The sequence below is a fragment of the Natator depressus genome, chromosome 23 (assembly GCF_965152275.1).
Source record: "Natator depressus isolate rNatDep1 chromosome 23, rNatDep2.hap1, whole genome shotgun sequence".
Taxonomy (NCBI): domain Eukaryota; kingdom Metazoa; phylum Chordata; order Testudines; family Cheloniidae; genus Natator; species Natator depressus.
Window position 1 is genome coordinate 1,920,615 of NC_134256.1, and position 110,050 is coordinate 2,030,664.

At 59.8% G+C, this 110,050-nt stretch overlaps 6 protein-coding genes across 12 annotated transcripts; 1 reads left to right on the forward strand and 5 right to left on the reverse strand.

Annotated features, from left to right (window-relative positions):
• Positions 1-325: 325 nt before the first annotated feature.
• EXOSC5 (exosome component 5) lies at positions 326-11,560 on the reverse strand. The gene is made up of 6 exons (XM_074937508.1): positions 11,429-11,560; positions 8,979-9,092; positions 7,009-7,130; positions 4,623-4,763; positions 3,722-3,811; positions 326-615 (listed from the first exon to the last, which is right to left on the reverse strand). Exons 1-6 carry the CDS (start codon positions 11,520-11,522, stop codon positions 523-525), a joined length of 654 nt encoding a protein of 217 aa, XP_074793609.1. The 5' UTR covers positions 11,523-11,560; the 3' UTR covers positions 326-522.
• A 241-nt stretch (positions 11,561-11,801) lies between these two features.
• BCKDHA (branched chain keto acid dehydrogenase E1 subunit alpha) lies at positions 11,802-22,642 on the forward strand. Its single transcript, XM_074937505.1, has 9 exons — positions 11,802-11,894; positions 13,821-14,000; positions 15,016-15,102; positions 15,717-15,825; positions 16,218-16,379; positions 16,963-17,169; positions 20,869-21,010; positions 21,088-21,259; positions 22,133-22,642. The coding sequence occupies exons 1-9, from the start codon at positions 11,811-11,813 to the stop codon at positions 22,301-22,303; spliced, it is 1,314 nt and encodes a 437-aa protein (XP_074793606.1). The 5' UTR covers positions 11,802-11,810; the 3' UTR covers positions 22,304-22,642.
• A 1,722-nt stretch (positions 22,643-24,364) lies between these two features.
• Positions 24,365-34,480, reverse strand: B3GNT8 (UDP-GlcNAc:betaGal beta-1,3-N-acetylglucosaminyltransferase 8). Of its 3 annotated transcripts, XM_074937621.1 has the most exons (4): positions 34,171-34,480; positions 33,569-33,731; positions 29,244-29,533; positions 24,365-25,893 (listed from the first exon to the last, which is right to left on the reverse strand). In XM_074937621.1, the coding sequence occupies exon 4, from the start codon at positions 25,870-25,872 to the stop codon at positions 24,661-24,663; it is 1,212 nt and encodes a 403-aa protein (XP_074793722.1). In that variant the 5' UTR covers positions 25,873-25,893; positions 29,244-29,533; positions 33,569-33,731; positions 34,171-34,480; the 3' UTR covers positions 24,365-24,660. The 3 variants fall into 3 exon arrangements, with proteins under 3 accessions (XP_074793722.1, XP_074793721.1, XP_074793724.1); XM_074937620.1 differs by lacking the exons at positions 33,569-33,731; positions 34,171-34,480 and adding an exon at positions 31,586-32,550; XM_074937623.1 differs by lacking the exons at positions 29,244-29,533; positions 33,569-33,731; positions 34,171-34,480 and adding an exon at positions 26,023-26,758.
• Positions 34,481-35,943: 1,463 nt separating this feature from the next.
• Positions 35,944-53,865, reverse strand: DMAC2 (distal membrane arm assembly component 2). 2 transcript variants are annotated; one of them, XM_074937506.1, is made up of 6 exons: positions 53,726-53,865; positions 46,886-47,067; positions 45,290-45,370; positions 44,999-45,138; positions 38,364-38,526; positions 35,944-36,571 (listed from the first exon to the last, which is right to left on the reverse strand). In XM_074937506.1, exons 1-6 carry the CDS (start codon positions 53,852-53,854, stop codon positions 36,373-36,375), a joined length of 894 nt encoding a protein of 297 aa, XP_074793607.1. In that variant the 5' UTR covers positions 53,855-53,865; the 3' UTR covers positions 35,944-36,372. The 2 variants fall into 2 exon arrangements, with proteins under 2 accessions (XP_074793607.1, XP_074793608.1); XM_074937507.1 differs by lacking the exon at positions 53,726-53,865 and adding an exon at positions 51,688-51,759 and having other exon boundaries at positions 35,954-36,571.
• Positions 53,866-55,102: 1,237 nt separating this feature from the next.
• On the reverse strand, positions 55,103-64,958 carry PRSS16 (serine protease 16). 3 transcript variants are annotated; one of them, XM_074937171.1, is made up of 13 exons: positions 64,739-64,958; positions 64,444-64,539; positions 61,243-61,421; positions 60,914-61,013; positions 60,302-60,431; positions 59,696-59,819; positions 59,043-59,120; positions 58,525-58,572; positions 57,686-57,958; positions 57,017-57,158; positions 56,439-56,618; positions 56,180-56,325; positions 55,103-55,522 (listed from the first exon to the last, which is right to left on the reverse strand). In XM_074937171.1, the coding sequence occupies exons 3-13, from the start codon at positions 61,363-61,365 to the stop codon at positions 55,460-55,462; spliced, it is 1,407 nt and encodes a 468-aa protein (XP_074793272.1). In that variant the 5' UTR covers positions 61,366-61,421; positions 64,444-64,539; positions 64,739-64,958; the 3' UTR covers positions 55,103-55,459. The 3 variants fall into 3 exon arrangements, with proteins under 3 accessions (XP_074793272.1, XP_074793273.1, XP_074793271.1); XM_074937172.1 differs by lacking the exon at positions 64,739-64,958 and having other exon boundaries at positions 64,444-64,540; XM_074937170.1 differs by lacking the exons at positions 64,444-64,539; positions 64,739-64,958 and adding an exon at positions 63,055-63,234.
• Positions 64,959-77,056: 12,098 nt separating this feature from the next.
• On the reverse strand, positions 77,057-94,999 carry CRX (cone-rod homeobox). Of its 2 annotated transcripts, XM_074937289.1 has the most exons (5): positions 94,934-94,999; positions 90,750-90,807; positions 83,531-83,727; positions 79,526-79,677; positions 77,057-77,736 (listed from the first exon to the last, which is right to left on the reverse strand). In XM_074937289.1, the coding sequence occupies exons 3-5, from the start codon at positions 83,625-83,627 to the stop codon at positions 77,113-77,115; spliced, it is 873 nt and encodes a 290-aa protein (XP_074793390.1). In that variant the 5' UTR covers positions 83,628-83,727; positions 90,750-90,807; positions 94,934-94,999; the 3' UTR covers positions 77,057-77,112. The 2 variants fall into 2 exon arrangements, with proteins under 2 accessions (XP_074793390.1, XP_074793391.1); XM_074937290.1 differs by lacking the exon at positions 94,934-94,999 and having other exon boundaries at positions 90,750-90,857.
• Between the last annotated feature and the right edge of the window lie 15,051 nt (positions 95,000-110,050).

The window sequence follows — 110,050 nt, forward strand, 5'->3', positions numbered from 1 at the left end:
ACCGGGCCCTGCCAGGTGAGAGCTTCCCTGCAGCAGGGCCAGGTGGAGACTGGCACTGGGAGGGGAGACCAGCACCCCCGCCAGGCCTTAGTTTCCCCCCCTTCGCATCCACAATGTGGCAGCCGGGGCTCCGTGGACCGGGCAGCTCGAGGTGCGCCGGGACCAAGTGCTCAGAATTTGGCTGCCGGCTCCGGCCCCGCTGGAGGGAAAAGGAAAAGCCAGGAGGCAGGGAGAGCTCTGCAGAACAGCAGTGGGCCTGGGGGGCAATCGCACGGCCAAAGGACACGCTCCCATCCCACACACGGCGCAGATGGCTGGCTGGACAGACAGACAGACGGGGGGATGCCCCCTTTTTAATGGGCCGCGATGCACAGAGTTGATCGCAGCAAACGCCGGGTTTGGGGTGATCTGGACGTAGCCTGTGCGCGACGGGCAGGAGCTGGGAGAGCAGTTTCATGGGCTGGACGCACCGACAGGGGTCCCCGCTCGGCAGGGATCCGGGGCCCGGCTGGGGGCCAAGCCTCACGTCTTGGAGTATTTCCTGCGGACGGAGTCCCGGTAGAACTGGAAGATGGCACCGCTGGCTCGCTGGGCGGCTGCGATGCACTGCTGCAGCTGGGGAGGAGCGGGGAGACGGGCGGTTAGAGTGGGGGGACCCCCAGAGACAGGCCCTCACGGCAGGTGCTGGGCTGGCTCTTTCCCCAGGGGCTCCCAACACCTGCCCCCCACCCAGGATCGGGCTGCAGAGGAGAAGGCTCTTCGCTCTGCCGGGGCATCATGGGACAGTTGCGCCGACCAACCTGCCCCGAGAGGCCTGTGGGGGGGGGCCCGATTCCCCATCCCCAGGAAGGGGGGGCCTGATCCCCTTCACCCTCCCTGTAATTCATGAGGGGAACCCCCCCCATGTCCTCCCTCCGGGCCAGGACCCCCACACTCCCCACCCAGCCCCATGGCCAGCCCAGAAGTGTGTGGGGGGGAATGGGAGGAGAGCCGCCATCCCAGCACCCTACCTCCCATCGCCGTAGCAACCAGGTTGGGGCTGTGATTCCCCATCAGTCGTTCAAAGTTGCCCCACACCCAGGAGGGGAACGCTTTGCTCCCAGCCCCCTGGCACCCTCTTCCTGCAGGCAGCCCACCCTCGCCCCGCAGCGCACAGGAGGGGAGAAAACAGCCCAGGGCATCCCAGGGGTCGCTCCCCACTGGCCCCTCAGAGGGCAATGGAAGGCAAGCCCTCGACTGGGGCTCAGAGCCACCCCCCCGGCCCCACATGGGAGTTGAGAACATCCGACAGGCCACCTACCCACCCACCCCGCCCTCAGCGGCTCTGCCCCCAGCGCCAGCCGCCCGGGAGCGATTGGGAAACCAGATGCGGCTGAAAGGGCCTGAAATTCTGCCCCTGGGTAACAGTTGGGCACATGCCAGCCCCAAGCAAAGTGCCACAGCGACTCCCCGCCCTGCTCTGCCGGTGCCCCTCACTCCCGACCCACAGCCCCTGCTAGCCCGGCCCTGGGCTCCCCGCCAGCTCTTCCGGTGCCCCTCGCTCCCGACCCACAGCCTCTGCCAGCCCAGCCCTGGGCTCCCCCGAGCTCTGCTGGTGCCCCTCACTCCCGACCCGCAGCCCCTGCTAGCCCAGCCCTGGGCTCCCCGCCCCACTCTGCCGGTGCCCCTTGCTCCCGACCCACAGCCCCTGCTAGCCCAGCCCTGGGCTCCCCGCCCCACTCTGCCGGTGCCCCTTGCTCCCGACCCACAGCCCCTGCTAGCCCAGCCCTGGGCTCCCCGCCCCGCTCTGCTGGTGCCCCTCGCTCCCGACCCACAGCCCCTGCTACCCCAGCCCTGGGCTCCCCACCAGCTCTGCCGGTGCCCCTCGCTCCCGACCCACAGCCCCTGCTAGCCCAGCCCTGGGCTCCCCGCCAGCTCTGCCGGTGCCCCTCACTCCTGACCCCAGGAAGAAGATTTCACAGGGTCTGGAGGGAAGCAGATTCGCTAGGGAAGCTGGAGTGCAGAGCTGAGCTGCAAACGCAGCATGGCCCAGCATCAGCGCTCTCGCCCGTCCGATCCCCTGCCAGGGCACTGAAGGGTTAAGAGCCAGCCAGCGAATGGCCCCTCCCCCCCCATTGCTCTGCCCCGAGGTGATCAGCCCCCACGCAGGCAGGGCTGAGATCCAGCCCCCCCAGCAGCGAGGCTCTGAACGTCAAGTCAATTAGCTTGCTGCAGTGGGCGCAGCCCCCAGGCTGGGCAGGGAATGGATCGAGAGCGGCAGCCGGCTGGGACAGCCAGAGACCTGGGGGGGGGAGACGCGACACGCGCACCCCGGGGGCAACAGGCGCACAGAGCCGCAGCCACAGGCTGTGATGTGCATCCACGGGGCCCACGCAAGTGCACACCCCACAGCAACGCACACGGCCACAACCACGCGCTGGCACGCCGTGGGGGCACAACACGGCAATGCGTGCGCACAGAACCACAACCACACACCCCACAGCAACACACACGTGCGCACGCTCCAGAGTGACACGCACACAGCCACAACCGTGCGCTGCAAAGCAACACAGCAATGAGTGCACACACAGAATCACAACCACGCACCGGAAAGCAATGTGCGCGCGCACACACACCCCCCCACACCAGAGCAACGCACACAGACACAGCCGTGCACTGGAAAGCAATGCGCACAGCGGCAACCCACGATCACAACCACACACTATACACGCGCTGGAGCGCCACACCCCCCTGGGGGGCAGAGACCAGCCCCAGCAGTGCGCTCCGGCCACACCCCCTAGGCCAGCACAGGGGATGCAGCGCAGGCTCCATGCACGGGGGATTCTCCGGGGGGGGCTTCCCACCCCCCTCAGATCCTGCACGCTGCTGGGACGGTCTCAGCGTGGGCGCCGTGGGGCGAAGGCAGGGCCCCGCCGGAGACCCACCAGCTGACACTGAGCAGCTGCTGCGGCCGGACGTGCCGGGGTGCTGAAGTGACCCCTCGCGGGTACAGAGAGGAGCCGAGGCGCTCGGGACCCCCACCCCGACCGAACCAGCAGGACTGCTCGGCGGCCCCCCCCCCCGAGGGGGGGATCCGTGTCCCGCCCCGTTCAATAAACCCAGGAGGAGGAAAAGGGTTTTCAAGCAGCCAAACCTAATTGGGATTCAGCCCAGGCCGGCTGCTCGGCCTGGCAGAACCGTTTGTCTGGGGCAGCCAAGAACACATCTGCGCTCCCGCCCGCTCCCCAGCAACGCGCCGGGTCGGGAATACTAACAGCCTGCCCTAGCGGACCGGGGTCCTTCCTCCCACCCCCCGGGGATTCCCCTCCCCCGCCTCAGCGGCACCCCCCCTTTCTTGTCTCACGCCAGGTCTGTACGGGGCTTGGCCCCCCCATAATCCCAGCTGCTCCGCGCCCTGCTGAGTTAAGCGACACCCCGGAGCCCCAGTTCCCGGCTACGGCACCGCACCCCAAACCCAGCCCTGCTGCCAGCAGATCCGTCTCCACCTGGCAGGGGTCACACAGAGCTCCCGGCTCGGTGGGCAAGAGACACCCCCCCCCCCCCCCCGTGAGATCTCTGAGCCTGATCCATCCCCTCCGCCCCCTGCTCCCGTGGGTCTGAGCTGCACAGGGACTCCACCAGCGAACCGGTGAGTGTGCGCCAGCCACTGACCCGCAGTGCGTCCCAAGCCGGGTTTGCCCCCGCCCCTGGCGGCCCAGCCGCCCAGCCACGCCCTGCTCACCTCCTCCACCGAGCAGGTCCCCTTGGTGGTGGACATGAGCACCTGCCGCTCCACGCTGCTGATGGCGAAGGTCACCACGGCCCGAGCCTCCTGCAAGGGAAGGGGGAGAGCGTGAGCTGCCCGCCCACGTCGCAGCCTTCCCCGTTCATCCTGGGACCCTCGCAGGCCAGGCTCCCGCCTCTGTGGTCCCAGCCTGCCAGAGCTTCGCTAACGGACCCCAGCCCGATGCAGAACACACAACTCCCCTCGCATCAGACCCGTTAGCCAGGCAGCCTGCTCGTGCCAGCATCCAGTGGCGGAGAATTCCACAGGTCACGTCGACTGCCCCCTTGAAGTGGGATTATTTCAACTTCACCATTTCTGCTCCCAGAGGTCACCACCTCGCATTTTGCCTCAGTTTCACCTATTTCTGACTCCCAGTCCCCTGGCTGCTCTAACCACTAGACCCCTTCTCCACTCCCAAAGCCAGAGAAGAGTCCTGGCTCCCATTCTCACTGCTAGACCCCGCTCTCGGTACACACAGAGCAGATGAGGCCTGCGGGGGGAGTGGGGGAGCATTGATTCCCACCGCCAGGCAGGAGGGTCAGGGGCTGGCAACGTTTACGAACCATTAAGAGCATTCAGGCTTGGAGGAGCGGAGGTAGCTCAGCTCCATGCTCCAGGGCACCCATCAGCACAAGGTCAGGAAGGAACTGCCCCCCCCACCCCCAGATTGTGCTGGGTGCGACACAGACCCTCCCACCCATCGTGCAAGGCACGGCACAGACCCTGCCCCCCCTCCCCCACAATCAGGGGCCCCCCTTGTGCTGGGTGCTGCTTCTAGTCCCGTGGGGGCACCGTGGCGCTAAACCCAGACACCCCTGGGGCACAGCCGCCTGGCCCTGGGCGGTCCCACACCCACCTTCTCCTGCTTGGCCGTGGGGTCGAGGCCAATGGCCCCAGTGGCGTCCAGGGTGCACGTCACCCCACAGAAGAGCGACTTCATGGGCAGGCCAGCGTCCATCAGCCCCATGCAGGCCGCGTTCAGGCAGCAGGCCAGCAGCTGGGTACCGGGTCAAGGAAAAGCTGGCAGCTAATTAACAGGGAGGGGTGCCGCAGGCCGTCCTCGCTAACAGCCCCAGCAGCGCTGACCCCAGCTCTTGGCCGCTGCGTGCTACACGGAGGGAAACCACCACTCGTTTCTTCAGAGGGGCCATAAGTCCCTATTTCAGCACACGCAGAGGTTGCCTCAGCTGGAAAGCGCACCTGGATCTGCAGAGTCTGGAGGATGTGGGGGCCGCAGGGGGCTGGGACCCAGGACTCTTGGGTTCTATCCCCGGCTCGGGGAGGGGAGTCTAGTGGTTAGAGCAGTGGGGGCTGGGAGTCTGGATTCCTGGGTTCTATCCCTGGCTCTGCCACAGATTTGTGTGACCCTGAGCAAGACACTTGCTCTCTCCGTGCCTCAGTTTCCACACCTGAGTGGCTGTGCAGGGGGTGCTGCCTATGGCCAGTGGTCACTTGGAGGAGCCTGGCCCCAGGGCCGTCAGACTGGTGCCTGTCACCAGAGCTAAGCACCGCCTCCAGCTGTACCAGGCATGCTGCAGGCGTTTTCGACAGCAATTCAATTCCCCTTTAAAGAGGGCAGCCTAGTAACGCTTGGCTTCCCTGGGGCACCGCATGGCTTCAAACACTCCACAATCGGCCTCCCTCCCGGAGTACAACAGAACCCAGGAGTCCTGCCCTCCAGTCCCTGCCTGCCCCAACCTCAAGACCCCACCCCTCGTTGGGAGCTGGGAAGACAACCCAGGAGTCCTGACTCTCTGAATGGGGCCTGAGGGCTCTAACATTTCACTGGACATATGGAGCCCACCAAGCCCGTAACCATCCAGCTCCTGCCCATAAGTAACCCACCCCCAGCCTCCCTGGGGTCTGGCTCCCCCTCCAGGGGCCCAGCCCGTGTGGCAGCTGCAGGAGCATCTGGGGGCACGCCATGGGCCAGCCCCCCACGGCGCTAGCTACTGTTCACTTACTAGGTGTATTACGGTAGTATCCTGGGGTCCTGACCCAGCCCCGGCTTTGCTAGGCTCTACCATAATACACCTAATAAGAGAGCAGTTCCAAGCTGGAGCTCCAGTTATGGACCAGACCCCCACTGTGTGAAGGTCTGCACATTTATTAGGTGCATTACAGTAGGGCCAGGACCCTAAGGCACTACCATAATACACCTAATAGATGTACAGCACCCAAAACAATGGAGTTCTGGACTGGTCCATTTCGGGCTCCTACCATGTTACCACACCGAAGAAATGTACAGTGCCTAGCTATGGTTCATAACTGGGGTGCCTAGGTCTTACCATAATACACCTAACACACACACAGCACCTAGCACAATGGAGTCCGGTTCCATAACTGGGAGGCCCGGCCCATAACTCCTTTGTGCTGGGCACTGGTCCTCACGTATTAGGTGCATTACGGCTGTGCCTAGCAGTCCCGAATGGACCAGAACCCCCCGGGGGCTGTACGTGTACTAGGGGTCTTGGGGTAGCACATAGGGGCCCCCCGCCCGGAGCAGGACCCCGCCAGGCGGTTGTTGCCGGTGGAAAGGCTCCGGCTGGGTCCCACGCCCTTCCTGCCAGCGCTAATCCTCCCCCGGGGATTTGGCTCAGTGAAAAGCGAGAGCCCTTCCCGGCAAGGCCGAATTAAGTCATCACTCCTGCCTCTGTTCAGATGGAATCCGACACCCCTGGCTGCCGCTAATCCCCGCGCCTGGCTCACACCCCAGAGCCGGAGACCTTGTCACTTCGCACCCGCATCTCACGCCATAATTAAATTCCTCCAGCGCCCTGGGAAGGCTCTGGTGCCCCGCCCGCTCTGCAGCCAAGCCTGTCCCAGCAGCCCAGGTTGACACCAGGTTCCTCTGCTCTCATTGACAGAGGACTGGGCGAGCAGGGGGCTGTGGATCGGGAGTGAGGGGCAGCGGCAGAGCTGGGGGGAGCCCAGGGTTGGGCGAGCAGGGGGCTGCGGGTCGGGACTGAGGGGCACCAGCAGAGCCGTGTGTGGGGACCCCAGGCTGCCATTCCCCCTTCGAATCTCCAGGCTGGTTTCAGTGTAACGGGAAGGCTGCAGCCCCGGGCCCGATGGGAGACCAACCTTCCCCGGCGCACTGGGGCACACCCCCAGGATGGCCACTGCCACAGCGCTGCTGCCACCTAGAGGCGACAGCCAGTAGTTCCCGTAGGGCTCGGGCAGGAAGAGCAGGAGGGCACCCGCTGGAGAGCGCCCCCGGCTGGGCTGCCTGTGAAGGATACGGAGCCCGCGTCGCTGATCACCTGCAGCACAATGGTGATGGAGGTCCGGGGGTGCAGGGCGCCCAGGAGAGCCGCCTCACACGTCTTCCTGATCAGCTGCTCCCGGTTCTTCTCGAAGACACCTGGGGGAAGGAGAGAGGGGGGCCAGGCTGAGCCAGGGAAGGGCACACCGGGAGCTGGACAAAACCCCCCAGCAACCCTCCGTCCCTACAAAACCAGCTCCTCTTCAGCTCCGTGCTCTCCCCCCGCCAGCTCCGTGCTCTCCCCCATGAGCCATCTGCCTGATTAGCCTGTATGACGCCAGCGCACAGACGTCCCAACGCAGACTGCACCCCTGACGTGCCAGGCACTGCCCCAAAGCCCCCCAGCTGAGATCTGGGCCCCTCGCCATGCCGGGTGCTGCCCCACAACTGCCCCATCCCCCGCCCAAGATCGGGGAGGCCCCCGTCCTTCCGGGTGCTGCAGACAGCTTAAGCCCTAAATACACAGGACAAATGGAAGGAGAAGGGACTTGGACGAGTCAGACAGGGAGCCTGGAGCAGGGCAGGGTCCTGACTTCCACTCTAGAGCCTTACCCACAAGGCCAGTCCCTTCCACGCATGCACACAGCTTGCTTCAGTTTCCCCATCTGAAAAGTGGGGGAGAATTCTCCCCCCTTTATCTCGTCTACGGAGAGAGAGTCCTGCCCCGGGGACGTTACACCCGACCCCACGCTCGCCGGGCGGCTCTGGCTACACAAGGCTGTTTCTCCAGCAAGAGTCAGTGCAACAAAGCTGAGAAATGTCAACAGTTCTGCAGAGGAAAATCCTCCCGTTGTTTCTTAATTTAATTATTTGCTGCGGAAGCGCCCCTGGGAATCTGACACCTTAAAGAAAGCAGCCTGCCGAGATCCAGAAAGCAGGAGAGATGCTAACAGTTCGTGGGGCAGGGCTCAAGGGGGCCCAGCTGCAGGGGACCGATCCGATGAGCCCCAGGGGCAAGGGAGAGCCCACCCGGGGTTAACACCGCCATTGTGGCACAATCCAGATAGGAGGGGAGTGTTTAGGAGGCTACATGGCCTTATGTCAAGCTATTGTCTGTCTGTCCCTCCACACCCCCTCTTCGTCCGTCCCGCCACACCCCCTGCACAGATCCCTCCGTTCATTCCCCCCACTGCACAGGGCTCCCCCATCCACCCATGGGTCTTATCTGGCCACCATTCCTGTAGCAGGTCAGCACCTCACAATCCTCAGTGGATTTACACACACACACACATCCCTGGCAGGGCAATGCTGTTACCCCATTGCACACACGAGGCACCGACCTGCAGTGACTCGACCAAACCCGTGGCAGAGCAGAGACTCGACCCAAGGTCCGTCCAACCCTCCGCCCGCCGGGGAGACGGCGCGACCCGAGCTGCAGCACCGTGATCTGTATCCCAACGGGACGCGCGTCCCATTTCGCTAGAGGGCGATGGGCTCCAAAAAGACGGCATAACCCCGCCCCCACCTTGTAAATCCCCGCTGGGCTCAGGGACGAGGCCACGCACAGCCACTTCCCCTCACGGGGTCTCAACGGGGACTGCTCGGGGCCGCTCAGACGCACCGTATGATCGGAGCTCACAGAAGCTGGAGCCGGACATGCCGGGGGCGGGTATCGGATCGTGGCAGAATTGCTCCGCGAGACCTAAGAGCTGCACGCTGCTTTGTGATGGCAGGGCGGCACAGATTGTTAGGGTGGGGCTGCTGGCGAGCCCCCTACTCAGTACGCTAATAAAATTCTCTTGTTATTGTAGGGTTCATTTTAAACATTGCGTAAACAGCGGGGGGTTTGAAGGATATAGCGATTTGTTTGGCTTTTAAATAGCCTCCAAGCTTTTGTTCGAGGTGTAATCCTGGCCACTGCCCGTGAGGCCCCCCAACCCCAGCCAGCGCCCCCCTTTACCGCTGACAAGGCCCATGGGGGGCGCTCCCTGCCCCGCCGTCGCTTACCCGGGAGCCCCACTTTGGGTTTGAGCAGCACTTCCACCGTGGCCTTGTCGTACAGCTCCTTGCTGACTTTCACCTCTGCCGGGCCGTACAAGCCGGCGAGGACCGAGGTGTCCCCTGAGAGGAGAGGCGAGAGCCAGGTCAGACACGGCCCCTGGGCTTCCCCCAGCTTCTGCCCGGGGAGCGGAGCCAGGACAGGAATCGCAAGCCCACGGCAGGGGGCGGGCCCCGGAGCGCCTGCCCCAGGCTCCCAAGAAGGGGGTCCCCGAACTCAGCCGATGGCAAATGCCCCCAAGCTCTGTCTGGGACGGGGGGGGCGTCTCCAACAGCCCCTGCTGGCCAGACAATGAGAGAGGGCCAAATTGGGACCATGGGGGGACTTCCAGAGGAGACACCCCCCAGACGGGGGAATTGGGGAGCCCTCCCTCTACCTGCGGACGGGGTGAGAAGGGGAGACTAGCCGCTCCCTTTGGGGGAGAGAAACCCACTACCCACAGGGCAGGGGGATAAGCAGGTCCCTGGGCCGAGGGGAGAACAAGTGGGTGGAGAAAGAGCCTTGGGGTGGAGGAGGGCAGGGAGGTTGGGGTCCCCGGGGAGCCCCAGGGAATGGACGGATGAGAGGACCAGCGGGGTGTGGGGGGAGGGAGACGGGAAATAAGGGGCAGCCCGTGTAGGGGGCCAGGGGTGTAGGGGTGACAGGGGGGAATGGGGTCCCGGGGGGGCCCGGGAGGGGGTTTCGGGGGGGGGGTCAGGTCCCGGGGAGGGAATAGAGGTGGGGGGGTCCCGGGGGAAGTCCAGGGGTGAGGGGGGATCCCAGGGGGGTCCCGGGGGGAATAGGGTGAACGGGGGGAAGGGTCCCGGGGGGTTCGGGTCCCAGGACAGGTCTAGGGTTGACGGGGGGTCCCGGGGGGGTCCTGGGGGGGTCTAGGGGTGACGGGGGTCCCGGGGGGGAATAGGGGTGATGGGGGGGAATAGGGTTCCCGGGCGGGGTCTAGGGGTGACAGGGGGTCCCGGGGGGGCCCTGGGGGGGTCTAGGGGTGACGGGGGTCCCGGGGGGTCTAGGGGTGACGGGGGGGGAATAGGGTTCCCGGGCGGGGTCTAGGGGTGACAGGGGGCCCCGGGGGGGGAAGGGAATAGGGGTGAACGGGGGGAAGGGTCCCGGGGGGTTCGGGGTCCCAGGACAGGTCTAGGGTTGACGGGGGTCCCGGGGGGGTCCTGGGGGGGTCTAGGGGTGACGGGGGTCCCGGGGGGGTCTAGGGGTGATGGGGGGGAATAGGGTTCCCGGGCGGGGTCTAGGGGTGACGGGGTCCCGGGGGGGTCTAGGGGTGATGGGGGGGAATAGGGTTCCCGGGCGGGGGTCTAGGGTTGACGGGGGTCCCGGGGGGGTCCTGGGGGGGTCTAGGGGTGACGGGGGGTCCCGGGGGGGTCTAGGGGTGACGGGGGGGGAATAGGGTTCCCGGGCGGGGTCTAGGGGTGACAGGGGGCCCCGGGGGGGGAAGGGAATAGGGGTGAACGGGGGGGAAGGGTCCCGGGGGGTTCGGGTCCCAGGACAGGTCTAGGGTTGACGGGGGTCCCGGGGGGGTCCTGGGGGGGTCTAGGGGTGACGGGGGGTCCCGGGGGGGTCTAGGGGTGATGGGGGGAATAGGGTTCCCGGGCGGGGTCTAGGGGTGACGGGGGGTCCCGGGGGGGTCTAGGGGTGATGGGGGGAATAGGGTTCCCGGGCGGGGTCTAGGGTTGACGGGGGTCCCGGGGGGTCCTGGGGGGTCTAGGGGTGACGGGGGTCCCGGGGGGGTCTAGGGGTGACGGGGGGAATAGGGTTCCCGGGCGGGGTCTAGGGGTGACAGGGGGCCCCGGGGGGGGAAGGGAATAGGGGTGAACGGGGGGGAAGGGTCCCGGGGGGTTCGGGTCCCAGGACAGGTCTAGGGTTGACGGGGGTCCCGGGGGGGTCCTGGGGGGGTCTAGGGGTGACGGGGGGTCCCGGGGGGGTCTAGGGGTGATGGGGGGGAATAGGGTTCCCGGGCGGGGTCTAGGTTGACGGGGGTCCCGGGGGGGTCCTGGGGGGGTCTAGGGGTGACGGGGGGTCCCGGGGGGGTCTAGGGGTGACGGGGGGGGAATAGGGTTCCCGGGCGGGGTCTAGGGGTGACAGGGGGCCCCGGGGGGGGAAGGGAATAGGGGTGAACGGGGGGAAGGGTCCCGGGGGGTTCGGGTCCCAGGACAGGTCTAGGGTTGACGGGGGTCCCGGGGGGTCCTGGGGGGGTCTAGGGGTGACGGGGGGTCCCGGGGGGGTCTAGGGGTGATGGGGGGGAATAGGGTTCCCGGGCGGGGTCTAGGGGTGACGGGGGTCCCGGGGGGGTCTAGGGGTGATGGGGGGGAATAGGGTTCCCGGGCGGGGTCTAGGGGTGACAGGGGGTCCCGGGGGGGTCTAGGGGTCCCGGGGGGGGTCCCGGGCTCACCCTGCAGGAGGGCGGCGGAGCCGTCGGGGCGGCCGAGCGGGCCCAGCTCGCAGGAGAAGCGGCGCAGGCCGCAGCCCCCCGGCTCGGAGCCCATCGCGCCCCGGGACCCAGCGCGGAGACCGGCCCCGCCCCCTGACCCCCGCGGCGCGACCCCGCTTCCGCTTCCGGGGCGTGGGGAACCGGCCGGAGCCCCGCCCATCAGCACCGCCTCGGGCCACGTGCGGGGGGAGGGGTCACCCCATTACCATGGTGATGGAGAGCGGTCGCTGTTGCCATGGGCACCGGGAGGGGGCGGGGTCGCTGTTGCCATGGGCACCGGGAGGGGCGGGGACCTCGGGGGCAGGGGGCCGGGCTCCGGGGCGGCGCCGCCTCCCGCAGCAAGATGGCGGCGGGCTGGGCGCTGCGGCGGGGCCTGGGGCTGGGGCTGCTGCGGGGCCCGCGGGGGGCCCGGGGCCTCGGCACCGCCGTGAGTGCGGGGGGACTTGGGGGGCGGAGGTGGGGAGCGGGGGCAGAAGGGAGCGGGGGGGAAGGGAAGGGGGGTGGAGCGGGGGGACAGAGGGACTTGGGGGGCAGAGAAGGGGAGCGGGGGGGCAGAGGGAATTGGGGGCAGAAGGGAGTGGGGGGCAGAGGTGGGGAACGGGGGCAGAAGGGGAGCGGGGGGGCAGAGGGACTTGGGGGTGGGGAGTGGGGGGCAAGGGAAGGGGAGGTGGAGCGGGGGGCAGAGGTGGGGAGCGGGGGGGCAGAGGGACTTGGGGGGCAGAGGTGGGGAGCCGGGGGGGGCTGGGCCCCGATCCTGCCCTTGGGGGAGGGGGGACCCCGGGCTCTGCACGCAGCTCCGAGGGCGGGATCGGGCCCTACCCCTGGGCTGGGGGGTTAGTGTCCATGGAGTCCCTGGCGGCGGGGGGGCTCAGGACTCCTGGGTTCCCTGGGCCGGCCTGGCCGGGGCGCCTGGAGCAGAGGGGTCTAAACTGGGTTCCCGGGGCCCGCTCCCAGCCCCGTCCTTTGTTCCCCACGCGCTGCCACGCCCAGTGCCTCAGTTTCCCCCATTTCAAACAGGGAGGCTCGTGCTGGCCTGGGGGGGCAGGACGAGCCCATTAGGGTTAATCTATTAAAGCACCGGGTGCTCCCCCCATCCGTGGGGCAGCTCATAGGGGGAGGGGGACATGGGGGAATTCACCCCCCGTTGTAATCCCTGGAAGAGACTCGCGGCTGGGTCTGGGGGGGGGGTCTTCGCGGCTGGGCCACGCGCCAGAGGCTGACCCCAGGGTGGGGGGTGGGGATGTTGACGGGCCAGGTTATAGTTTCCTGACGGTTCGCTCGGCCCTGAATGGTCCATTCTGGGGGGTGTGAGGGAAGTGGGCCCGGAGCCCGTGTCAAACGCCATCTTTACGTTGGCAAGGGCGTGTTGAGATCAGGGAGACAAGGGGGGTGCAGTGATACCTCTTATGGGCCCAGCATCTGGTGCTGAGAGGGGCGTTTTCCGGGCTCCCCGGGGCCCAGCCCTGCAGAGGGGTTCATTGTGGCTCCCCACTGGGCGCTCTCACCCCCCGCAGCTGGTCCGATAACCGCTCTTTCCTTTGGGCCGGTTTTCTCACCGGGCACGCTCTGGTCATGCTCTCGCAGAGACGGGTGTTGACAGCTGGCCCGAGTGGGCCGGCTTTCAATGTCAGTCCCTGCTTCGCGTGGCCTTGAACTAACATAAACAAGGGCATGGTGTTTGTTCAGTCCAACCTGCCCCCCAGCCCTGGATCTAAGCGCAAAAGAAATTTAATCAGCTGTTAAAACAGGGCTCGGGGGCCTGGCGAAGAGAACGAAAATCCCCAGGCCTCCTAAAATAACCTTGCCGGGCTCCCCGCCTGCCACGCACCTGCCTCGGAGAGTCGTGTGTGGCCAAAGTGAAGGGCGCCCCAAATTGATTCATGGAGGAAACTTTAAAAGGCTGCAGGATTTGTAGATGGGCCAGCTGCCAGCCTCTCCTCGGCTTCCTTCGGCTGTAGCAAGCTGGGAAAGGGGCATCCGTGTCATTAATATCCGCTTGATTACACCCCTGCTGTGAGTCCACCCAGCTGTGTATGCAGCAGTTCAAGATTTGCTAAGCTTATAAACCCAGGGGCAGGGACTGTCTCTTTGTTCTGCGTTTGTGCAGCGCCTGGCGCCTATGGGGCTGGCCCACGGCTGGGGCTACCCGGTGCTGCTGCAATACAAAGAATAAATCATAATCATTTAAGCAACTTCGCTGGCAAAGCCCTGAGCGCACCCAGCCCAGCAACACGTCCCTACAAGCGCGGGGCCCCGCTCGCTAGGTGTCACTCCCATGGTGCTCCATGGACACGTGGGGAGACATGTCAGAGCGCTGCTCTCCCGCCTCACCTGCATCCTGTCCTCCCCCCAGCATGTACTCCGGCAGCAGCAGGAGTTCACCTCCCTGGAGGAGAAGCCGCAGTTTCCCGGAGCCTCGGCCGACTTTGTGGACAAGCTGGATTTTATCCAACCCAACGCGATCTCCGGGATCCCCATCTACCGGGTCATGGACCGGCAGGGGCAGATCATCAACCCGGACGAAGATCCTCATGTGAGCGCGAGACGCTGGCAGGATCTGCGGGGGGTGGAGCCCATGCTGCATTGCCTCAATATAGTATTTTTCTTTAAATGGTTTGTTAAACAGGGATTTAATATGCATTAAAGAAGCACAGCTTAAAGTAAATGCTACTCCACAGAAAGGCCCGGTGTCCATGTCAAAACACTGCTCTCCTATCCCTGTTCCCCTGCATTTCACCCCGTTGCTTCCCACCCCTCGCTACCTCCCTGTGTGGGGCTGGACCCTGGAAAGTCTGCTGGCTGTTGCCGTGTCCCCTTGTGACGGATCCACGCATCAGAGCAGCGCCTCCTGCTGGCCGTTTCAGGGATTAGCTCTCTCTCATCCTCTGGCTGTGCCACCAGGGGGAGGGGTCACCAGGGCCCACCCACTACTCCGGGTCCTGGCCCAAGGATCCTGTAGCTAGCAGCCTCCTGCTGCCTCTCCTTAACTTCTCCACCAGAGCTGCTTCAGTTCTCCGCGGCCCCAGCACCTTCCTCACCCTCCTCCCTCGGCCTCCAGCCCGCACGTCCCAGCAGCCAGGAGCTCCCTCTCGTTCCCCTGGTCCCTGCCAGCAGCTGCTCTGTCCAAGGAGCTACCTCCCTGCAGCCACCAGCTTCCAGCAGCAACTGCCCCTGCTGCCCTGCCCCTCGCTTTTATGTCAGCCCGCTGGGCCCTGACTGGCTGCTCCGTGAAGCCTGTCTCTGATTGGCTGCGCCCTACGTGGCCTCCCTCGGCTGTTTTAACCCCTTCCCTGCCAGCCTGGGGCGAACACCCCATCCCACCCCCTATCGACCTGGCTGGTGCGGCCACAGTAACCGAGCACCTGACACGGGGGCCCCAACCATCGCGGCTTCTTCCAGGCATGGGCTCGCCTAGCCCCCAGGCTCCATCGCTGAGTCGGGATCGCCAGTAACGATCCCGGCGCTGGGAGCCGCAGCCCCGAGCCGTCCCCGTTGCCCGGTGCGGCAGGCCCCGTGCTGACCCAGCTCCTCGCCCTCTTCCGCCGCAGCTCTCGCAGGAGCAGGTGCTGAAGTTCTACAAGACCATGACGCTGCTCAACACGATGGACCGGATCCTGTACGAGTCACAGAGGCAGGTGTGTCGGCCGGGGGCTGCGCGGCGTGTGCCGGGGGGTGCTGGGATGGCGGAGGAGGCGGGGGGGAGGACCCCGGCAGCTCTGACCCAGTCTCCCGTCCGACGCTCCTGGTAACACACCCCAGAATCACCTTGCTCACAGCTGCGTCACGTTGCCGACTCCTCCAGGGTGTGACCCCTGTAGGCCCCCACTCCTTGTCGGCAGGCCCCACCCAGCCAGTCCCCAGTCTGGAGTTTTGCCTTTAATTTCGCCTTCCGACCTGAGTACTCTGCACTTGTCTTCTTCGGGGTTCTCCGTCCGTCGTAGGATTTTTAATGTCTTTTAGGGCAATTAGCTCGCGGCAACGTTAATTTACCACAGCACAGGGCTGGGAGCCAGGACTCCTGGGTTCTATCCTCAGCTCAATGAGAGGAGCAGGGTTTAGTGGTTAGAGAAGCGGGGCTGGGAGCCAGGACTCCTGGGTTCTATTCCTGTCTCTGCTGCTGACTCTGTGTGCCCCCGCAAGGCAGTTTCCTGCTCCGTGCCTCTGTTTCCCCACAATGATGAGGACAGTGGCCTGTGCGCACCCCTCACACTGCATCCCCACGGTTACTAACGCCATGTTCCTTTTCCAGGGCAGGATCTCCTTCTACATGACCAACTACGGGGAGGAGGGGACGCACGTGGGCAGCGCCGCGGCGCTGGATGACACAGACGTGGTGTTCGGGCAGTACCGGGAAGCAGGTGAGGGCGAATCAGTCTGGGTTGAATGCGCCCCCCTCCACCCCGTCACTCCTCCCTGCCCGTGCGCCCAGCCTGCGGGGCGGGGCTGTTCCATGCAGTGTCACTAGGGGGCAGCGTAAAGCAGCCTCATGGCCATGCTGGAACAGGCAACCTGCCCGCAGGGGAGCACCAGACGCGTCCCACCTGGGCTCCCGGGGACGCCAGGCTAAAGCCCAGCAGGGCAGGTCTGTGGCTGATTTCCAGCCCCTCCCATGCTGTGCAGTGGCTCTGATCCCAGGGACAGCGGTGCCGTGGGTGGAGATCCAGGGCAGGGCAGTGCCGGGGTGGAGGACCGGGGCTGCCCCCGACCCCGCCTCCCTGCTGTAACCCGGCTGCGGTTCTGTCGGCCCCAGGTGTGCTGATGTACCGGGGTTACCCCCTGGACCTGTTCATGGCCCAGTGCTACGGCAACGCCAGCGACACCGGCAAAGGGCGCCAGATGCCGGTGCACTACGGCTGCAGAGACCGGCACTTCGTCACCATCTCGTCCCCGCTGGCCACGCAGATCCCCCAAGGTGAGGCCCTCGGGGGTGCTGGGGCCGTGAAACCCTCGGGTGCCCTAGAGGCTGTTGGACAGCGGCCACCTCCCAAAGGGGCTGTGGGAAAATCCTGACCCACAGCCCCCTGCCAGCCCAGCCCTGGACTCCCCCTCAGCTCTGCCAGTGCCCCTCACTCCCGACCCGCAGCCCCCTGCCCCCCCCAGCTCTGCCGGTGCCCCTCACTCCCAACCCACAGCCCCCTGGCCCCCCCAGCTCTGCCAGTGCCCCTCACTCCCGACCTGCAGCCCTGCTAGCCCAGCCCTGGCAGACACACAGCCAGCTGTCTGCCAACCCGTTCTGCATGACGGACACTCCTCAGCCTGACCCCGCAGCCCACTCCCCGGGCTCCCCCCCCCCCCCCCACCTCCTTGGTGCCTGTTGATCCCAATCCACAGCCCCTGCTACTCGAGGCCTGAGCCTTGACAGGGCCCGGGGCAGAGCCCTGCCCCGCTCTCTGGCCGGGGGCGAGGGAGGTTCTGGGCTGAGGCTGCCAACTCGTCTCCCCGGCGCCCTGCTGGGGACCCTGCCCTAACCCCTCCCCCGCGCTCTGTGCCCACAGCCGTGGGGGTCGCCTACACCTTCAAGCGGGACAACGCCAGCCGGGCCGTGATCTGCTACTTCGGGGAGGGCGCGGCCAGCGAGGGCGACGCCCACGCCGGCTTCAACTTCGCCGCCACCCTGGAGTGCCCCATCCTCTTCTTCTGCCGCAACAACGGCTACGCCATCTCCACGCCCACCTCGGAGCAGTACCGGGGCGACGGCATCGGTGCGGGCCCAGGCCTGGGGGGAGCTGGCTGGGGGGCGGCAGTGGGGCAAGAGGGGGGTCAGAGATCCAGCCACGCGCCAGACTGCTCAGTCTCAGCCCAGTCTCTGGGGGTCCCCAGGCACACACTTGGGGAGCAGACCAGTCGCCCACCCTCCCGTGAGAGCCGGAACCCGCTGTCCGGCTGCCCAGCCCCGGGGCGCGACCCCTTCCGACTCCTCTGGCTGCCCCCCTCCAGAGACACGTGGCCGTTGGGACACCTATTGCCCCGTAACACACCCCTGCGATGCCCCTCGCTCACTCACCCTGCGGGGGGATCCTGGCCTCCCCAGCGGCAGCACCCCCCTTCTCACTTCCTGGTCTCCTGCGCCAGGTGGCTCAGTTCCTTACCAGGGCGACCCCCTCGCCCCGTTCTGCGGGGGGGTGGGCGGCCCCGTGTCTCAGGCGATGGTATGGGAACAGCTGGGCACTTTGAGTCAACGACCCGCCTGGGCGATCGCTTTGCCACCAGCCTGTGGCACGTCGGCCCGGCTCCTGGGTGGGGTTTGCAGCCAGAGGGCCCGGGATCTCCCCCAGCACCCCTGCAGTGCGCAGAGCCCCCCTGTTCCGCATGGCTTCCGCGGGGCTCGGGGTTGGCGGGAGGGAGCACTGGGGGTGGGTGGGCGGGTGGGGAAGCCGAGGGAGGGGCTGGGGGTTGATGATGGGCGCGGGGGTTTGGTGGCAGGGCATGGGGCTCGGGGTTGGCAGGAGGGAGACCTGGGGGCGGGCGGGCGGGGAATCCGAGGGAGGGGCTGGGGGTTGATGATGGGCTGTTCGGGGCAGGGCGTGGGGCTCGGGGTTGGCTGGAGGGAGCCCTGGGGGTGGGCGGGGAATCCGAGGGAGGGGCTGGGGGTTGATGATGGGCAGGGGGGGTTTGGTGGCAGGGCGTGGGGCTCGGGTTGGCTGGAGGGAGCCCTGGGGGCGGGCGGGGAATCCGAGGGAGGGGCTGGGGGTTGATGATGGGCGGGGGGGGGGGTTGGTGGCAGGGCGTGGGGCTCGGGGTTGGCTGGAGGGAGCCCTGGGGATGGGCGGGCGGGGAAGCCGAGGGAGGGGCTGGGGGTTGATGATGGGCAGGGGGGGTTTGGTGGCAGGGCGTGGGGCTCGGGGTTGGCTGGAGGGAGCCCTGGGGGCGGGCGGGGAATCCGAGGGAGGGGCTGGGGGTTGATGATGGGCGGGGGGGGTTTGGTGGCAGGGCGTGGGGCTCGGGGTTGGCTGGAGGGAGCACTGGGGGCGGGCGGGCGGGGAATCCGAGGGAGGGGCTGGGGGTTGATGATGGGCTGTTCGGGGCAGGGCGTGGGGCTCGGGGTTGGCTGGAGGGAGCCCTGGGGATGGGCGGGCGGGGAAGCCGAGGGAGGGGCTGGGGGTTGGTGATGGGCGGGGAGGGTTTGGTGGCAGGGCGTGGGGCTCGGGGTTGGCTGGAGGGAGCCCTGGGGGCGGGCGGGCGGGGAAGCCGAGGGAGGGGCTGGGGGTTGGTGATGGGCGGGGAGGGTTTGGTGGCAGGGCGTGGGGCTCGGGGTTGGCTGGAGGGAGCCCTGGGGGCAGGCGGGCAGGGAAGCCGAGGGAGGGGCTGGGGGTTGATGGTGGGCGGGGGGGGTTTGGTGGCAGGGCGTGGGGCTCGGGTTGGCTGGAGGGAGCCCTGGGGGCGGGCAGGCGGGGAAGCCGAGGGAGGGGCTGGGGGTTGATGATGGGCAGGGGGGGTTTGGTGGCAGGGCGTGGGGCTCGGGTTGGCTGGAGGGAGCCCTGGGGGCGAGCGGGCGGGGAAGCCGAGGGAGGGGCTGGGGGTTGATGATGGGCGGGGGGCGGGGTTGGTGGCAGGGCGTGGGGCTCGGGGTTGGCTGGAGGGAGCCCTGGGGGCAGGCAGGCGGGGAAGCCGAGGGAGGAGCTGGGGGTTGGTGATGGGCGGGGAGGGTTTGGTGGCAGGGCGTGGGGCTCGGGTTGGCTGGAGGGAGCCCTGGGGGCGGGCGGGCGGGGAAGCCGAGGGAGGGGCTGGGGGTTGGTGATGGGCAGGGTGGGTTTGGTGGCAGGGCGTGGGGCTCGGGGTTGGCTGGAGGGAGCCCTGGGGGCGGGCGGGCGGGCGGGGAAGCCGAGGGAGGGGCTGGGGGTTGATGATGGGCGGGGGGGTTTGGTGGCAGGGCGTGGGGCTCGGGTTGGCTGGAGGGAGCCCTGGGGGCGGGCGGGCGGGGAAGCCGAGGGAGGGGCTGGGGGTTGGTGATGGGCAGGGGGGGTTTGGTGGCAGGGCGTGGGGCTCGGGGTTGGCTGGAGGGAGCCCTGGGGGCGGGCGGGCGGGCGGGGAAGCCGAGGGAGGGGCTGGGGGTTGGTGATGGGCAGGGGGGGTTTGGTGGCAGGGCGTGGGGCTCGGGGTTGGCTGGAGGGAGCCCTGGGGGCGAGCGGGCGGGGAAGCCGAGGGAGGGGCTGGGGGTTGATGATGGGCGGGGGGGTTTGGTGGCAGGGCGTGGGGCTCGGGTTGGCTGGAGGGAGCCCTGGGGGTGGGCGGGCGGGGAAGCCGAGGGAGGGGCTGGGGGTTGGTGATGGGCAGGGGGGGTTTGGTGGCAGGGCGTGGGGCTCGGGTTGGCTGGAGGGAGCCCTGGGGGCGGGCGGGCGGGGAAGCCGAGGGAGGGGCTGGGGGTTGATGATGGGCGGGGAGGGTTTGGTGGCAGGGCGTGGGGCTCGGGGTTGGCTGGAGGGAGCCCTGGGGGCGGGCGGGCGGGCGGGGAAGCCGAGGGAGGGGCTGGGGGTTGATGATGGGCGGGGGGGTTTGGTGGCAGGGCGTGGGGCTCGGGTTGGCTGGAGGGAGCCCTGGGGGCGGGCGGGCGGGCGGGGAAGCCGAGGGAGGGGCTGGGGGTTGATGATGGGCGGGGGGGGTTTGGTGGCAGGGCGTGGGGCTCGGGTTGGCTGGAGGGAGCCCTGGGGGCGGGCGGGCGGGGAAGCCGAGGGAGGGGCTGGGGGTTGGTGATGGGCAGGGGGGGTTTGGTGGCAGGGCGTGGGGCTCGGGTTGGCTGGAGGGAGCCCTGGGGGCGGGCGGGCGGGCGGGGAAGCCGAGGGAGGGGCTGGGGGTTGGTGATGGGCAGGGGGGGTTTGGTGGCAGGGCGTGGGGCTCGGGTTGGCTGGAGGGAGCCCTGGGGGCGGGCGGGCGGGCGGGGAAGCCGAGGGAGGGGCTGGGGGTTGGTGATGGGCAGGGGGGGGTTGGTGGCAGGGCGTGGGGCTCGGGTTGGCTGGAGGGAGCCCTGGGGGCGGGCGGGCGGGGAAGCCGAGGGAGGGGCTGGGGGTTGGTGATGGGCAGGGGGGGTTTGGTGGCAGGGCGTGGGGCTCGGGTTGGCTGGAGGGAGCCCTGGGGGCGGGCGGGCGGGCGGGGAAGCCGAGGGAGGGGCTGGGGGTTGATGATGGGCGGGGGGGGTTTGGTGGCAGGGCGTGGGGCTCGGGTTGGCTGGAGGGAGCCCTGGGGGCGGGCGGGCGGGGAAGCCGAGGGAGGGGCTGGGGGTTGGTGATGGGCAGGGGGGTTTGGTGGCAGGGCGTGGGGCTCGGGTTGGCTGGAGGGAGCCCTGGGGGCGGGCGGGCGGGGAAGCCGAGGGAGGGGCAGGGGGCTGTTCGGGGCCGGGCGTGAGATCGGGCAGGGGGCCGGCCCCAGGGCTCAGAGCGTGACCGGCGGCGTCTCTCCGCCCCCAGCGGCCCGGGGCCCCGGCTACGGGATCATGTCCATCCGCGTGGACGGGAACGACGTCTTCGCCGTGTACAACGCCACGCGGGAGGCCCGGCGCCGGGCCGTCGCCGAGAACCAGCCCTTCCTCATCGAGGCCATGACCTACAGGTGGGGCAGGGGGCACAGTGCGGGGGGGGGGGCGGGGGGGCGGCGGGGCTCACGCCGTGATCCTCCTCCTCCCCCAGGATTGGGCACCACAGCACGAGTGACGACAGCTCGGCCTATCGCTCGGTGGACGAGGTGAACTACTGGGACAAGCAGGACCACCCCATCTCCCGCCTGCATCACTACCTGCGGGGCCGGGGCTGGTGGGGCGAGGAGCAGGAGAAGAGCTGGAGGAAGAAATCCCGCAAGAGGGTGAGTGAGGGGTCCCCCCCCCCGCCCAGGACCCCTTAGCCCCGGCTGCCCATGGGGCTCGGCCAGCACCCGGTGTGGGGGGGCTGCCCCACCCGCTGGGAGCCCACCAGGGCTGGGAAGAGATGGCCGGGGAGAGCGACTCCACCCCTTGCTGGGCCCGAGCCAGCACCCTGGAGGTTAAGGGCAGGGGAAGGAGGGGTAGGTTGGGAGCCAGGACTCCTGGGTTCTCTCCCTGGCTCTGGGAGGGGAGTGGGGTCTAGTGAGTAGAGTGGGGGGGGGGCGGGGGAGGCGGGACTCCTGGGTCCTGCCTGGCTCGGGAAGGGAGCGGGAGGGGCCTAGTGGGCAGAGCAGGGGGCTGGGACCCAGGACACCTGGGTCCTGCCCTGCTTGGAGAGGGGGTGGGGCCCAGTGGGCGGAGCAGGGGGCTGGGGCCCAGGACACCTGGGTCCTGCCCTGCTCGGAGAGGGGGCGGGGCCCAGTGGGCGGAGCAGGGGCTGGGAGCCAGGACACCTGGGTCCTGCCTGGCTCGGGGAGGGAGCAGGAGGGGCCTAGTGGGCGGAGCAGGGGGCTGGGAGCCAGGACACCTGGGTCCTGCCCGGCTCGGGGAGGGAGCAGGAGGGGCCTAGTGGGCGGAGCTGGGAGCGAGAACACTGGTTCCTACCCGGCTCGGGGAGGGGGCGGGGCCCAGTGGGCGGAGCAGGGGCTGGGAGCCAGGACACCTGGGTCCTGCCCGGCTTGAGGAGGGAGCAGGAGGGGCCTAGTGGGCGGAGCAGGGGCCTGGGAGCCAGGACACTGGTTCCTGCCTGGCTCGGGGAGGGGGCGGGGCCCAGTGGGCAGAGCAGGGGCTGGCTAACGCTGCCCCCCCCCGGCCAGGTCATGGAGGCCTTTGAGCAGGCGGAGCGGAAGCTGAAGCCCGGCCCCCAGCACCTGTTCTCGGACGTGTACCATGAGATGCCGCCGCACCTGCAGAAGCAGCAGGAGGCGCTGGCACGGCACCTCCAGCTGTACGGCGACCACTACCCCCTGGAGCACTTCGAGAAGTGAGGCCCCTGCTCACCCCGCCCCCTCCTGCCTCGATTTCCCCTGGCTGCGCTGTGCCAGGGGCGGGCGCACGGTCACTGGGGCAGCGGGCCCGGCGCCAGGGGAAGTCCTAGCTCAGACAGCGCCGCCCCCAGGCTTAGATTAGCGCCTGGCCTCGCCTTGGCTGCTTAGGGGGAGCTTGTCCCTGGGGCCAGCGGGCAGCTGCCCCCGGGCCCCTAGCGTCAGGCTGGGGCAGGGAGCCGCTTCACTGCGGGGGGTGGGCACGGATCTCGGCTGCGGCCGGCTGATGCTGGGAGAGCGGCACCATCTACCCCGCCCCAGGGGCCAGCGTCTGCCTGCCTGCCAGCCGCAGGGACTCACTGTGCCCCCCCTGGGGTCCCTGGGCTCCGGGGGGCTTTGCTGTGGGGTGGGGGGGCAGGGTATTTTAGTGCAATCTCATGAATCAGCCTCTGGTTCTGCATTCTAGGCTCGGGAGAGCGGTGCGGGGTTGAACCACGGTTCCCCGGGAGTCAGCCAGGCAGAGCCGGTCCCTCGCCGGTCAGGCCCCGGGCGCCTGGCTCTGTTAAACGTAGGCTAGGCAGTTGCTGTTACACTGGGGGGCTGGGAAATCCGGCTCTGCTGTGGAGCCACAGGCCCCTGGGGCCTGGCTGTACCGGTGTGGGGGGGTCAATAAACTCTCTGTGCACTAACGTCTCCACGTCCCCTCGTACCTGGGCAGCCGGGTCCCTCGCCGGTCACAGCTGGCCTCAGCCTCTGGGCTGGTGTGGGGGGAGTTCCCGGCCCACCAGCCGGCCCAGGGAAGTCGAGTCTCCAGGCCGGGGTTAGCAGGCGGTTTGTGGTGGGACACGTGGGGGCAGGTGGCTGGGGTTACAGGTAGCAGGAGCCCGGGGCTGTGCCTCCCAGAGGGGGAGCGTCTCCTGCCGGCACCAGGGAGGAGGGAGTGTATCTGAGCCCGGCTGCCTGCCCGCAGGGGTGCCCCAGGCCGAAGGTACCAGCCCCCCAGGCAGCAGCAGGGATTAAAGGGCCAGCACGGGGCCCCCCCACCGGCTGGATAGAGGCTGCACTGCTGTCACGAAGCGGGACTGTTCTTAATGTTTCCTCTGAATAGTGTGGGGGTGCCTCAGTTTCCCCTAGGCAGTTCTTAAGTCTCTAGGGGGTGGGATAAGGGTGTATGATCGTTGCAGAGCCCTAGAGGGCAGGTGTGTGCAGGGGTCTGGACACAGAGAATGGCCGACACCCTGTTTCTTGGCAACTGATGGCCTGGGCCCTTCCCTCCTGCAAGGTGAGAGCTAAAGGGCTGGAGAACAAAGGAATCCAGTGACCTCCTGGCCCAGGAAAGGGACAAAGCCCAGAGGAGGAGGGGCTGGAGAGAGTCAGTTTGGGGCTTCATAGGGACCAGTTCCAGAGCATCACCCGCCTTCCCCCCCGCACGCCCCTCCGTCCATCCACCCCTCCCGCCTTCCCTGTCATCTAATAAACTTCTGTTAGACGACAGGAACGTGGTCTAACACAGAGCTTGTAGGTGCAGAGAACAGGACCCCTCAGCCGGGTCCGTTTTCGGGGGCAGTGAGCCAGACAACCACGTCTGCCCTTCACTCCATGTCCCAGCCAGCCCCAAACTGAAACTCCCTCCAGCCCCTCCTCCTCTGGGCTTTGTCCCTTTCCCGGGCCAGGAGGGCACCGGATTCCTTTGTTCTCCAGCCCTTCAGCTCTCACCTTGCAGGGGACAGAGTGTAACCACCAGCGGCAGCCTCCGGGGGGCGCTAGCATTGGGGCGAGGCTGACACAGCCAGGGCACGAGGGGAAGGTTTGCCCTGTGCCCAAGCGCCGGGCTGGGGCCCCGTGAGACTAGTTCACACCAGGGGCCAGCAGCCAGACCTGTCCCTGCAGCCACAGGTTCCACCCCCCCCCCGGCTCTGCCGGTGCCCCTCGCTCCCGACCCGCAGCCCTGGGTTCCCTCCACACCCAGGTCCGCTGCACTCAGAAGACGGGGAATTGCACAGAGCGGGGCTGGGTCGGGGAAGCGCCACTCGATTCGCACCTGTGCCAAGCCATGGTCCTGCCAGACACTGTTTAATGGCCCATCCGGGAACGACAGCCAGCTGCACAGAGCAGTGCCCCCCGCCCCCAGGCGCGCCCAGGTCCATGGCCCAGCTCGCAGCTGGGGGGCCAGTTAAACACAGCGAGAGGGAATTTGCCGGTCTGGCAGCAGAGAGCCGGGACCACGTTTCCGCTTGGCCCGTTCTCTTGTCCTGCCCCCCAGCACGGGCAGCCCCCCTCCAGCCCTGCCGGAGCCCCTGCCGCCCCAGGGCCCGCTCCGCCCGAGGCTGGGGCCCCTGCAGCCAGCGCTCAGCCCCCCATCAGCATTTGAGCTGGGGGTCGCGAAGCTGCTGCCACAGCTGCATGGTCTGCTGCGGGCTGCGCCGATGCACCAGGAGCAGCTGCCGGTGCGCGCAGGGGTCGGCCCGGTCTTTCTCGGCGATGTCGAAGGTCTGGAATTCGGGGTGGGCCTCGGCTCGCACCCCCAGCGCCTGGAAGCAGAGCCCGGTGTAGACGTCGTCGATGGGGTAGAAGGCCACGTGCTGAGCCAGCAGGAAGAGGGCCGGGGCCAGGCGGCCCGAGAAGATGTAGCCGCCCCCGCCGGCGTAGGCCGGGTACGGCCCCGCGTAGAAGGACTCGGGGATGTAGTACTTGCTGGAGGCCTGGCGGAAGGGGGAGGCGTTGGCCATGACCTGCCCAGTGTAGAGCGCCCGGGCCCGGCGCGTGTCCAGCGCCCCCAGGTAGGCCAGCACCCGCGGCGTGTTGATGAACACGTCGTCGTCGCCCTTGAGCACGAAGCGGGCGTCGGGGCAGTGCGCCCGCGCCCAGCCCAGGAAGAGGAAGTCCTTGAGGGTCAGGTTGAAGAACGTGTCCTCGAAGTCCCACACCAGGACGTCGCCGTAGGCCTGGCTCTCGGCGGCGATGAGGCGCCGCAGGTCGGGCTGGTGCTGGCCGTGGGCCGCGCCCATCAGGAAGATGGTGCGCACCGGCTGCCCCCCGTGCGCCCCCTCCCGGCCCCAGGTCTCCCGCACGGCCTGGCGGGCGGCGAAGTTGCCCGGCACCGACTTGATGGCCAGCAGCAGGAAGGTCCCGTTGCCGGCACACTTGCGGGGCTGGTTCACCAGCAGCGGGAAGCTGCGGCAGCCGGCATGCAGCACGAAGCGCCGGTGCTGGTCCGGGTACGAGGCGAAGTCCCTGATGGCGGCCGCCGCGGCCGTCCCGTCCCCGCAGCCCCGCGTGCCGTTGGCCGGCCCCCCCTCCAGCGCCCGGAAGAGCCCGCGCAGCTGGCGGTTCCAGTAGGCGTCTGCCTCGGGGACGCTGCGGCGGAGCCGCTGGAGAGAGGCGTTGAGACGGAGCAGCAGCCCCGCCGGGTCGTCCCCCAGCGGCTGGGTGAGCGGGAGGGGGCTGGGCTGCCAGGCGGGCTCAGGGGCGGGCAGGTGCTCGGGCTGCTCCAAGCTCCAGTCCATATAGGCCTTCAGGGCCAGCAGCGTCAGCAGGGCCAAGGCCACCGTCAGCAGCTTGGTCCCCTTCATGGTCCTCTGCCATCACGGAGCCTGCGACACAGAGGGGGTGGTTAATGGATTGTTCTTTATAGTAAAGGACGATATTGTCAGACACAGAGATGAACATAATTTGTTGAGGAAGAGTCAACACGGTTTTAGTAACGGGAAATCATGCCTCACCCATCTACTAGAATTCTTTGAGGGGGTCAACAAGCATGTGGACCAAGGGGATCCAGTGGAGATAATGTACTTAGATTTCCAGAAAGCCTTTGACAAGGTCCCTCACCAAAGGCTCTGACGCAAAGTGAGCTGCCACGGGATAAGAGGGAAGGTGCTCTCATGGATCGGTAACTGGTTAAAAGAAAGAAAGGGTCAGTTTTCAGAACGGAGAGAGGTAAATAGCGGTGTCCCCCAGGGGTCCATACTGGGCCCAGCCCTACGCAACATATTCATAAATGAAAAAGGGGTAACAGTGAGGTGGCAAAATTTGCAGATGATACTAAATTACTGGAGCTAGTTAAGACCCAGGCAGGCTGCGAAGAGCTACAAAAGGAGCTCTCAAAACTGGGGGACTGGGCAACAACATGGCAGATGAAATTCAGCGTTGATAAATGCAAAGTAATGCCCATTGGAAACCGTAATCCCAACTGTACCTATACAATGATGGGGTCTGAATTAGCTGTTACCACTCCAGAGAGATCTTGGAGTCATTGTGGATAGTTCTCTGAAAATGTCCACTCAACATGCAGCGGCAGCCAAAAAAGCCAACCGGATGCTGGGAACAGTCAAAGAAAGGGACAGATAATAGGACAGAAAATATCACGTTGCCTCTGTATCCATCCATGGGACACCCACAGCTTGAATCCTACGTGCGGATGTGGTTGCCCCATCTCAAAAAAGATAGATTGGAATTGGAAAAGGCTCAGAAAAGGGCAACAAGAATGACTGGGGGTCTGGAACGGCTGCTGACTGAGGAGAGATTAAGAAGACGGGGACTTGTCAGCTTGGAAAAGAGATGACTCGGGGGGGGGGAATATGCTCGAGGTCTATAAAATCATGACGGGTGGGGAGAAAGTAGAAAGGACGTGTTGTTTACTTGTCCTCATAACACAAGAACTAGGGGACAGTCAATGAAATTAATAGGCAGCAGGTTTAAAACAAACTAAAGGAAGTATTTCTTCACACAATGCACAGTCGACCTGTGGAACTCCTTGCCAGAGGATGTTGTGAAGGCCAAGACTATAACAGGGTTCAAAAAAGAACTAGATAAATTAATGGAGGACAGGTCCATCAATGGCTATTAGCCAGGATGGGCAGGGATGGTGTCCGTAGCCTCTGTTTGCCAGAAGCTGGGAATGAACAACATGGGATGGATCACTTGATGATTCCCTGTTCTGTTCATTCCCTCTGGGGCACCTGGCACTGGCCACTGTCGGAAGACAGGACACTGGGCTGGATGGACCTTTGGTCTAACCCAGCAGGGCCAGTCTTATGTTCTTATGGTCTATTAAGGGCCTCAGTTTTCCCATCTGTACAATGGGACCAATGCTGCCGAGCAGTGCTGGAGATGAGCCGGGATTGCTCACCCCGGCGAGAGCCCAGGGAATGTTTCCAGGCTGGGCTGAGGGCAAGACTCCCACCCCACTAAGGTTCCTGAGGGGGGCTTTCGCCGAGCGTCACCCCAGCTCACCTGCACGGCTGGTGGCGGAGAGGCCGAGCGCTCTTAGCCACAGAGCACCCGCAAGAGTGACTAGCAAATACACTCAGGCCGAGAGGGAACTGACGAACCCGGGGCTGAGCCCATGCAAAGCCGACGTGGGCACCACAGAGGAACAAGCCCCAGGCCCAAATGACACATGATCAGGGGCCTAAGAGCGTAACCGGCCCAGACCCCTGGGAAAGTCAGAGCAGCTGCAGGGTGGCCCAGCCCTGTGGGGACGGGCACCTGGTGGCACCCGGGGCTGAGCCGGGCCACTTGCTGCTGACTCGACCACGGTTTAGTGCCAGAGCATCACCGGGAACATTGTCACCCATTGACTTCAGATTAATTGGTTATCAGCAAACTAGTTACCTGTGATTAATTAGCCACAGGTTGTTATTACCACAGACCTAATGTGCTGGCCCCACGGGCAGATGCTGCCACCTGGCCGCGCCCGGCGCACTCAGCAACCCATGGGCAGGGCCCACGGGCAGCTTCCAGCATCCTCCAGATCCTGCTTAGAGGACAGGAGCAAGTCCCCGGGCAGCAGTTCGAGTGAGTGGCCATCAGCCCCCCACCCTTCCCATGGGGCCGCGAGCTTCCCCGGCTGGAGCCCTGCTCACCTTCTCCTCCCTGGGCTTTCCCCTGCCTTCTCAGCGGGCCGGGCAGCCAGCCCCCAGCCTGCCTGGGAGCCAACAGCACGGCTTCTCGGGGGGAGCGCGCTCGGGCCTGTGGGGGGGTCTATCTACACAACCGGTGCCCCTGACTCCGGCTGCGGGGGGGTCCCAGAGCCTGGACTCCAGCTGCACGGCCCTGGCGAGCCCCTGAGTCAGCAGCCCCGGCCGTGCCGTCCCCATGTGACCAGAGCGCCGGCCGGCTGCCAGCCTACAGGCCCCTGGCCCAGCACCTGCGTCTCCCCCGGGAGAGGAGGTTTGCGCCACATTGGCCACCCCTTTGCTTTCCCCACGGCGGGCACCTCACAGCAATTAGCAGCTTCGTCAAGGCGGCCCCGGCCCTGGCCCCTCTCCTCCTGCGCCCTCTACCCTGGCTCGTTTCCCCGGCTCTGGTGAGCGATTTGCCTCGTGCGAGCATTTCTTCCGGCTACTCCTGGGACCGACAGACCCACCCCAGAGCGTCCTGGATGCTGCGTAACCCCTGGAGGGCCGGCGCATTGCAATGCAGTGGTGGCTGGGCTAGGCTGAGATGCAGGGGGGGGGAGGGGGGAGGCAGAGGGATTCCTCCTGCTATCAGACCTACGGAACCCCCCCCCCCCCCCCAGAGCGACTGGCAGCTCTGATTCCCACTGGAGTCTCCAGAGACCGGGGGTGGGTATGTGTGAACCAGGCTCTGGGCTTTGTTCTGAGCCAGCAAACGACTGGACGGGGGGCAGGCCTTAGGGAAGGACACTGACCAGAGCCTTTGTGGAGGTGGGGGCTGGGGCCGGGGGGGGTCTCGGTTTGGTTTTCTCTCTCGTGTTTTTACCTTACGGATAAAATACACTTGCTTAGGAGGAACCGGGTGGTCACCCGTGGCTCTGGGGGAGCCGGGAATAATGGCACGGGCAGGGGCTGGGCGGCCCGGGACAGACAGAGATGGGTCTCCGCCCCAGCCAGGACCGGCAGCCTGCGGGCGGGAGCCATCGCGGAGAGGAGATACAGGTGCAATGGCCCTGAACCGGGACAATTCGTTGGCTCCATGGTACCTTGCGCGACTCAACACAGGGTTTGCCCCACGCCTGGGGCGGCCATTCCCCTCGCTGGGCTAGCGACGGCCCGAGCCTGGTCTCTGCGAAGAGATGATCCGAGATCGGCAGCTGGCCGCAACGGCCTGCCTGGGAGCTCCCGGTCAGCGTCACAGCCCCTGGGGGGCTGGGGGTCCCTTGGCCTCATCCCTGGCGAGCCAGGGCCACATTATCACCCACGTCACAAATCCGGGTGGCTTTGGGATCAGCTTGTTCCCCGGCGGAGCACGGTCAAGCCAAGCTGGTGGGACCTGCTAGGGCAGAGAGAATCGGGTTGGGAGTGCAGGGGGCTACACATTTTATAGGCATTGGCTCTGGGCTCTCTTTTCTGGCATACGCTGACCAGTGCTGAGCACACAGATGGTGCCAGGGAATGAGAGCGGCCAGCCTGGGTCAGAGCAACGGTGCATCCCGCCCAGCGTCCTGTCTGCTGACAGCGGCCAGGGCCAGGTGCCCCCGAGGGGACGAACAGGACAGGGAATCACCAAGTGACCCATCCCCGGTCACCCACTCCCAGCGCCTGGCGGACAGAGGACACAACACCACAGGGTCGTGGGCGCTGGGGAGGCAGGTTCTGGGCTTTGTCCCGGAGTTGGCCTGGTTACAGCTGACCCCCTAAGAACCCATCAACCCCTCGGATGCTCAACACACCACTTTCTCCCTCCTCCTTTGTCTCACACTCGGAGCAGAAAAGGACCAAACCAAACGGTTTTCTGGTAAAATCTGAACTTGCGCAGCAGCCCAGCCCGGGGCGGAAGCTGCCACCCCGGGGGGGGTTAAGTGACCTCCTCTCGGCCGAGTCTCCAGCCTCCCTAACCTCCGGGCTGCTTTTCAGGCTGTCGACCAACCCTCCTCCCCACGGGCCTGGGACCCTTCGCTGGGGGCTCAGAGAACTGGCTGCCTGGGGTTTGCTGCTCCCATCAGAGGCCTCTGGTTTTTGCAGCCTGCGGCAGAGCGCGGGGCTGGTCTGGGGCCCGGAGGGACCCGGGTTCTCCCCCCGCCCCGGCCTTCCCCTCTGACCTCCAGCCCGCCGCCAGGGACAGAGGCTGCAAGGGTTGCAAGCGCCCAAAGATGAGCTGGCCGGCTCGCGGGGGTTACAAAGCAGCTAACCCGGGAGCTTCTGAAACTCTGACCTGTATTGTGTGCGCCCCAGTGCCCCATCTGTGCCATGGGCCCGACAGCCCCGCCCGACCTCCCCGAGGGGCTGGGCGGGGAAATGGGTCAGACCTTGGGAGGAGCTCAGGCACGCCGGTGATGGGGCCACGTCAGTACCACAGGTAGGGTGGGAACCGCCCGACACCCGGCTCGCCCTGCCCTGGGGTTCGGCCCCTTCTTTTCACCGATGCCCCCAAATCCCCCCTTTTCTGAACGTAACCTTGGCTCAGGGGACTTGGCTGGATTTCTTCTCTCCCATCCCTGCCCCCCTGCCGCCAGGGATTCCTGATTTACAGGCTTCCAGAACCTGAATTTAGTCCCCAGACTTCCTTCTCTCAATCCCCCAGTTCCGGAAACAAGCTCCTGACTCCCTGCCCCGGGGCAGGCCTGGGACCAGCCCCTCTCCCCTGGGAGCCCCCAGGCCACACCCAGGGCAGGTGAGAGCTCTGCAGGGGGCGGGGGGGCTAGGACATGCAGCAGCTGAGCTGCTGTCTGAAACTGGGGGGAGGAACCCACCTGCCCCCCCAAATAGCACCCCTGGGCTGCAGGTCAGGAGTGAGGGGCACTGGGAGAGCAGCCCTGGGGGTGTCAGGGGACCAGGTCTCAGCGCCCCCCGGGGAGCAGGGCTAACCCAAGCCGGCCTGCTCAGCTCCGGGATGGGGGGAATTCAAAGGAAAGCTTTGGGGTGCAGCCGGTGGGGGGGGTAGCTCCTCCCCCTGTCTCTCAAAGCACAACCAGCCGCCAGCCCACTCTCCCCAGCCCGGGAGAGGACAGGACACGTCCCCAGCACCATGCGAGTGCCAGACCTGCGGGAGGGGGGGGAGGGGTTTATTTCTGCCCACCCCAGAGGCCGCTGGGAGCCCAGGGAGAGGGGCCAAGGCCTGGCCTCAGTTTCCCTCTGGGTTTATTGATGGCGTCTCTCTCCTTCCCAGGCAGGCAGCCCCGGCCCGGGATCCTGCCCGAAAAATCCGTCCTGGCTTCCCAGGAAGACGTGTCTGAACTCCCGGCCGGTCCGACCTCGTCCCACCCTGCAATCGCCCACCAGGGGCCGGGGGGCTCCGCCCCGAGGAGCTCCAAGCCAGCGCCCCGGGCCACCCCCCGCCCCTTGGCAGGATTGCTTCAGCCCCCGCTCCCCACCCCGCTCTCACCTCCAGGCGATTCGGCTCCTCTTGCTGGTTCTGCGCGACGCTCACCCGCCTCTGAGTCACGTCCTAAACCCGGAGCGTACAAACCACCCCCTGGCCCCCCTCCGCCGGTGGGAAGGAAAAGGCAAAGCAAAGCACCAGTCCTGAAATACCCGGGCAGCCCTGCCCACGCACAAGGCAGAGGGAAGGGTGGGGCCTTTCAGCCAAGCTCCCGGCACGATTTCATCTGCCATCAAATATTCATAAAGCTGAATCGGCTCCGGGCTCTGCAGGAAACGCCCCGTCCCCAACCGGCTCCGCAGAGCGTCCGAAAACCCAGCCCGGGGGGGGCTGGGACTCTGGTGACCAGATGTCCCGATTTTATAGGGACAGGCCCGCTATTTGGGGCTTTGTCTTATATAGACTCCTATTACCCTCCACCCCCGTCCTGATTTTTCACACTTGCTGTCTGGTCACCCTAGCTGGGACTGGGGGGGGCTGACCCCCACCCCCTGGCCTGGTTTCCATCACATCCAGGGTTTGCTGTTTGGTTGTACGGCTCTCAGCCCTCCCCATCCGGGCAGGTCCGTGGCCATCACCTGCCACCCCTTTGTCTGGACATGTTTCCCCAGCGCCGGGCAGGGAGCGTTCGCACCGCGTGGGGGTGGGGAGAGATTCAGGTTTGGCCACCCAGGGAGCTGGGAGACTCTCCCCCAGGACAGAGCAGGGGCAGCTCCCGGCTCCTTCCCCTGGCTCCTGCGGGTTCTTCCCCAGCCTCCATCCGCGTGGTGGCAGGGCCCTCCCGTGTCAAAGCAATGGCCAAGTTCCTGACGGTTTCCTGCCTCCAGCCCCACTCCTTTCTCGGGGTCAAAACCCAGCCTGGGGCCCTGCCACCCGTCCTACCAAAGGGGAGCGGCAGGACAGAGCCGGCCCTGGCGTTTGGCCCAGCCAGGAGCTCGTAGCGCAGGAGAAGGATCATTGCCCTGTGGGGAAACTGAGGCAGGGAGCGAGGTGAGGACTTGCCCAGGACTCGAGCAGAGGATGACAGAGCCCGGGCATGTCCTTGCTGGGATGAAAGGCTGCGGGGGGGGGGGGGGCACAGAGCAGGGGAAACCAGCCCCCGGCCTGTGCACATCCAGGGCTCGGAGCAACAGTGGAGTTGATCCAATCGGCTGCCGCTGAGCCCCCCATGTAGGGTGACCAGCTGCCCTGATTTTATAAGGACAGTTTTGGGGTCTTTTTCTTATATAGGCTCCTATTACCCCCCACCCCCGTCCCGATTTGTCACATTCGCTGTCTGGTCACCCTCGGCCCACGCTACAAAGCGGCTCCTGCCCCCTGCCAGCGCTGCCCAGCACCCCACGGCCACGTGCAATCAGCACCCCCCAAGGCAGCCGGTGGGACCGACCCACCCCCAAGGAGCAGGTCCGGGGGCTCCTGGGAAGCCAGATCGTGGCGGAGGCCTGACGACAGGGCCCAGCCACACAACGACCTTTGTTTCTCACGGGGCGGTGGAGGAAAACAGGCAGACGCAGCGGCTGTGAGAAAGGGGAAGAGGGGGACGGTTACACCATGTACCGGGACTTCTTGAGCCGGCCCAGCTGCCCACAGGGTCCCCCAGCTTCCCCTGGCGCCAGGGACCCCCCAGCCATCGGGGGGATCCAGGCGTTTACAACACTTTACAACGGTTTCCGGCTTGCGCAGCTTGTGGTGCAAAAGCTGGTGTCTCAATCCTCCCCCCCCCCCCCCCCCGGGTCAGCCGGCACGAGGTTCCCACCGCGGGGAGAACCATGGGGACGGGCAAACAGCAGCCCGGCCGAGCCAGGCCTGTCGCTCGCACCCCACGAGACCTCGGCTGGGAGAGCCCTCCTCGTGCTGCAGTGAGCGGCTACACGGCAGCCACGCCACCGAAGCGTGCTAAGTGGCACCGTAGCCTTGGGGGGGGGGGGGGGGGGGCTGAGAAATCACAGAGGGCGCAGAGAAAGCGAGTAGGGACGTGTTACTTACCCCTTCGCCTAACACCCCCACCGGGGGTCACCCGGGGAAACGAACAGGTGGCAGGATGAAAGCAAACGGAAGGACTTCACCCGACGCACAGACAACCTGCGGAACTCCTTGCCAGGGGATGTTGTGAAGGAGAACTGGGTTCAAAACGGAATGAGTTCAGCCCCTGGAGGACAGGTCCATGAATGGCTGTTAGCCAAGATGGTCAGGGATGCAACCCCCTGCTCTGGGTGTCCCTAAACCTCTGACTGCCCCAAGCTGGGACTGGACGGCAGGGGATGGCTCAAGCAATAATTGTCTTGTTCTGTTCATTCCCTCTGAAGCAGTCAGCGCCGGCCACGGTCAGAGACAGGACCCCGAGCCAGCAGGACCATGGGTCTGAGCCAGCCTTTCTCCATCCCTTGAGGGCTTCAAATCCAGAGCCTTGGGACCAACACGGGGGAGAACAGACACGCCTCAGCCACACACACGTCCCGCTCGAGGGGCCCCTGGGGGAATGCAGCGACCCGCGTGACACAGCGGGTCCGACTGGTTCTACGGTCCGGGGGGGACAACCTGGAGGCCCATTTCCCCCCATGGCGGAGAGGCGAGGCAAGACCACCTACCCCGGGGCCTCCCGGCCTGGTCACTGCGACGCAGCCGACACCCTGCAGGAAAAACGCCCCTTCTTGCTAACGCAGAGAAGCCCAAGCTGCCCTGTCCAGCCCCCAGCAGCCAAACTGAGGCAGGATCAGTCCCAAAATCACCTGCCTCGCCCCGACCTCCGACCTCCTGCCAAGAAAACGAGAGCTCGCTGGCCGGGGGCAGGCTGGGCTTTCACCTCCCCCACCGACACCCGAAATGGAGCAACCAAAATCCCCGGGAATCGGGAGCCGTCAGGGTGCTATGAGGCCTCTGGCTGGGGCACCCGGGGGGCAGTGTTCGCTCCCGGCCTGGGTCACGGCCAGGCAGGCACGCGGAGGTGATAACAGGGTTTGAACCACGAACCTGCTGCTAAAAATAAACAGCCCGTCAGCATTTCCACTCTGCCGGAGCCAGCGGGGTCCATTTCTGGCTTTGCTGGTTAGGGCAGGGGGGCTGGAGCAGCAGGACTCCTGGGTTCTATTCCTGGCTTGGGGGAGGGGGAAATGGGGTCTAGTGGTTAGAGCAGGGGGGAAGGGGCGAGGGGCCAGGACTCCTGGGTTCCATCCCCAGCTCTGGGAGGGGAGTGGGGTTAGTGGTTAGAGCGGGGAGTGGGGGGGGCTGGGAGCCAGGACTCCTGGGTTCTGAACTCTACTATGAACAAATCACTCCTTGCTGGGCCCAGGGCTGCCCCTCGCCGGTCTCACAAGGGGGTTGTGGGTCGGTCGTACTGGTGAGGCTCAGAAGCGCTGGTGTCGGGCACCCCCGGGCACTGCCACACAACGAGACGCACGGTCTCATGGCCTCACGCGAGGGGCAGGAACGTGCCAGCCCCGTTCCCCCGGGGGTGAGCTGCTGGCCAGGCTCCTCCACTCAGACCCCAAACCACCAGATGCAAAAACGCCCAAGGGCTTTCAAAACACAAACCCAGCCTGCTACGGGCTCGGCTCCTGTGCCAGGCCCAGCCCGCGGGCGCCAGGCCCCTGACATATCCCCACGCACAGCAGACTTCTGGGGCAGCGGCTCCGCTGGGCAGCTGACACCCAAGACAAAAGCTAGCAGGGAAGGGAAGCTTCCCCGCAGCTAATGGCCTCCCTGAGAGGCAGAGTCACATGGCCAGATCATTCGTCACCCGCTGCAGCTGGCGTGCGGCCCGGCCACCTGGCAGGGGCAGGCGGGATGGCTTCTACCCAGGTGCCGTCCTGCCGGGGGCATGAAACGCCCATGCGACGGGCACCGGGGATCCGAGCTGGAGGGACACGGAGGGGAGGGGAGATCCTGTGTTGGACGTGCTTTGGAGCAAACACGGAGCTCTTCTTTGGGTCCCTTCCAGGGCGCCGGGAGGCTCCGAAGCGCGTCTCTCCCCCTGGCGGAAGTGGGTCCAATAAAAGCTCTGACCTGTCCCACATCCTGGGACCCCCCCGGCCACCGCAAGTCCCGCTGGTGGCAGAGCGGCTGGCCGGGAGGGAGCGTTGAGCCAGGCCTGTGGGTGGGAGAGGAGATGACGCGGGCGTGACCGGCTCTGACTAGGAATACTGAGGCGCGTCCAGCTCTCCGCCCTCCCACCTCGCCCGCAAACCGACCTGAAACGGGAGGGGGAAAGGGGGTTGTGGCGGCTGTCGCTTCTTCCCAGGATGAAGATGGCCTGAAAAGGGCGGGGTTGGGGACAGGGACTGTTTCTTTCCTGCCGTTTCCCGCCCAGTGCGGCGTCGGGAACATGCCGCACAGTTGTGCTCCAAGAACTTTCTCGGCCCAAAGTGAAAAAATCTTCCCTTCTCCCAGGTCCCTTTGAGCCGTTCCAGGCTCCCGGTTGGCCCCGGCGCCACCCAAACCAAACCAGCCCGCTGCGCTGGAAAGGCCCCTTGCCTCCCGGCCGCTTGCATCCCCGTCTCTTGGGAATCCCCAAGTTCTCCCTTCGCTCAGGCCTCTCCCGCAAACAAGGATGTGAGAGTGGCACAAGGAGAGGCCTTTAATGCTCACAGCACGGCTCAGCCCGTTGCGAGCCCCGTCCTCCGTGAGACCAAAGCCGGGGGGCACGGATCGCCCAGGATGGCCCAGGCACACCCGCAAAGGTACCGCGACGCTGGGGTCCTTCGCGGTCCGTGATCGGAGGGTGCTGAAGGGAGCGCGGCTTCCCGCCCTCTTCCATCAGTGTCAGGAAAAGCTGGGGGCAGAGCAGCCAGGTGTCAGGCAGGGATTTCACCAGCTCTCCTGGCTCCGCTGGGGACGCCGGGCTCCTCCCTTCCGTCCCCGCTCGTCTGGGCACCAGAATCCGGGGCCAGCCCCACCACCTCGCACTGCGGCAGCATCTCCTCCACCAGGATCCGGATCAGCCCCGGGGTGGGCACCGAGGGCAGGTGCGAGAGGTCAAGGCGTCGCAGGTGCCTGGGGAGGTGATGGGGAAAACGGATAACGAAACACAGAGCAATTAGCTGCCTTGTGGCTAGGGTAACGCTGCCACGGACTGACGGCCCCCAGACCACTGGAAAGTGACTCATCTAGAAAGGTTCCCCCCCGGGAGCTGGGACCAGAGGCAGATCCTTCTCCCACCCAGCCCCTGACGCCCCCTATCCCTTCAACAAGCCCCGCTGGCCCTCTTCCAACAGGCCCATAAACCCACGGCCTCCCCTCAAAGGACGCTCAGCACAATAGAAGAGAGTCCAGGGCTGGATTTTTAAAGTCTTTCGGCTCCTCACTCCCACTGGAAATGCAACGGGAATCTGCTCCCCTGGGAGACAGGCACCAGTGCACCTTTAAAAGCCTGGCCCTGGTCCTTTGGCCGCAGGGGAAGGAGCTGGGTCTAGTGGTTAGAGCAGGGAGAAATGTGGCCCGGACACTTGGGTTCTACTCCCAGGTAGCACAGACTCAAGCAACTTGCTACTCCCTGCCCGCTGGGGGGATGGGGAGACCGACGGGGGTTTGGAAAGTGCTTTGATCTCTTGGGGCGAAGGTCGGTGTCCGCAAAAGCACCGCTCCCAGCAGGAGAGGCGCTGTGGAAGTGAACCCAGTGCACAGGGCACCGGCACAGGGTGTCTTGGGTGGGCACCGGTACAATCTGCGGGGAGCCGGGGCACGCAGCATTTTCACACCCGTTAGGTGAAGACCGAGCAGGTTTCCCCGAGCCCCATTAACGCGGCCTGGCCCTCGCTGGAACGGCACCTCGCGTTAGCTCCCACATGGGCAGAACACACCGTTCTCCCCAGCCAGGGGCACCCGGGGAGCAGCCACCCACCTTTGCAGCACCCGCCCGAGAGGAGGCCCCTGCCGCCCTGCCAAGGGGGAAGGAAAGGACCTGCCCGCACCACGCCCTGCGGTGACTCATCCGCTCCAGCGGAGGCCGCGTCTCTCCCGCACGGGCCTGCGTGGCAGCGTTCCTGGCGACGCTCGCGGCCGAAAGCCGCCGGGGGGTTTTCCGGGAGTGCGACTCAGGGCGGATCCCCTGGCTGGCGCAGCAGCGCTGCCTGAGGGGTGGAGCAGGACGAACCCTCACGCTCCTGGGCTCCACCCGAGCACGCTCACTCGAGCGGCTCAAAGCCCTTTATGGGCGATTAGCCAGGCCACACAGCTGCCCACGGAGGCAGATGTTAACACGCCCTCACTCACAGAGGGAGAAACTGAGGCACAGAGCGATAGTGAAAGTGAGGGATAGCGCCCAGGAGTTCTGACTCTCCCCTGCTCTAACCATTAGACCTGGAGCCCAGAACAGAACAGAACCCAGGAGTCCTGGCTCCTCTAACCACTAGATCCTACTCCTTTTCTAGAGCTGAGGGAGACCCAGCCCCCCCCCCCCCCAACCACTAGGCTCCACTCCCTTTCCAGAGCTGGGGAGAGAACCCAGGAGTCCTGACTCCCAGCCACCCTACTCTCCCTCCCCGCGCTTTAATCACTAGGCCCCACTTCCCTTCCAAAGCTGGGGAGAGAACCCAGGTGTCCTGAGTCCCAGCCTGCTGCACTAATCGCTAGACCCCACTCCCCTCCTAGAGTTCAGAAAATAATCTAACCACTAGGCATCACTCTCCTTCAGGAGACGGAAATAGACCCCACCCGACTCCCAATTCCCTCTGCTCTAAACCCTAAACCTCCACTCCGTCCTAAAGCCAGCTTCCGAACCCAGGTGTCCCGATTCCCCACCTCGCGCTCTGACCACTGCGCCACGCTTCCCAGCGTTTCCACTCACTCGAGTTGGTGGAGGCAAGCCAGCCCCCGCTCTGTGACCTGGGGGCACCCAGCCAGCGAGAGCTCCTCCAGGCTGTCCTTGAAGACATGCAGCCGGCTTAGGGTCCAGTCGTCAACATGGGGGCAGCGGCTCAGGTCCAGGGACCTCAGCGCCGTCAGCTTCACTGCAGGTGCGGAAAGGGAAAGGAGGGTGGAGCTGTGGGCCCCAAACCTGGTGGCAGCCAGCCAGCCCTCCCCCCTCCGCTGGCCCCAATCTCGTTATCTGCCCAGAGGGAGAGCTTCCGAGGTGACCCCCTGGAACTTGAATTTTGCCTCCTCCCATAGGAGGTGGCACTTACCAAGCTACCTCTTGCCCGGCACCCATCTTCAGGAGGGTGCCAGGCTGTTTCCATACCCACATGACATCTCCGGCAACGGCAGGTGCTCAGCCCCTCTGGAAACCCGGCCCTTTTATGACAGGTTTCAGAGTAACAGCCGTGTTAGTCTGTATTCGCAAAAAGAAAAGGACGACTTGTGGCACCTTAGAGACTAACCAATTTATTTGAGCATGAGCTTTCGTGAGCTACAGCTCACTTCATCGGATGCATACTGTGGAAACTGCAGAAGACATTATATACACAGAGACCATGAAACAATACCTCCTCCCACCCCACTCTCCTGCTGGTAATAGCTTATCTAAAGTGATCATCAAGTTGGGCCATTTCCAGCACAAATCCAGGTTCTCTCACCCTCCGCCCCCACACACAAACTCACTCTCGTGCTGGCAATAGTTTGTGGGGGGGGGGGGTGAGAAAACCTGGATTTGTGCTGGAAATGGCCCACCTTGATTATCATACACATTGTGAAGAGAGTGGTCACTTTGGATGGGCTATTACCAGCAGGAGAGTGAGTCTGTGGGGGGGGGGGGGGGGCGGAGGGTGAGAAAACCTTGATTTGTGCTGGAAATGGCCCAACTTGATGATCACTTTAGATAAGCTATTACCAGCAGGAGAGTGGGGTGGGAGGAGGTATTGTTTCATGGTCTCTGTGTATATAATGTCTTCTGCAGTTTCCACAATATGCATCCGATGAAGTGAGCTGTAGCTCACGAAAGCTCATGCTCAAATAAATTGGTTAGTCTCTAAGGTGCCACAAGTCCTCCTTTTCTTTCGGCCCTTTTATCTGTCGCCTGAACGTGTGCTCAGGTGCCTAGCTGCAAATATCTCCTTCGGCCAGAGACGGGGCACTAGACAGGGAGGGCTCTGAGCTACTACAGGGAATTCTTCCCCAGGTGTCTGGCTGGTGGGTCTCACCCACATGCTCCAGGTCTAACTGATCACCAGATTTGGGGTCAGGAAGGAATCACCACCACCACCAGGTCGGCTCGGCAGAGACCCTGGCAGGTTTCCCTTCCTCAGCCAGAGATTACGGGTCTGTTGCAGGAGTGGGTGAAGGTCTGTGGCCTGCAATGTGCAGAAGGTTGGACTGGATGCTCCCTTCTGGCCTTGGTATCTATGCGCCTACTACGCGCCCAGGTGAAGAAACGCAAGCCAAGGGTGGCAGAGGAGGTGGGGAATCATAACTTGACGTGACACACGCGAGCAACACAGGCTCAAAGATCCGTCTGCCTGCTACTGGCAACCTGAAAAATAATCTCTGCCAGCTACAACGCGGCCAGAGATTCAACATCCACGAGGAGAGCCCCGACTCGTTCTCTCTCCTCCCCCAACTCCGGTCAGAGGCAGGGTCTCCTCAGCTGGCGGATGAAATACAAGCTCCAGGGCAATATATACCAAACCCTCGTTTTTAGGAGTGGCACAGAGAGGTGTGAGCCGGGGGACTGGGTTCTATCTAGCGTCGGAAGAACTCAGATTTGATCAGTACATGGCGGTGAACGCCGATTTCCAGCAATGGTGATCAACATGTAGAGCTAAGCTAAGTATGAAAAATGCTGCTCGAGCGTTTGACTTAAGGCTAATTACTTCGTCTGTTTTGACACCTGATGCTGCCAATTTGTGATTTCACGGTTATAAAGCTTTAACTTGAATCTCAGCATCTCCTGCCATTCAGTAACCATCGTCTGACCCCCACTTTGTCTGACCTCCCCAGAGTTTCCCACAACAGTGAATATTTACATCCATTTAAAAAATTAAAAATGCTTAAAAATAACGATCAACCTTCACCATCAAAATGACAAAATAAAACACAAGTTCCGCAGAGTCTAGTCACGTGAGACGCGTGGAACCGTGCAGCAACGGTGATGCAAAGACTATGAGACGAGCCAACGGCTGTAAGGACTGGCCTATTCCTGAGCTCAGCTGAGGGACGCTCAGAGACGGTGCCGGTGATGTACCTAGTTCCCCATCACCTGCCATCAGCACAAAGCGGGGTGAAACGCCGCCCCTCTGCACCATTCTGCTGTGACTACACATGGCGCGGGGCGACTGGGAATCAGGCCGGGTGGCCGCGTGCGAGAATGAGAAGCGAGCCAAGGGGTGGAGAAAATCCAACCCCAGAAAAGACCCAAACCTCCCGCAACCAGAGATCACCCAAACCTGGCTCTGATAATCAAAGACTCGCAGCCAGGTCAGGAACCAACCCCCAGAAATTAGGGGCTGCGTCGGCCTAAGGAGAAGGGGCAGCCTCCTCATCCTGCCTCCCCTTTGCCTAACGGCGGAGAAAACGAGGAAAATAACTGCAGACAAAGGGTCATGCTGCTCCCCGGGTCAAGCCTTGGCAAGTCACCGCAGGGCTGACTTCGGCCCAGCATACTGTGCTTTCCGTTACAAGGGGAACCAGCTCGTCTAACTCCAGACGGGGAAACAAAGAGCCACTGACCTTTACTCTACACAACAAACTGCTGGTTACCAGGCAGCTTAGCACCATTGCAACCAGGAGAGGTCCTAGTTATGGCCCGCGGCCATTCTGCCCTGCGTCCAGAACAGCCACTCGCCCTGCCCCCTGGATGCTTTTAACACCAAGTCTCCCGGCCAATGCTGGCCAAAATCACATTGGGTTTTGTCCCAGTACCGGGTGGGCAAGGGGGCAAACCTCTCAAAAAGAGGGCAGTCTGGCTTAATACCCGACATGCTGCCGGGAGCCCAGATCTGCGGCATGTTTTCCAGGTTTGCTGTGCTGTTTTTAGCCCCGCAGCGAGAGCCCGAGTCAGTCGGCCCAGGCTCTGAGATTCAGCACCATGGGTTCTCCTTTGCAGTGTGGACATACCCTGAGGGGCTCATGTAATCACAGGACTCCAGGCGCTGGGGCTTTAAGGACAACACCAAATCTGTCCAGACTCGCACTAAAATCCTGAGCTGGCAATGAGTCCTCAACAAGATCAGACCCAAAGTGACAGCTAAACACTGGACAACAGATCTCCGTGTAACCCGAGATCTGGTCTCAACAGATGGCAGCTGTGGGTCTTTGGACACATCTGATTATTTCAGACTGAGGCAGACATATGGATTAGGTTCATCAAATCATTGCCTGAGATAACAGCTGCTTCCGACTGCCAGGAAATGGACACACCATCCCTCCAGCCGTGCATTAGAAGCAGCCAGGATGGCATTACGAAGGATCTCACAGCAAGGTACACAACCCTCCAGCAGAGCCACCGGGAACGGCCCGTGAGGCCAAAGCACCTGCAATCTATACTAAAGCTAGCCCAAGCACGGGGCAACGGGCCACCCAGCCGCATGCCAAGGCTCCAGCCCTGCGTTTGGATCCACCAAGGCAGACGCTGGGACCAACGCGCACCCAGCCACGGGCTCAGGGCACCAGCAACTCACAGAAAAGACTGGTACGAGGCAAACACCAGGGGACCCAGATTATGAGACAAATGAGTCAGGACAGGGATTGCTGGCCCACAAAACGGGTCTTTGGGGAGCTATTACAATGAACAGCACACAAGCTGTAATATTGGATCATATTAAAGAAGTTCTGTATTAAAATCACAAATGAGTTTGATTCCCCATAGTTTAAATTCCAGGGTATTACTAATTAAGAGGTCTCTTGGTTTTTGGTACTGTTTCTCTCCCTCTAGGTGTGAAACTTGCAAGCTGCTAATCGCGTTAGCACATTCTAAGACAGAGTCTGTTCTCAAAGCAATTCACAGAGAGAGAGACTCAAAGCAATACTCTAACAACAGAAACAGCACCCAGAGACTCCCCGCCCTTCTGTTGTATTCATTTTGTTGTATTAACAATTGTGATTAAAATAGAGATAGAGGAAGTATGTGGATGGATGCTTGGTGTGGATAATAACAATGATCAGGGAGGTGCCAGCCTAAGAATCCAGTGTCCATCGGCTTAAGAAGGCGTCAAGTGGAAATAATCAGAGGACCCCCGGAGGGCAGACTGGAATCTACCCAACAGCCTCAAGAATGGGAGAACCAAAGAACAAGATAACATCTGGCAGCACAGAGCCGTCAGGAATGTGCTATCTGCTGATTGATTCAGCAACAGCATGATGAAGCAAAAAGAAAAGGAGGACTTGTGGCACCTTTATGCATCCGATGAAGTGAGCTGTAGCTCACGAAAGCTCATGCTCAAATAAACTGGTTAGTCTCTAAGTTGCCACAAGTCCTCCTTTTCTTTTTGTGAATACAGACTAACACGGCTGTTACTCTGAAACCTGTCAGCATGATGAAGCAATTCCCATAGACTGGCATAGGAAGAAATTCCTTTAAAAATGGACTCTAGAAAGTGAGAACTTTGGGGTCTGATTCTGCAAACCAACTTCCAGGAGCATCAGATGAGCATCTGACAAGGCCCTGCTCCCTCCTCATGTCCAGGCCACCTGGCCAGTGGCTTGGCATGAGCAACTCTAAGGCTGGTAACTATGATGACAACCTTGCAGAACCTGTGTGTGTGCGTGCGTGTGAATAAATATGAGATTGAATGGAATGTTATAGCTATAACTAACTGCTTACTATGATTCTTTCTGTATTCACAATAAATGTGGTATTTTGCCTTTTCCTCTTTAATAAGATCCTGCTGGTTTTTATTTTATTGGTATAACAGTAAGAGCAGGAGATTTCCAAGCCAGACGCAGCAGTGACCCCACAGAAATTAGAGACAAGAAAAGGGTTTTTCTCCCCATCTTTGCTCTCCAGGATTTTGGCCAGCGACTCCAGCAGGAAGGTCACAGCCACTTCCCGTGGGAGACGATTTCTCAGCCTAATAAACCCTCAGCAGGAGATTTTACCCAGATCCTCGGCCTCCACCTTCCTTGGCTTCATCTTGTCCATTAAGAACACGATCTCTCCATTGTGAGCCTGGAGAGGAGCCTGCTACATTACTGCCTCTGATGGGCTCCCTGCCAGGGCAGGATATCACATATTAAAAGGCACAGGAAGCAGGAAGGTAAAGGCCAAAGTGTATTTCAACAGCTCAAAAACTGCCATGCTGAAATGGATGAATAGATTGTACGAGAGTGTGTGATCAGCTGGTCTGACTGTGTGCCACAAGCCAGAGAATGGCAGAGCTGTTAGACAAACACACCCCCTTGATTTCACAATGACCAGGGCTAGAGAATCCACCCCCGCCCCCCTTGGGAAACTGCTTTAGTAAATTACCCTCCCTGTGAAAAATCCATCCCTGGCCTCTTCGCTGACCCCTCTCCCACCGATCCACCCTCCTTCCTGACTGGTGGGCACCAGAACTGGACGCCAGGTCCCAGCCGCGGTCGCGCCAGGGCCAGACACAGAGGGGAAATACCCTCTCTGCTCCGACGGGAGATTCCCCAGTTTATGCAGCCCAGGATTGCGTTAGCCCTTGTGGCCTCGGCGTCACGCTGGGCATCACGTCAGCAGATAAATAGATTGGTACATCCCCGAATCACCCAGCGTCAGCACGGCCCCCTGGGATTAGTTAGTATGAAACGGGCCTGTCTTGCTTTGTATTTGTACCATCACTTCCCTGACACACGGCAGCCGTCTGAGCAGCACTGTGTGTCCCTTACAGCACCAGCCGTAAAGACAAGAAGGGACAATCTCTGCCTCCACCTATCAATCCACGTCTCCTGAAGCACTCTACAAATTAGACCGTATGCTCTATGGGGCAGAGACCATCTTTGTATTTGTACAGCGCCTAGCACCATGGGGCCCTGGGCCACGGTGGGGGTGCCCAGGCACTACTGTCAAATTAATAATGATAGCGCCCTGGGTTTCTCATAGGAGAAATGCATTGCCACTGCTGTTACAGTAAATGTCTTATCTTTTCTCAAATGTACTAATCTAGTTCTTCCAATGATATCCTGCAGCAGTGAGTTCCACAGGTTAACTGTATGTGGGCCTGAGAAGCGTTCACTCCTTGGAGGACTCCTGGGGACGTTCAAGAGCTCAGGGATGAGGGAAATCAGCAAAACTTATCACCCCTAGCTTCATCCTTCCATCTCAAAGCTCTTTACAGAGGAGGTTGGGATCACGATTCCCATTTTACAGATGGGGAAATGGAGGCACAGAGGTGGGGCCTGCACAGCAGCAGAGCTGGGAACTCTCCTGAGTCCCAGTCCGGGGCTCTATCCACTAGGCCGCACTGCCTCCTCCATAAGAAAAGCCACTCATGAGCCCAAGTGTTTCTGTGCTTCATAGTGCCCCCAGCTGCGCCAAAGGTCCTGCAGACAAACGTCCTCCGTGGAAATCCATCCATTTCTCACCTAGGTTATCCAGCCCATTGTAGTTCAACACGGAGCCAGAGAGGTCGATGGCCACCACAGGCACGTCTCGGAGCTGTAGGAAATCGGAGCTGTACTTCCCTCGCCGGTCCGCACAGAACCAGGTCTCCTGGCCTTGAAACCTGGAAGGAGAAACGCCAGCGTTAGGAGAACTGAGCCGGGGGTGAGTCAGGGCGAGGCACCACGGAGACCCCACACTGGGAACTGGGACGTTGCCGAGGGGATTCCCCGGCCAGACCCACGTCCCCAGGGCTTGGCCAAGAGCGTCAATACCTCACTCTTCCCCTGTTGGACAGGACAAAGTAGGCTGCCGCGACATTGTCTCCGTAGATCTCCTTGGTGTAACCATAGTACCTGGCAAAAGGAGGGGGGAGGGGGAAGGATCACAACATTTTTCAACACGAAAACGGTGCATGTCAAGGACTATTAATTATTATTATTTAACCTTGGACCTAGAGCAGGCCCCTGGTGTGCTCGGAGCTGTACACACGCAGACCCTGCTCCAAAGAGGTTACGATCTACTAGAAATTTTGCCCAGAAATATACACCCGGAGCCTCTTTGTTTCCATCCGTGCGGGGCTAGAGCGTGTAAATTGGATAAGAGGAGCATGGACACTTTTTTTGCTCTGTTTTTGTGCAGCGCCTGGCACAGTGGGGCCCTGATCCACGACTGGGCTCCCAGTGTTACCGTAACAACAAACAATACGGTTTGGACTCAAATAACCATCCTGAAATTAAAAACCACTGGAGAACAAAGTCCCAACACCCAGGGCAGCTTCTCTCCCGCACACTATGCCAGGACCAGAGCAACCCTGAGACTTAATGACTCTCGTGAGCCGCTAGGAACCGGACGGAGACCCAGAAAACCCCCTGACCACGCCATCAGCTGGTAACAGCTTCTAGTCCTTGGGTGCAGGCGAAGCCAGATTTTAAAGGCTCTGCAGCTCAGATGCAAGTCCCCTGCATCATGGGTCTTGAACCCGGGCCCACAAGGTTCACAGAAGCAGCCACACTCCAACCCTCCCCCTGCCTGGCGTCCCGACCCAGCTCAGCGCCTGGCGCCTGACTTGTAGTTCCCGACCTCCAGTTTGTCTCCTGCCTCTGACCCTGGTTCCTGACTCGTGACTGCAGATGCTGGCTCCGACTACTAGGTCTGACTGCCCACAACCCGGTCGTGACAGCTGCGCCTTTGAGTTTGGAGCTCTCCTGAGGAGAAGTGCCACAGAAGGGCTAAGTGCTCTTCTTTACAGTAGAGCCGGGCAGGAACGGTTTTCAGGTCCAGTGAGAAGTTCAAGATCTGGAAAAATTTTCTCATACAGAATCGCAACAAAAGGGCAAAATCGCCAGTACTTTTGTGAGCAGACAAACGGAACAGGAAAATGCACTTTGACTCGGTGGAAACGTTCTCTTACTTCGGAGACATTTGCTTCAATTTTGACCCTTTTAACTTTTCTTTTAGTAGCAATTAAGTTACATTTCTAGACCAAAAAGTTGCTTACAAAAGAAAAAAATGAAACTTGCCATTTCAAAAGGGTTTTCCAGCATTTTTGTCTTGCTGGGAAATTCATCAAAACCGACCCTTTCCTATAAACAGCTTCGGTTTTGAAAAATCAGCATTTTTCACCCCCCAAAAAATTTAAAAATTCCCGCCTAGCTCCGCTTTAGATTTCCCACGAGCGGTTGGTTGTGCAGGTCTCCCTGCAGGTACCCGGCAGTTCCGTAACCATCACATTTACAGTCATCAGCTGCTCAGAAGGGGAAGTGTCAGAGGTTTCTCTTTTCCAGGAAGTCAAATTCCAGCAATCCCTCTCCAGCCCCCCCGCCCCCCCTTCTCAGCTGGGGAACACCGGAGACGCGGGCTGTACGTACGCGTTCTTCCTTCGCAGGTTTCTGTAGCGAAGCTTCACGCTCCAGCCGACGAGGTATTCGATGTCATAGAACCGGTTACAGAGGTACTGAAGGATGCCACCCTTTAGAGGGTCTGGGCAGGTGGCACTGCTGTACGGACGACGGGCGCACAGCAGGCGGGGGAAAGCCCTGCACTGCTGGAGCTGCAAGACACACGGTTAATCATGTGAACTCCCAGAGAGTCAATCATATTTCTAAGGCCAGGGGGTTGGGGGCTGTCAATGCAAACACCATAAGACAAAGAGAACCCTCTGCTAATGGAAGCAACCCAATTCCTCCCCAACCCCCGCCTCCGAGAGGGCTCTGCTGGTTAGAGGTTAAATGTAGCCTCTCTGCTCCCAAGGGGTCAGAGCCTCACGCGCGCTGACAGGTGGAGGAGGCCACACAGGAGCCTCTCCCCGGGTGATTTCGCTCTAGCCACACAAGAGACGCCGTCTGCTGGCTACATCCTGTATGATCGATCGCACCGCACTGGCAGGACACTGGATTTCACACCTCGGATAGCTGCTCACAGTATCACACCGGCAGAAACAGCTGGATTCCCCAGGCCAGGGGAGCCGCTTTATACCTGCTTCTCATTTACAATGCTTTTTACCTGGGGAGTGGGAGCCAGGACTCCTGGGTTCTAGCCCCAGCTCTGGGAGAGGAGTGTGTCTAGCGGTTAGAGCCAGGGGGACTAGGATTGAGGACTCCTGGGTTTCTTTCCCAGTTCTCCCACTTTGCCCTCTCTGTGCCTCAGTTTCCCTTGTGTATAAAGAGGATAATCATGAGTCTGGGGGTCAAGAAAGCTCAGTCCTATCCCCAGGCGGATTGCCAACTGCTGCCAAATCTGGAGCAAATCCCTTCCCCAGGCTGTGTCTACAAGGAGACTTATCCACCTCACAGCTTCACTCATTAGCTGCAGAACCAGAAGCTACATTTACAGGTTTTCTTAAGCTGGAAGCATCTGTCTACAGGAGAGAAGCAATTACAGCAGTGCTAGCTACAGCAAAAGCACCTTAAACTCTCCCGCTGGAGATGCTTCGGACGGCCACAGATCTGAGCAGCTGGCCTGAGTTGAGGAAGCAAGTGACCACAAAGAGATCTTTGTTCCAGCCCTTGCCGAGAAACACCTAACCACACCCCAGCAAAGCGACTCTCCTGTGCTGGAACCACAAATGGAAGGTCTCATGGGGTTGGTTTTGCAACGTGATTAGCAAGGAGGGGAAAAAAGGAAAGCCAAGAGCTTAAATACACCCAGGCAGCTGGGAAATTGGGTCTGATGGGCGGGGTGACCATATTTCCCTGTGCTGAACATGGGACACCTGGTAAAATCACTCGTATTCAAACGAGGTCAATGGCAATCAGAGCTACGCAGGACAAACGTTCAAACTAACACCAAGTCGACTGAACCCCTGTTAAAAAGAAATACTGCGTAGCTGGAGTCTTTACTTACCTTAAGGCTTTAGGGTTCACATGGGGAGGGGTGTCACACACACATCACCTGGCCCCTGTCTTTGCAGAACCCATCTCTTCTCCCCCTCCCCCCACTGGAAGCAGCTTGTCCCTTCCTGCCCGCAATGTCAGAAAGGCAGCTAACACCTCCAGACTATTGCTGGCCACTGACATAACCCAGCCACCTCCTGTCCCCTGGCTACAGCGTGGGCAGGAAGGGGTTAAGCCCTAAGGCTGCATTGTGCACCTGGGGCCAGGGAACCTGACTGCAGGGGGGCCAGAGAGGTGGCTCAGCAGGGGAGGGTGCCGAGGGAACAGAGCAGCCCCGTGCTCCCTGGGACAGGGCCCACAGTAGGAGGAGGCGGGTGAAGAAGGGGCTAAGCCCCTGCCTTGGGAGCCTGCACAGGGGGGGCATGAACAGGCTGGAAATCGCTTCCCCCCTCCAACTCCAGAGCTCAGCTGAGAGGCGGGGAGGCTTCCCTGTGCCAGCGCTGTGCAGGGCTCTGGCACATGCCGGGCTTGGCTCCTCCTGGCCAGCGCCCCAGGCCGGAGGGTCTTGGCTTTCCCGGGGCACCGGCCCAGCCAGAGGCAGTGGGGGAAGGAAGGAGCCTGACAGCCAGGCTGCTGGTGAGCTGAGCGCTCGGACCAGGGGCTGGTTCTCCCCACAGCGCTGGGAGCGGGATGCGCCTGCTGGGTGAGGGAGATGGACGAGCAGCGGGGCTGGGGGGGGGGGGGGCGCGAAGGAGGGAGAGGACAGCAAGAGGGGGAGCACGTAAAGGGTCGATGGGTGGGCAGCAGAGACGACACACCAGCCACTGCAGTTCATAGCGCGTAGCGTGCCGGCCGGAAACGGGCCGGGGGGCCCTGCAGGCCGAGAGCCAGCACGCAGCGGGGGCGGCTGGCCCCACGCGCTCCATCTTTGCCCCGCCACTAGCCTTGCACACCCACCCCCCCACTCACCAGTGTGGCCAACTCTCATGGTTTTATCACGATTCGCGATATGTGCTGTTTGTCTGAATGTCCCAACTCCTGAAGTCATGAAAATCTCGGCTTTCATTTTCAGAAGAAACCCCTCTGGCCTGAGCATACCCTAGAGACTCAAAAAAACCCAGCAGGCTAATCAGAGGAACTCCAAACTCATGATTTGAAATGCCATGTTTCTTAAGTCAATCTCCCAATCTTTGGGGGGCTTGATTGTGATTTTTTTTAAATGCTTGAGGTTAGCACTGCTGAGAATCCCACGTGGTTCTCAAATACAGAACTCCTTTCCTTTATTCTTTGCCTTTTTCACCTGGCGGGTTAAGGTTTTATAAGTAACTGCAAAAATTAACCAGGCTGCAAAGACTTTGGCCAAGAATCCACTTCTTCACCTGAGGAAGTTAACGTCACAAGAACAGGGGCTTGGTCCTGAAGTCATGGGGAGGTTTGTCAAGGCTGACGCGTCCTTCACAGCACAATCAAGGCTTGTTTGCTATCATCAGTGCAAGGAGACACAGCTCACCCATGCATTAAGTCTTCACACACAACTAATTTAACACCGAGACCATCAAATCAGTGCTTTAGGTCACTACCGACCAGGGCTGAATTCAACTCTTTGACCCAGCGATGAAAAGCACCAGGTCCCGATCTGGGACGCTCCTGAGCTTGTCCCAAAGAGATCTAGTGACATCTACTGGCCGGCGCTCTCAGCTCCCTCTTCCCCCGGAGGAATTTCACATTTCAAATCCAATTCGTTAAAACCCTTCTCCCTGAGCCTACCCTTCCTAGCAAAGGACGCCAGAACGTTTCTCAGCCTCCGTGGACGCACGTCACTCACCAACGAAATGCAGCCCCCTCTGGACTGGAAAACAGCCGCTGTTTCAAAGGGAAACTGTCATGGTGATATTTGGTCCCAAAAATATTGAGGGGGGGGGGGGGGAAGAGCTCCTGAAAAGCCATTTTTATAAGCGATTCCAAAGGAGGCAATTTTAAACAAAGGGTGGGTTTGCCGGGGGCCCTCCAGGTACAGTCCACACAACAGGGCAACATGACCAGCCAACAACAATGGCTCTTGCAGGGACACGGACTAGAAACCGACATGACACTGACGCCAGGCAGGCGTGGAGAAGGTCGCTGGCTGCCAACGCGGGGATCTGCTTCCCGAGGCCCGGCTCCGACAGTGAGGCCTGTGGACCCGAAAGCTGCCGCACGGCACCGGCGAAACCTGGACATGGGGTCTGGTATTTGAGGTCGCAGGGACCACGGGCCCGTCCCAGATCCAGCATCTGGGGCCTTCTCTACGCTATGCTACCATGGGTCCTTTTCACAACCTCGTGCTGCTCACCGGACCCCAACGCTGGGGTCACCCTCTGGCTCTGGGGATGGTTTTGAGCAGCCTCGCGCCCGAGCGGCCCCCTCCCGCAGCCAGTCGCCCACCGACGAGCGAGGCAGGGTCGGGCCCCCTGCCACACGCGCCCCCGGGCAACGCGGAAACAGCCCCAGGACGTTTCCAGGGCCCAGCAGAGCCAGAGGGTCCCGGACGACGAGCCGGCCCGGCTGGCACAGGGTTTGCGGCGCGCTCGGACCGGGGACTCGCTCAGACAAAGCGGTTCGCTCCGAGGAGCCAGCCCAGGGGCTGGGGACCCTGGGGGGGGGCTGCCATGGGGGGGAGCAGGACCCAGGCGCTGGGGACCCCCGGGGGGATATGGGGGTGGCGGGGGGAGCAGGACCCGGGTGCTGGGGACCCTGGGGGGGGGCTGCCATGGGGGGGAGCAGGACCCAGGCGCTGGGGACCCCCGGGGGGATATGGGGGTGGCGGGGGGAGCAGGACCCGGGCGCTGGGGACCCTAGCCGGGGGGGGGAGTTATGGGACCAGGGGGGCCGGGACCAGGGGATCCCTGGGGGGGGGTTATGGGGGCGGGGGGGCCAGGACCTGGGCGCTGGGGGGGGGTTATGGGGGCGGAGGGGGTCGGGACCTGGGCGCTGGGGACCCCCGGGGGGGGGCCGGGACCCGGGCGCTGGGGACCCTAGCCGGGGGGGGGGTTATGGGACCAGGGGGGCCGGGACCAGGGGATCCCTGGGGGGGGTTATGGGGGCGGGGGGGCCGGGACCTGGGCGCTGGGGGGGGTTATGGGGGCGGGGGGGCCGGGACCTGGGCGCTGGGGACTCCCGGGGGGGTTATGGGGGCGGGGGGGCCGGGACCCGGGCGCTGGGGGGGGCGTTACAGGGGCCCCAGGGGGGCAGAGGACCGGGGGGGGCGTTAGGGGAGCGGGCGGGAACCTGCCCCCCCCGGGGACGCTCTGGCGCGGGCGGGGCCGGGGCGCGCGGACATTTCCCCCCCCGCCACCTACCGCCCCGGGCGCCGCCATCTTGGATCGGCCACGTGACTCCAGGCCCCGCCCACGGAGCGCCCGGACCCTTCCCGCTCCGCCCCGCCCCTCAGGAACAGCCCCGCCCTCCCCTTTAGCCCCGCCCCCTCAGGGGTCTGGGGGTCCGGGGGCCAGGACTCCTGGGTTCCAGCCCTGGCCGGGGGGAGGGGGGGATCCTGAGCGCTATTTGCAGCGCTTACTCCTTGTGCGCCCCTGAGCCCCTCGCTTCCCCACTCTGTGCCTCAGTTTCCCCCCACCCCTGCCTGGCGGACGCGCTCCGGGCTCTTGCCCCGCAGCCCAGCGGCACCCAGCCGAGTCACGGGCCGGCCAGTGGGGAACGGACCCGCTGCCCCGCTCTCAAACAGGGAGAGCCCCCCGGGGCCGACCCGCAGCTGAGCCCTCCCCCGCACGGGGGGGAGGGTGTCTAGGGCGCCGTGGGCGACACTCAGCACCGCGCCGGGCAACCCCGCCTCTGTTTCCCCTCCGGGGCCCAGCATGGGCCCCCGCGGCCGGACTCCAGCTCCCCAGCCGGTGCCGTGGCAGGGCGTGCGGCCTTTCCCCTGGGAATTTCCGCTCGGGTGACGGAGGGAGTCGCTGGAAGGGGCAAGCCGGGCGGCCGCGTGCCAAAGGGCGTGGGGACGGGCTGCTTCGGCTGCGAACTTTGAGCCCCCAGCTCCGCTGGCTGCTTGGGAGCCTGGCGCGTTTATGACCTGTTGCCAGCCAGCGCCCAGAGCCGCTCCCTGCACTGCAGGCCCAGCAGCTCCGTGGGACAGGAGGGGAAGGGAATCGGCACTTCAGCTTTCCCGCTGGCTCGGGGGAGCGGGAGCACCGCTCGGTAGCGCCCTCCCGCTCGCTCGGTAAGGGGGGTCCCTTCACCTGCCCCCTCGGTGCTGGGGAACGGTGCTCGATCGCCGGCTTGTCCTTCTGTCCCCTCCTCCCTCTCCCGGGGGGACTCCTCCGGCCCTTCCCACCATCGGTGGCGCAAGAGCCTTCTCCTTTGCAATCCCCTACCAAACGCAACAGACGCCTGGTTTCTCCCTCTCGCCCTGGCCACGCTCTCCCCGTTCTCAGGATCTCCCTCCCTGTCTCCTCTCCCGCTCCCGGCAGCATCCCCAGGGCTCATGTGAGAGACATGCTGCGAGGAAAGACGTGTGTCCACCAACCTCAATTCTCCTCGGCCAGAAGGAGGGAGTGGTCAGGCAGGATTAAAGGAGAAAAACTGGGGGGGGGCATCTGGGAGGGGGGAGCAACCCCCTGCGCAAAAGGCCAGGGGTGCCAGCCATAGTCCACATCTGCAATAGGACCCTTTGGCGCATGACCCTGTTTCCCGGACACCCCAGGCCAGCCCCGGGCATCCCGATGGCCGAATGCCACTGGATGGAGGAAGAGGGGTCCCTTTTCAAGGGGCTGCCCCAGCTGCCCAAAGTGCTCCGCGCCCCCCCCACGCATGGCCCTCCGGCGGCAGGGGAGCGCCAGGAGGCCCTAGGAGTGCGGGGGACAAGCAGCCAAAGGGACAGCGCTCCGGGCTCCAGCCTCCAGGCCAGGATCTCTTGGGTGCGGAAGGAGCTGGTGAGTTCGGCCTGGTTTTTCAGAGGGGGTTCGGTGCTGGCGGGCGGGCCCTGGCGTCGGGACTCCTCAGGGGTAACTGGCTGCAGTAGAAGGCCGTTATCTTCTCTGCGGGCCTGCCACCAGAGGGGGATGGAGACACCTGCTTTGCCGGCAGGTGTCACTGCTCGCGACTGGCTCGACAGGAGCGGCCGTGATTCCTGGTCGCGGAGGGGAGCAACCTCTCCTGGTTACAGACCCTTCCTTTCCCTTCAACGCCAGCAGCCCGTTTAGGACAGGAAGTGACGGAGAGTCCCGTCGCCAACGGCTAAGGACGAGCAGCGGAGAGCGGCCAGTTCCAGGCTGGCCTGGGCCAGGGTTCATGGGTAACTCTCACCGCCCCTTGAAAGCCACCAGTCGTAACTCACTCCCTCTCCTCCCATCCCTGTCCCAGCTCAGCCTGCAGCTGACCGACCTGGCGCTTCTCCGGCAACTGGACCCCATCGCCCAGGAGATCCAGGACCTGCGGGAGCTGCAGCTGGAGCTGGAAGAGCTCTTTGCCGAAGGGGAGCTGCTGGGACCAGCCCCCTCCTCCCACTAGCATCTCTGCCCCTTGACACTGAGCGGTGGGGTGGAGGGGAAGGCCTTATAAACCATGCAGGTGAAAGAGCTGATTGGCTAGATGAACCATCGATCGCCTAGACGCAGGGGAGGGACTTCCCTTCTCCGCAAAGGTTTCTGGGTAGGGAAGCCCTTTATATAACCCCGGCTGGGCCTGCTGAGGGAGTAGGCATTGCTGGGATGGAGAGGACCTGTAGGGTGGAAGATCCTGGGCCTGTTATGAGCTATCCGGGCCCCTTTGGATGGGGAAATGGACGGCTGTGAGGAGACGGCAAAGGAGCCTGTCGTGTTCTCTGGCTGGGGGTTTTGTTCCCTCCCTGCCACGTTAAAATAAAAGGAGTTGGTCCTTTGCTTTTCTTCTTGCCCCAGCTTCTCTGAACTGGGCCCCGCCGATCTGTTCAGAGAGTCTGGCGCCCGCGTTCTGCCCCACGGCAACTGAGAGGACGAGAGAGAATCGCAGGGCGTTTCTGCCGTCGTCTTCCTCACGAGTCAGGCGCAGCGAAGAGAAATCAGTGTGGGTCACGGGGCGTTGTCCTGCCATGTAAAGGGGGCAGAGGAGAGAGATATTTTTTTCTAGTGGGGGGGGCATGCGCTCTCTCCCTATGTGGGCGGGCACAGCCCATTCCTCCTGGGGGGAGACCTGATTCTGGAGTGAGCTCTGGCCACCTGTTTCAGAAGGAGAACCCCCAGCTCCGCCATTGCACCACAGAGAGGTAGGTGCAGAGAGGGGCATTGGGGGGTGGCACCGGGAGAGGATGTCTCCAGGAGAAAGTGGGTGTCGTTCTCAGTCACGCCTGGGCCCCTCTGCACCCCTCTTGCAGCGTAGTGGGGCAGAAACACCCTGAGAATCCCCACACGCATGGGGCTCCCCCAGCTGGGGTGGAGTTGGGGTGACAGTCTTGAACCCACCCTGCTCCCAGACCTGGCAGAGAGGGTGGACCTGCGGTGTGGCCGGGGCGCACTGCACTGTAGCACTTCTCTGGCCCACAGGGGGCGGAGTTCAAGTTAGAGCAGCCCCAAGGCTGCTGTAACTGACGCAGGGTCCAGAATATGGGGAGCACCTGCCCTGCGGGGTATCCCTAAGGGCTCTGCACAACCTGGTCCTGATCCTGGTGGTTGGAGCCTCGTCAGACAATACGATTTACACAATCAGACCCAGCAACAGGCTGATCCTGCTTCGTTCGCCTTGGTGTCTGGCGCAAAGGAGTCGACGGCTTCGCAGAAACATCTTAAAAAACCCATCTTTCATTGCATAAAACAATTAAAGGATCCAAACCAACGCAGCAGGGGGACAAAGCTGTCCCCAGAAAATTCCCAGGGGTTTGGCTGGGCCAAGTGCAGCAGATTTCTCAGCACCCCCACTTCATTCCCCGGATCATGATTTGTTGTGTGTCGTGGCAGCAGCTGGGAGCCCCCATCATGAAGCCGTTATGCTAGGAGCTGTACGAATGCCAAGCAGAAAGCTGGCCCCTGCCCCGACGAGCTGGCAATCAAAGTAAATCCCTGCCAGAAGGAAGATTTTGCCGCATCCCTCTGCGGGCGGAAGTCCACGCAGCATCGGAGGGCGAATGGCTTCAGGCCTGGAGACTCAGGGGGCCGAAGGCTCCTTCCTTGCCGATCTCAACCAGTCGCCAACATGGTAGTCAATCCGCTGCGGAAGTGGGGAGGGGAAGAGGACACAGGGAGAGAGCTGGAGGGACCCCGCCAGGATACGGAGCTCCCACCCCACTGGGCCCCCCATGCTGCCCAGGGGCTTCAGGTGACATTCAGCGCAAAGCCTGGCCAGCACGTAAGCCCATGCCCTGCACATCGGGGGGCATTTCACCCGAAGGGCCTGATCCTCAGTCGTGCTCGGGTGTGGGACCAGCCCCCTGAGAAACCCACCACCCCCAACGCAAGGACTGCCCCAGCTGGCATAACGGCCCTGTACCCACCCTGCTCCCAGCACCTGGCGTAGGGGGCAGATCGGGAGCATGGCCGGAGCACACTGGCTATGGCTGTTCCCTGCCTCCAGGGCCCATAGGGGGTGGAGCGGGGGCGTGGCCAGAGCCCACTGACTGTGGCAGTTCCCCGCCCCCCAGGACCCATAGGAGGCAGATCGGGGGCATGGCCAGAGCCCACTGGCTATGGCTATTTCCTGCCCCCCGGGTCCTTCACAGGGTGGAGCGTGAGTTTGAGCAGCGCTGGGGCCGGGGTGGAGTCACTGGAGCTTAACAAGAGGTTCCTGGGTTCGAGTCTGGGTCGGTTCTGATTCCATCCCCACCGGGCCGGGCTTCCCACCACGCCGCGCTTCCCACTGGGCTCTTACCTCGCGGGCCAAGACGAGGGGCAGGGGGTCCGAGGGCTTGGAGGGGTTCATATTGGCACAGTGGGAGGTCCCGTTGATGAGGATGGCCAGCTCCGAGCGTGACTGGTTCTTCAGGACACTCAGGGCATGCCAGGGGTCGATGTTGCCTGGGGACAGAGCGCTTAGCTCCGGCGTGGCACGGGGAGGCAATGCCAGGCCCAGCCCGCGGGTCCAATCTTGCCGACCACCCCCTCCCCAGCTGCCCGCCCCCCATCCATACCATTCACAAAGAGGATCCTGCTGGCCTTGGGGTGGTCGGCCCCGTAGTACTCGTTGGTGAAGGTCACCGCCTCCCCCACGCGCTCGGGCCCGATGCCGAACACCTGGGAGCAGAGGTCGAGCTGGGCCGACAGCGTCAGGAGACGGGAGAAGGGGCAGGTGGCGTCTTCGCAGGTCTGGTCTGGAGCAGGGCGGGATGGGGGGGAGACGTCAGCACCGCGGTTCTTTGGGGTGCCCCCCCCACCAAGACGGACGAAGAAACGGGGCGATCGGGGGAGAGGGTGCCCCAGGGCTGTGGGGGGGGGGTAGATGGGGCAAATGGGAAGGGGATTCTCTGCCAGACCTGTGTCTCGACCTCCCCAGCATGACACCCCCATTTCCAGTCACCCTGTCTTGGGGCAGGGACTGAGGGGGGCTTTAAGCCCCATTTGTTCTCCCCATATTCTGCCCTGGCCCCCTGGGCTGGGGGTAGAGGATGCATGGACAGTGCAGGGGTCTGGAGGTGGGGGTCGCATGGGGGGCAGCGGCAGGGGCCGACCCCTTCCCCCCCCCCCCCCCCCCGCCACGCAGCCAGCTCACAGTATCCGAACTCGGTGCAGGTCTGGAAATACCACTGCCGCTCGCCCACACCGCTGAGCGTCAGGTTGGCGCTGCGCAGCTCGGCCAGGGCGTGTTGGCGTGAGTTGTCCACGCAGGGCAGCCCCATGCGCTCCAGGAACCCCTGCCACGGGAGGAGACACACGGGAGGGTCAGCCAGGGCCCCCCTCAGCCCCGGGAGGGGCCCGTCTGGCTCCGGCTCCAGTGGCTGGGGCACGTGGGACGGGGTCCCCTCTTTGTTGTTACAACAGATCGACAGAAGGGGCGCCCGCAGCACACTGGCGAGGGGGCAGGACCCCTCTGCTTGTAGCTGACAGGGGAGAAACTGAGCTGCCCCCTTCCTTTAGCCCCTCGGGATGGCTGTCCCATTCCCCCACCATGGTGCATCATGGGAGATGTAGTTCCAATGCTTCATTCCCTATGGGCAAGGCTTCCCAGCTGGACTTCATCTCCCATGATGCACTGCAGCCACCATCTTGCCGCCCCAAGACTGCAGTGCATCATGGGAGATGTAGTCCAAGCAGGAAGCCCAGCCCACAGAGGAGAACAGGAGCTGGATGCCACCTGAACTACGGCCCGTTCCCTGGCCCCTGTGTGCAGCGAGCGTGCTGGGTCTCAGCTGGGCTGGAGCCAGACCCCGCCCAGCCTTACGTTATTGACAGCGATGAGTCTCTGGTAGGGGGACCCCAGGCCCATGGCGTTCATGATGCCGCAGAGCTCGGCCACGCTGCCGCCCTGGAATCCCTCGTTGTTGTACTGCACAGCGCCCATGAAGATGTCGGCCAGGTTGCTGGCGAGCTCCCCGCGGTCGTCAGGCTCCGTCAGGGGCCCGCAGGAGCGGAAATCCTTCGCCAGCTCGGCCAGCCGCCCGGCCTGCAGCCTCTGGTCCACGGCGGAGAAGGCCTGGGCCACGGCCTCGCGACACTGCGGGGGGAAAGGAGAGGCACTCGCAGGCCCGGGCGTTCTCGGCTATGGGGGATTTTGCCTGGTGGGTTAGGTGTGGGGGCTGGGAGCCAGGACGCCTGGGTTCTATCCCCAGGTCTGGGAGGGGGGTGGGGTCTATTGGTTAAAGCGGGGGGGCTGGGAGCCCGGACTCCTGGGTTCTCTCCCTGGCTCTGGAAGGGGAGTGGGTGTTGGGAGTGGGGGGGGGCCTGGGAGTCAGAACTCCTGGGTTCTATCCCTGGCTGTGGGAGGGTAGAGGGCCTAATTCTCCTCTCATTGACACTGGTGCCAGTCAGGAGCAGCTCCTCGCATGCCAACGGAAGGACACTGGTGTGAGCGGGCACAGAACGGGGCCAAGGGGGGCCAGGTGTCGGAGCTGGGGGGCGGAGAGCCCTAGACGTCAGAGGTGGCCCCCGCATGCCCAGATCTCTCTGCAGCCCGGCTTGGAGCATCCCATGCAATGCCGTGGTGGGGAGGGGACGGGACACACAAATCTCTGGGATTTCCCCCCGCGGGACCCTGGAACCCACCCCAAGCCATTCACCCACCTGGGCAGAGCCCCCCACCACCGGGTCCGACAGACTCGCCGCCACCACCTGGAGGAAAGACAGAAGCGCCACGCGGGGTTAATGCAGCTGCCTGCTGCATGCTGGGAAGGCCCCGAAAGGGTTAACTAGGAGTTACCGGGTCCCTCCCCTCACCCCCCCGTGCCGGGGCCCTTCTGCGGCCCCCCAGCTCCCTCTGGAAGAGGCTTCCCTAGAGCGACGGGAGCCCGGGGGTGCCCCCTGCGGCCAGGGGCTAGTCCTGCAGCCCCCAGTCCCTTCCATGATGGCGCAGCTCAGGGCAGGATTCGGGGGGCAGCACAAGCTGGGGACCCCCAGAGACACCGCCCCCCGCTTCTGCTCCCCCATGCCCTTCCCTGCCCAGATCCAAAGTCGGGACCCCACAGCCGGTTACAGCTGTCTGGGGTGGGAGGGGCCAAAGGGAGAGCTGCTCCGAGGACATCCCCCTCCCCCAGGTGAAAAGGGGGGTCTGGGAGCCCCCCTCATGGGCGCAGCCCGCTCACCTGGTTGTAGCCGGTGAAGTCCAGCTGGGCCCGCACCGGGGCGGAGGACGCAACAGCGGCAAAGACCAGGTGGGGGAACTAGGGGAGGAGAGAGAGAGAAACCAGCCCCACCATCGCACCATCTGCCTGGCGGGAAATCCATCCCCGCCCCCTCCCACGACCCCACAGGAGCAGGGGGGCACGGGTGGGGGCTGGGCTCCCCGGGGTGACAGGGTTCTGGGGTGGACCCCAGGACTGGCTCAGTCCCCCCCACTGAGTCTTCCCCACTCAAACCAACTAGACCCCACATCCCTGCCACAGCTGGGAATAGAACCCAGGAGTCCGGATTCCCAGCCCCCACCCCTTTTCCTCCCCCCAGGTCTACCCCACTAGACCCCCTCCCGTCCCCTCCCCGAGCTGGGAATAGAACCCAGGAGTCCTGGCTCCCAGCCCCCTGCTCTGGCCGCTAGACCGCAGGCTAGCGCCGCCTGGCTCTGTGTCCCCCTCGAGTGGCTGGATCGTGTGTCGACTCTCGTGGGCCAGCCCCCAGCTATACGCCTGCGAAGTGGCACCGGTCAGATCGCGAGGTCATGGGTTCGATGCTGGTGAGGGTGGGGGGCTCCCAGCAGAGCCCCACACACCGACAGCCCCCCCGGTGCCCCCCAGGCCGGTACCTTGACCCTGAACCAGGCGGCAAGGGAGCCGGGGTAGGAGCCCCCGAAGCAGATCCAGGTGTTGTTCCGTGTCAGGTTATACTTCTGAGTGACGAAGTGGTGGAAGGCGGCCAGGTCAGCCAGGCTGCGACGGGACCGAGGGGGAAGTACCGAGAGAAAACCCACACTGGTGAGCTGAGCGCAGAGCTGGAATGCCGGGGTACCCCCACCCCCTGTGACTCACTGTCAGACCCCAGGGAGGGAGTCAGTGTAACCATCCCCATTTCACAGAGGGGAAACTGAGGCACTGAGTGGGGACGTGACTTGTCTGAGGTCACAGAGCAAGCCATTGGCAGAGCCAGTATAGAACCCAGGCGTCCTGGCTCCCAGCCCCCGACCCCCGCACTCTAACCCACTAGGCCCCACTCCCCTCCCAGAGCTGGGGATAGAACCCAGGCGTCCTGGCTCCCAGCCCCCGACCCCCGCACTCTAACCCCCTAGGCCCCACTCCCCTCCCAGAGCTGGGGATAGAACCCAGGCATCCTGGCTTCCCCCCATCCCCAACGCTTGGGCACCCTCCGGCACTGAGCGCCGCGTGTCCTGGCCCCGCCCCGCCCGGGGACTCACGCCTGCTGGCTGGACAGGAACCGGAGGCTGGCGTCCCACAGGCCGTCGGGGTTGATGCTGGCGCCGTAGAAGCGGTGCTCCAGGGCCACGGCCAGCGCCCCGTATTTCCGAGCCATCTCCATGTGGTGCCCTGGCACCAACACCGGGGTTAGGGGCACGGGAGCCTGGCAGATGATGAGCCCCTCCCCCCCCCCATCACCCCATTGTGGGCACCTCTCCTAGGTCGTTCCCCACCCCCCTGGGGCAGCCAGTCCCCGCCCTGGGGCCGGATGGGAGCCAGAGCCCCCTAGAGGGGACAGGCCCCTGCCCCATTCTCCGCCCCCCTGAGCCAGCCAGTCCCTGCCCTGGGGCCGGATGGGAGCCAGAGCCCCCTAGAGGGGACAGGCCCTTGCCCCATTCCCCGCCCCCCTGAGCCAGCCAGTCCCTGCCCTGGGGCCGGATGGGAGCCAGAGCCCCCTAGAGGGGACAGGCCCCTGCCCCATTCCCCGCCCCCCTGAGCCAGCCAGTCCCTGCCCTGGGGCCGGATGGGAGCCAGAGCCCCTAGAGGGGACAGGCCCCTGCCCCATTCCCCGCCCCCCTGAGCCAGCCAGTCCCCGCCCTGGCCCCGCTTACCCGACAGCACCGCGAACTGCGACAGGGAGCTCTCGCCCCCGATGTAGAGGAAGACGGGCCCGGCTGGGCGGTGCCAGAACTCCTCATTGATCCAGAACCTCTGTGGGGGGAGAACAGGGACCGGTGGGTGCGACGCGGCGGGGCCCCGGGGCAGCTCGGGGAGCCCCAGCGGGCAGGGGGCCCAGCAGCCGCCCAGGGCAGGTGCCTGGGTTTCACGTGGGCGTGCGTGCCCCTGTGCCCCTCCGGCCGGCGGCCCCGCCCCTGGCAAGGCTGCGGGGATCCGTGCGGGTCACCGCGCCAGGCCGGTGACAGCGGCCGGCCTGTCTCACCTGGTTAAAGACCCGCCCCTCCTGCCGATCGAAGTGGTCGAGGGGCTGGCGCAGGGCGCCCTCGCTGGGGGCGTGCCAGGGCGCCGGGCGCAGCAGCCGCCTCCGGGAGAAGGTGTCCTGCATGGCCTGCACCTCGCGCGCCCGCAGCACCTGCTGCCTCAGCAGCCGGAAGTTGCGCCCTGCGGAGGCAAAGGGAGGCAGGGGTGGGGGGGCCAGTTCTGATCCGGCCCCCCCACCCCGAGCGGACCCAGCACCGCTCCCCGGCTGGCAGGGAGTCGGGGCGAGATGAGTTCGCTGGGCCTCAGGCCCTGGGGGTCAAAGGAGCAAACTCGACCAGCCCTGAATGGGTCCGGGGCACTGAGCTGCCCCCTAGAACGGGGTCTATGCAGGGCAGGGGGGAGGCGCACTGCAGGGGGGGGTCCAGGTGTGTGTTTTGGGGGAGGGGGGATCTTTGCCCAGCCCCTTTCCTTGGGCACAGGTGAAGGGATCTAGTCTCCAGAGGTCTCCGTCCGTCTGTCTGTCAGGCTAAAATTGCATTTGAAGAAGTAAAAAGAACAAGAGGACTTGTGGCACCTTCGAGACTAACAAATCTATCTGAGCATAAGGTGCCACAAGTCCTCCTGTTCTTTTTGCAAATACAGACGAACTCGGCTGCTCCTCTGAAACCTGTCATTTGAAGAAGTGAAACCATTTCGCTCAGCAGAAGCGGGGGGGAAGGGGGGACAGGTCACGCCCGAGGCTGCTTCCTGGGGGGTCACATGCAGCCCAGGCGAGAAGCCTGCCCCCGCCGCTGCTTCCAAGAAGCCAGGCTCAGCAGAATGTGGGAGGCGAAAGCGTCCCACAGCGCGCTGGCTACAGACCCCACTGTCCTTCAGAGCTGGAAACCGGACCCAGGAGTCCTGGCTCCCAGCCTTCCCCGGCTCTAAACACAAGGCCCCCGCTCCCTAGCAGGAACATGTGTGCCGGTTGCGATCCCAGCAGGGAGGGACAGGCCCAAACGGGAATCCAGGGTTTCCAAAATCTTGCCTCCAGGCTGCTAAACAATCAAGATTCGACCTGCCCCTCCCCGCACCACTTCACCTCAATTGGGTGTGAACGCCAGAGCCAAACTAATGGGACATTTAACAGCTGATCTCATCAGGATCTGCTTGGCCTCATTGTGAGTCCCCCCCAAACTGTGCCCCCCTCCCCCTTTGCAGAGACGCATTTCTCCCCGAAGGATCCCCAGGCACTTTACAGATCGTGCATGCACTCACTTCACTTAGCTCGGCACCAAAATGCAGCCACCTCTGGGGTGAGGCCCAGCGGCTGTTAACATGGGGATCACGCTTGCTCAGCAGGGAGATCAGCCCCCTCGGAGATGGAACATGGCCCCCCGTTTAAACAGGGACTCCTCACTAGGCACAGACATGCAGCCGCTCCTGGGGGGCCGGGACGCAGCAGCTGCTCAGACGGGGATCCCCCAGCGCCGGGATGCAGCCACCTCTGGGGTGGGGCGAGGGGGTCATTTATACAGGGACCCCTTGCCTGGTGCGGAGGTGCAGCCACCTCTGGGCTGGGGTACAGGGGGGCTGTTAAACAGGAACCCCACAGGATGAATTTAGGAAGGCAGAACAATACCCTAAGCAGGCCACTGAGGTGACATCCCCTCTGCGTGCCGGAGCAGCCCTGACCCGGCTTTCCCATCCCACCGGGCAGACCGTAAACACTACCACTGGGGGCCGGGGCCAGCTCTCCCTGCGGTGTCTGTACAGCACCTAGCACCGTGGTGCCTGACAGCTCACAGGGGGCTACGTCCATTAACCGCCTTACCTGCCTCGGCTTGGATCAGCAGCGATAGGAGCAAACCCAGGGCCCAGGGAACCGGCCGCCCCATCTTCAGCCCAGCTCTCAGACGGCTTCCTGGTTGCCTGAAAACTTCCTGCAGGAGGCCGGGGGCCCGCACACAGAGCTGGCCGAGAGACTGGCTTGCTAATTCCTTCCCCAACTAGCCCGACAGCATCTTAACTCCCTCCTTCCCCTGGCCCCTCACATGATCCACTGCCCTTGCCCCTGGCCTGGCCCCCTTTGGACCAATTGCAGCTGCAGCCATTCAGGGGGTGGGGCTGGGGAAGGGGGTGTGAACTTTCACTTTGCTGTCTGAGATGATCGAAAAGCAGCACCTGCCCCCCTCTGGTGTAAGGGCTGGCCCTTCTGTATCTGAGAGCCCCAAGATACCCGTCCAACCTCTGGGCAGGGGCTGCCCCAATCCAGCCCCCTGCCCGAGGCATGAGACCCCTCCCCTTCATGAAACAGGGCAGAGAACCCAGGAGTCCTGTCTCCCGTTCCCCCAACCCCGATGTAACCACCAGACCCTACTCGCTGCCCTGAGCTGGGCATAAAAGCCAGGAGTTTCTTCAGATCTAGCCCGGGCCCAGGATTTCAATGGATTTTACCAACGGGAAGTTTGCGGAATCTGCTTTTTCCCCGTCGTACAGGACATTCAGGACAAAGTACCCAGAGGCTAAATTGCGTCACGCACCCGCTTTCTAACGGAGCTTGGCTCATACACTTAGTCGTGGGTTTGGTACGAATGCCCAGAAAGCACTCGCTCTTGGGGCCGACGGGCTGCGTTTCTCATCCAAAGAGGCTGAATGGAAGTTGTAACCTCAAGGCAGAAATCAACCCTTAGCCCCTGGAGCAGTGACTGGGGCTTTCAAAGTAAGCCACACAATTAGATACATCATTAATCATCTTGAAATATTCACACCACTCAGTCACTTGCTCTGAGTCATTAATAGCTCCCCTTCGTGACCAGCACACACAGCCTGTGCGTGAGATTTTAATGAGTTTTACCCACACAGGAAGCTCGAGCAACGCATATTAGTCCGCCCTGTAGAGCCTTTAGCCCAAGGCAAGACGGGCAGGGAGGCTACATTTCGTAAAGGGCCCCATTTCAAAAGACTCTGTCGTAACCTGCAAACTGCTGACCCAATTTCTTTGTGAATTCTCCAAATAATCCAGCCGGCAGCCAAAGAGGAACTGCTGGATGCTGCGGGGGGGCGGGGGGGAGGCGATTCACTGAGCTTTCCACACACACCACAGAGGGCAAATCCCTCCTGGAAGTGCCAACGGCTGGAAATTAAAGCCGGACAATATTCCACTTAGGAGCAAGGCCCAGGGTTTCACCGGGGTGGGGTGATTACCATCGGAACAATTTACCATGGCATTCTCCATCTGGCCATGTCTTCAGATGCTTTCGTCTGACCGACACAAGGTCTGGGACTCGGCTCAGGGGTGACGGTGAAATTCTCTGGCCTGGATGGGAGGTCAAACAAGAGGATCTCAGGGACCCTTCTGCCCTTAAATATATTAAAATGCAAAAACCGAACTGGAGGCTGGCACCTCCTTGATATTTTCACTGGTCAGTCAACCTTAGCGCCAAGTTTTACACAAACCCAGGGAGCCCCGGAGCCCCTGGGACGGGCGCGGGGTCTCCGTAACCTCAAATACCTGCCTGAATGTCCAGATTTCACCGGAGCGGTTCGGCAGCTTTCGGGTCCACAGGCCTCATTGACAGAGCCAGGCCTCGGGAAGCAGATCCCAGTGTGGGCAGCCAGCCCCGGAGACCTTCTCCACGCCCGCCCGGGGTGTCCCAGGTGCCAGGTTTATCCAGCTGTTTGCTGGGTTGCATCAATTTCATGTCGGTTTCGAGTCAGTGTCACTGCAAGAGCCATTGTTATGGTGGGGACTGGACCGGGAGGGCCCCCTGCAAACCCAACCTTTGGTTAAAATTGCCTCCTTTGGAATCGCTTATAAGCGCGGCTTTTTAGGAACACCCCCTCCCCCGATGTTTTGGGGTCAAATGTCACCTTGACAGTTTCCCTTTGAAACAGCAGCTGTTTTCCAGCCCAGAGGGGGCTGCATTTCGTTGGTGGGTGACGTGTCCACGGAGGCTGAGAAACTTTCCACTGAATGCATCCGATGCAGTGAGCTGTAGCTCACGAAAGTTTATGCTCAAATACATGGGTTAGTCTCTAAGGTGCCACAAGTCCTCCTGTTCTTTTTGCGAATACAGACTAACACGGCTGCTACTCTGAAACCTGAGAAACTTCCTGGCGTCCTTTGGTAGGAAGGGAAGGGTCGGTTTGAAACAGGCGTTGGGTTTGATTTTAAAGGCACTCCAGGGGGAAGCGGAGCTGGGAGCGCCGGCCAGTAGATGTCACCAGATCTCTTCGGGACAGCCACCCAACTATGGGGCGAGAGGGAGTGAGTGTGTGTCCAGAACGGGACCTGGTGCTTTTCCTCGCTGGGTCAAAGGTCTGATCCCGCCCAGATCGGCAAAAAAACCCCAAAACCCAGCTCCGAGCCAATGGCCTCTCTGTGAAACAAGTTTGCTTGGCCTCAGGCCACGGCCAGGCAACAGTGGCAATTCTCCGTCCATGCACTCAAGCCGTCTCTCTCAGAGCGGGGAGGAGGGAAGAATTCTTCTGTTGCCCTGGCCGTGTCCACACCAGGGATTAGGTCGATTTAATTTTTAAGTGTCTCCAAATTCCCGCCCCCGCCCCCCCGGTACTCCTAGGAGACCCTACAATAACAAACCTGCATACAACCCCCTGCGCCGGCTTGGTCTAGTGGCTGGTCTCAGGCCTGCACTGGGTTATGGGGACTGGGACTGGCGCTCGGCCGGTCGGGATCCCTTTGTCAGGGGGGCGGCCACGGTGCATTTACACTCTCGTTGCACACTTCTGGGCTTCGCTTTGCAGCAAAGCATGGTGGGTGACATACACCTTCGCCTCTGCTCAGCAAGGATCCGAGGGCTGCTCCTGCGCAAAGCATGCTGGGTACAGGACGTGCGCAGTGACCGTCGGGATTTTTGCTTTACCGCCGGTTCGCTTCAGGCAGGCAGCTGGGCGGCTGCTCAGAAGCCGCTCAGCCTCAGATGGGTCAAGGGCCGCAAGGCGACGCTTCCGGAGGGGGAGCCCGGATTGTGTCTGTCCCTCCGTCTCTTCCGAAACAGAGCCGGTGCCAAACCGCACGCACACGGGTGGCCTGTCTCTTTAAGAGATTTAAAGGGGCAGCGCACAGATGACCCAAATGGACTCGCCAAAGGCCCAGGGGCCTGTTCATCCAAACTCGGACGCCGGCCCCGGATCAGAGCTGCCCCAAGTGGGGCCAGCTCCAGGGGTCCCCAGCTCTGTCTCGAGGTCCCAGCTGAGAGTGACCCCCAGCCCCCTGACAGCCCAGCCCTGGGCTCCCCCCCCCCAGTTCTGCCGATGCCCCTCACTCCCGACCCGCAGCCCCCTGCTACCCCTCATAGCGCAGGCTCGGCAGGGGGGACCCCTTTGTTTCCAGGCCTGGCAACCCATGGCTCACTCACCCGCCTTATCCCCTTCATTAGAAATTTTAAACCAAGCTTAACCTTCTTTCCCTCATCCCCCCCCCCCGCCCATTAACCGAGCGCCGTTCCTTGGTTCACCTTTGCAAGGTCTCCAGCTCGGGTGTCGTCTCCTCCCATCTGTGCCCGGGGATCAGGGCAGATTAGAGTCCAATCTGTCTGTCTAGTTCACTGCTTTAAAACCTGCTGACAGGTTCAGAGATTAAATTTACCAAACTCCCCCCCTCGCCCCCCTGTGTGCTCCTTCCCTCCCCACCCCCGGCCTCCGCCCGCCCGGGGTCGCGGGATGAACCTGCGTGGGACCTGGTGGGGGAGGGGACGTGGCTTCTTTTGGGTCACCCTGGGGCCCCTGTTGCTTTAAGGAACCCATGCCACTGCAGGGAGTGCGGGGCCCTGGCAGAGCTCGCAGGAAGGGGACCGGGGGGGGGGGGAGGGCGGGGCGCTGTGTATGTATCTGTCTGTCCGTCTCCGGGGTGTGTATGTGTGTGTGTGTGTATCCTCATTCCAAGGCAGCTCCAACACACATCACCGTTTGGCTGTGCCTCAGTTTCCCTTTCTTAGCACAGTTCAGGCTGTGCCTCGGTTTCCCTGCTCCCAGCAGAGTTCTGGCTCCCGGTGTCCCCTAGCTCCACCAGGCATCTCTGCTCCCAGCAGGATTTACTTTTTGGCTACAGACTCCCTCAGCACTGACTCAGTTTCCCCAGTCAGGGCAGACAGCACGCTTGCCCCCTTGGCCACTGAGTTTGGCCTTAGTGTGTTTGCACGTGAGCCCTCTGGGTTCAACCCTGTGACATCAAGGGACGTAACTTCACACCCACACAAACACACCCGCCCCTGGGTCCCTGACCCTCGCTCCCCACCCCGCAGCAACCTCTCCCCCACTTCAACGCAGCTCAGCTTGTCCAGCCCCCAGCCTCCCTGAGGGGAGCTGTCGGTGCCGACGGTGCTCGGCATTTCTGGGCCATGGAACTGGGCTGAGACCTGGCAAACTCGCTTCACGCAGGGGAACTGACAGGCGGGAGTTAATAGCAGTCACAGGGGGGCGCCCGCCTGACTTCTGCCAGGCCTGGCTGCGTGGGGCCCAGCCTGCCCCTGGGCTGTCCGTACGGCCCAGGGGCAATTCACACAACTCACAATTCATGGATTCACGGACCAGCTACCCCAGCGTAACCCAGTCCCATCCATGGGAACAGCTGCCAAGCGGCCTCCCGCTCTGAGCTCCGGTGACACACGTTGGCTTGGCCCCCACGATCCCACCTAGACCCCAGAAATCCACCGGCTGTTATTCGCGGTCAGCAGGGGCGTATCCAGGGCCCCGACCCGGATCAGGCCCAGCTTGTTCGAGGTGCTGTACGAATAACCCAAGCGCTGGCCGTGCTCCAAACCGCTGCCAGTCTAGAAACCCCCTGCCCGTCAGCCCCGATCTTGGTTGGGATCTGGGCAGCGCCCGGCACGACGGGGCCCCGATCTCGGTTGGGGTCTGGGCAGCGCCCGGCACGACGGGGCCCCGATCTTGGCTGGGGTCTGGGCAGCGCCTGGCGCGACGGGGCCCTGATCTTGGCCGGGGTCTGGCCAGCGCCCAGCACAATGGATCTGAATCTGCTTCCTATTGGAGCCCATCATCCGTTAATTCCCTCCAAGCCCCGCTTGGGACTAGTGTGACATGCCCCGGATGCAGGTTTCCGAGGGATACCCCCCATGTGCAGGTCTCCTGGAGGTTGGGGGTGCAGCTGTCCCGGGGTTCACACCCCCCCGTGCAGCTCTCGGGGGTAGGGGGGCTGAGCGGCTCCGGAGGAGGCAGGCCAGGGCAGCTGTGGTACGTCCGCGGGGGATTTGCCAGGTGTGACCCACATTGCCCCAGCGCCCCCAGGCCTAGCGTGGGTCACATGGGCGCTGGCATCACCGGCTTATAGCCGAGTGGATTTGCAATGTCGTTTGAGGGCGGATTTAGGGGTTAAAGGGAAATGGATTTTTTCAAAACACAACATTCATTACAGGGGCTGAATTAAAGATGCTCTGGGAGTGGAGCAGGGAGCTCGGGCCGGGGGGGGGGTGAGGGGGCGACGCCACCCACCCACTCGCCCGCCCCCCTTCACACCCAGGCAGCTGCAATGCAGGGACCTGGGCTGGCACAGAAGTGGGGCTGGGAGCCAGGACTCCTGGGTTCTCTCCGCAGCTCTGGGAGGGGAGTGAGGTCTAGTGGGTAGAGCAGGGGCTGGGGGTCCGGACTCCTGAATGCTGGGAATGGCCAACAGGGGATGGATCACTCGATAACTGTCCTGTTCTGTTCATTCCCTCTGGGGCACCTGGCCCTGGCCGCTGTGGGCAGACAGGACACTGGGCTGGACGGACCTTTGCTCTGACCTGGGCTGGCCGCTCTTCTGTTCTCCTGTTCTGGGTTAGAGCACAGGAGCCAGGGCCCCTCGCCCAGCAATGAGACGCGGGCCCTCTGGGGTGCGGCACGGGGGCTGTACGTACAGGGACCCCTCGCCCAGCCCTGAGATGCAGCCATCTCTGGGGTGGGGCACCGCAGCTGATTACGGTCCCACAGCATTTGTGAGAGGGAGAGTTGGTGTTTTGCCCCACTCCCGAGGGGATAATTCACATCAATGCAGACAGCTGGATTTGTAAGATCTTGTCCGTGTTCACCCCCCCAGAAGCCAATGGACCGAATCCCTCCACCACCCCCCGCCCTCAGGCAAGGAGCTCAGGCTCCTGTAATGTTAGCCGGCAATGCGCCTTTCACCGTTGGGACCTACAGAGCCGCTGCCACACATGGAATAATTTTTTTGCCAGCAGGGCCTGGAGGCCCAGACTGAGATCAGGGCCCCATCGCACCGGGCGCTGCCCAGACCCCGACCAAGATCAGGGCCCCGTTGCGCCAGGCGCTGCCCAGACCCCAACCGAGATCAGGGCCCCTTCGCGCCGGGCACTGCCCAGACCCCGGCCGAGATCAGGGCCCTGTTGCGCCGGGCGCTGCCCAGACTCCAACCGAGATCAGGGCCCCATCGCACCGGGCGCTGCCCAGACCCCGACCGAGATCAGGGCCCTGTTGTGCCGGGCGCTGCCCAGACCCCGACCGAGATCAGGGCCCCGTCGCTCCGGGCGCTGCCCAGACACCGACCGAGATCAGGGCCCCGTCGCTCCGGGCGCTGCCCAGAGCCCAACCGAGATCAGGGCCCCGTCGCTCCGGGCGCTGCCCAGACCCCAGGCGAGATCAGGGCCCTGTTGTGCCGGGCACTGCCCAGACCCCGACCGAGATCAGGGCCCCGTCGCTCCGGGCGCTGCCCAGACCCCGACCGAGATCAGGGCCCCGTCGCTCCGGGCGCTGCCCAGAGCCCAACCGAGATCAGGGCCCCGTCGCGCCGGGCACTGCCCAGACCCCGACCTAGATTGGGGCCCCGTCGCGCCGGGCGCTGCCCAGACCCCGACCTAGATCAGGGCCCCGTCGCGCCGGGCACTGCCCAGACCCCGACCAAGATCAGGGCCCCGTCGTGCCGGGTGCTGCATGGACACTGAAGAAGACTGACCCTGCTCCAAATAGCTCACAGTTCTAATAGATGAAGAGAGGATCATTCTCCCCATATTATGGATGAGGAAACTGAGGCCCAGAGCGGAGCAATAACTTGCCCAAGGAGCCTGTTATAGAGCTGGGTATTTAACCCAGATCTCCTGAGACCCAGGGCAGCCGTAACCACAATCCTCTGGGAGCAGGACTCCTGGGTTCTATCCCAGGGATGGGGGTCTGGTGGTTAGAGGAGGGGGGCTGGTAGCCTGGACTCCTGGGTTCTGTCCCTGGCTCTGGGAGGAGAGTGGGGTCTGGTGCTTAGAGCAGGGGGGCTGGTAGCCCCCGGACTCCTGGGTTCTGTTCCTGGTTCCACCACTGACTCCCTGCAGACTCCGGTCGGGCTGGCCCAGCCGCTCTCCGCCGGGATCGCGTCACCTTTCCCGCCTCGGCCCCCGTGGGCCGGTCTCTCTTTAATTAAAGCCGGTTCCCCAGGGTGCCCTGCGCCCGGCCACCGGTGGCAGCTGTCAGCCAGCATCGTGGAACCAATTTGTCATCTCTCCCGGGCTCCCTAATCCCCTCTAATTCAGTTACCCAGCCAGGGAGGGGGCAGCGGCCCTAAGCCGATTGGGACATTTGCTAAATGAGATCAGTAAAAATAACAAATTGTGTGTGTGTGCGGCAGGCGGGCGGGGTGCTCGGCCTGGCCCCGGGGGGTGCAGGGCCCTGCAGTGGGGAGACGGAAGAGGGGGGCCGAGGCGGGAAAGGTGACGCGATCCCAGCGGGGAGCGGCTGGGCCAGCCCGACCGGAGTCTCCAGGAGCAAGTTAGGCCCCATCCTCAGTGGGTGTGAGATCGGGAGGCTCAGACAGTGCTGGGTGGATCCCCCAAGTGTACAGTGTTAGACCGGGGGTCAGGACCCTGCTGTCCTCCCACAGCTGGGAGAGAACCCAGGAGTCCTGGCACCCAGCCCACCCTGCTCTAACCACTAGAGCCCCAGTCCCTTCTCAGAGCCAGGAATAGGACCGAGGTAGCCTGGTTCCCAGCCCCTCCCACCCAGAGCTGGGGGGACTTAGGCAAGTCACTTCCCCCTCTCTGTGCCTCAGTTTCTCCTCCTGCCCTCCCCACACTCAGGCCCCCCGCCATGGCAGGCGTAGCGGGGGAGATGCTCCCGGCCCTGCTAAGCTCCCAGATGGATGAAGGACAATTGGCCCCGTTTCACAGAGGCCTGGAGAGAAGGTGACTCCCGCCCGGAGCCTTAGCCGCTAGGCCACGCTGCCTGGCATGGCCCCTCCAGCCCTGCCTCACGCCCCTGCCCTGGAGAGCCGCTGCAGCCCCCCATCAGGCCAGCTAGCCCCTGCTCCCCCCACCCTGCCACCCTGCTGGGCCTGGCTTCTTCTGCCGCCCCTGAGCCCGGGGCAGTGAGCAGGAGGGACAGGACGGACCCTCAGCGACCCCCCGCCCCGACCCCAGTCAGCCCCGTTACAGGCCCGAACCCAGCCCGATGGCCTGGCCAGCCAGCCAGCGGGGAGTGGGGGCCGGGATTCTTGGGTTCTCTCCCCAGTTCTGGGAGGGGAGTGGGGTCTAGTGGTTAGAGCGGGGGGGGGGGGCGGGGCGGGGCTGGGAGCCAGGACTCCTGGGTTCTGTGGGAGGCCCTGTGCCGTCTGGGGTGGATGCAGCCTGGGCCCTGCCCTGCAATGGGGGAACCCCCCAACACAGAACCCCACTGGGGGGGCGTGTCTGGGACACGGGGATCAGAGTTATGGCCTGACAAGGGACAGGCCGCGAGAGCAACGGGAAGGAGGGAAAAGCCCACAACAGAGGCCAGGGATTTTCTGAGGAACTTCAGCCCCCCAAATTCCAGTGGGTCCCCTGGAAACCCCAGCCTGAGCTCGGGGCTCGGCCCTGCTCTCATGAGAGTCTGGCCATTGGCTCAGGATCAGCTCCCATTTCCTCCCTCCACATGCCCGCAGCCACTGGGCCTGCCTCAGTTTCCCCTAGTGCATTGAAGGCAATTGGGGAGAGGCAAGGGGGTCAAGCTCCTGGAGGGGCGATGGGGAGGGCGACGCTGAGGGTGACGTTGTGGCCCCATTGAGATTGGGGGCAGGGCGCCCTGAGCAAAGGCCCGTGATTTCGTGACACGAGTGACTCCAGGTTCACTCACAGCTGGGCCCTGGGGGCTGGGCCAAGCGGTTCCTGTGGCTAAGGGCGGGATTACCTCATGAGCAGACGCGGCTGCCTATTGCAGAGACCTCTGGTGCCTGCCCCCCCCAATCAGCAGGAACGGGGGGCTCCGGGCAGAGCTGAGGAGATGGGCGTTGGCGCAGAGTGCTCACCAAGGGTGGGTACCCCCCGTCCCCGCCAGCTCCCCTCACCCCTCAGCGGCTTCACACTGCGGCCCATCCGCTCCCCTGCCTCTGGGCGTCCCCACGGGCCCCTGGAGCAACCAGGAGATGTTCCCCGAGCTAATTGGACCGAAGACCCTCAGCCCTGACCAGGAGCCACCACTGCCAGCCCAGCCCAGGCTCCCCACTTCCCAGCCCTGCCGGTGCCCCTCACTCCCGACCCGCAGCCCCTGCTAGCCCAGCCCTGGGGGCCCCCTCAGCTCTGCCAGTGCCCCTCACTCCCGACCCGCAGCCCCTGCTAGCCCAGCCCTGGGGGCTCCCGCAACTCTGCCAGTGCCCCTCACTCCTGACCCGCAGCCCCTGCTAGCCCAGCCCTGGGCTCCCCCCCCCCAGCTCTGCCGGTGCCCCTCACTCCTGACCCGCAGCCCCTGCTAGCCCAGCCCTGGGCTCCCCCCCCCCCAGCTCTGCCGGTGCCCCTCACTCCCGACCCACAGCCCCCTGCTAGCCCAGCCCTGGGGGCTCCCGCAACTCTGCCAGTGCCCCTCACTCCTGACCCGCAGCCCCTGCTAGCCCAGGCCTGGGCTCCCCCCCGCCCCCAGCTCTGCCGGTGCCCCTCACTCCCGACCCGCAGCCCGCTGTCAGCCCAGCCCAGCCCTGGGCTCCCCCCGCCCCAGCTCTGTTGGTGCTCCTCACTCTAGATCCGCAGCCCCCTGCTAGCCCAGCCCTGGGGCCCCCCAGCTCTGTCAGTGCCCCTCACTCCCGACCCGCAGCCCCTGCTACCCCAGCCCTGGGCTCACCCCCCAACCAGCTCTGTCGGTGCCCCTCGCTCCCGACCCACAGCCCCTGCCAGCCCAGCCCTGGGCTCCCCACCAGCTCTGCCGGTGCCTCTCAATCCTGCCCTACCCCATTACCTCTATTAGAGCCCTCACCTGAGTGAAGTGACCCAGGTGCGTGAGCATTTTGCAGGCTCGGGGCTAAAATTAGCAATGGCAAGAACCAAAAAAGCCAGCCCAGAACTCCGGGTTCTTTGCACTTTTTTTATTTTTTAAATCTTTAAACCACCAAAACTGGGGGCTGGTACAGGAACCAGCCTCTCGCTAAATCAAGAATAAATATCAAGTCCTCAAAAATAGTTCGCATTGAAATTCTGTTTCTCCTACAGACACTGGAGTTTGACACCTAACAAAACTAGTCTAAAAACCCCCCCTCTACGTCAAGTTACAAAATAGCTTTTTTGTTTTTAAGCCAGTACCTTAGTGCACACAAAAAACAATCAAATTCTTTGCAGATATTTATTGTCTCGGCTTGCTTTTCTTTTCTTTTTAATGTTTTTTGCCCCCGTTTCTTTAAAAACAAAACGACTGGAGCAAATCTATGGCTAGAAAAAAGCAAAAAATAAAACATTTCCACAGATAGAGGCGTGAAAATAAAACCAGCTAGTCGTAGGCGGTGGAGACGTGACCTCCTAATGCCGAGGGAGGTGGCAACGTTAGCAGCTAGGCCGTTCGTTGCTCCTTTGCGAAGGGAAGAGTGGCAGAAATGAGGTATTCAGCCAAAAAATAAATTAAAACAGCCTTTGTCTGTGAAGGTGGAAACGGGGCTCGTCGTGGCGGCTCGCGGGAAAACAAAGAACTACAGAATCGCCCGAAACGAAACTCACAACCTGTCGGGGTTTATTTACATGCAAAAATTCTAAATGCGGCCGTGCAGTTCCACAGCGCCCCGGCTCTTGTCTAGTCCGATTCCCCGCTGCAAAGTGCGACCAGAGCCGGAGCGTCTTGCGTGGAGATGTTCGGGCCCCACCGTGAGCTGTAAGGTGGCTGGTTTCAATGCAAACCCCTGGCAAGGAGAATCAATCTGGGGCAGCAGACGTGCAAGGCGAGGTGGCTTCTGATGTTAGAACCGTCCCCAGAGCAAACGGCCACTCCAGTTCAGATCTCTAGGAGCCGAGACCAGCTGGATCTCAGTGGGGCTGCCTCAGACAGAGACGGAGCTGAACCCGAATCCGCTACATCTTTGGGGGAGTTTCTATGCAGCCACCTTTGGAAAAGGGGAGCAGTCAAAGGGGTCTGGTTAGAAAAGAAAAAGCTGGGCTCTCCATAGTCTTGCACCCACTAGTGAGGAACAGGTGTGGACGAGAATCCTTCCGATCCGGTTTCATGCCTCTTCCGCACTAGTGTAAATGCATGTGCAAGGCAATGGGGAAACTGGGCCTCAAAGCGTCACCAATTCCCCCTTCTCCCCCAACACACTTTTAAACACAGCCAAAGGTGGGGGGCAGGGGGAAGCTCCATGTGAATGCAACGGGGTCAGGTCCTCAGGTGGTCCACCCTGCAATTCCATTCTGCGCTGCCGGGCTCTGACCCCTGCCCCACAACGTGGCTGGAAACCAGGATGATTCAGGGAAAGCAGCTGGACGTTCGACAGCGGGGATCCGTGCCGAGTTTCCCCATCTCCTGGCTAGTCACCATCTCAGCTCTCCTCCCTGCACAAGCCAGAGGACCCGATCCTGTCCCCATCCCGGGGAGTTTTGCCACCGGGGTCCGAGAGCAGCAGGAGCCGAACCCAGTTTGACTGCACCCCTTTCTGGCCCCAAGACGACAAGCCCACAGGGCCTGTGCGAATGGCTTTCAGGATCGGGGCCCCCATTGGGTGGGAAGTTGTGCTTTGTGCCTGGATGTTGCCTCAGACCCCCCAAGGTATTTCAGCACCTAACTCCCATGGGAGAGTGATTTTTCCAGCCCTGCAAAGAGCCCAAAGGCCTGGTCGCTTGCAACGGGCAGCACCAAGGCCGCAGCGTTCGAAATCAGCGCGTTCTGGGGGATTTTGGGGGTCGAACAGATGAACAATAAACAGAAAAAATGCCCCCCGGGTCGTAGCCCGGAACAGCCAGGGCAGTTTGCTGAGCGTTTGGCCCAGGCCATACACCGGTCAGTCTCCTAGGGGAGCGCGAGGCAGGGGAGCCCTCAAAGCATAAGCATTTGTCGTCACTTTCAAGTTAACCCCCTCCCCAAATAATGGGTTTTGCACCCAAAATATCCAGGGGGGAGGGGAAATGGAGGTTAGAATAAAACACCACCCTGCAAACAGCCAGGCAGGCCTTGACCCTGGCTCGCGCCGCTGGCCTCTCAGCATAGATCTCTCCCCTCCAACTCGCTAAGCGCGACCAGGTCCCTTGCCCCGCTTCACGACCAGGGTTGCTTGCTTGAGACAGGCGTGTGGCCTGGCCACGGACCCATTCCGGGGTGGGTCAGCCCAGCAGCTCTGCGGCACGGGTTGGGGTAATGGAGGGGGACCCCAGGGAGAGTTTGTGTCCAGACGCCTCTACCGAGAGCCCCTGGTATGGCCACGCCACTCCGATCCTGGCTCCACATAGCAGAGGGAGCCTGAAGACTCAGGATTTACATGTGGGGAGTGGGTCTCAAGTGAGAGACAAATGCTCTCTAAATGCTCAATTCCCGCCCCCCCCAGCCAGGGGTCCTCATTCCCCCCCCCCGGATATATTTTTACTGGTGCTCTGCATTGTTCCTTTGATCCAGCAACATCTCAGCTTCCAGCATTAAAGGCTCCTGTCCCGAACCCGCTGCTGAAATGCAGCCACCTCTGGGCCAGAGCTCAGCTGCGGGCGCCCCAGCTGGGCAGACCCTCTCTCTGGCAGGATGTGGCCGGTGAGGTCTCCACCCAGAGGAGACGGGACCTCAGTTCCGGACGGCTGGACTGTGGGCAGCTGAACCTGGAGCCGGTTCAAACCCGACGCTCCCTAAGCCGTCCTCGCTGGGCTGTGACCTCGGCACACGCCCTTCGCCCTGGCCCTCAGCTTTGCCAAGCACAGAGCTGTCCATCCACAGATCCCATGGCCCCATGCACATGGAGGGCACGACAGAAGGGGAAACCGAGGCACGGGGTGGAACATCTGACACCCAATCATTGGCTGAGCTGGGGAGAACTGACTCCCGGTCCCCACTTCTCTAAACCTCGCTCCCCTCCCAGCACTGGAAAAAGAACCCAGGAGTCCTGGCAGCACATGGCTGGACCTAACTCCTCCACCTCACACCCTATTTCTTTCCACCCTTCACTTCCTTCGCTCAGACCGCCCCCCCGCCCCCTTCAAAGGATCAGGCCAGGGCTAGGGAGAAACCTGCCAGGGGCGGGGGGCTACTTCCCACCCAGAATCAGCCGTGCCACTTCCCAGCTCCACCCCTACAGATCCGGGTGCCACGTGGTGGGGGTGGCACAGACTGTGGGGGCTGCCACGCCAGCCAGCCCCCGTCCCGAGGAAATCAGCAGGGCGGGATCCCAGCTGAGATTCCTTGACAGATTTCGTGTCCGGGGCTCGGGTGGAAAAAAAACCCGAGGCACCGCGTGGCGCGAGGGACCCATGTGGCCACGCCGGGTGAGGTCCTCAGCCCCCGAACAACCAAGCAGGGCAAGTTTCCAAGGAAGGGCAAAGCCCCCGTGATGCTGGGCAAGGGGGAGTCCCCCCTCAGTCAGATCCCCGACGCCGGTTGCAATCTCAGTCCGGCGACGGACGTGGGTCGGAGGCCAGGCGGCTCGAGAAGGTGGCAGCGGGGAGGGGAGAGATGGGCCTTCGGGGTCGGGGGGAAGCATGGACAGGGGGTGTCTCCCTGGCTGCCTCCCGCCACTTCACAAGACCTGGAACTTCCAGGAGCTCTGATCTTTGTAATCCAAGCAGTCTGCGGCGTTGAAATTGAGTTTCCAAGAGGCCGTCTGATCCTTGTAGTCTAAGCAATCCACCGAGCCAAAGCTGAGCCCGGCCGTGCCGTAGCCCTGGCTGGACAGGGAGGCCGGGGACTGGCTGAGGTGGCTGCCCATGGCCGGGGCGGCGATGGGGCTCAGGGCAGCGCCGGGGGCGGAGAGCTGCGGGTGCATGGGCGAGAGGTAGGAGCCGCAGTCCAGGCCGGGGAAGTAGGCGGAGGAGCCGGCGTAGCTCTGGGGGTAGCCGGTGGCCTGGGTGTAGGTCATGGGGTAGGCCGCAGAGCGCTGCATGCACGGGGTGGCCGAGGAGGCCAGGGGGTCGGGGATGGGGGAGATGGAGGCCGGGCTCCAGATGGAGACGGTGGCGCTGGCCGTGGAACTGGGGGTGCCCGAGGCGCCGGCGGGTGGGGGGCTGTACTGGCCGTTGGTGCTGGTTTCCGAGCTGGTCTCCCGGGCCGGCGAGCTCTTCTTCTTGGCCGGGCGCGCCTTGGCCTGGCCACTGCTCTGCTGCTGTTGCTGGCGGCATTTGGCCCGTCGGTTCTTGAACCAAACCTGCCGGGAGAGGGGGGAGGGGCAGGGGGTGAGCCACGGCGCCCGGCGGGGTCCGTTCCCCCTGGCCGTGGCCCGGCTGCAACAGCCACTGGCGTCCATCTCCGCCCCCTCCCGTTGGATCGGGGGGTCGCAAAGCGCCCGTCTCGCCCTCCCCTCCAAGGGCTGGTCTCTAGCCATTGAGCCCCCCGGATGACTGTACTCGGGGGGGGGCGGGATTATCCTGCCCCATCTCTCGGAGGATCTCAAAGCCCCAGAACTAGGGCAGAACAGAGCCAGCTGTGGTTCGTATTATCCCCAGAGCAGATAGGGAAACTGAGGCTGCAGGGGGGAGCCTCTAGAATAATCCCATAATATCAGGACCTCTGAGAGCGTCGAGCACGGGGGATTTCCTGGCAGGAGCAGGGTAGAACTCAGCTGCTCCTCATCCAAAAGAGACACACACACACACACGCGCACAGGCTCACTGCCTTACACCCAGCCTCGAATTTGTCCTCCCCCCGACCTGGTGATGTCTCTCTCCTGTTCTTAGCCCTTCGCCGTCATTTCGGGGGGTGAACTTGCCCCATGAACATCTCCCGAGAAACCCGGACTGTTTCCTGCAGGACGCAGACGGAGGGCGGCCAATTATCGGGAGATCTCGCGTGGCAAATTTAAAAAGAGTCCAAATTTTACTGATTTCTAACTTTTAAAAATGGCATGATTTCTAAGCCAACTCTCGGGATTTGTTAACACTCAGGGTTGGCGATGCGGCAGGGTGTGCTAGGCAGCTGTTGAGCCGGCTCTGAGCTCCGGGCAGCTAGGCTCTGTCTACATGGGAAAGCGAAACCGATTGAGCCTAAACCGGTTTATTTAACCCAATGGCAAAGGCAGGGCGCACGCTCCGGTACCACCGAGTCTGCCGGGGGTGCTATTTGACCGATATACTTGTCCCAGTCCGACCCCTCGTGTGGAGGCAGTTTCACTGGGATGAAAGCGTCTTAAGCTGGGGGTCACCCACTTTGTAGCTTCTGTCAGTCAAGCGTATTGCACCCCTCGGGGGCTGCTGGCAGGGATGGGCGGGGGGCACAACAGGGGCGCTCTTCCAGGCAGTCAGTGCTGGCACCAATGCCCCAGCGCAGCACTAGGGGGCGCTGTGCTGCAGGGAGTGGGGTGGGGGGGTCAGTAGGGGGCGCTCTCCCCTCCCAGGCTGGTCTGGCCCCGATGCCATCTTCCAGCAGAGACAAACGCAGCAGCCCGGCCTCCCATGGCCACGTTGCAAAGAGTCCAGGTGTTTACTCAGGCGCCCAGCTGGGATAACCACATTCATCCTCCCAAAGCCCCTGGCGGCTTCCCTGGACTTCAGCTCCTCCCCAGCCCTGCAAGGTTCACAGCACAGCCCCCTGGCTCCTCTCCAGAGGTGGGCGCCTTTCTGGGCTGGGCAAACACCCCCTCTTGATATCACATGCATTGGGTTACATTTGTGGGGTCCCACAGGGGGTGTAAAATCCTGTTCCACCTCCCTTGCAAGCTAGGATTTCCCCAGAGGCTGCTGGGAGCTGCACACAGAACTCAAACCTGCTCCCAAACCCCAGCACGCTGCTAAAGGAGAATCCCCATCGGCTGTTTAGCAGTATAGGGCTTATGACACCAAGGTGAGCAGTTCCAATTCCACCCAGCAGAGGGCGGCGGCCAGCCACGTGTGCTCACACATACACACTTTCCAGCAGGAGGCAGCAGTATATACACACACGCATGCGCACACACACACACAACCGTCTGGCCAGGGGTCAGTCCGGGCTCCCATCCTCACCTGCACCCGGGACTCCGGCAGGTTGATCTTGAGCGCTACCTCCTCCCGCATGAAGATGTCGGGGTAGCGGGTCTTAGCGAAGAGCGCCTCCAGAATGTCCAGCTGGGCCCGCGTGAAGGTCGTCCGCTCGCGCCGCTGCTTCCGTGGGGTGGCTGTGGGGGGAGAGGAGATGGTTACGCCTGCTGCTCTCAGGGTGGGACGGACAAGCCGGGGGGGTTGTCCCCGGAGTGGGGAGCTGGGGGAGCAGCAATCAGGGCTGTCCCCCAGGCATCTGCTTCTCCCTGCTCTTCAGTGACCCCCCTCCAGGGCACGGTGGGGGGCAAGCAGCTTGTTCCACTGCATTACCGTAATACACCTAATAAATAACGTACAGCGTCTAGCGCCAGGGGGGCCTGGCCCACAACTGGGGCGCCAAGGCGCTACCGTAATACACCTGCCAAATAATCATAATCATTCAGCCCTGGGTGTCTGGGCCACTCCACAGCTCAGAGCAATTTGTTACCAGAGAAAGAGATCTTGGCTAAGGCAAAGGCATTTGTAGCTCAGAAGGCAGGAGAGTCTAGTAGTTAGACCACCAGGCTCAGGATCAGTGACCTTGGAGGAACTGGGCCGTCGTCGCTGTGTGCCTCGGTTTCCCACCCACCCAGTGGAGAGGAGGGCTCCGCCCATAGCATGGCAGGGGGAGGGCGGGCTGTTATTTTGGTGCGTTTGTTTCAGCATTACATGGGGTGGGTGGGTCTCGAAAATCCCCCCCAGAAAACCCAGTGTGTGATTTACGGAACAGGCCATCTAGGGCTTGGCCGGGTTGGATTACAGACTGCGAGGGGTTCGGATGCTCCGAGGGGGGTGAGAGGAGCCGGGCAGAGCTGCCCGTGTCTGTCAGTGTGAAGGCCCCAGCAGCCTTTCCCGCAGCTCTGGCCTGCAGGTCAGCCCTTTCCAGTGCAGTCGTTGGCCTGGCTGCATGGAGAGCGGGGCCAGAGGGTGCAAGCAGGGGGCTGTGGAGATGCCAGAGGGACCCTGGCTGCAGGGGAGGTGATTTAAATTGGCCATTCGGCTTTTGTTTGCACAAGTTGCCATGTGGCTGTTTGCACCAGGGCAAAGTGAGGGCAAAATGCCACCACGACAGGGTCACCCTCATTGCACTGGGGCAAGTGGGTGTGCAAGGGGCAGTGCACCACATTGGGCCAGGCGTGCAAGGGGCAGTGCACTGCCCTGGGCGTGCAAGGGGCAGTGCACAGGGATAATGAGACCCTTTAGTGCAGCTACTCCTGATTCACACCCGTTGCAGTGGAGAGTCAGAGCCCGTGGAGAGTGAGACCACGGGGTTTTAATGACTAGTGACTTTAGACCCCTCCTCATTTTGAGTCTCCACCTGCCCTTCGGGGCGGAGGGGGGTGGGGGTGATTAGCACTGTGTGAAAATCAGATCTCTTTGAGGAGCCTCAGGTATGGGCCGTCCAATCCCAAGTCACTTTTGAAACTCATGACTGTGTGGCCACGCATTGCACGTGACGCACACCCAGATTGCTCGGGGTGTGTGTGCATTGGGGACGCATGGTCGAGATTAGAGGAACCCTGCACTAGGTCACACGTTTGCTCAGCATTTCTCCTGCGTCTGTGCTTAGAGCTGGAGGATCCTACAGCGGGGTCTGGCTCAAAGCCAGGAACCCAGAAATCCCCCGCAATGTTGGGCTGAGCTTGGATCTCAATTTTCTTGTCAGCTCCATCTCTGAGAAACGCAGTCAGCTTCTCAGTCTGCGACTTGTCCTGTCCTCTGCACCTGGGCACCGCTGAGTGTAATGAGCTGGAATGAGAGCCGTTCACACCCACATCGCACGAGTGTAAAGGTCTGTGGACAAGGGGCCTGGGAATGGCGAAGCCGGCTTGTCTCTCGCCAGCGGTTTAGCCTCTAAGGGGTTCTCAGGCCAAATTATAATAGCGTTAGGGAAACCAAATAACTATGCACATAGACACGTCCAAATCATTACAACTTAGTTATTGCTAGCTAGTGAGTCTGCTGTGACAAGTGATATTAACAAACATACACGTATCTCTTGTCACAGCAGACTTACTCAGCCTTACCAAGCCTGGGGACAAAGTAAGCCCTGGGGGAGGGCCAGGGGACATGGGGGTGCAGTGCAGGGGAGGAGGCAGCGAGGGCTGGAGCCTGAAGCCCTGGGGCCAGAGCCCAAAGTCCCATAGCTGGAGGATGGGGCCCAAGGATGGAGCCCGAAGCCATATGGCCGGACCTTGGGGCCTGCCGACAGCCAGCCAGTGCCGGAGCCCGAAGCTCCGCAGCCAGAGCCTGTCGCCCCCAAGCTGAGCCCCACTGCCCCTGGGAAGGTGGGGAACTCACTGGCTGCCTGATTCTCCAGCCCTGTGCCCCACGTGACTCCAGGGGGCCCCAGCGACCAACACCAAGGTGGTGCACCCAGGAGCAACAGAGAGGGGGTGGGGGTGCTACTCTGCAGGCCAGCGTTCTGAGTTTCAATGAGGGGGACATGAATGCAGGGAGAGCAGAAACCCACTGATTGCAAATTCCCACAAGCAACCCTCGGGCTCTTAGGTGACCTCTGTCAAAGTATCTCTGAATGATATTCTATGACTCAAACCCCAGTCTCTTCTAGGTGACTATTTCACTCTGACAACTGGTTTATTCCGCTCACTTTAATAATCATAATGATAAGATAAAATAAATGAATCACAGAGAGTGGATGAAATAAGCCTAACTCATTTGCTTTGCTCACTCTGTAATAATTGGTTTATTTCACTCACTCTCTAGAATAGAACAGGAGGACTTGTGGCACCTTAGAGACTAACCAATTTATTAGAGCATAAGCTTTCGTGAGCTACAGCTCACTTCATCGGATGCATTCAGTGGAAAATACAGTGGGGAGATTTATATACATAGAGAACATGAAACAATGGGTGTTACCCTACACACTGTGAGGAGAGCGATCACTTAAGGTGAGCTATTACCAGCAGGAGAGCGGGGGGGGGGGGGGAGGGGACGGACTTTTTGTAGTGATAATCAAGCTTATGCTCAAATAAATTTGTTAGTCTCTAAGGTGCCACAAGTCCTCTTGTTCTTTTTGCGAATACAGACCAACATGGCTGCCACTCTGAAACCAGTCTCTAGAATAGCTGGCTGATCTCAGTCGCTGTAGAATAACTGGGCTGGCTGACTCGTTCAGCGTCATGGTAACTGGTTTATTTAGCTGTATTTACAATAATAACCAACTGATTTTGCTTTCTTCCTCTAGAATTATTACACCAGCTGTTTGCTTTTTCCAGTGCCTAGAGAATAACTAGTCTACTTCACACGCTCAGGATAAAGCTCAGGACAACGCTAACATCTCACTGAGGATCATGGATTTCTTTGACGTGTAAAATAATTGTAACTGGCGTATTTCACTCACTCGATTGAACAGAAACTGGTGTCTTCAGCTCTGTACGATAAGAACCAAGGTCACTTGCTGGCTATGTAATAGTAACTAACTTCTTTCAGGTTTCAGAGTAGCAGCTGTGTACTTGTGGCACCTTAGAGACTGACAAATGTATTTGAGCCTAAGCTTTCGTGAGCTAAAACCCACTTCATCGGATGCATGGAGTGGAAAATACAGTAGGAAGATACACATATCTCTATACTGCATGCATGCAATGAAGTGGGTTTTGGCCCCTGAAAGCTTAGGATCAAATAAATTTGTTAGTCTCTAAGGTGCCACAAGCATTCCTCGTTCTTTTAACTTATTTCACTCTCTCTACAATAATTAGTTTCTTTCCCCCAGCAACCACAACAGGGTGACTGGATGTCCCGATATTTGGGACTTGGTCTTGTATAGGATTCTATGACTCCCCACCGATTTTTCACACTGCTCTCTGCTCACCCTAACCCACAACCCACTCCACAGAAATTGACAGCTCTGAAATTGATGGTAGGTTCTTCTGTGGCCTCCATGACCCTAGTCTCCGAACGCCCATGGAGGAATCGCGGAAAGGCACTTACTTGGGTATCCCACGGCGGAGTGGAGCAGGTCCATGCCCGGTCCCGCTAGGGTTAACCCATTGACTGCATAATGAGGCTGCTTCATATAGGACATCATGCTCAGGAACTGGCGATCCCGAAGGGGCTCCTTCTCGTCTCACCCACCCCGGAGGACTGGGATGCTAGGTTATTCCAATCCGCTCAGCTGCCCAGGCTCGCTGCAGAGTGGGGAGAGGAAAAGACACACCCAGAAATTGTGGGCACCCTCCTCTAAAAGTGGCCGGGGGAGCTGAGGGAAGGGCTCCTCCAATGGTGAGAAGGCAGCACCGGGACTTCACACCTTCAAGGGACCAGGGTTGAAGGAGACTGGTTAACCCTTTAATCCACACTTCCCTTCCAATTAACTCAATCAAGCCCAGCAAACCTCCCTGCCCTCCCTCACACTGTTGCGTTGTTCCTCTGCATGGATAGCAGACACACACCCAGCTCAGGGCATGGGGCAGGAGAAGGGGCTGGCTACAGGCTAGAGCAGGGGTCGGCAGCCTTTCAGAAGCGGTGGGCCAAGTCTTCATTTATTCACTCTAATTTAAGGTTTTGCGTGCCAGTCATACATTTTAACGTTTTTAGAAGGTCTCTTTCTATAAGTCTTTAATATAGCTCTAAACTATTGTTGTATGTAAAGTAAATAAGGTTTTTAAAAATGTTTAAGAAGCTTCATTTAAAATTAAATTAAAATGCAGAGCCCCCCGGACCGGTGGCCAGGACCTGGGCAGTGAGTGCCGCCTTCGGTACGCGTGCCATAGGTTGCCTACCCCGGGCTAGAGACACAAAGCAGCGTCCCCAGAAAGGCGCGGGAAGAGGCCCCCCTGCCCCATTGCAACATCAGTCCATACCGCACCAGTTAAGTCGACCCCTATAAGAAAGAAGCTCGCTGGTCAGTTTCCATTACAGTAGGGTGGGAACTTCTGTACAGTCCAGTTCCTTGGAGGTGTAAAGCACAGATCTGCTGACGAAGTGTGGGGGGAAGCATGGGGGCAGATTGGGTTTTTGGCTATTTGTATCAGGCCGGATCCTCAGCTGGTGTGAGATTCGCTCGTTAACACCAGCTGAGGGTCTAGAACGGGGATGCAGCTGTTCCGATTTATGCCAGCTGTGTGTCTGGGCCCAGGATCATCAGGGCCTCCAGGGCACAGGCTAGTGAAGAAATGTACAAAGTCAGAAGACCAGGGTTTTGCTAATGGAATAATTTAATGTGGTCAGCTGACTGGACCAAGACCCTGTGGGATGGGACCAGTTCTCTAGGGGACAGGGCCCTGGATGGAGATGCTGAAAACCTGGTTCTAGTCCCAACTCTGCCAGTGAACAGATGTGTAAGTCACTGCCCCAGTTAGTGCCTCAGTTTCCCCTCCCACTCCTTGTCTATTGCGATTGTCAGCTTTTTGGGGCAGGGATTGTCTATCACTCTTTGTGCAGTAACTGGCATGACGGGGCGCTGATTTCGCTCGGGGTCTGGGCAGCGCCCGGCACGACGGGGCCCTGATCTTGGTCGGGGTCTGGGCAGCGCCCGGCACGACAGGGCCCTGATCTTGGTCGGGGTCTAGGCAGCGCCCGGCACGACAGGGCCCTGATCTTGGTCGGGGTCTGGGCAGCGCCCGGCACGACGGGGCCCTGATCTTGGTCGGGGTCTGGGCAGCGCCCGGCACGACGGGGCCCTGATCTTGGTCGGGGTCTAGGCAGCGCCCGGCACGACAGGGCCCTGATCTTGGTCGGGGTCTGGGCAGCGCCCGGCACGACAGGGCCCTGATCTTGGTCGGGGTCTGGGCAGCGCCCGGCACGACGGGGCCCTGATCTTGGTCGGGGTCTGGGCAGCGCCCGGCACGACGGGGCACTGATCTCGGTCTGGGCCTTTAGGGGCCAGCATAATACAAATAAATCAGTTCCATGCCAGAGAACCCTCGGGCAATCAATCTAAGAAGAGCTCTCCCTGAAAGGCAGCTGTTGCCAGGCTATAGACAAGGCCCCACTATCGCTGGCCTTCCCTTAGAAAATATAGCCAATATATCCCATCCTGGCCCACCCCACGTTAATTTCCCCCCAAGAGGTAACAACTTTGGGAGACCTTGTGGGGCTGAGCATTTTAGAGTCATCTGCTCGGAGCAGATCTGATCACGGCAATGCTGTGTAGGCGGTTTTGGTCTAATTCCTTACCCATCACTGTCACGGACACAGCGTGAGGGTGCGAGCACTTAGTGCAAACGGCTCACGATTGTTTGAGTGCTGACCAGCGGCTGAAAACCAGGAGGCTGTTTTGTTAGTGTAGACGAGAACTTGCTTTCTTGTTTCCTTTTGCCTTAACTAGCTGCTGTCGTCTGAGCCATTCCATACCCAGACGGATTCAGGAAAGGAGAGGAAAACCATGCCACCCCTTCCACCTCCTCTGTCTGTGCCATCCCAACTCCCTCCAGGGGAACACGAGAATTCGTGCCAGGCCAAGCCACATTGTATCACGCTCATTCCGGTTAATAACAGGGCTGGTGACGAGCACGGCCCAGAAAACGCTCATAAATCACGAACGGATTCAACACCTTTTCTTGGCCGGGTCTAGAACTAGAGCCCAGAGAAATGGGTTTCAACAGGCAAAACCAAATGAAATAAAACAAAATTAGCCCTGGCGAGGCTGCCTTCACCAGGTGGGGAGGTTCCCCTGGAGTTTGCCTGCTGGGAAGTTTCCATAGGAGGGGAGCCATTTAACAGGATCCACCCCCCTTCTCCTTCCAGCTTCCTACATTTTGTGGATTCGGCTCAATCAGGGTCCAGAGCTCAGCTGGACTTGAAAAGTCAAAACACATCCCAGATTTTCCCTTGTTTCTGGTTTGGATCCGGGGGGGGTGGTGTCTATAAAAGGCCCACAGGGGAAGATCTCTGAGAGCAGAGGACTCTTTCATCTAGCAGATAAAGACAAAATGAAATCCCGGGCTTCATTCATACAGAATCTAGTGCAATGGGGCCTGGGCCACGGTGCTACCATAATACACCTAAAGCAATAAAAACGTACAGCGCCCGGCACAATAGGGACCTGGCCCATGCCTGGGGTGCCTACGTGTTACCATAATGCACCTCATAGAATCAAAAATGTACAGCGCCTGGCACAGCGGTGGTCCGGCCCATGCCTGGGGCTCCAAGGGTTATCACAATAAAGATACGATGGCTGAAAGTTGTCTAGAAACAAGGGACACCTTTTAACAGCAAGAGCAGTTAACCTACAATCGCCAAGCCCCAGCCTTCAAAATATCAGGCATCAGGCTCCAAAAAAACGAAAACAAATTACAAGATTGGCTTAAGAAATCACGAGATCTTCAAAACCTCACAGGATGTGGGGGCCTTTTTATTTCATTTTCTGGGGTGAGAGCCTTTGCAGGTCATGTTTACAGGCTGTTCTATGGAGCCCTGCGAGCTAGAAACAAAACCAGCAAGCCGAATTCCCGTCATCACGGAAAAACCACCTCATTCCCGGGGTGGAGTTTTTAAGGGAAGCGCCTGCTACTGCAGATTGGCCACGCTGGGACACCCTCCCAAGCAACTGGGGGCATTTTCCTTAGAACCTTAGAATCGAGCTGGGGTGTCTTTCTAAAAGACGCCCACCAGTTATGGAGTCTGGTGTAGGAATTGCTGCTTGAATTTCTCGGATCGGGGAAGTGTAGGTCACAAGATCTTAAAGAAAAGGAGGACTTGTGGCACCTTAGAGACTAACAAATTTATTTCAGCATAAGCTTTCGTGAGCTACAGCTCACTTCATCGGATGCTGTAGCTCACGAAAGCTTATGCTCGAATAAATTTGTTAGTCTCTAAGGTGCCACAAGTCCTCCTGTTCTTTTTGCGAATATAGACTAACCCGGCTGCTACTCTGAAAAAAGATCTTAATGGTTCCTTCTGGCCTTAAAACCTATTCCTCAGAATAAATCCCGAAATGCCACCACGATGGGGCTTTATTCATCTGGGGGCTGCTATTTTTGCCTCGCGCCAGGATTTCTGGCCTGTGCTGATTTTGCATCTCTTAATGGAGCTGCTGGGTGGGGACAGGGGGATCCAGGTAATTCCTTATTCTCTCCATGAAAACAAACTGCGGGTAATGTAACAAAATAATGAGGGTTGAACCAAACTTCCTCCTAAAACAGCTCCTTGATTGCAATTTGCCATCCTCAGTCATTAGCTGCCTTGCATGGTAAGTTTCTGAGGGCACTTGTAAACAAGTGGAGGATTGGGGAGAGGGGGGGATGAACTGACAGACTGACAGTTAGCAACTCATTTGCACCTTACTAAGCAGCCTTCGGCTTCTAATGCTGCATGTTGACTCTGGAGTGAAGTCTGTAAACAGGGCATTGATGAATTTTTGCACTTCCAGATTTGATCAGAGGAAAAACAAGTTTGAGCAAAAAACCAAAACCAAACAACTAAAACCAAACAAAAAAAACCGACCACAAATACATCAAAAATAGAGCCCATTAGAGGAGGGAAATCCAGAAAGAGCCTTTTAGAACAAATTGATGTATTAAGGGGAAAACTCTTTGGATCACTTGATATTTCCCTGTTCTATTCATTCCCTCTGGGGCACCTGGCATCAGACAGGACACTGGGCTAGATGGACCTTTGGTCTGACCCAGTGTGGCCGTTCTTATGTTCTTAAAATGCATTGGAATGTATTTTCAAGAACCAATTTTTTTTCCTTTTGGCCGTCAAACGTACGGTAAAATTTGCAAAACGTCTAAGTGATAGAGGAATTTAAAGTACAATTTTTCAAAAGGGCCCCCAAAGTCAAAGTCATTTGGGTGCTATTGAAAATGTGACCCTGAGTTATGAATTATCATTATTACCTAGTTCTTATATAGCACTTTTCATCAGTAGCTCTCAAATCTGAAATCACAGCGAGCTAAGGTGATTCTGTTAATAAATTTTCCCCCAAACAGAACCAGTTTAAATGCCCATGTTTTTTCTTCCAAACCTTTTATACAAATAATTCTGGTGATTTCGCTGACAAGTCAACAAAATCCACTTTAACTAAAACCACTAGAAATAGATAATCTGGGAAAGCACTGAGATCGATTTAAAATAATGGATTTTGCAGAATGGCCAGGCAGGGGCAAAGAAAACATGTTTTTGAGTGTTGAAAAAACACTTTAAATAGCTCAAAGCATTTGAAAGTGGTTTTGATGATTTTGCAAAACCTGTATGAATTACATTCAGATCTTTTCTTTTCTTCTTAGTTCATAAAGAGATTTGCGAAATCAAGTTTTCCTCTTTGTGGGGATAATCGGTTATTTTACCGAAAGGAATAATTGAATAAAAGACATTTTAGCAGTGTTGTGTCTGAAATGTTTTGGTAGCATTTAGCTTGTTTCTGGCACAAAACAAGCCATGAATCGCTGAAGAACTGAAGAATGCCACAATTTGATCCCAAAATGTATGAATGTATTTTTCTCTCTAGAGATATATCACAATGTATATATATTTATATATAGACACATTATTATTATTTTATTATTATTATTAGAAAATCATCAGTTTTGTTTATGTTAAATATACATATTGAAATATACTCACTGGAATTCTATAATTATTATTTAAATGAAAAAAGCAAGATGCATGCCTCCTTTGTTAGGAAGCAAACAAAGTAACTGAGCTGAACTTAGAATATTGTTACAAATCATTGCAAGGCAACTGCGTGCAACCAATATTCTGATCATTCTTTCCCCTTCTCTCAGTTAATTAATAGGAATTTAGATAAATCACATCTCCCTGAGAGTTTAAAGTTAGACCTTAAAACAAAATAATAAAGATTTAGTTTTGAAGAGCTTTTTATGCATCATTTTTCGTTTGCGTTTTATGTATTGAAGGTAACTTAACAATTAGAAGGGACCTTGTTAAGGCTAATGGTGATGACTTAAAACGTGAATTATGATTCTTTTGAGTTGGAATGAAACCGACAAGATTATTCCTGGTTTCTGAGCGCAGGTTACCACCTTTGAACGTAGTTCTTTTACAGTGTTGATCATAGCAAAACAAAAGAGAAATATTTTTTCCCCTCTTCTCTAGATCCAGGCTTTATACTGAATCATTTTGCACTGGCTATTGCTTTCGCATGTTGAAAAGGAATGTAACTGCTTTCTAGAGCGATATCCAACCTTAATATTTTTGGTGAAATTTGTCAGTAAGCCATTTTGTAAAGAAACTTATATTGTTGTCAACTTCTTAGGCTGAGTGAAATACACAAATGGACCCACAACTTGGCTGTGGTGATGACTGGCCAAATTTTCTCCCAGTTCAGTGTGATCCGTTGACAGTGGGGCAAATTGTGAGTTTAAGCCTGGGCTGTGCGAATATGACAAATCACCCTACAAAAAGTTCTTTGGTCTCTTGTCACTCAGTACAAAACCTTGGCCCCTTCACACAGACCTTATTATTATTACTTTGTCATTATAATTATAGGAACAACTTTGTTTAAGATCCTTTTAAAAAACCTGACTCAATTTCCATTAATCAGATGTTTGAATCTGTAGGGGAAAAAATCACAATTTCATTTTCAATTGGTTCTAAAAACATCCCAGGTTTCGGTGCCACTTTAAGCCATCTTGTCCCCAGCCAGGTTACAATCTTTGCAACAGGAAAAAGCAAAGATTAAATTCCAGTTTGTTTAAAAAAGTGTGCAAAAGCATGAATAGTGCAGGTTTAAAACCCTCTCCATTTAAAACAACCCCAGCCCTAGAGACTGCGGCATGGCTGCTACCTATACGGGTGGCTTTAAAAGAAAATCTGTCCCTGTGGATATATTTTGTGAAACTCATTTGACTTAAGATTCCAACATACAAACAAAATATAAGGGAAATTCTAATCTAAACTGATTTCCTGCTGAGAATTTATAAAAGAAAGTTAAGAAATAAGAATAAACCAAAGAAGAATGCCTTGTTTTAGATCTATCCTGTTGGCTGGAAGAAATAAGTAAGATTTGCACGTTTGCGGCAGTTGTGTCGTTTTCTTTTTGAACTGTCCTTACCTTGGTAATCCCAAGAAAGAACGTTTTGGGGTTTTCTTTGGGGATTTAATTCTTGCCCCAGCAAGGTTAGTGAGCAGAGGGCTCGAATGGCAGAGCAGCAAAGTCACCTCTGGCGTTGGCAGTCGAGGTGTGCAAATTCTGCTTTGGAGGCAGAAAAAAATTCCTACCCGCCTTTACCAAAGGTCTTCTTACCTTTTTGCCCAAGCAAATGTCCTTCCAAAGGGTCCAGACTGAACAGTGCCGGGAGGTGCTGGAAGAAAACATAACAGAGACCGGTTTGCTGCTGGATCACCAGAAGAGGATGTGCAAATCTTTAGCAAACCCATGCCACGCCACCCCCCAAAAAAGCAGCAAGAAAGAGCAAAATGTGTTAAAAGGATAACTTGAGAAGAGATAGAGGAGTCGAGCTGTATAATCTGCAATAAAAAGAGAAGCTTAACCTGAATCGGAGAGCAGATTTAGAGCGGTCGCAGTAGATTCAGCAGACTTTTCCTCTCCCTGTCTCTCTGTGCTTTCAGATCTGAAGATTTGGGATTTTCTCCTCTAAGCCCCAGGAGTGGGGACGGGGGGGGGGGGGGAGAGTGTTTGCTCAAAACAATTTTGTGTGTAAGCTAGGTCCATTCTCAGCTGTTGCCTTAAGGATCTCACATGATAGGAATTATAACAACAGACCTCTTGCAGATTAATATCCGGGGGAATTGTTTTTCTCAGATGGCTCTGGAGGTCTTTGCTCTCCTTCTGGAGGGAGAACATGGCAAAGGAGAAGGTCCATGTCTGGAATGGGGAGCTGTCTTTTAAAGTTTCACTTTGGCTTGAAATTGACTTTGATCAAGATGGGTGTATGTTGGGGTAGCTTGTGAGCAAAAATAGCAGTCAGAAAGTATACATCGCAGCTGTGTTGGATTTTAATTCATCTAATTCATTTTCCAATTTCAATAGGTGGAACTTTAAAAAAAAAAAACAAGAAGACACTGTACTGTAGCAGCAGGCTAATATTTTGTTTGGAAAATGTCAAATCTCGTAGGAATGCTCCTCGTTAGTTAATCATACGCAGAAACCTTTGCGGATTAGGGCCTAATAGTTCAAAAAACGATAACCCAAATCTATTGCTTTTAAAAGACCACAAATCTAGGCATGAAAGATAAGCCTCACGTTTCAAAGAAAGATACAAAACAATCTTGTGTTTATTTTTAAAACCAGCAAGCTAATATTTGAGGTTACTTAGATTAAAAAACATTTAACAGAGAGAAATAACATATTCGCAGAAAGAACACTCATTTTTGTTACATTCAGGATAATGCAGTTTGCATAAAAGTGCTTCGGTAGCAATCAAACCTTCGAAGTATTATTTCACTTCTGCATTCTTCCCCCTAATATTTAAAGCAGTGTCAATTTAAAAAAAAAAAAATAGAGTACTAAAAAAACAAAAATTCTGGTTTAAAAAGTTTGTACTGCTTTCAGGGAAGGAAAATCTCTTTGCAATCTCTAGGCACAACTTTTAACCAAGCCACTGCGTGCCTCTAGAGAGGAACCAATATTCATATTTGAATTGTGTCTCTAATCACGAAGATCCATATAGCTACAAGCAGGAGAGACCAGCTCCTTTCTGCAGAGCTGTGCATCCTCAAAGAAGATAGGATCCTTCCCCCCCCCCGTCCTCTTCCCCCTTCTCCAATCTCTTTTCTTTATATATACATATAAACAAATAACCAAATGAAAACACTCTGCAAAGGCAGCAAAATGAGAGATTGTAGGAGATTAACAATCTTTTGAGCAAGCTGATGAGACTAGAGACAAGGTCCAAAAATTTCATTCAAGAGCGCTCGGATTGCTCGGCTGAAATTACTCTCCTAAGAAGCTTAGAGGCAAAAATAAAATTCAGGGAGAAAGTTGGATTCATTTCCATACAGTTCAGTACCCGAGAGAGAGAATACCTTGCTTTCCCCACTTTCTTCCCCTTATTTTATCTGCAAACCGAGGGGCATTGCAGTACATTAAGTTTTCACTTTGCAGCTAAGAAAATGCAAAGGCCAAAGAGCGTTCAAGGGTGGCGTGCCTATCCTGTAGAAGTTTAGTTGTTGTGTCGGAGTTTTACTAACAACCAAGGGCCTTGTGGCATCAGGCGCATGTTGAAAGAGATAGTCCCTGCCCGAGAAACTTACAAGATAAGGGTAAGAGGCGAGACAATAGGTGGAGACAGACCTGCAAAGCACAAGGTAACAAAGAGATGACAGCACTCGGCCTAGTTTCACACCATTTCCAAAAGTTTCTGACTTCCTTTGTCTTTAACTTTGCTTCTAGTCTTTAGCTTCTTGTAATCATTGGCCTTCCACCAGGGGATTTTTATAAGTGTAATGTGTGCGTTTGTAAATTGTGTAATACAAAGAATTGATTTCCATTTTAAACCCTTCGTATTATACAGCATGAAATGTTTAAGGTTAGGTAGCAAATGGTGACGCTAGCATGAGAAGTGGACGTATTCGGAACCGTTTGTTTGGTTACGCTGGTTTTTTCGAGGCAGATTTTAAATTGTTTAATAAAATGTTAATAGAAAAAAAGGTAACTGCACAATAAAATAAAGAGGAAACTGGAGATTGACTTTGCACCTTGACAACACAACTTTCTCGGGGGAGCCAGACTATGAGCCAAGCGGCTTCCACAGAATCATTTGTTTGTTTTTCCATTTGATGTTTGAGAACTTTTGGATTAAAAGGACCAGAAACCCATCCACTTTATAGATGTCTTAAGACCCTTGGCAGAGACTCACTCATCCTGTCCCTTGTCCAGTCATTTACCCTGTGTCACAGTCTGCCTGTGACTGCAAACGCCTGCCCAAGGCCTTGTGTCCTTGCAAACATCCCCGCTCCCCGCACCCCGCTCCCCACCGCCCCAGTGCACTCTATAAAGACCAGAACGAAAGAGAATTCGATCTGCGAGAAATTTCAGTGCAGCCGCACTTTTAAATCTAAAGATTTAAATCCATTATCACCCAACTGATTGGTTCTAAAGTAAAGTTTCACAGAATACTGGCTTGGTAGTTTCAAAGTAAAATATGCTCTAGATCAGTGGTGATGGGTGGGTGGGGGTGGAGGCAGTGGGGGCCAGGGGCGATATGGGGGGAACCCCACCGCCTGAGCCCCGGGACAGGCCCGAAGACCCGGGGCCAGTGCCCAAAGCCTGAGCCTCACTGCTCCCAGGAAGGTAGGTCAGGAACCCATTGGCCACCTGCCACCTGCTCCCCCGGCATTGTGCCCCACATGTCTCCAGGGGAGGCGCAGGGCGACTCCTGCTGGCGGCCCCAGCAACCAACACCCAGGCGGCACATCCAGGAGCAACAGGAAGGAGAGAGGCTGCGGCTTTGTGCCCCGTGGCCACAAGAGAAGCCGCTGGTAGCCGCATTTGAGAAATGCTGCATAATTGCAGATCTATCGTTAATAGCAATACTCCATGCAGAGATAGTCCTTGTACACCTGCTCCTGTCCCTCATTCGACACACGGACGGTGCTGTCTTACAACGAGTCGGAACGCCGGGGTAGAAACATCTGTTTTGTCTACACAGGGTAATCTAGTCTCCTGTTCCAGTCTGAAATGCTACACATTACTGTCGGGTTGTTGTTCCAAAGCCAATCAATTTGAATGATGAAAATCGCTCGCTATTCAGAACGGCACCCAGAGGGAGAAACAAATATTGAATTTCTCCTGGCGGCGCAGATTCCTAGAACTCTTTGTCACCTGTTCTTGCCAAAAGAACTCGGAAAGACACCAGCATCCCAGCACACGCGCTCGGTTCATCTCCAAGCCCAGTGTGGTTTTAACGCCAACCGTTATGTTATTCATGGTTGGTTTCCTAATTACCAGTCAAGTCCCCCTCTGAAATTATAAGGCAGATGCCCCTTCTCCATCGCCCAGTGGCACAAAACCAGCTCCTGAGACAGCACAAATAACTAAGTGTCTGATGGTCACGTCACGCAATAGTTCTTCGCTTCCCATTTTAAAACTCAATCCCAACAATTGACCCAACCCAGACCGATCCCCCGCTCCACATGCCAGCGTACGTTTCACACCCAGCATCGCCACCAGCATCTACCAATAAATTCCCATCATCTGCGCCCCTCCAAAAAAAGAACCACCTCAAAACATTTGGAGGAAGAACTGGACCCGTGCAGGCCTTCCCCAGTCCAACGGCACTTGAATTAAGCACGCTAAAGCCAGACGAGTGGCATTACGAATGTAAAGACTTTAAATCATTAGATATAATTTTATCAAGAGCGCTAAACCCCCCCACCCTGCCCTAAATCTGGATCAGTGGCAAATAATCATACCTCCCCGTCGCACACAATAAAAAGACTAGCTGATCTCTCTTGCTAGCAACTCACCTGGGTGTGCCGACTCCAGGAGGCGAAGACTTTGAGGAGGGGGAGGAAAAGAGAGAGAGCAAGAGAGGGGGGGAAAAGGAATAGAAGAGGAAGAGGCCACCTACATGTGGAAGATTTAAGTAAGGGAGGCTGTGATGTCAGCTGTCATTGTCTATATTTCACCCCTTAATCCTGGGCGGGTGGCAGGGAAGGGGGTCGGAGGTGGACTCAAGCGAGGTGACTTTGGGGAAGACAGTCCACCCGGCTGGCAGCGAGTAGCTAATCCGCTGCTGAAATGCCAGACGCAATTAAACGTGATCCCCCAGGACGAAAGGGGGTCTCTCCACAAGCCCAGTGGGTGGCGTGGACGGGGAGAGGGGCAGCTGCTTGGGTGGCAGAGCCAGTCACCCTGAGAACCTCCCAGGTAATCAGGACCCAAGTCTCAGTTTCCCCCCAACCTCGTGGGATCATTTAGAGCCAGCTCTGGCCTGCGTCCTGACCTCACTTCCCTCCCAGAGCTGGGCATGGAACACAGGAGTCCTGGCTCCCAACTGCCCCGCTCTAACCACGAGACCCCACTCTCATCTCAGAGCTGGGATAGAACCCAGGAGTCCTGGCTCCCAGCCCCCCACTACTCTGGGACTCAGAACTCTGGGGTTCTTTGCCACAGACCTGCTGTGGCATCTCACTGCAACTCTTTGGGCCTCAGTTTCCCCTCCCAGCCCTTGTGTAGGCGTGCAGCACGCAGCACAACGGGGAGCCCCTGGTGCTACCGTAATTCCATTAATAGTATCATCCTACAAACTACGCTTGAGGCCAGTACCTGTGTTTTGGACGCTGTCCCTGCCCCAAGGCGGCAGGGAGACCTTGAGAGTTTGTGTTCCCAGCCAGGATCCTTCTTGGGAGGGACCCGATTCAGGACAGAACAGACTCACGTGCTATGCTCTGCTGGAGTCAATGGGGCTAGGGCGTGTCCCTGGATTGGAGCGTATGCTGTGATTTCTCTCTTGCACTTCCCCAGTAGCTCTGCACCCCTATCTCTCTTCAGAACCCCCCATGTCCTGTTCCTTGAAGCAGGGGGCTCCCAGGGCTCCAGACCCGCAGTGAGGCTGGGTTCTTCATCTGGGAGGAGCTCACTGCCCCATCTCTGTTCATCCCCAGCTCCCCTCTCCCGGCCCCTGGCTAGTCACGCCACACGGCCCAGCCACAGGGAGCGACCCCTATAACTGCCGAGCCTGCCCCAGAGGGAAAACTGGGGCTAGATCTATCACTACAGACCCCCACAATAGAACCTAGGCTCTAAATGACCAGGGCCCCAGTCGGGTTGGGTGCTGCCCAGGCCCCGACCCCAGCTGTAGGGATGATGTCAACACCCAGGCTGGATTCTCTCCCCTCCCTCCAGGCGCTTGGCTTGAGATTCAGCATGGGACTTCAGTGCCCTGGGCAAGGTGTGGGGTGACAATTTGGGGGCATTTGGTTGTGGGGGTTCATGGCCCCACGCAATACTCTGTTTGCAATCAGTAATTAGAAGGCTCATTCCATCTGCTTCAGATCTGGGGTGCGGGGGCAGAGAAGGGATGACTCCCCCCCGCCTCCCAAATACCACCCCACGGAAGCCTTTTCACAAGAGGTGAAGCCTCATCCCTGCCCGCAGCATGAACCCAAGAGTCCTGGCTCCCAACTCGACCACTAGACCCCACTCCCCTCCCAGAGCCATGGATAGAACCCAGGAATCCTGGCTCCCAGCCCCCTGATCTAACCAGTAGACCCCACTCCCCTCCCAGAGCTGAGGATAGAACCCAGGAGTCCTGCCCTCACCACCCACCTCCTTTTTAACTCCTCGCTCCCTGCCATCTCCAAGCCCATTGTTTAATTGGACTCTAGCTCGCCTATCCCCTTTAGCTAATGCACTTAAAATGAGGCCAGGGGAAAGGAATATTCCATTGTCATCAATCCGGGAAGCTGGGACAACAATGCACTTTTAATTACCATTAATTCCCGGCCAAGCCAAAACAAAGCAATGGGATTTGCCACCTCGCAGAAAGGCAGCCGGGCCGGCAAAGCGGGGCCGGGCCCAGGGCTGTATTTAATAATTCCCCCTGGGTCGGGGATGGGGGGCTACGGTAATGAGTCCAGAAAGAGAAAAGTTAAACTAAAGGGTTTCGTTAATCCCCAGCCTTGCCCGGGCCACGGGTTGATTAATTACACACAGCAGGCTGGACCGAAGCAAGGCCTTCCCTCTCTTAATTATAATACACAGGAGGATTAGGGTCACACTGTCAGGGCTATTAATTTGTTACCAGCCACTGCTCATTAGGGAAATAGCAGCAAGAGGAGAGGAAGGCCATAAGTATTCTTAATTGAAAATCCTCAGTCTTGGAATAGAAGCAGGGAGGAGATTACGTGCCGTACCATAAGGCCGAGCAGCGGCCGGGTTATATACGCCGCACGCCAAGTGGACGCAGCTGGGCTGGGCTAACCCCCATTGGATAGGAAGAGGCCCCTTTGAAGTGGCTTTGCGGACGCATCGTCTCTTGCCCCTGGGCCTCCGGCCCAAATCTGGCGTCGCCCAGAGTCTCATTTAAAAGCGGGCAAAGGGGGCGTCGGAGGAAAGGGAACAGGAAATCAGCCTGGAAGAATTTGCCAAGAGAATAGGTGCTCCCCACATACAGTGCTAGGGGGTGCTGCAGGGAGCGGGGTGGGGGGCTCTGCAGGGGGCGCTGCGCTGCAGGGGGCAGGGCAGGGGGCATGGGTAGGAGGGTCACTGCTGCCCACGCTGCCTTTTGCAGATGAGGCCAGACTAGGGCCGCTTGCGGCCATCAAAGACTTGGTGGGAACTTTTGGCAGGAGCAGAGGCTTGGTTACCCGCAGCGGCCAGGCCAAACCCCAGCGCGGTTTGAATAATCCCACTGAGTTTCTTAAATTCTACCCCCAGCTATGAGATTTGTCCCCATATCTTCACCCTTTGCCCCAGGCAGTGAAGTTAGTCCTAGAGATCTGCCTCTTTTCTTCCCCCCAAAACGTACCCCCGGAGACCGAAGACCCTATAGCGAAGAAACGCAGCGACACGGCTCCGCCGCAGAATAAATCCGGGGTGGGGGTGGGGGACGCTTCAACCTGACATTATGGTAGTTTTGACCCCAAACAGAAATTGCAATTACTGAGCAGAGTGCCAGTGGTGACTGGCAAGCCAGTCCCTAAAACAGCACGTCCAAAGGTATTAAACGCTGATGAAAATGGATTGCCAGCATCCTTAATCCCCCTGCCAATCCCTCCCAGCAAAGGCACAGCGCATGGAGCGACCCTCTGCAATTAGACACTTACAATTTAATTTGTCCAACTGGCTTAGGGGAAACTGAAAAGAAAACAGGGGAAACTGACCGAACCCGGATGTTTAAAACGCCGCCTGGCACAGGGCAGGGCCCTGGTTCAGGTCTTAAAGATACCACCTGGAACTAGCCTGTGTTGGTTGTGTTTTCCCTACTAAGCATCCTTGGGAAGTATCTAGTCTTACACAGAGCAGGCTGGGAGCTAGGCCCAGGTTTGGCCTGTTTGGAACCAGAGTGTGTTAGCAACACTAGCGAAGCAGGAGTCGGGTCCTGCTAAAATTATGAGATTGGGTCCCGCCCAAAAAATCACAAGATTGGTGTAAAACCTCTGAGATTTGGCATAAAAACCATGAGATTTGGCTCCAAATCATGAGATTTCGCTCTAAAAATACATTTTAGGGTTATTTTTATTTGCTGCCTGGGTCTGGAGCCTTTAAGGTTCTCTCTGTGACCATGAGAGTAGTAATGTATTTTTTTAACTAGAAGTTAAGATTCACATGACTCCAGGTGCTGAGGCTTTAAGAAAAGCTCCTTTGATTGGCAAAAAGAAAAGGAGGACTTGTGGCACTTTAGAGACTAACAAATTTATTTGAGCATAAATATATTGAGCATCCGATGAAGTGAGCTGTAGCTCACGAAAGCTTATGCTGAAATAAATTGGTTAGTCTCTAAGGTGCCACAAGTCCTCCTTTTCTTTTTGCGGATACAGACTAACATGGCTGCTACTCTGAATCCTTTGATTGGGAGGCTTAGCACTGGCAGCTCTCCATGGCCCCATCACTGCAGTGTCCGAGCGCCTCTCAATCTGCAAATGTATTGATCCTCAGGGATAGGCAAGGCAGGGCTGTGATCCCCCTGGTGCAGATGGGGGAACTGAGGCACGGAGCGACTAACTGACTTGCCCATGGTCCAACAGGCAGTCAGCGGCACAGCAGGGAATCAGAACCAGGTCTTCCAAGTCGCCAGATTAGCGCCGCAGCCCCTTGCTCGCAGTCTCTTTGTGCCGTCCGGCATGGTGGGCTGAGATCGTTCAGCACAGCGAGACAAACGAGCAGGCGTTGGACAGGGTCATGGTGCCACCAGCACAGGGGTCTGTCAATAATACACCTGATAATGCACAGCGCCTAGCGCCGAGGGGCCCCGGCCCAGGACTGGGGCATGTAGACGCTACCGTAATACACCTGATAATGCACAGCGCCACCGTAATACACCTGATAATGCACAGCGCCTAGCGCCGAGGGGCCCCGGCCCAGGACTGGGGCGTGTAGACGCTACCATAATACACCTGATAATGCACAGCGCCTAGTGCCGAGGGGCCCCGGCCCAGGACTGGGGCGTGTAGACACTACCGTAATACACCTGATAATGCACAGCGCCTAGCGCCGAGGGGCCCCGGCCCAGGACTGGGGCGTGTAGACACTACCGTAATACACCTGATAATGCACAGCGCCTAGCGCCGAGGGGCCCCGGCCCACGACTGGGGCGTGTAGACACTACCGTAATACACCTGATAATGCACAGCGCCTAGCGCCGAGGGGCCCCGGCCCAGGACTGGGGTGTGTAGACACTACAGTAATACACCTGATAATGCACAGCGCCTAGCGCCGAGGGGCCCCGGCCCAGGACTGGGGCGTGTAGACACTACCGTAATACACCTGATAATGCACAGCGCCTAGCGCCGAGGGGCCCCGGCCCACGACTGGGGCGTGTAGACACTACCGTAATACACCTGATAATGCACAGCACCTAGCGCCGAGGGGCCCCGGCCCAGGACTGGGGCGTGTAGACACTACCGTAATACACCTGATAATGCACAGTGCCTAGCGCCGAGGGGCCCCGGCCCAGGACTGGGGCGTGTAGACACTACCGTAATACACCTGATAATGCACAGCGCCTAGCGCCGAGGGGCCCCGGCCCACGACTGGGGCGTGTAGACACTACCGTAATACACCTGATAATGCACAGCACCTAGCGCCGAGGGGCCCCGGCCCAGGACTGGGGCGTGTAGACACTACCGTAATACACCTGATAATGCACAGTGCCTAGCGCCGAGGGGCCCCTGCCCAGGACTGGGGCGTGTAGACACTACCGTAATACACCTGATAATGCACAGTGCCTAGCACCGAGGGGCCCCTGCCCAGGACTGGGGCGTGTAGACACTACCGTAATACACCTGATAATGCACAGTGCCTAGCACCGAGGGGCCCCTGCCCAGGACTGGGGTGTGTAGGCACTACCGTAATACACCTAATAATGCACAGTACCTAGCGCCATGGAGCCCCTGACTGGGGCTTGTAGGCACTACCGTAATATACCTAATAATGTATAGCCTCTACCACAATGGGCCCCTGATCCCTGCCTGTTGCCCCTAGGTGCTACCATAATACATCTAATAGCAATAAAAATGTACAGTGCCTAGCACCATGGGACCCCAGCCCCTGACTGGGACGTGTACGAACTACCATAAACCACCTAATAAACAATAACTGGAAGTCCACCCCTAGCTCTGAGCTTTGAATCTGGACTAAGCAAAACCTCCCCCCACCTGGCCGATCATCAGCAAGCTCCAATCACGCCCCAGGCTCCCCACCTCCCTCCCTGTCCCCCTTAATGGGCTCCCTGCTCCAGGGTGGCCTCTCCAAACAAGCTGCTATTGTCACCCGGCTCCTCCCTGCTAATTAACTCGAATCAACACTCAGGGGGCTAATTCCACACTCCCCGCCCAGGGCCAATTAACACTTTCCCCGCCCCCAGCCCAGGCTTCATAGGGCACACAAGGCCCCCAGACAGGAACGGGCTGCCCCAGGACTGGGAAGGCTGAGGGGGAAGCTCAGCTCCATGGCAGGCTGGGGCTGGTGCCCGCTGATGCCCATGGAAGAGGGCCCGTCTGTAATACCAGGCCGAAGGCAAAGCAGGGAAGCCGAGCCGAAGGCTCGTTCCCCCAGCCCCGTGGGGCGTTGCTGGCAGGGCAGGGGGCAGCCCCTGGCTCCGGGAATGCACTAATCCTGGAAAAGCTTCGCCCCGCCAGGCCATGTGCCCATCATGTGGCCAGCCCCCGGGAAGGGGACAGAGAACAAAGGAGGCGATTTAACAATAATAATATAATAAAGCTTCCCAGGTTGGGGCGGGGGGGAGTCCGTAAATCTCTGGGTTATGTCAGGTGGGAGGGCACGGAGGGGGGCCCTCACATGACGCTGGGCCTTATGCAAACCCGCTCACTAACGACACGCGCTGCTGTGTGTGTGTCCCCTCCGCTCCTGGGGCGACGAGGCCCCTAATGGCCAGGCCAGGCCCCCCCGCACGGGAACTGGGGCGGGGAGGACGAGCACTCACCCCGAATTCCTGCACAGCTGACACCACAGCCCCCTACGTACCCTCTGTACACAACACACACACCACCTCACCGCACACACCACCTCATCGCTCACACAGCCCCCTCTGTACACCACACACACACACACAAACCACCTCACTACACGCATTCATGCTGTACACACACACACCTCACCACACGTGCACACACACCCGACATCACCACACACACACACTGTACACACACACCTCACCACACGTGCACACACACCCGACATCACCACACACACACACTGTACACACACACACACACCTTACCACACACACAGCCCCCTACACACCTTCTGTACACAACACACACCTCACCATGCACACAGCCCCCTATGCACCCCCAGTACACAACGCACACTACCTCACTGCATGCACACACACACACAGTACACACACACGCACTGTACACCCACACCACTCATCATGCGCACACACTGTACAGACCATGTGCACAAACAACTCACCGTACACACAGACACTACACACGATTTGCACACACCACATACACACACCAACCCACCTACACTGTACACACCCTATGCACACACCCACACACCCATTATACAAATTCCCCCCATCAGACTTGCTACCCCATCCCCACCCCCCTCCGTGCACCTGCTGCTCTCATGACCTAGCCCTGGCGGATGCTTCCAGAGGGCCCATCACCCTAGCCTCCGGGCTTCGCCTGCTCCCAAGCATAGGCCCAAGGCAGAGGAAGGCCATGCAGCCAGCAAATCATTCAGCCTGGCACGTGTTTGCTCACCCCCGTCATTGGCTTGGAGGGACATGGGGGGTTTGTCCAGCCATGTCCATGCCTTTCCCCTCAGATTTGCTAATCTGGCAGCCCCCGGGAGGTGGGGGGTCTGCTGGGTCTAGGCTGTGGACTGGGTGGACTCCATACAGCCAAGCCTAGACCCTCCCTAGCCCTAGATCTCAAAGCGCTTCACAAAGGCAGGTCAGTACCCTACAGATGGGGAAACTGAGGCACAGAACAGGAAAGAGATTTACTAGCAATGTTGCCATTAGAATGCATTGAAACAGTCCCACCCCAGAGGTCGCTGCATCTCAGGCAGGCAATGCCCACACGCTCTGTAAAGCACAGGAGGAAAGACCCTTGGCCTAGAAGCCCCCTATTATCAACAGACACAGAAGGGAGCGGAGGTTAGATTCTGCAACACAATAACCCCTGGGGGGCGGGCTGTGTGGGGCAGGCAGGGAAGCAGACAGTGGCTGGGGCGGGGTAATTATCCCTGTGGGGAGGGGGTGTTGATTTCATTAGAGTGGTTCATTAGCAGACAATGGGCAGAGTTTCCTTATCAATGACCCTCATCTCCACACAATGGGCCTGCTGATGGCTTCCCTAATTAGGTGTGGGGGGGGAACACAATGGCCTGGGGCCAGCTGTGCCATGGCTGCACAGGGAAGCACTGGTGCTAGCCACTGGCCCAGCAGCTATCACCAGGCAGGCGGCTTCCTCAAGGAGGCACCTGCAGGACCTGAGCATTAGTGTCTCCTTGTGCTTCCCTGGGAGCCAGGATTCTCTCCACAACTCTGGGAGGGGAGTGGGGTCTAGCAGTTACAGCAGGGCATCAAGATTTCTGAGTTGTTCCTGGCTGTGGGAGGGGAGCCGAGTGGGTCTCTCTGAGACCCTGACCCCCTGTAGCAGTGGGCAGGGAAGATCAAACATGGACTCTCTGGATCTTAAAACACAAGTCTCTCCGGCCTGAACTAAAAGCCAAGACCCTGATAGCCAAGGCTGCAGAAGGCTCACGTGTGGACCAGCCAGCACCCAGGACAGAGCTCCCTGCAGAACGAAGCTGGGTTACGCCCCCCCGCCCTCCTGGTCTTCTTCCACTGTCCGTGTGGCGTCCGGCACGATGGGGGCCCTGCTCTCAGTCGGTAACAATAACACGTTGGACAGAGCTAAAAACCTACAGTGAACTTGACTTTTCAAGTCTTTTTAGTTATTAAGCAGAGAAACCCGCCTCCCCGCTGTCCCAAAAGCCTGTTTGAATGGGGCCTTTCAGCTCACACACAATGGGGAAACTGAGGCATGGCACAATGACGTGACTCATTTAGGGAGCCTAGATTTCCTGAGGCCCAGCTCAGCGCCTTCCTTATCCATCCAGCCCTTTATCCCTAAACTAACCCCCTGTTACAGACAGTGTTGCCTAGTGGCTAATGCACCAGCTTGGGCCTCAGGACCCCCGAGCTCTATTCCCGGCTCTGCTTTTGGGTAACCTTGGGCAAGTCACTTGCCCCTCCGTGCCTCAGTTTCCCCATCTGTGAAATGGGGAGAATGAGCACGCCGTCGTGCAGCCCTTTGAGATCTCCCGCTGACGAGAGCTCCGCATGACTATGATGAGCTGCCACGGCGGCGTCCAGCACAAGGCAGACATCTGAGTGCTGAAATGACCCCAGGGCTCTCCCGGGCTGGGTGCCAGCCCAGGAGCCACCACCCCCCGAACCCTGGCTGTGGGGTGCAGGGTTGGGCGCCTGGGCCAGCTCCCTTCCTGGAACTGCTGCTTTTACAGCTGGGCTGGGCTGCTGCTTCACGGGACGGGAGGGTGCTTTGTTCCTTTGTCTCCCAGCGAGACTCCGGTAAAAGCCACGATTAATCTTATTGCTGCTTTAACTCATCTCCCGTCCACGCCGCATGCCTGCCAACCCCTGCAGCAACAGGGCGGGGTGGGCGGTGGTGGGTTTTCCCTGCCACCCTCTCCTGAGCAGGTTGGAATCACCCTCCTTTGCCCTGGGGGCTCAGGGCGGGGTCAGGGGTGCAGCCCAGCCCCGCCCCCAAGGTGAGTCACCGAATGCAAACAGATCTTAGCAGCCCCATCCCATGTACGGCCCCAGGGCCCAATCCTGCAGCGCCCTCCCCTGGCGCTGGGAGGGTGGCCCCCAGCCAGGGGTTAAAGTCCCAGGAGTCAGTTCCTTCCCCTTTTCCATGCATTCTGGGGGACGTTGGGGCATGGGGCTGAGTCAGTTTCGCCTGCTCCTCGCAGCACCCCTCGCTAAGGTGCCTTCCCCCCACCTAGGGTGACCAGATGTCCCGATTTTATAGGGACAGTCCCGATTTTTGGGTCTTTTTCTTATATAGGCTCCTATTATCCCCCACCCCATGTCCTGATTTGTCACATTTGCTGTCTGGTCACCCTACCCCCGCCAACTCCATTCACAGCCGGATGATATTAACCCATGGCAGAGAGACTGGCTGGGATGAGCCTCTGGCCCGTTTCGCTTTGGTTACCTGCCTCCTGGGGCAAGGGGATCCGCTCGGCCATCAGAGCCGCGGGCGAGAACACAGACTCTGTTTCGTGTCAAATTCTGCCACTGCAAACCTTTTCCTATTCCGAAACAGAAGGAAAAACAAGCAACAAACAAACAAACACCACTTAGAAATGTCCCATGAAACAAATTCAGAGGGTGGGAAAAAACCCAAAGCGTTTCAGGTTGAACAAAAACGTTTTGTTCAGATTTTGACCTTCTATTTTTTAAAATACAAAACCAGTGAATCTCTGCATCAAACCGTCCTGCGCCGAAAGTCTCAGCGCTGGGTGTTCTGGTCCAACCCAACCGCTGCCTGTCGGGAAAGGGAGGAGGGGGAAGTTTCAAAATGAAATTTCAAAATTGACGTGTTTTTCCCCAAACCTTTTGGCATTTTTCATGGAAAAACCATTTGGATGAAACTCTGTTATCCTCCAGCCCGGCCCTCCCCTCCAACCCACTCGGAGGGTTGGCTAAGTCCTGGCACCTTGCATCCATGCAGAAGGTTTAAATCCAGAAGGGACCATTGTGTTTCCTTTAGAAAGGCACCCAGTCTTGATTTACAGCCCCCAGAAATGATGGCCAAGCCACCCCGTCCCTTGGTCCCGTCTTCCGATGGTCACGCCCACTCCAAAACCAAAGCAAAACAAACTAAACAACCGCACCTCATTGCTAATCTGCATTTGCATCTGCAGACGGCTCTGGTGCTGCTTTGGCAACAATTTGGGAGAGACCCCGTTATTAACGATCTCTCATCACATCTGGGGGGGTCATTGCCACCCTAGACTCGTGCCCCAATCCTGGAGAGTCAGCCCCCATGCACACACCCCAAATCTGCCTCAGTAAGACGAGCTACCAACCGTGAGTAGCGATGGGACGCTAACACCCCGCCGCCGACCCGTTTCCCCCGCAGCTGCTCTTAGGCAAGCATCCCGGTCCGACCCTTGGTCTCCATTTTATTCCCCATCTGCTTTTTTTTTTTTACAAACCGAGCCGCCGGCATGTTCCTACAAGCGCTGGATCCACCCTGTGCTCGCCGCCCAGCTGGGGATGGTTAGGACTCGCTCGGGTCGTGTCGTGGCTGGAAGCGTCGGATGGAGACAGGCGGGACAACGTTGGTGTTTAGAGCCTGGCCGGGGGTGGGGTTTATGGCAGCCTCCCCCCGCCACCTCCGACAGCAGATGAAATTGACATTTTTTAAGAGAAACACATTTTTCCCTCTTCAAGAGACCTCCCACTGGGCCCCAGCATAACAGTCGACAAGAGGCTGAAGCACTGGAGTAGGATGCTGGAGATCTCTGCTCATTTCCCTGTGCCAGTCACTACATCTCTCTCTGGGCCTCAGTTTCCCCTCTGGATGCTCATGTATCCTTGGCTCAGTTGCTACGGCGATCCACTGGATCATTCCCTACCTTTATGTGGCTGCCCATCACCGTAGGATCTGGGCATCTTCCGTGTACAATAAATGGCAATAGCAAAGTCCCTAGCAGGGGCTCTGGCTCGTCTCCCTTTAGGGGTTAGAACTCAGCGTGGGGTAGGGGCTATTGGGGGGAAGGGGAGCGTGGGAGGGGCATGGTGTTGGGATCGTGAGCGCCGCTGATGGTGGAAAGGTGCTCTTAGAGAGGAAGGCTGTGCGATGTTTCCTACAGACAGGTTTCAGAGTAGCAGCTATGTTAGTCTGTATCAGCAAAAAGAACAGGAGTACTTGTGGCACCTTAGAGACTAACTAATTTACTTGAGCATAAGCTTTCGTGAGCTACAGCTCACTTCATCAGATGCATGGAATGGAACATGTAGTAAGAAAATATTTATACAGACAGAGAACATGAAAAGGTGGAAGTAAAGTAAAGAGATTGAGGATTCGCCCCATCTTGGGAAGATGTTTGCACCATCCATCGTTCATCCCCAGCTTTCACGTGACTTGCCGTGGGCAGTGAGATCTGAATCGCCCCGGGGGAGCAAAGCTGTGGCAGTGGGTCACAGTGACATCCCCGGTGCCTGCAGCCCCAAGCCCCCCCACTCAGTCCCACATGCCCTTCCCTGCTCTCTAAGCTGCCGTGATGGAAGTCAGGGTGTTCCTGAGCACAATACTGGAGCACGGACGTACCTGAGGCACTGTCCCGGGGCAGCTGGGGTAAGTGAGAGAGGCTTCTTTTTCTCCAAGCCCCAGTTCCTGGAATCATGGGACCATCTGGGAATCTCTGCGTCTGTTAACAAATAAAATAAATAAAAATGGGTCTCGCCTGTGTGACTGCGGAGAAAAAGCAGGGAACCAGAATCGCAAAGAACAAACCCAAAGGTGCCATTAAAAAAATCTCATGGTTTTGACACCAACCTTGAGATTTTTGGGAGGCCTTGACCCGTGACTTTGGAAATTTGCCACGTTCTCCCCCATGGAAGGACAAACCAGCTTGCATCACTCAGACCCTGGGGTGCTGGGAGGAGAACCCAGCCCGGTATCCAAACGCACTAAGCTTTTCTGTGTCTGCTGCTAGAATCTGGAGTAGCTCCTTTATCCAGTGCTAGAGGGAAACATCAAATTCACCAAGCCAGACCACTGCAATAAGTCAGAGCGGGTTGGACGCTGGTTTTCTGTCTTGCAAGATTTGGGGGATTTTGTCCCACACAGAACTAGGAAAAACAAAAACTCTAAAAAATTTTCACAAACCGATAATCCAGGGGGAAAAAATTCAACTGAGACATTTCATTTCAATTACAACCTTTAATTTTTAAAAAAACTGTTTAGTATAAAAGAACTCCAGTTCCCTAAAGAAAAATCATTTTGATTGATATTTTGTTCCAAAAACATCAAGCCTGGCCTGTTTTGACCATTCCAAAGCGGTTTTATTTCCCGACCAAAAAAACCAAAACCAAAACTTTTATCAGAAAATTCCCGCTTGGATCGACAACAAAGCTGATGTTTCAGAACGCCAGTACCCTTGTGAATGGGACAAAGGCCCCCAAAGCTGCAACCAGCCGTCTACCCTGCCTTTAACACTCTTATTACGTTCTCAGGAGAATTTCGGTTTCTGAGACACACATAGCTCTGGGTGCGCCCAAGGACTGCTGCTGTGGGACCAGCTGTGAGGGCACAATTCCGCTTGTGCTTGTGTCTGCACGTGTGATTGGATGTGTGTGCAAATGACTGCGTGATCTAGCGTGTGTGAAAGGTTGTGCAGGTGCTTGTCTTTGCGTGACCAAACTGACATGCATCATTCTGGACACGCAAGTCCTGCCAATGGTTGCACCGACGCAGACACTCGTACATAGGCATGCAAAACCGGCGTGCATTTCACACCCTGGGCTGTGACGCCCTCTAGATCCCTTCCAAGCCAAAGGCCGATTTTGTGGCACTCAACAACACCCCACAACCACATCAAATATGAGGGGGAGTAGTGCTGTGTCTACCCCCCTCTAGTGGACAGAAGGAGAGAATCAGCAAGAAGAGGCATGGGGGCAGGCCCCTAATTTGCCCCATGGCCTGGAGAGGCTGTCGAATTAAGTAGTGCCCCATCATTGCAGGCCCTGCTCCCCCGATGCTGTCAGAGCCGGGACCGTGATTACAGGGAGCAGGGGCAGAAGCTGGGAGGTAGGAACAAGGGCGGGAGGGGGAGGGAAGCTACAGGAATTGTTTTCCTTCAGAGAAGTGGGAAGTGTCTTGGCGCCTGAGCCAGGGCTGGAGCCAGATCTGGGGAGAGGCTGGAGCCCCCCACTCCTGGACCAGGCTCCCGCCGCGCAAGGCGCTGCACAGACACAGCACGAAGCCAGCCAGGAGCTGGGCAGGGGCCTTCTCTAACCAGCCACTTCGCTCCGGGGCTGGGGTTTGTTCTTTGCACTTTTTTGGCTGAGACGGAGTTCATTCGGGTGAGGGGCTGGTGAGCAGACAGGAGTCTAGCCTAGTCACTGGGAGGTAGGACTCCTGGGTTCTGTGCCCCGGTCTGGGAGGGGAGTGTGGCTTGGTGATTAGAGCCAGGGGGGCTGGGTTCCATTCTCTGCTCTGCCTTCTGGGACTAACAACAGGAGGTGTAAGCTGGGGTGGGACGCTCCAGTCTTGTGTTTCCTTTAGAAAGACACCAAGTCTTGATATACCGACCCTCTCCCGAAATAAGGGCCAATCCACCCCGCACATCCCAGGCCACAGAGCCTCGCGCCCACTCCTGTAACAGACCCCTCACCTCTGGCTGAGTTACTGAAACCCTCAACTCAGGATTTAAAGACCACAAGTGACAAGAGAAATGCACCATTTACACTAGTTGAAACCTTGCACAGCACTTTCCAATAGCAGATCTCAAAGCACAGGTTACTTCCAGAGTAGTTCCCCACTTGGGGAAACTGAGGCACAGAGAGCTGAAGGGAGCCAGGTTGGAGGGTGGATCGTCACTGACTGACCAGTTTTGCAACCCCCGTGAGAGAATATGGAGCACTGCTTATACTGTGGTAGGCTGCAGGGACCCCATAGAAAGGAGGACTCACCAAAGGCGCGGCAGGGCATGGCATAGCCGTTCTTTCCTCCCTCGCGCCCCCCGCAGACAGTCGCTCGGTCCCAGGTTGGTCCTTCATGCCTCGGCCGGGTCACGTTTTTGTTCCACTCCTTCCAGGGGTAACAGCAAGTCTCTCAGACAATCCAGGACCCTTACATCAGATTGGCCCCAAACGCCCAGCCCTGTGGGCCTCACACCCTTCCCTTACAGGCTTTTAAGTCATCTTTATCCCCTTGCTTTGGGGGCTTCACGCCCACCTCTAGCCCAGGGACCCTCACGTGAGCAGACAAAATCCGATCCATCAGACCACTACCCATCACTGGCCTTTCTCCAGGCCTGGTCCCCCATTGCTTCTCCTCTCCGGCCTGCTCCCCCAGGTCCCACAGTAGCTTGCTCCAGTCCTGTACCTTCCTCCTCATCCCCCTGAAGCTTTCCTCTTCCCCCCGAGGCTCCCCACTTTACTGCCAAGAGCGGGGACTGCAGAATTTTTCCCTTCTGCTCCGGACTTCCTGTCTTTCTGGCTGGACGTCATCGCTGATCAGCCTCCAGGTGCAGCCAGGTGTTTAAATTGGCCCACATTCACCCTTTCCCCACCTGTGTAGGGTAGGAACCCCATCACAGGCCCCAGCCACAGAGCAGGGCCCCGTTGTGCCAGGCGCCGCACAAACGAAGGCTAAACAGATGAAGGGTGTGAGGGG

Coding starts and splice junctions, on each gene's coding strand:
- DMAC2 (XM_074937506.1), bottom strand. CDS start 53,854: ATGCTAGTGGGAGGAGGGGGCTGGTCCCAGCAGCTCCCCTTCGGCAAA. Junction 47,068..53,725: donor AGTTGCCGGAGAAGCGCCAG/GTCGGTCAGCTG, acceptor TGTGTCTTGCAG/CTCCAGCAGTGCAGGGCTTT. Junction 45,371..46,885: donor AACCTGCGAAGGAAGAACGC/GTACGTACAGCC, acceptor TCCTTTTGCCAG/GTACTATGGTTACACCAAGG.
- PRSS16 (XM_074937170.1), bottom strand. CDS start 63,118: ATGGGGCGGCCGGTTCCCTGGGCCCTGGGTTTGCTCCTATCGCTGCTG. Junction 58,573..59,042: donor ACTTCACCGGCTACAACCAG/GTGAGCGGGCTG, acceptor TCTTTCCTCCAG/GTGGTGGCGGCGAGTCTGTC. Junction 57,959..58,524: donor TGGTGGGGGGCTCTGCCCAG/GTGGGTGAATGG, acceptor TTCCCCCCGCAG/TGTCGCGAGGCCGTGGCCCA.
- BCKDHA (XM_074937505.1), top strand. CDS start 11,811: ATGGCGGCGGGCTGGGCGCTGCGGCGGGGCCTGGGGCTGGGGCTGCTG. Junction 14,001..15,015: donor ACCCGGACGAAGATCCTCAT/GTGAGCGCGAGA, acceptor CTTCCGCCGCAG/CTCTCGCAGGAGCAGGTGCT. Junction 16,380..16,962: donor GGCCACGCAGATCCCCCAAG/GTGAGGCCCTCG, acceptor CTGTGCCCACAG/CCGTGGGGGTCGCCTACACC.
- B3GNT8 (XM_074937621.1), bottom strand. CDS start 25,872: ATGAAGGGGACCAAGCTGCTGACGGTGGCCTTGGCCCTGCTGACGCTG.
- EXOSC5 (XM_074937508.1), bottom strand. CDS start 11,522: ATGGGCTCCGAGCCGGGGGGCTGCGGCCTGCGCCGCTTCTCCTGCGAG. Junction 7,131..8,978: donor ACCCAAAGTGGGGCTCCCGG/GTAAGCGACGGC, acceptor TCCTTCCCCCAG/GTGTCTTCGAGAAGAACCGG. Junction 3,812..4,622: donor CCACGGCCAAGCAGGAGAAG/GTGGGTGTGGGA, acceptor CTTCCCTTGCAG/GAGGCTCGGGCCGTGGTGAC.
- CRX (XM_074937289.1), bottom strand. CDS start 83,627: ATGATGTCCTATATGAAGCAGCCTCATTATGCAGTCAATGGGTTAACC. Junction 79,678..83,530: donor CTCCGCCGTGGGATACCCAA/GTAAGTGCCTTT, acceptor CTCCCCCCACAG/CCACCCCACGGAAGCAGCGG. Junction 77,737..79,525: donor TGCCGGAGTCCCGGGTGCAG/GTGAGGATGGGA, acceptor CTCTCCCGGCAG/GTTTGGTTCAAGAACCGACG.